A 144,179-nucleotide genomic window follows, 5' to 3' on the forward strand; every position below is an offset into this window, starting at 1 on the left:
ATTAACCTTTATGTAAATAACCTGTTTTCAACAAAACAAGTTCATTATTTGAACGGTTTGATTGGCATGTTAGAAGTTGGTTAGTAACAGTAAATCTTTAGTATCCTTATTGGATGCATAAGCCTCTACTGTGCTGACGTTCGTCACTCTTGCTTCCCAACGGTACAAGGTGCTGTACCGAAACGTCATCAAAATGGAATAAAGAAGTTGTCATCCATAAAAAATATCTTGTCTTAAAAGTTCATTATTTACCATATAGCTATTACCTGTCTGGGTGGCACGTGCAAGACTTAATATTTGGAGGTGGCACACGCGACACGCCCTCCCCGTGGCTCCTTTTACCCGCTCCACACGGCACCCTTTGTGTCATACGAACAGGCCGGTGCAATCGCGGCGGTAAAAACTTTATAATTTTAAGCCCGAAATACGGTCTGTGCCTTGGCGAACTGATGATGTATGTAATTCGTTATTTAAGCGAGCACTGAATGGCAAGCAACAATACATCTTGAACCGCATGTATTGTTATCATGCATAAAAGTGTATAGTTGTATCTCTGTTGTTTATTCCTCAATGTACCGTATTTCCTCTATTCCTCTAATACCAGCTGATCTCTGTCCAAAAGATTGAAGCCGGGCCTCTATTAGACACCGGGTCTCTAATATTGTGATACGTTGGTGATTAATCACGACCGTTTCCTGGAAATGTACCCTTTGTTTGACTGAAGAATTTGGGATTCGGTAGTGAGTTGCCACTGTGCCAGCTTTAAACAGAATCGACGCTCTCCCTTTTAACACACGCGGTCAACGCGAAAGTAATATACTCACTGGCGTCTAACAGGGGAAATACGGTATACACGTGCTCGGCAGGTGTGTTGACCAAACTGCTGTTTATAGAGGCTTCTTTGTTACGACGACAATGGTGCAAACAATATACTGGTAAATGAACTATTGAAATATATTTAAAATATCGTATTATTTGCTTTGGAAAAAAACCCGAAAAACATTTATTTTACGATGGTGTGGTATTACGCGCTGTCGCAGACAATGTGGGGATACAATTATACCACTCAACATTTGATAGGGGTATTCTGAATGACTGAATGTCACTGATTGCTTTGATATATGTTCATAGAACAGTGTTCTTTCTATACTGAGTGACGCATTTTCAGTAGTCTAACATATAATTCCCGAAATAAAGTTATGTATATTGTTAGATGTGTTTGTTTGTTGTTTAACGTGACACTCAGAAATATTCAAGATATATAACGGCGGTCTGTAAATAAGTCTGAACCTGACAATCCAGTGACTGACATTATGAGCATCAACCAGTGAATACAAGAGAAGAGAATACAAGTCTCTTAATTTCAGGAACTGAAAGGGGGTGGGTGGGGGGAGGAAGATGGAGGTGTGTGTGTGTGGGGGGGGGGGGGGGGGGGGGGGGGGTGTGGGGTGTGGAAGGGGGTAGGGGTGGAAGGAAGTGGGAGTGGGGGTGGGGGTGGAGTATTGGCTGCCTGAGCTGAGAATGGGATTATAATAGAATGAGGTGAATGCTTATATATGTTCTAGGGTCTATGAGAAAGATATATTTCAGCTTCGTGTCAAGTTAAGATAACATAAGTACTCATTTCTCTAAATTATTGCCCTCAAAGTTTCGTAACGGCATGAACGAACTCCCTATTAAACACTGGCAAGTATAATGAACGAGGTCAACTAATCCAAATTGAATCTACTGGCGGCATCTACAGTGTCGTTATCACAGAAATACGTGACGTATGCATCTGTGATCTATCAGAGTTTTTAGCATTCCTGTCTCATATCCTAACCTCATCGGTGACCTCTCGTCTGACTGCCGGACTGGATTTAACCGGCCTGAGGCGGCTCTACCCGGTCATGTCCTCCCGATGTCCCGAACGACTGAAGAGTTTATGACATTCATATATATATTGACCATTGGTCAAAGATATAATGGATTTATACAACATGCCACCGCCGACAAGATAAATACTTTATTGCAATATATATATACTTGCATGTCTTCAAAGTTATAAAAGTATGGCAGGCCCGCCATGAGTGAGTATGGTTTTACGCCGCTTTTAGCAATATTCCAGCAATATCACTGGGGACACCAGAAATGGGCTTCACACATTGTACCCATGTCGGGAATCGAACCCGGTCTTCGGCGTGACGAGCGAACGCTTTAACCACTAGGCTACCCGACCGCCCCGGTCCGCCATAAGGCATCCGAACCCAAAATAAACAATACAGGGATTTTGATGTACTAATGTACTGAAAACACTGACCATCCCCTAATGAGGACCCACCCCATGTCCTTGCACATTTTAATTACAAATTATTAATTATTTTGTTGTTGTTGTATTTTAGAATTTGATCATAGTGTCTCATAGGCCAATGTGTGGCTCTACGCACTGTTTATGTATATATCATGTATATATCATGTATATATCATGTATATATTACATGTTCAAGTGCGTGTGACGCTTACATAAAAAGATTACTACTATTACTGTGTAATATTTTACGATGACCCTCCTATGATCCCCACCCCACTGTCCCCATAAACCCTCCCCTCCGATGTTTCACACCGAGATGTGAGCTACCCGCAGTGCGGTAATGTTGCCTCCCGTTGTGCAGTACCGATACCTACAAAGGTCAATATGTCCCAATCCAGTCATCACTGCCACTTAATTACCTCCCTTCTGTGACTCTTTCGCGAACAGTGCTGCTTCAAGTTGCTACCTGACAGATGACACATGCGAGGTGACGTAATAATTGTGTAACAATCTGGTAGATCACACGTGCGTGTTGTGTTGGCTTTAGACATGGAGCATAATTACACCTCACGCCACCTCCCTGCTCATTATCTCCCTCGGGCTGCTCACACGATTGCCCTTCAGACAGGCTTAGTTTCAAATGCTTTCTGTTTCACAATATTTACACATGGTGAATGAACAGGGATTTAAAAGTTTGGAGATATTTAAATTCCAATTAAAACAGATGACAAAAATAATTTGATTAAGCTATAACAAACCGCACTGACACGTAATGTACAAGTATTCTAACATGAATGCGAAAGTTGCCAAGAATTTAACTAATTACAACCCATGATTATATACAGCACATTTATATAAATAAGCACTGATTCAGTGAAAGTACGTTAAATACATATTTATACCAAACACTGATTTAATGGAAGTACTTTACCTACATTTTAATATAAATCACTGATTCAATGAAAGTACTTTAGATCCATTTTAATTTAAATCACTGATTCAATGGAAGTACATTACATCCATTTTAATATAAATCAATGATTCAATGGAAGTACGTCGCATCCATTTTAATATAAATCAATGATTCAATGGAAGTACGTTACATCCATTTTAATACCAATCACTGATTCAATGGAAGTACGTTACATCCATTTTAATACCAATCACTGATTCAATGAAAGTACCTTACATACATTTTGATACCAATTACAGATTCAATGAAAGTACGTTTCATACATTTTGATACCAATCACTGATTCAATGGTAGTACGTTACATCCATTTTAATACCAATCACTGATTCAATGGAAGTACCTTACATACATTTTGATACCAATTACAGATTCAATGAAAGCAATTCAAAGAAATTGGCTTCACACATTGTACCCATGTAGGGAATCGAACCCGGGTCTTCGGCGTGACGAGCGAATGCTTTAGCCACTAGGCTACTCCACCACCCTTGTATTATCATAATGTAGGCAGGCTGAGTCCACTTATGTTTTGTACATCATCTTAAAAGTTCTCACACGGGAATGTCGGAGACCCGGCATATAACACGCATATGCTAAAAGCACTCGGCGATGAAAACCCGGTCGGTAAAAAAACGTCAAAAAGGTCTGAGCTTCACTGCCCGGGGCGACGACACAACAGATTAACCATGTTACGAGATGCGGGGAACTAACGATGTGTGGGAAAATGAACTTGCAGATACCTTGGTTGATCGGTACCTAGACACAGAATGATTTCAACCATTCCCATTATACCCATTCTTGGAGAATTCCCTGTCACACTTTCAAAGGGTGGGTTTAGATTTTTATTTGTCCACTGCACTATTCTGACCATACCAGAAACACGTGTTTATGAACCACTATCAAACAGCGATGACACCAGGTGTTCGCGAAACGTAAGAGTACCATGCCCCACCGGTGCATCCGTCACAAACACATGCAAGGCAAAGTCAATTGTTCAACCAGGAACACATGTCTATCATGAAACGTTGTGAAACGTTTACGTACGCCTTGGATGCTGTTACCCTGATCAAGCAACTTTTGAGCAACAGTAGTATGACGCTCTGGAAATCTTGGTAGAAAGAACATGCTCGAATGTACCTAAACGTTGTGAAATTTAGACACCGAGGGCTGGAGCTGCAAGAAATTGCTCGACATGAAGGGAAAGTTGAAGCCATCCCACTTGTCATACGGTATTGTGTCACTCTGATTCCTTATGCGTGGATCTAATTATGGAACAGATGAGATTTCCCTTATTTCTATTATTTCTCGTTCTGGTGGGTAAATCACAAAAAGGAAATTGGCTATTTGACCAGTATTGAATGCTATCGAGATTTTTGATATTCTTGAAGCTTAAGTTAATCTTCTTGGCCAAATTGCCTTCTTTTGATTTTGCCAATCCAAGCAGAAATTCCGATTCATATGCATAAAAAACCCAGATAAGCCAGAAGGGAGGCGCTTGTTATTAATTCATTGTGTGTTTTTTATTTCTCCCGGCAAGATTGATACTACTTGCGTGTAAAGATAATGTTGCGCCATGTTGGCACCAAGTGCGTCATAGTCAAAGGGAGATAAGCCATGTCTATTTTTTTGTATTAAGATCGAATTCTTGTAAAAATGAACTATTTCAGTGAAATGTATCATTGAACTTGTGTTTTGTCCATTTTGCAGATGTAACTCCATTACGTTTATCCGTTGTCTCGTCAAAAAGTAAAACAACATTAGTTTCCTTTTTGTGTGAACTTTAACCTTGGCACTCACGTCTCGAAAGAGACCCCTTCAATGTTATTTTTCGTTAATAAAGAAAGGAGAACGTGTATGTCCCTATTGTCGACTAAATGTCTCCATATCACGAAGGGCGTGTCTCCTACATCTCATGTGGTACACTTTGCTCCTCTATACACATGAAGTCGCCAGACTAATAGTATGTAACCTGCTTCAACAAAGACGGAAGGTACACCAAGGTATTTGATCTGTATACTTTTAAGCTGAGAGTCTTAGATTGAAGAAGGCTCATTTTGATACCCATATCGCCATGATTAAAGAATTAAGAGCAGGAAAGTGTTTTCGTGTTTGTTCGGGTGTATCCGTTACATCCGGGTGTGACATGTCTGGTGGAAGGAATAGCAGGAAGGAGAGAAGACGACATGTTTGTTTGTCGCCACACACAGGGAAATCTCAGCTGCCATGTTGGATTTATTGACGGGAGAGTATTGTGTTTGTTTAGATGAGTGCATGTAGATACCCAGGTGTTGATTCACGCTTTTAGGGATGTTTCTAGGGGTTAATTCAATGTAGGGGACACGAAGACTGTGATATACGTTGACATGGCGCATAGGGTGAAGTGCGTGAGAAAAACCGCAGATGCCCAGAGTCATCCTCGATAAATACCCAGGACCAATTCGCCATCACAGCTTCTTTTAGGGGATGACGTCATTATCTCAATCTTTCACACAATATAGTAACTTCGCATAGAGGTTCTCTGGCACACGGGTGTAATTTGATCGCACGTACGGCTATTTATAGGGTCGCCTATCTCGAATCGGACCGTAACGATGCGAACATATCATATTAGAATGGATAAATGTTATGCTCTGTAGTCGAAGATGGCTCAGATTGTGTTTACATTTAAGAGGGAATTTCTATGTGCAGGGAGTGTCTTTACTCCCTTTAAGCCTGTCCTATGACAGTGTTTAAAATTCCGAAGAATTCCACTCAGAAAGTAGGACTGGGCAAGTCTAATAAATTACCAGTCCAGTTCAAATGTTGCCAGTCCAGACAAAAAAAATGACCATACCAAAATTCAACGTACTCAAGGGGCAGCGTTTGTGTTCTAATGTGAAATCATCGTTACTCTTTAATTATTTTGAGAGTCAACACTTATAACTTGAGTCATAATTTTAAATGCAATCAGCAACTTACGTAACATTATTGCTCTGTCTTTTATTTCCTCCTAATTTACAGATGGATTGGGGTCTATTGGTCAAGGCAGAGAGACTATACAAAGACTGCATGGACTCCCCGGTGAAGGCCTTTGACTTTTCGCTCTGTCAGATACCCAAGAAAGTCCACACATTTCGTAAAGGTGGTATCTAACTAGAACTGATAGTTTTCTCTTTAAACTGGACATGGTATTCGGACGCACATTGATCTCGCTTGGATTGATGTCTGTAAATGTTACAGTTTGATAAGATAAGATTTTAGATTATTTGAAATAAAGACTGAAAGGGTTACAAGCAATGACTCAGTTATACACCAGTCCGCTAATCAACGTGGTATTTAGGCATCGCGATCACGGTAACGTTACGGCTGTCATGTTTGAAATTCTACGTGTGGTCGTTATGCGTTCAACAGATTGTGCATGTGACCTTTGAAGTACACACGGAAGAGATGTTAAAACGTACCATCGTTCCGAAATGTGATTCAGCCAGACTCTGTGAGCATTAAACGACATGCAGTAACTTCACATATAATTTCTCACGCTCACCGGTGGTTGTTTTTGTTGATTTAACGCAGCACTCATCAATATTCCAGCTGTATGACGGCAGTCTGTAAATAATCAAATCTGAACCAGACAATCCAGTGATTGACATCATGAGCATCGATCTACGCAATCGTGATACGATGACATGCATCAACCAAGTCAGCGATTCTGAGCACCCGATCCCGTTAGTTGCCTCTTACGACAAACAGAGTCGCCTTTTTACGGCAAGCATGGGTTGCTGAAGACCTATTCTACCCTGGCTCTTCACGGGTCTGTGCGTTATGTACTGAAGAATATCTGCTATTGGTTATGACCTCATCGTTTATTATAAACCTTGAATAGGCTTCCATATCATGGTGTCCTCACCCTAAATGACACCGCCACACGGTTTCGCATCTATGCCAAGTTACCATACACTCAATACAAGAGGCTTTTATGCCCAGGTAATCACGTCAAATGTCAACTAATCCGATATTTGAAAATACTTCTTATCCCTTGCATTGGTGACGATGATATCAACACTCATGGGACGCCGCGACCCGCCTCTGCCTGTGTCATGTGACCTAGGACGCAATGTCACATGCTATCAGTCCTCAAAAGTTAATTCTGCAGCAAATCACCTCTGTAACAAGTGGGTGGGTGTATGCTTCGTGACGGGTTATGTGTCACTGAGTTTGGTTTCATTAATAGCGAGCATGGATGCCAATCATAACTGGATGACGTTTCTCTTATTTATATATGATGATTCAGATTCATTCCTACAGAATCTATTTTTTTTGTCCGGAAATCGAGTTGCAACGTGTATGCGGGATCTTTTAATACTGATTACGCATGTTTTTATTTGATTTATTTTTGTGTTGAAATTTAGGACTTTATTTATCGGCCCTTGACGTTATTTAATTAATTTTACTTTATTATGATATTTGTTCTTTAACTTTAGTGTCTTAAACCTGAATATTGAAGGAAAATATCTATGAAATAATTTACTATGCTGTATTTCATCTCGTATACTTATTACCACACACGGATGTCTGTACACAACTGAACCGATTGCCCCCCCCCCCCCCCCCCTCTCTCTCTCTAGATCTAAACACCAGAGAGTTTCAATGATGTACATTTCAAGATAATTTGAAGATGGCCTAGGCTTAGCTTGTTCTTGTTTTAATCCAACAAGGCAATGAGAGCTCCCTACAGCGGTCACGTAAACCCACGTGAATTAGCCCCGTCACCAAAGCTCACAAACACGTCCCGCCATGAAGACAAACTAAGCAGTCAGTCTTGTCTGTGTTATTTTAGTTTGTGGTTTTGATTTAGACACACAGCGGCGTCAACAACGACAAAAACAACATTGTCATGTTCGCCTAAGACATGAACTGACCACGAGTGTACGACGGCGATGTAAATATCGTCTTCCCGGAACACGGAACATGAGAAGGTTGTGATTAGAAATCTTTTAAGTCGGTGTTCGGACAAAAATATCTCCTTGATAATTGGTATAGAATTGGCACATAGGTGCTTATGGCCACGTGAATACATATTCTTTCTTGACAATTTAGAATCATACATTCAGACTGGACTCCCAGAAGAAGAAGAAATTGCATTGCAAAATGCAAGATTGGCAGTACCAAAATATTCATAAAATAAAAACTATACAATGCCTATGAGACACATGACACAGTATGTATATAATATGCATAATACAATGCATATATAGGTTAAAATGTAGATGCAAGTGTGGTTTTTTTAAACAGGAAAGCCCACGAAAAACGGCCGAAAGCTTTTATTGAAAAAAACCCAGTAACACAGTTTGACATTTGGCGCTACTCTATCACTTACTGCAACGTCAAGTTAACCACGTTACAATGTTTAGACTGTCTGGGCATCAATACCATTTATACCTAAACGAACCAGTTTAGTTTATCCTAATTATGTTTGCTTTTATATTTTATACCTTTTGAAAATGGCATGATATGGCGAAATCTACCCCCAGATATCATAAACTACCGGGCAAACGAACGTATACACTTGAAAATTTGATTTGACCCCTAAATTACAAATGTCATCAGAACGTTATTAGACTGACCTTGTTGTGATATACTCATTGATATGATGCATGCACTATCGCCTAGGTAGCCGTATCAAATACATCACCGTCGAATAACGATTTCTTGTTTGTTTAATTTTCAGCCACCTTCAAACATTGGTGTATACTTTCTTTCTTACCTTAGAGCTCTATGATAATTACCGCACAACGTTATTTCGGGTATGTCTTATGCGTGTTTCGTTGTTTTAGACTGAACTATTATCAGGACATGGTATTTCGTTTATACGCGCCCTGGTGCTTATTCTTGGACCAAGCTTCCAAACCCGGCGGATAATGGAGACCTGGCGGTAATTAGAGACCTGTCACTTAATGCTTCAACTACGGTGTTGCATTTATTTATAAGCTACAGTCTCTAATAAATTGTTTGCAACACAATTTTATGTTCTTGATACATAATTTACTCAGGATAGAGAGTGACAGTAGTACTTTGAAACTGGAACAAGAACTGTTTGTGTTGAGTGTTAACCAAAGAACGATACAATTGAATTATATACATACAACTACAGTTAAAGCTGGCGCTTATTATACGTCAGAAATGTTGTTAATCGCGATAGCGATCCACATAACTATGGAGTCGATAGCTTACAACATATTTCTATCCGAGTCTATGCTGAAAAAAGTGTGAAACAACATACCTTTTTAATAATTTGGGAAGGATAATAATAGAAGGTATCGACAGGCTATTGTAATGACCGTGACCTTATTAATAGATAACTCAGGGGCAGCTAATCTTAGTTCAATACTCTAGCTGAGAGTGGTTTCCCTTTGTATTTGCCCGGCGAGATCCAGGGGTGCGTTGCAAAGCGCCAATCGCTTGCAAGCGATGTACAGCGATTCGCCTTACAACAGTGCGCTAACTTTCAGCCGCTTGCAAGCGAAACAATCGCTGGCTGAGGTCGCTTCGTTCTCAAACCAAAATGGCGCCTTACTTTGACAGCGGAACAAGAAATTCTTGAGTGGATCAACGAGGAAATCAGCAAAGGCAGCGAAGACCCCATCATCCTCAGCCTGCTGTACATCTTCAAAGTAGTCATAAATTCGATCAGCTCGTCATCGAGCCTCTTCTATTACGTTCTTCATTACGTCAAGGCAACCAAACGCTAGTTGCGCCGCCATTTTGGAAGAGTTGGCAAGCGCTTCGAACTGTTGCAGACATCAGGATGAGCGATTAATTTGCTTTCTCTGAGCGATTCGTGGCTTGCAACGCGCCCCAGGTAAATGTTACAGTTTCACAAAGCGCAGGGTTCCGTCGTTATATTTTCTGGATCGGATGTCAATGCGTTGGTGTTTATCTTCGCATTTTATAAAAATATATCGATCTTCATATATGACGAAGTGAAAAACTATAAGCGTTTTACATAGGATTTTACATCTAAATTCGTGTAAGACGAGCGGTTTTAACAACTGTAGTATTATTGTTTTAACATAGTCGCCTTTTACGGCAAGGATGGATTGCTGAAGACCTAGGCTACCCCGGATCTTCAAGGATGATGGGGTGTCAGCTACCTTTGCTCATTTCCTCGTTGATCCAGTCAAGAATTTCTTGTTCCGCTGTCAAAGTCAGCCGCCATTTTGGTTTGAGAACGAAGCGACCTCAGCCAGCGATTGTTTCGCTTGCAAGCGGCTGAAAGTTAGCGCACTGCTGTAACATCGCGCCCCCTACACTAACTATGACGTCACACTTATATGACGTCACAACAAACGCTCCGTCACTAAGACTCCTGTGATCAAGACGTCTTATAATTGTTGATGACAGTGTATGTACATGATGACTCAAGGCAGTCTCCACAGCGCCCCATTGGTGTATGTCCTTGTCAACAAGGGAGTGAAGGTAAGAACGAGAGCGAATGAGTAAGGTTTTACGCCGCTTTAGCAATATCCCATCAATGGCGGGTTAAGAAAAAAAAAATGTACTTCACACAATCTACTCATGCCAGGAATCGAACCCAAGCCTTCGGCGTGACGAGCGAACGTTTAACCCCCACCGCGCCCAAGAACAGTAGTTCACGTCGAGAAAACAACTACAGTCGGCAATCATTTGATCCGAGTTTTGTATCTTGTTTTGTCTGTTTATTTATCTGCCACTGAAGAATTTAACAAATTTCTTGAATTCTGCTTCGGAAACGAACCGCTAGTTCAATCAACGTCTCACCTGTTTCTCCGACAACGCCAAATATTCAAGCACAAAAAGGAAATTGCAAAAACTACCCCTTCACACAATTTGGTGATTATGTTAAAATAATGTTCCAGATAAATACATATCTTGATGCATGCTTCGGAACGAAGGGACGGATGAGACATTGAAAGACCGCCTCAATTGAGACATAAACCTTCCAAGGTATTTCGGCATGTACACACGAGTAGTGACAGATTGTTTTTTTTGTTAATAATAATCACCACTTTCAATTTCAAAGAGGAGCAAAGGTATGTGCTTTGGTTTTTCCTGAGCCGGTTTTAACAAATATGAATAACATTAAAGGTCTGGTCATCTTTTGCAGGCAATGCGTACCGGGCTCCACAACATTGCCGACAACAGTGAGCGATGCCGCCTTCCACCCGAGTGTCGCGCATCAATGACATCACATCAAACCAGGTAAATAAAACCGGATATCTCATTTAATGAGTTCTCTACATTTGTGTACACACCCCTATGACTACAAACTACACTTACAACTGCTTACATTATTGTTGTTTATTTCATGACAAGGAACATGGCACGGTCCAACTTCTAACTTCCTGAGCGGCACCTGGTGCAGAGAAACAGCTATGGGCGTCTTCCATGATGGACACAAACGAAAGCGGAAGCCGCTCTGGATGTGGTACAAGAACCAACTACTGCCCTTCGATCGCACCTATCCAGATGGACATTTTAAACAATTCCAAACATCTGCCGAGGAGGAATTAAAAAGGAACACGCAAGAAATCGTCGTCAAGCCGTGTGCTGAGGATGAAACATTCCCTGGAAAATCAGATGAAATTGGAATTCCCTCTGACATTTCCACAGAGGGACGGTTGGATATGAGACCGGAACGTTCCCCACAGCCACAGCCGGTCAATACTCCCACCCACCATCTTGAGACAGTGGTCGAAACCAGGAAGAGACGACCACGGACCCGTGGCTCTCTTCTCAACACCGACCAGAAGATGTGGATGTCCCAGAGGTCGAGGGGGGATGAGGGGAGTGAGTCGACAGGTGACAGATGCTCGTCTGACCTGTCAGGCGTCCCCGATGCCTCACCATCAGCAGGGGATGTCATGCCAGGCGTACCCAAAGCCTCAAAACCGGCAGGGGATATTCTGAAACAGGCCTTTGGGTACGACCCTTCAGAAGATGCATTCTGGAACATCAAAAGCCAGGGTGTTCTTCCTGATGATCCATCAATACTAGGTAGGAAGCAGGTTCAATTCAAGAGAACTGATGAAGACGAATATTCCGTGCATGGTCGTGGCTCCACTTCGACCTTCTTCCATGCCACTGTGGAGGACACAGCTGTTCTTGTGAAGGATCGAACAGAGTCTAACCGGCCTGTTGCTGAGGTGATGATCGAGGCGAAAGTTATATCCTCCCTCTCTGGCACAAGTGTCACGCCGCATCTGTTGGGGGTTCTGGAGCAGGGCGTCATGGAGAGGGAATACAGTCTTGTCCTGGAGGACTGCACAGGCTTCATCTCGCTCCAGGACCTCCTTCAGTCTGGATACTTTGTCTCCAGATCCGGTTGGACAAACATCTGCCTGTCCCTGTCCAGCCGACTGAAGACTCTCCACAGCCACCGTGTCCTTCACAACAACATCTGCTCCAGCAACATCATCATCAACAAGGACACGCTGGAGGTGAAGCTGGTTGGCTTTGGACAGGCGTCCTTCGGGAAGGGAGTCAAGCTGCCCAGCGCTACACGCCACCAACCTGGACTTGCTCCAGAGGTGAGGCTGGACTGTGTCACCTCCCAACAGGCAGATGTTTATACTTTGGGCTCTGTCCTGGGTGAGATCAAAGTGACCAGCAATTTGATGAACCTCCACGAGGTCGTTCAAAAGTGCCACCAGGATCTCCCTAGGAACAGAGCTCAGGCATTAGAGATCAATAACCTCATGCAGACTGCGTTTAACAGATTTCAAGGTTAGGTCATATCAGAAGGTTTAAAAGTTCCAGTTAATAGTTATGTCACCTAGATCTTCATAAAAAAACACTGGTGATTTTTTCAGTAGATTTTAATACAACTTCTTAATTGGTAGGAAAGTTTGCATTCAAATTCATTATTTCGTAAATTTTGGAAAACACATGTTTTTGATAATCAATACACCGCCCTTCATACGTTTTCTTTTCAGTTTACGAAAGCTGACGTAAAATGAGCTTAAATTACCATTGTCTCCGTTGTTATCTTCACAGATAATTCACATCCCGTTACGTGTATTTATTCTATCAGGTAACCTGTCATCCATATCTATAAATATACAAATGTTTGTTTTGCCGGGAAAACATATTGGAAGTTTGTACAGTCTTTGACGGTTTTTTTTGCAATCCTTAATAATATCTTCCCGAAAACTGTATGTGTATTGTACATAGAAATTTATTTTTATCTTAGATATATATTGGGAGATTTGGTTAGTTTTCAGATAAACTGCTCATACGTGTGTAGAATAAATATCTTTTTAGGTTTGAACAATATCCGAGTGCATTTGAAACAAAGTGTTGGTTGCACACACACACACACACACACACACACACACACACACACACACACACACACACACACACATATATATATACACACACATACATACATATATATATATATATATAGTGTGTGTGTATCTCAAATTCTTATGTATGTCCGTTAAGAATGCCCATGCTATTTGTTTTTTGTGTTCAGTGTAGTCATTTATTCATGTTATAACGTTTAGTGTATATCGTTTTTACAGGGTATCATCTTTGTGTGTGTATGCCAGGGTGCGTGTAAAAAATGTATGTTAAAAGCAAGTAATTTATGGTGCATAAACACAAATATTCATAAACATTTTTGTGTTCATAAATGAATGTCTTTTAAATATGGACATAACTAATGTTTTACGTTACACCAGCTATTTGTCAGCTTTATGAAGCGATAGTTGAAAATACGGAAACAATATTTATATAATGTTCCTGAAAAGATAGTTCTTGTTTTCTTATGCATGTGTAAAATACAAATAGATTTATGTTTGAAAAAATTCAGAATGCGTAAACATATTTACTGTTGATTGTATACAAATACATTGATCACAAATTCTTATCCTGTTTGTTCTGTATGAAGTCATTTATTGCTTATGGTGAAATCGTAAAAAAATATTTATGTAAAAATATATATATCTACATAAAAACTTATACTTGTAAGTTTTAACATAATATATTGAATATATTCATAAAAATATGTTTTGGTTGTGTTCTACAGTTATCTTATTCGGATCTTATGCTGGAATAAAGTTATTCTCATATTTGACTTTTTAATCTTTTTGATTTGTATGAAAAACCACACCTAAACAAGATCGTCTCATTAGATTAATTGCACGACGCAATATATTGAAATCTGCTACTGTTATCAGTAGAGAATTCCGTACAATATCAGGAAGGTGCATTTCAGCATCTGCCTTAAACACCGGATCTATGCAGCCCGCCTGAGAGCAAGGTTTCCTGTGAGGAGTGTGACTTTCACAAGGATCGGGGTGGGCTCGGCAACACCAGAGACAGCACTAATGGCGTTACGCCATGTTTACAGACAAATCAAGGTTTTGCCTCCGATTCACAGATGGCTGAAAACGTTGTTGACAATGTAGTGGCGAACGTTATGCCAAGGCAACAATTCTTGACCATAATCGGTATGGGGGCGACAGTGTCATGGTGTGGGGCGCTATCAAACACAACAGGCGAACTTATTAGTTATTGTGAATGGACATTTCACTGGCAAGCAATGTGTTGACGAAATTTTGCTTCCTGTCGTTGTTCCATTCGCTAGAATTATCGGCAGAAATTGTGAGATGCAAGGTGAAAATGCCAGACCACATCGTGCCCAGGTGGCCACCGGCATACGGACATTGGACTGGCCCGCTAAGTCCCCTGACATGTCCCCAATAGAGCATCTGTGGGAAGTTCTCGGCGGAGAGTGGCCAGGGACCCCGCCAATCGCCAACCTTGCTCTTCGGGCGGAATGGCAATACCACGGGCGACCATCCGTACGTTATGTCATCCAGGTGTCGTGCATGTATCGCCCAACATGGTGGACACACCAGATATTGATCTACACGTCCGCAATTAATTTACAAACATTTATCGTCATTTATCATTTCATCAGTTTTCGTATTTAAGTCGATAGTATATAATTGCAAAGAACATGGTCTATATACATATGTTGTTCATATTTTACAGATCTACCCAATCCGTAGAAGACGCAATGTAAATGCTCCATTCCCGCGAACCGCGACCTCTCCTGGTTAATCTGCAGATTGGTCAATCGTGCGTAATCCCATAGAATATGCAAACACTATCGATGATGATTTTTTACTGCATAAGATCAGAACATTTTGATAAATAGAAACAGCAAATCAGTATCATGTTTATAAAATGTTTTGAAAAGAGCATGGACTCCAGAAGAAACACAGGACCTAAACCTTGATTTTACACCTTTGAAACAAACGCAAATGCAGTGACTGGATTTGCGGATGATCGCTATATGAACTGACTTTCGACGTTTATTCCATATGAAGCTACACCTTTGAAACAAAGGATTATTGTTATTTCCGTATACACAAGCATCGGGTCCAGGTGATTAACGGCATATAGATGTATTCCATTAAATATAACAATTTATTGAAATTTTGACAGCAACAATTAAGCACTGATTTTCGTGTCGAAAAAAAAATAAAATGGGTTCCCATGCTCGTTCGGGTTTAAAGTGTCGTCCAAAAGTACAATAGTTTGCACATCGTCCAAAATTCACTTTCCAATATATGTTCGCAGAAAACGTTTTAGTGAATGAAGTTTAATAATCAGTTTAAAATAGACATGTTCAAAACAATAATCTTTGAATTTTGCATTCAATTAACCGATTTTAAAATAATAATTGATTTTGGTCTTTTTAATATTTAAATGTACATCTTCCCGTTTTATGTAAAAAAATATATAGATACTTGAGACCGTTCAGATAATATCATTGTAAAGGATAGGGTCACCGGACAAATACTATTAAATGACCCTCAGCAATGCTGCCAAACGTCATCGGGAATAGATTTCACACATTTACAATGTAGATATTTCGCCCACCAACCAGATTTAAATCCAAAAAAAATCTGTTCATTGGCTCTACTTGATTTAAAAGGATAGAAAAGGACTACATTATTTATATGTTCACGTTAACTTGTGGCGCGTTCCATGAGACAACATAACTTGACAATTTCCTAAATTATCTCCCTGAACGAAAATTAGTGTCACTTACAAATTTTGAAAAGAATTTTGGATCTAGATAGATAAAAATAATAACTTATATCTTAATACAAATAGCTTGATATTGTATTTGAGTCCTTGGTTTATTCGTGAAATATATTGGATATATAAATAACAAACAAACTTAATTTAAGCATACATTATCACTCGCTCGCGCTCGCGAGGGGACCATTTGAAGGGAAAATAGTGAAGTGTCTTTCTGCACATTTGTTCAATTCTAATAGTGTAGTGTGGTAACACTACACTTATTGATTATGACATTTATTGGGTTTGCAAAATGCCTTTGCATGACACACGAATAATATTTGTGTTCGTGGAGTCATCATGGCATCTTCTGTCATACAAACAAAACGTCTACATGTAGGACGTATGCAGGATTGTACTGAATGTCACTCAAATAGTTGCGTTCTAAACAATGTGAACTGACAATGTGATAATGAATTCCGTGTCACTTATGTCAGCAGCTAGGAAATCCCGTGACGTCATTGGGAAACACCTCGCTTTTTCAATCTCTAACACAAATGAGTTCTCTGCTAGAGTTACGATAGGTATCGTAAATCTGTGCGATCTGCGACAGGTTTACGATAGTTTAATATCTTATCTTTGATCGTAAGTTGTTAAGATTCATCTTAGCTAAGATCGTTTCGAAAAATCTAGGCCTAGACACTTATCAAAGGAAGTACGGTGTCTGGTGTAAATATTATGGTTAACGCCCTGTATTGAAATGTAGAGATTAATCACGTGTTTATTGCAAAGATAAACTTGATCTTTAATTAAAAACAACAACAAACAAATGTACGATTTGTACGTATTTCACTCTATTTCTAATGTGTACCTACATTCCATGATGACGTCATAGTGAGAACGTTAGTCAGCACCACTCGAATGCAGACATGCATGATTAGTCGCAATATTTAAAACAGGTATACGGGTCTAATGTATTGTTATTTTTCAATTGCATGGATTGTTGGAAAAGTGACTTTTAGCAACGTGACGTCAAATCAGTAAACAATGACTCACATTTCTAATGTAAGTCATACTGCAACCGGGTTTGACTATAGACGCCATGTTGGTCTCCCGGAGGCGCGTGTTCTCTTGATACGTCAATAGTGCACATAAACATATAGTTTGAGGCATTGCGCCACAATCAGGAATATTTCAGCTAGATCTCTGCGGTCTGTGAAAAATACTTCAGATGTTTGTAAATATACATAAATACACTCATTTATTTATATCTAAATACCGACTTTCATATATCAATATATATTTAGATCTATATAAATAATTATTGATATCACTACTCGAATTTATTATAACCAATCATATTGACGTCACGAATTCATAGTAAAACGGTACTACATTCGACCACACGATCTCTGTCAAATTTTGGCCTTACGGGAGCGGTGTGGTAGCCTCGTTGTTAAAGCGCCGAAGACCCGGGTACGATTCCCCACATGGCTACAATGATTGAATCTTATTTCTGGTGTCCCCCGCCGTGAAATTGCTGGTATTTTGCTGAAAGCGGCGCAAAACCCCATTCACCACCCACTCAGGTCTTACGACAAGATCCAGATGCTTGGTATCTATTCTTACCTGGAATTCCTACGGGGGAACAATGCCGTACCCATCCCCTGAAACAATGTATTATCCAATGAACAGCGGGTCACACATACGCTACAAAACATACTATTTATGACAATTAGATATCACGTACATGATATCGTTTACGAGAACAATGCAGGGGAATCTACAGTTGAATATTGTTGAGGTGCGGCGTTGGTCGTCCATTCATTGAGTCGTTCATAAAATACTTTGACTCCCGCGAAGAAGGCTGCATTCTTGGAGAAACCTATACAATTCATGACATATCTCATAATAACATAACGTATAGATTTGTAGATTTTATTGAACTCTCCCACATTAAGCTGACACGCCGTGATATACCAGTAACTGAAACACTGTTCAAAGCGGCGTTACAGTCATCTCACTGCTTCTTTCCTCGAGACGTAGACGTCGCTATATAAGTGCAATAATCTTGGACGCGACGTTAAACCCCATTTCACCTCACCTCGAGACGTAGAAATGTCGTTTTACTTGCTAGCTGACCCGTAAAGATCCGGGTTAAAATAGGTCTTTAGCAACCCATACTTGCCATTAAAGGCGATCATGTTTGTCGTAAGTGGAGATTAACGGGATCGTTTTGTCAAGCTCGCTGACTTGGTTGCATCCTATCCCAATTGCGTGGATCGTTGCTCATGATGTCAATCCCTGGATTGTCTACAGACTGCCGTCATATACCTGGAATATTGCTAAGGGCGGTGTTAAACAACAAATAAACAAACAAACATACTTGCTTGCTTACGTTTTTCACAATTATATAGGGGCGGTGGGGAAGCCTAGTGGTTAAAGCGTTCGCTCGTCACGCCGAAGACCCAGGTTCGATTCCCCACATGGGTACAATGTGTGAAGCCCATTTCAGGTGTCCCCCGCCATGATATTGCTGGAATATTGCTAAAAGCGGAGTTAAACTATACTCACTCACTCACAATTATATATCGCCACATTGAGTCAGAATCGCTACGGACCTCCACCAGTTTCCTCTGGCTTCGTCCTATAGCCATAGCCCGCCAACCACTCCTAATTCACCATTCTATCACATCTCCCGTGTGTGTTCATACACGTGTGTTACTGTATTCTTTTTGTGTCCCGCAGTGACTTGAATAATGTACACAATGATACAGTATTATAATGTGGATAACAGCGGTGTATTGTTTTAATAGTGAGTCATGACATCAAAGGCGTAGACAGGTAAAATCCTATTATACAATAATCCCGGGGATATAAAAAAAACAATTATCCCAAGGGCACTTCCGTCTCATCCCTGTATCTTGTCTGTTCAGCTGCGTAGATAATTTAATTCAAATCCCGAAAACGCTAAAGAATAAAAATTACAACAACTCCAGCACATTGAATTTCATGATTTGAGGGCCCCCGTGGAGACCCGGGTTAGCCTTAGTCTTCTGCAACCCATGCTGATTAGTCAGGCTTGCTGACCTGGTTGATGAAGGTCCAATTGCGTACTTCGATGCTCATAATGTCAATCACTGGATCGTCTATGTACAGTGAGTGAGTGAGTGAGTATGGTTTAACGCCGCTTTTAGCAATATTCCAGCAATATCACGGCGGGGGACACCAGAAATGGGCTTCACACATTGTACCCATGTCGGGAATCGAACCCGGGTCTTCGGCGTGCCAAGCGAACGCTTTAACCACTAGGCTACCCGACCGCCCCTTCTATGTACAGACCACCGTCATATAACTGAAATATTGATGAGTGCGGCGTTAAACTACAAACAAACAACATGATTTGAGGCCATTTCTCTTACTGGGGACACGGGTGATCAAAGCGCCCAATATGCTGTGCAGAGTTGTGTCCCTTAGACGTACTATGTTCCAACGGTCGTAGTTTCGAATCCCAGATTCGTCCAGATTATGATCCTTGCTTTGTCGGCACCATACCCGTGGCTCCAATGAAGGTTCAGTGTTCAAAACTGGTCCCAAGCTATTTGAACCGAACGCAGCACCAACATGAATGGATCGGGTACTTAGGGTCGGTGTCTTGGTTGGTTACGTCTTCAAATATCATAATAGCAATCACTGGTTTGTCTGATTCAGACTCGATTATCTACAGATATAGCAGAGTAAGGCGTTAAACAAGAAACACAAAAAACACATAGTCGTGCTGTAGGGTTCAACTAAAAAAGCTTTAGATCAGCGCCACTTTGGGCTTTCTTCTCACACAAAGCACACGGTGTAACTAAAATACTCGTAAAGCTAGGGAAACGATGAGGTCGTCTAGTGGTTAAACATTTCTTCGCCACGCCCCAGATCCGTGTTCGAGTCTGTATATGTACGCCTTGATATTGCTGCAACATGCTAAATGTCGTGTTAGGTCCTAATTACTCACCCACCCAGTACGCATGGGAATGTTATCTATGTACAAACTGCATTACACTGCAACAACGGCATCAAGGATATCCTGGCACCTTTCAGTTTAGCGCGACACACCTTTCGTTACGAACGCAAGTCATACCCCTTCCAAGTCCATATTATGGTACTACTACTACTACTACTACTACTACTACTACTACTGTTACTAGTACTACTGTTACTACTACTAATGATGATGACGATAATAATGATGATGATAATAATAATAATAATAATAATAATAATAATAATAAACAAAAATGAACAATACCAATAACAACTATAGTAAATAACAAGAACAACAATAGTCATAACAACAACCATCATCTAGCTTTGCGAAAACGCGTTGCTGTGTGTGTCCTCTATATTCATCTGTACCATCAGTCCCAAGAGGATTAGTGAACTGAATCGTCCCCTTTTCACGTGTGACCAAGTGTAGGAACACATCACTCCGTGGTGAAATAGAAGTTATAAACCATGGTTCTGAATGAGAAAAGACATTAATCGTTTGAACCCTGATGAGTACCTTTGATGTATTCATTTTGGACTCCATAGACACCAAAAATGAGAAGAAGTCCTATTTCCAAAAGTTGACCAGATTTGGTGCAGATCTTTCTCAACGAGAGTCGTTAATCGGCCAAACCATAGACATTTTTTTCCATAATAGGCGTGGAAGACAAAATACATGACTTTATTTACCTACGTCACCACAGGATCGACCGCGGGTTATCAAACATACGTACACACCTCATTCAGTGTCGTATGGAACAACGTTTAAGGTATATGTGTAGTTGGGTATTATGTTTCCTAAATCCGCTCCCCATGAGCCGATATCACAGGTAACCCAGAGATTGTATAGCTGAAAAGATTGGTATTAACAATGACGTCAGGCACCCGGCTCCGTTTCACAAATTATCTTTAAACTGCATTATTTACAATACATCAATTAGATAACTTGAGTATAAGGAATTTCTTCAAATTCCATATAAACTGGCAGAAAGACAGTATGATGCTTTGCCAAGTATCATAATCAGTTTCGTCAGTCAAGTCATGGACATTTGCACAGAGAAAGAATGAAAGCATACCATCATCGTCAAGCATATCTATTTTCACATATTCATCAACATCAAGTTTATCAATCAGACATCAGAAGAAATGATTTCTGTCAGGCATAAAAAATTCCAAGTGCAAAATCATGTGACAATCATAGTCATAGCAATGTCTATTACAATGGTTACATTCTTTCGACACTTTTACTTTTGATCCGATTTTAATACAAAGTTGCAGGGATGTGGATAGAGATGCATTAGATTATTAAGAACATGCATTTGTAACCGTTTATGAACTTTATGGTACCGTGAAAGATCAGGTCTCTGTGCTACTCTCTCTCTCTCTCTCTCTCTCTCTCTCTCTCTCTCTCTCTCTCTCTCTCTCCAAATGTTTTGTTCATTCTCTGATAGACGTCTGATTACAAGAGCTCACCAAGCCGATTTAGTTGGGAATGAACCACTATCAGTATATTCTTTGATGCAGAGCCTTCCTACTAACTAGTCTACATTTATCAATGTAGCCATTCATCGACCACATACCCAAGTAAGACGAATCGGGAGTTACCTCTGTCGTAAGTTTCGTTAAACTACGTGAGTTTCGACTGTAGTAAGTCTGTTCAACTATATAAGGTTATCACTGGCCCTTTTCTGCTGAACCAGAAAATCCTCATATTCGTCTCCTGTCACAAGCACTGGGAACCTATATTTCACTGGACCCCACGCGGCGTGCTCGGCAAAGAAACAGGGCAACTTTATTTGTAACTAAATTGTCGGCCAAAACAAAGTTCGACTAACGCTTAGTCTCTGAAAAGATATAATCTGATAAAAACAAGGAACTCCATTTAAACTGAAAAGGAGCCTCAGTCAGATGGGAGATTCAGAGACGATGACCTGAACCTGTGGAAAATCTAGACTTGCTTCTTTAGGGATACAGCATTACAGAAAGGGCTGGGTGGAAGGGAAAACAATACGATTCAGAGACTGTGAGACAGACTTCACTCTGCTCATTACTGTGTGCCATGAAACGGCGCACCCCATTTTCCTCCAGACGTCATATGCACGTCACCTAGAGAAATGTACTCTCGGATATTATAATCTGCCGGGCAAAAGAAAGTATACACTTGAAACTGGATTTTACCCAAACTTTACTAACGTTATCAAAACGTACCAGACTGACCTGTTGTGAGATGCGCATTGATATGATGCATGTAATATCGACTTTGATATAACGATTCCTTGTTTGTTTCATGTTAGTCACCATCAAACATGGGGGTATACTTTCTTCTGCCCGGCAGTGTATAACATCTGCGTCTGCGAGATGATAGAAGAACCTATTCAAAGAAATGTTTGGAAGTGGTACGCAGGGAGAAGAGAGCTATCTTCACTAGGCAACAGATATCTTTCGATGGTGTCAGATGAAATAATAATAAGAGAAACATTTTCCTCCTGTAGAGACACGAGACGCTGATTGCGGTCCTGAGCAAACCTATCAAGCTTGTCGCTCATGCTCATTATCTGTCCCTGCAGCGAGGTGAGCTGTATAGCAAGGCCATTCTGTCTGTCTGAAATAATAATAATAATAATAATAATAATAATAATAATAATAAACAAAGAAACCCCAGTTTATTATGGTGTTATGTGTTCATTTGGTTTTTTTTCAGAAATAATAACAATTTTAAATGCAAAAATACATTTGGTCATAAAGTGCCTAAGAGGCACCTTTTCGACTTGAATTATACGTGTTAAGTTTCGGTTTACAACCACCCATCAATCGTATAATACAATATATATATAATACATGTATATAACCAAATAACATAATAGTTCTTTTAGTTTGAAAAATATGGTTTTTATAGTCTTCTGGGCCCAAATGCACTTAACAGTTGAAGATTATCATTGCAAGTACATAGCTATTTCCCTCCTTGGTGTCATGTGAGTGCACTGTCATGGGGTCTCCAGAAGCCGCCCCCCTCCTCCCCCTCTGCTGCCAGTCACAACAATGGCCTGACAGGAGGAGGTGATGGATTACCAGCTGTTATGAGTCTGTCTCACGCTAGGTAGACAGGGCGATCGTATATATAATACACTAACTTTAGATCTACTAGTGTACATTCGCTGTGTGAACTCACTGACACAGACGCGGGGGGTGACTGACTTCTTATTGATTTAAGTACTGTAGATATATAATGATCCACCGTGATCGAAGGCTATCAATCAGTGGCTTACCAGTTCGTATAGATCTGGGTAAACGGGGGAAGTACAGTGTGTTTTAGTACACAATAACAGCTTGAGTGAGTGAGGGAATGTTTTTACACCGGAATCTGCTATATTCTAGATAGATCCATATCCCGGCGGCATGTCAATATTCGAGTCTGGGCTAGGCAAACCAGTGGTTGACAGCATGAGCACCGATCAGCGCCGTCGGGTAGGTGTCATACAAACATCAAGGTCTCATTTAAATTATATGAACTTCGTTGGTTTTTTTCTCTTACAAGCACTACGAGGCACCTGGGGCCCATTCTGTGCTGCCCCCACCCTACCACACCACCCCACCCGCACTCCCACGAGGTACACTGTATGAGACCTATGAAAAAATGATAATTTAGGAATATGGACGATAAATTTCTTTATCATATAAAGGAAGGTTTCTCGGCAGGATATAGCCACTGGATAAAAACGGCATCCGGTAAACGGTACAAAGATGTAAGCATGAAAGATCAGGTAGATAATATCGGACAATACATGTCATTCGAAACCTTTAAAACCGTTTTCAATTTGAAAACCAACTTTTTAACCATCACGGGTGTTCTTCATACTGTTAAACAGTACTGTCGAAGCCAACGATTACCAAAATTTATCCTACAATTTCACTTTTAACCATTACATATATATCATCAGACCAACACCAAAAATGATAACAGTATTTCTATAAAATACGTATTTAAACAAATATGAGAGAAATAATTATTGTGCTAAATTGAAGTAACTTGGACACGATATTAAAGAACAAGACAGGAAGAGTTGTTGTTGTTTGTTTGTTGTTTAACGCCGCAGCTACATGACGGCGGTCTGTAAATAATCGAGTCTGGACCAGACAATCCAGTGATTGATACCAGGAGCATCGATCCGCGCAATTGGGATCGAGGATCAATTCTATCCCGTTTAGTTGCATGAACGTGACTAAACTTCAGTGGTTCCTGTATCATATTTTACATCATATATTGCCAACGAACTGTCTTCTAAATAAAATGGGATACGTAGACAGTGCAAGTTGTAGCTACTGTTCTAATGAAACAGATCATGTTATACATAGATTTTGGAATGTGACAAAGTGAGCTCCATCTGGCGAGACATGGGAATTTGGATATCACACAAAACAGAAAGCCCGGTAACAATATCAAAAGAAAACGTTCTTTTTTGGTTATTTATCGAAAAATATCTATCCTTTATTCATTATTTTGTCAAAACAAATCATATTCAACTTTAGAAATAATAACTCTCCATCAACATTCCAATGTATACAGAAGGAGCCCTGTTATAAGTTAACAGAGTATACTTCCGTCATTAATTGTAATAGTGATTATTCTAATAAGATTTGGTCAAGTTGTCATGCTATATTTCTTATATTTTCCTATGCAAAACCGGGTAAATGCTTTAGTAAAAAACAACAAATTACTTTAAAAAAAATTAGAGGATTTGTTTCTGCATATTTTTTATTTTAAGTTCATGAAAGTCTATTTCACTTTGCGAAAACGTGTTGTTTCTTTTTTGTTGTTGTTCTACGCCGCACTCAGCAATATATCAGCTGTATGACGGCGGTCTGTAAATAATCGAGTCTGGACTTCACAATCCAGTCATTGACATCATGATCGTTATCTCTGCGATTGGGATACGATGACATGCATCAACCAAGTCAGCGAGCCTGACCACCCTATCCCGTTAGTCGTCTCTTACGACAAGCATGGGTTGCTGAAGACCGATTCTAAGCCGGATCCTTGTGGGTGTGCGAAAACGTACAAAGTGAGACTGTTGTTGCAAGTGCTAAGGGATCTCTCCGAGCAGGCGTTGTACATATATTTTACTGCCGCTTTAACCAACAGTGTCAAAGGAAGCGCTTGGTGAATGGCCTTACGTTAAAGACAACATACTTCGTCGTAGACAATAATACTTCATCGACAGAACACTCTGTCATCTTTTTTAGTAAATGAAGCCCTAAATCGGCGATTCCCGAGTTAAGAAAATTATCCACTTTATCTACTATGAAAAGTATGACAGTCGAGACGCATGAGATGGAAATGTACATGTTACTATTGGCTACAAAGTCGATCTACCCCTGTGTCATCACTGTGGGGTGCGGGATGGGTGGTCGGAAGAAGTCAGAGGGGTTAAAAAAACAGCTCCAGGAGCAAGGTTGTTTGTAACAAAAACGTAATTTGAATTAAACTCTCATTTTTCTGTCAAACAGTGATAACACTTGTGTGTTTTTCATAATAAGAAACCACTTTGGCAACATTGCGTCCTATATATGACATGGCAATATGGTCCAGCAGTTCAGGCGGTTCACCAAAACATGACATGACTCTGGGGAGGGTCATCGTTTTGTCCTCTCGTTTCTACAGGGAATCATGATACTTGTTCTCAAATATCGAAAGTATTCTATCAAGATACAGGAACTCCTTTGAAGTATATCTTCTCCATGCTCTATGTTAGAGAGTTTTATACTAGGTCAGGCATTACAAAATCCCAATTAAGATGCCTTAAAGTCGGTTGCCTTGTGAACAACAGCGTGATACGATAGTCCAAGGGAGAGAACTCGGTCAACCGTTTGATATACATATGGACTTAGGTCCAGGAAGCGACCCTAATATCTTCAACGATGCAGTGAATGAGTGAATGTCTGAACATTGATTTACGTCGAAGAAGGCAAACTTACAGTTTCATGTTGACAAAGTAAGCGAGGCTTGAACTGGCAATCTGGGTGGTAGTGAAGGCAGCGAGAGCGCAAGATGATGACACGCAATATTGTCCATGTTGTTTTCAAAAGCTTCTATGCCACTATTGACCATGCTGAGTTTGGGCTGGCCATGTGTTACAAGGAGTGGGTGAGTGAGTTGGGTTTAACGTTTAACGCCGCTTTGAACAGTATTCCCATGTACATCACGGCGTGTCAGCTTATATGGGAGGAAAGCCCGAAAAGATGCAGGCATCACTTTGATGAAACTCAAATCGTGTTTTCAGAGGTTTTCGATGCACTAACGTACTGAAAATAATTTTGGATGACCCTCCCCATCCTTGTACATTTTCTCACGACTCTCCCTATTATATAATGGTGACCCGCCCCTGATAAATCCCAACTGAAGAAATTATGGAGTAAAGCTCACACAAAATACAAAATTTACGCCCTGTAAGCGTGTCGGGATCCGCTGATCGTTGGTTGGAGTCTCAGATTCATTATCGTGACGTCTGGGATCCATGTCGCATTGTGCTGTCCACACATATTAAGCTAGCCTTGCTCAAAGGCTGTACTGAAAGAAAAATCCACGGATGTGTAGTAATTCTATCCTCCTTATCGGCAAGTCTAGATATTTAGACAGTAAGCACTCAAGTCTCTTACAGGGACAACTTTTTCTTATTATTTACATAATCTAGAACTTGCCTTGGAGACTTGTGCAAGTCTAAGATTAAGCATACACGCTATGTTACGAAAATACTGATGAAAGTAGAGGTTAATTAATATCCAAATTCACTCATAACAAACCTGTTATCGTTGGTTCGTATCCCGGTTCGCACCGATTATGTTTCTGGGTTAGTCAGCACCATAGCCGTGCTCGTGGGTTTCACCAAAGTGTTAAACGTCTGTGACCTGCACCACATCGGGCATTCCTCCCCCTTTAAGCTGAGACGCCCTGATCCCTGGAATACTGTTAAAAGCGGCGTTGAACTCAACTCACTCACTCACATATCTTATCTGGCTTTTTCAAAGTCTTATTTATCCGTCAAGGTCGATGTCAAGGTCTCCATTACCCCATGATTCGTTCTCTATAATTGCCTGTTTACCCCACAACTCGTTTTACTTTACTCCAGAGTCCGGGTGGCACCAACTTGCCATTCGTCACCAACTTGTGTTATTCCGGGACAAGCTGAATAGCGACTCGTGGCCCTCATGGGGCCATTTTTGCGACTGGGTTCCGTCTAAGCGCAAATTGTCAACTCGTTGTGTAATGATTCATTTATATTCCCCTTTATATCATATATATTCCAGACGCTATTGAACACATCGGGACTTACAGCATGATTGAACACATTAAACTGTATTTTGGGTATATTTTGAAATGCATGACATATTAAAATAAAATAAATATTTCTGGGGAATCTTTGACTTAAGTACGCGCATTCTGATTGGTTTGTCATATGTTCATTCATCGATGGTGGAAGAGTCTTCTTGCAGGTTACGGAAAGGGGCGAGTGGTGACGAATGCTAACTTGCATGACACCCTCAAGAATGTTGATAAATATCCCCGTATCTGTGACCTAGACCTAGGTAGTAGACCACGGCAGCCTGGTTTCCTGACCCACTGACGTTCATGATTTAAGGGAGGCTGGGGTGATGTATTATGTATATCAATCTAATAGTTTGTCGTCACACAGGAAGAATGTCTTAGGTACACCCAAGTTACACATTCTGGTAGCCAACTTCAGTCGAGGTCAAGACGTTGATCATCTTCCCGAGGCAAGGGAGTTAATCGACTGTAAAAGTCCAGTTTCCGGAAACTCCCTTGCCTTGGGCAATTGGACGTTGTTTGAACGCATTTTGATACACGGATGCCAATCTTTCAATGTTTCAAAATATATTTGTTGTATTTTTTTCACGCAAGGAGTGATAGGATAGAATGGAAGATATGTGTGATGAAGGAGACGGGTGGTACTTCTTTAATTGTTTTACGCCACGTTTAGAAATATTCCAGCAATATCACGGCGGGGGGACACCAGAATTGGGCTTCATACATTGTACCCATTTGGGGAATCGAACTCGGGCCATCGGTGTGACGACCGAACACTTTAATCACCCGTGAAGATCCGGTTAGAATTGGTCTTTAGCAACCCATGCTTGTCATAAGAAGCGATTATGCTTGTCGTAAGAGGCGACTAACGCGATCGAGTGGTCAGGATCCCTGACTTGGTTCATGCATGTCATCGTATCCCAATTGCGTGGGTAGATGCTCATGATGTCAATCACTGAATTGTCTAGTCCAGACCCGATTATATACAGACTGCCGAAATATAGCTGGAATATTAGTGAGTGCTGCGTCAAACAACAAACAAACAAATGTTATCCAGGGGGGTTGTATATATATGCCTTGTCAATATCCCCTGCTTGCAAGCGCCTGAACTCGACCTTTTTGAATAACCTAGTCCGGAATGAATTGGCCACGAATGTCCCTCCCGCCTTTCATGACCTTGGGAGATCCAATGAACAAGCTTCCATTTTGTGTCCAGGTGGGCTTCAGGCCTAGTCAGTCGCTATGCAACAAGTATACCGTATTTCCTCTATTAGACGCCGGGCCTCAATTAGAAGCCGGGTCAATTGTTCAGTGCAAAAAATAGAAGCCGGGCCTCTAATAGACGCCGGGTCGATCAATTGATACAATTAATTATCCCTTTTTGGGACCTAAATTCGTGGTCATAGTGAAATGAGGGTATTAATAGAAGCCGGGCCTCCAATAGACGCCGGGCCTCTAATTGACGCCGGGTCAAAGGCTTGTCCGAAATAAATAGAAGCCCGGGCGTCTAATAGAGGAAATACGGTAGTCTATTCTTCACTTGCACAAGTGGACGAAGCGAACGCCCATCTGGTACAATATTCAAGAACCGCTTATATATATGTGTGTGTGTGTGTGTGTGTGTGTGTGTGTTTGTGCGTGTGCGTGTGTGTGCGTGCGTGTGTGTGTGCGTGTGTAATAATCGAACTGTTGCGGACGTTCCATGTTATAGAGAACATTGCTCTTAGATAAAATCTGAAGATATATAAAATGTTGTCGATTTTGTGTGAAAAATAAGCGCCTGTCGTGTAGCCCGTGGCTATTTTATATTGTCTCTGGGTAGTGAAAATATCATCAAGGCTAACTTAATTTTCTATTTAGAAAGCTATACCCTTTTCTTATTCATTGTCAAATATGAAACTTCGACTTGAATTTACTGCCAGGCTTATCAGTGGCTAGATTTTATTTGGGAATGCACTGTTACAGGTCTTATTGCTCCTTGTCACTTGTTCTGTAAGTAACTAAACCTATTTGATATTGACAGACTAAAGTTCTAACATTGTTAAATAAATATCCTTTCTCTGATATCAAATTGCTCCTTGTATTTGATAGTGTATACATACATACATACATACATACATACATACATAACACATGTGATGCGACACAGTGAAGAACTCGTGAACTTGATTCGCTTATGATATTACTCCACTACTCCATTTCTCATAACCTTGAATGCTTAATAAAAAACCTTTTGCAATCAAATATCAACCTCATAATTTTCAGGCACGGAGTGAAGTTGAGAGAGACTCCAACCCGCGTGTCCGCATGGGTCAAACACTCGAACACTACACAATGAACATTACAGAGTTATGGCCCCTTAATGACGTCACGGATAAATGGCAGTGAAGTTCGTGATGCCTGCGTGTATGGTGTCCTGTTCAAGGATAAATCTCTCAATAGTGTGACACTATTCTCATGAATAAAGTCACATGTACATTGGAATCAGGTAATCGTTGAATACAACCCATGTTTACAATGCGTAGACGAACTGCTCATTATCTTCCTTCGCTTCGGTCAAAAGTTTATGCGGAAATCCTCAAATGGCCTTGACATTCAGTCATTGCATGATCATGGAGTGACAGTATAGCTTCGGGTCAATATATAACGGCATACGATACACATGGGCGCCTAGTTGTAGGAAACACTAGTGTTAGTCTGGGGTGTATTACTTTATGTCAGCCGTGGTCGCAGACACATCATTATGATTGTTTAGAAACAGGATTTCCCAGTGTTGGAGAATAACCCTCACTTCTGTGAGTCGATCGCAGGCCAATAACCTTTCTGGTTGTGATGACATCGCCCAAAGCGTGATGAGCACATGGTGTTTATAATTAGACACGACTGGACTTACATAGTTTCGGGTACATTTGGAGTACCAGAAGACACTTGACACTGGGTGTACACCTTCTCACTGTGAACACTGTCATGTAAACAATGAATTGGTCCTCTAATATCATGCTTATATTAAGAAGAAGCTAAGGAATTTGGAATTACTTCAGACAGGTGTCATTTGCATAAGCACAGAGAGAAAAATGTTTGTTTCAAAGTTTAGATTTCTTGTAACTTACAGGTGCCATCCGAAGGTTCTAGGAATCTACGTAGCCCAGCAACATACAAGGAAATTTGTGTTGAATATGAACCATGCTGCCAAAGATGAAAATGTGCACCCTGAAAAGTCTGGCTCTGTTTCAAGTTCACATGAAAACTTGTCGAGAGAAAAATGTTGCCGAAAAAAGAAACCTTCAAGAAAGGCCAGTCCAAGAAAACGACGACACATAGCACCAGAATTGACAATGTCTCCAGAGGAAGCAAGTCTAGTTCACAAGCAGGACAAACCCAAGTCCCCCCTTAAAGCAGCATTGAGTGAGAGGGTTGGGACTTCAACAGGTGTGACAGAGAGTGCCATTGGGTTGAACAATGCCCCATGTTTTGTGAGGACTAGGATTTCTATTCCCCAATTATTTTCATCTGCTGGGGGACAATTTCAGACGTTTCACAATCAGTGTATCACAGCTTCCAAACTGATCCCACAACTAGCAAGCCATCAAATGAGGGAATACTCAACCCATTCCCTCCCCCAAGCAGTAGCTGTTTCCCAAGTGCCACAGATTCAGGATGTCCCAAGGACAGACCCAGAGAAAGGCCTGGCCGAACCAGCAATAGCAGGTAGGAATGACAGTTATGTCTTCATCATGCTGTTCGTTAGTAAGCGCTATGCAGTAGAAATATGAGTTACTGTACTCGACATAATAAGCGCCTAGGGCGCTCTCAAAATTAGACATAGGGGGCTCTTATTAGAATATTTTTGTTGTTGAAAGATGCTGTTCGTTAGTAAGCGCTATGCAGTAGAAATATGAGTTACTGTATTCGACATAATAAGCGCCCAGGGCACTCTCAAAATTAGACATAGGAGGCTCTTATTAGAATAATTTTTTTGTTGAAAGATCATGCTGTTCGTTAGTAAGTGCTATGTAGTAGAAATATGAGTTACTGTATTCGGCATAATAAGCGCCCAGGGCGCTCTCAAAATTAGACATAGGGGGCTCTTATTAGAATAGAAATTTTGTTGAAAGATCGTAAATTTTGTGGTTTATGCTGACAGCCTGAAATGATACAAAAGAAAAGTCTATGTGTATTATACACGACAGATATATTTTTCCAGAACTTAATTGCCAATAAGTAAGGGTCCATATAACACACGACTGTGTATTATACACAAATAGAAAAGACTTGTGTACATTGATCACTTGGAAGGGGTGCTAATTGGGATTGTTCACTAGCCAATATATCAGCTAATATCGCCGTGGGGCGATTATTAGAGCAGAGCGCGTTCAATATTTGCTTTTTATTGAGGTATATATGTAGAAACTAGTGTGCATACTGTGTAAATCTGTGTATCAACAATGGTAACTTCACAGACTGCTCATTTCATCATTAACACACCAAATACAGTTCCCTATCATCAGCCAATCAGGAAACAGTCGTCCGTCAGTGGGTGTGGCCTATTTTTTTCCTGGTAATATGGAAATATGAATGAAAAAAAATTGCTTGATTAGCCAATGCCGCAGATGCACTTGCTGTGCGTTTTTTAATTTGTGATTAAAGTTTGGCTAATTCGCTGCCATTCATGCAAGGTATGGAAATTGAGCTTGGAAAGTCAACAAACACAAATTACGAATAGTTAATCACAGAGGGACATCCCTGGAAGCCTGAAATTCCACTTGTTGGGAGGATTCTTGCTATTGGGTAAACTTACTAGAGTTGGGAATTGGTTACTTTTTGAGACTGATCTTTGGTTTGATAAAGCAATGGACATCATAAATGATCAATTTATCTTGTTAATAATCAGCAGGGGTGTTCCGTGACATACAAAAGTGGGGGTTCAGGGGATGTCCAATAATTAATTTTAAGGGTCCTTGCAGGCAGTATGAGGGTCCTGTAAGTTAATGAAATGATGTACTGTACTGTACGTGAAGATCATTTCTTTAGAGCCTGGAATGAATCCAGTTGTTTATCGCCGCACTCAGCAATATTCCAGTTATATGACGGCCAATGATTATGTGGACAGTGGGTCATGATAGGTGGGTGAAATAACAGATGCCCATAACTGCTCTTGATGATGTGTAGGTATAATGAATGTTATTGTGCGTCCCTCGTTACGCAGCATAATTTCTTTCTGCATCCATTCTCTGCATTTGTGTGTACTGGACGCACATTTGTGCGTCGAGTAAAACCCTGAATCAGTCATGAGTTGACATGTTTGTTCATTTGTTGTCAGATTTCTAATTTCTAAAGTTTTGGGGTTATCTGGTCTGCAAGTTTTCAATCTGCAAAAATAAATTTTCAGGATTTGAAGAGTGCTACTTTTTGAGCTGTCTTATGTGTGTTGAAGCTGTGTTGGGACCATAACTGTTGGTTGAAAGCAATTTTGCACTGGCACCAAGATTGTGTGTACTTTCAGAAATAATCTCTTTGAGGGTGTCATGATCAGGAGGAGGGATCATACAAAAATGGTAAATGAAATGGGGGTGGGGGTGGGGGTGGGGGGTGGTAAGCAAAATAACTTACAGTCATCAGACCCTCTTTGATAAATGACCAGTCCCCTATAAGTTAATGGTAATATTTCGAATCATTATCGGACGGACAAAGGGGAAATTCTCCCAGTTCCTAATTTAAACCTTCCTGTGACAAATGCAGTTTTGATGGTTATGTTAATGTACTGTTAAGCACATAGAGTTATTCATGTCTAGGGGAACAGGTATTGTGGTGTGTATGCAGGTCAAAGCATACTTCTACACACAAATAAGTCGGGCAAACAAGTGGTTCCAGTTCAAGGTCAGTCTATCAGTTCAAAGGTCACTGTATTATGTATGAACATCTGCTGTGCCTACATTACCATAATAAAACATGTTGTTCAAGTCTTACTGGATTGTTGACCCGTGGTGCTATCTGTGGCGTTACTGATTATCAAGTGTACAGGTCAAAGTTAAGGCCCAATGTCACATGACCATTGTTAGCCTTCAGGATTAACCTCCCAGTAACAATGAGTGAATGAGTTAACATTAACGTAATTGAATTAAGGTTGATCTCCCTGTAGAAACTGGCATTGGAATTAAATTTTCAGCAATATTTTCATAAACAGTGAGTTAGATCCAAATAGTATTCAGTTCAAAGGTGCCTACAATTACAACTTTGCTGTAATTAAAATTTCTACAAAATATATTACATGGTTTGCCATGGTTACCAAATAAATATAAACTATATTTGTTAAAAAACAGCATTCCTTTGATAGTTAACTAATTACTGACAAATAAATAAAATTACTCCTATTTTATCCAGAAATTACTGATAGTGCATAAATAGGGTAGGCGCCTCTGACAGTTCTTTAGGTCTAGACTAGATTTTTGAGAATACAGGTTATCTTTAACTTGTCTCCTACTTACAGACGAGTACCAGTGTCTGACCCTTGTGTACAGAAATGCATGCATGAAATGAAAAACTCTAATGTATAAAAACTGCAACAGTTTTTAAAGCAAACATTGAAGGTAAGAATCAGTATTTTGTATTCAGTGTGCGACTGTAATTGCTACTTGTATTGACATGATTGAGGAGTAAAAGTTGCGATCCACCGATGCATTAGTGTATTGTCCTAATACTAATATAAGGCAGGTCAAGTGTACTCACTGGTATTTTACAGGTATTACCCAGTACACAGGATTTGCTTTTCATTTCTGCATGTTCCATGGTCAGTGTGTGTTTGCATATACTCTGACCATAGAAATGTTTATTTTACCACAAGAAATAAATGGTGGAAAGTACTAAGCACACTAACTCTCATTTCACTGCCACCTTGGCACCAATCATGATGTAACCATTTTTGTGTGTGCAGAGATTCCTCCAAGCTCCCTACTGGGTTTCTCACCTTCCCTGCAAGGAGTATAACAAGCTGATAACAATTTGTGACTGTCATTATCACACAATGTAGTGGCACCTGTGAAGATCCGGGGTAGAATAGGTCTTCGGCAACCCATGCTTGCTGTACAAGGCGATTATGCTTGTCGTCAGAAGCAACTAACAGTATCGGGTGGTCAGACTCGCTGACTTGGTTGATGCATGTCATTGATCCCAACTGAGTGGATCGATGCTCATGATATTAATCACTGGATTGTCTGGTCCAGACTCGATTATTTACAGACTGCCATCATATTGCTGGACTATTGCTGAGTGTGGCATTAACAACAAACAAAAAACAAACAAACAACAATGCAATGGAGCTTGTAGACGGGTTTGGGACTGTTTTTGCTTTGCTTTTTCTCTTTGGAAGAGATGGATTCTTTTCACAATATCTTCTGATCGATCTATTTTTAAACAGCAATCATGTTGGGATTTCCCATTTGTTTTATGCAAGATAAAGCTTGATAGCAATGACTTTCGTATTTTGGGATTGTTTTTCTTAATCAAAAGGCAGAAGTTGGACATCTCACATTAATAATAAAAATAATAATAATAATAGGCCCTTTTATATTGGGCATAATATCCAACACACGGGCATGCTCAAAGCACTATTATTATACCGGTCACTAGATCAGTGTGCACACAACAATCATTCTCATCTCCTTGGGGAGTATTTAACATGTTTAACCCAAGCTGCCTTTTGGGTGCTAGAAGGTTAACAAAACCACATGGCCATCTCATCCTATCAGGTACCCATTCACTGCTGGGTGAACAGAGGCACATTTCAAACAAAGTCACTTGCCCAAGGAGACGCCACGTGTGTTACACGTGTTTCAGAGTGGGGCAGGACGAAGCCCTAGAAACTCTTAGGAGGCAAGATGCTGAAATGCGGTCACACATCCGAGGTTTCTCTACGACCAATGATGCTTAACTTCACCTGATTGGTGACCTGTGCGGTGTGCACAGTGCACAGGACCACATGTCACCATTTTGCACTTCTATCAGTGCCCATCCAGGAGGTCGGCAGCTTGACATACAATGTTTGTTTTATTACTCCTGGGCGTGTCTCTGAACATGTCATGGACTGAAGGTGGGTTCTTGTTGTAATACTGGATCAACATTTCACACCTGTTTCCTTGTCCAGAAATACCAGTCATTGTTATTCAGTTGCTGTTGTTGAGTGTTTTCATGGTCAGGAAGTGGTAAAGGTATTTGTGAGAACCTTGGTCATACTGTCGCTGTGACCTCTGTGTTGAGGATCGTTAGGGGGCATGTACTGTAGTACACTGCACTGGTGTATTTGTAGCTCGAGCCATGGTGTATTTGTAGCTCTTGCCATGGTGAATTTACAGCTCTTGCCATGGTGTATTTGTAGTTCTTGCCATGGTGTATTTGCAGCTCTTGCCATGGTGTATTTACAGCTCTTGCCATGGTGTATTTGCAGCTCTTGCCATGGTGTATTTGCAGCTCTCCCCATGGTGTATTTGCAGCTCTTGCCATGGTGTATTTACAGCTGTTGCCATGGTGTATTTACAGCTCTTGCCATGGTGTATTTACAGCTCTTGCCATGGTGTATTTGCAGCTCTCCCCATGGTGTATTTGCAGCTCTTGCCATGGTGTATTTACAGCTCTTGCCATGGTGTATTTACAGCTCTTGCCATGGTGTATTTGTAGCTCTTGCCATGGTGTATTTGTAGCTCTCCCCATGGTGTATTTGCAGCTCTTGCCATGGTGTATTTACAGCTCTTGCCATGGTGTATTTGTAGCTCTTGCCATGGTGTATTTGTAGCTCTTGCCATGGTGTATATGTAGCTCTTGCCATGGTGTATTTACAGCTCTTGCCATGGTGTATTTGTAGCTCTTGCCATGGTGTATTTACAGCTCTTGCCATGGTGTATTTGCAGCTCTTGCCATGGTGTATTTACAGCTCTTGCCATGGTGTATTTGTAGCTCTTGCCATGGTGTATTTGTAGCTCTTGCCATGGTGTATTTACAGCTCTTGCCATGGTGTATTTGCAGCTCTTGCCATGGTGTATTTACAGCTCTTGCCATGGTGTATTTGCAGCTCTTGCCATGGGGTATTTACAGCTCTTGCCATGGTGTATTTGCAGCTCTCCCCATGGTGTATTTGCAGCTCTTGCCATGGTGTATTTACAGCTCTTGCCATGGTGTATTTACAGCTCTTGCCATGGTGTATTTGCAGCTCTTGCCATGGTGTATTTACAGCTCTTGCCATGGTGTATTTACAGCTCTTGCCATGGTATATGCATGCAGCACTTTCCATGGTGTACTTGCAGCTGTTGCGTTGGTGTATTTGCAGCTCTTGCCATGGGGTATTTGCAGCTCTTACCATGGCATATTTGCAGCTGTTGCCATGGTATATGTATGCAGCACTTACCATGGTGTATTTGCAGCTGTTGCGTTGGTATATATGCAGCTGTTGCCATGGAATATATGCAGCTGTTGCCATGGTATATATGCAGCTATTGCAGTGTTGTATTTACAGCTCTACATAAACATGTAGTAGGGGTCTATGATTGCATAGTATGAACTATTATCAATTTCTTTTAGTCTTTTTCTGTCCTCCTCAACAGCATATTAACTTCCCAAGCATCCAAGAAGTCCTTTGTCAATTTACTAAGCAACTGGGCTCTCGTGGTAAATAGGGTTAATGCAATATTATAATAAAATATGAAAATACCTTTAGAATATCAAAAATGGTTTCCAAATTTGTTAAATCCTTGCCCCTGTGAAGATTCCGGGTATAAATTGATCTCAGCAACCTGTGCTTGTTGTATGAGGCGACTAACGGGATTGGGTGGTCAGACTTGCCGACTTGGTTAATGCATGTCATCGTATCCCATGCTTATGAAGTCAATCACTGGATTGTCTTGTCTAAACATCATACATTGGATTATTGCTGAGTACAGCGTTAAACAACAAGCGAACAGTTAAATCGTTTAGTCCATCACTCTGTACACTTGAATGATGGATGGTTGTCTTTTCCAGGTCAGGGGAAGCTGCCGCGGGAGTGGGAGTACACACAGTTTGGGCAGGAGCACCAGAGGTGTCGATATGCAGGGCTGGAGTTCTCTGTCATGTCCTACAACGTCCTGGCACAGAGGCTTCTGGAGGATCATGGGTATTTGTACCAGGGTGCCGAGGCTCAGGCCTTGCAATGGAAATATCGGCGGGAACGTCTTCTGGAGGAAATAACTTCTCACTCTCCAGATGTAGGTAGTTTGTTTTGGTGTGGGTATAGAATAAATATAGAAATGCTTTCGCTTGTCAGATACCATAACTATTCACACTTTTTATAAGGTTGGTATTACTGGAGCTCGTTTAGTGTTTTGTTGATTACTTGCCGTTTATAGGTTTTTAATAATTTTACTGTAGTGTGTGAAAAGGCAGACATTTATGCGACCAACAGTTTAATCCAACTGAAGAGCTTACAGCCGTAGAAACTAACATTTTTAGTCCACTAGTCCTTATAATAATAACATATAGCAAAACCCTAAAAAAATGCAAATTTCTACTCGTCCTTATGATACCTTAACTATTGGGCAGTTTGGCAAGGACTACAGGACTAATGCCAATTTCTAACGCTGGCTTATAGAGCCATAAGGGCCAATGTGGAGTCCGTTTTGACAAAAGGAATGAAAACCATAACCATATGCATGCCAATGAACATTTTTTATTCTCCGATAAATTCCTAAACTTTAAAACATTCTGACAGCAGAGATATAAATGTTGTTATAAAAAAAAATAAAAAAAGGAAATAAACTTACGTTTTTAATTTGTGTAAGGGTGGAAAGGGCCAGTGTCTGTATTTTGGCCCTTTATACCTCTAGCATTTGCATGGGATTTAACATGTGAGATTGGTAAAACTACTGCTGAAAGAATAAACAAGCTCTTTTAAATGGTTTTCAACTTTGTTGAAATAGTTGAAACATAATAATAATGTTTCCAAACATTCTAATTCTCTTGAACAACCAGTCTCAACCACACATGGAAATGAGAGCTAAATTGTCCAAAATCTAGCAAAGTGACTTTGGCCCTTTTACAGAATTTTAAGTAGCTATATTTAAAAAACTTATCAGTGAAAACATACAATAATTTTTCTACAACTAGAAAAGAACACATACCATGTGGGTAGATGTTATTTATGCAATGCCATGCCTAGCAACCAGGGTTGCTGAGGTCATTGAGTGTGTGGGAGCATGGGTGGCCAGTCGTCCAAGGCGCCAAGATTCGCTGTGCAGAGTTGCGTCCCTTGGGCACAGCAGAAACCTATGATTGTGGGTTCGAATCCCGGTTCCCCCGATTATGTTTCTAGGTTTGACAGCACCATACCCGTTCTTATGGGTTTCACCGAAGTGGTAACCATCTGAGACCTGCATCACTTCGGGCTTTCCTCCAACATTAAGCTGACAAGCCTCGATATAACTGTAATACTGTTAAAAGCGGCGTTAAACCCAACTCACTCACTCATTGAGGGTGCATTAGCTCCACTCAGTGATCTTTCATCTCTACACGCAGTGTTATTGAATAATATTTGTTAGTGAAACTTGTTCCCGCAGTACATAAGCACGCGCTTTGGAATTACACAATGTATGTTTATTAAACAGGTGATCTCTTCTCCAGCTAGTAATATAATGAAATATCACAATGGGTTTCAGAGTGAAGAGTATGCTTTGATGATTCTTTCAGCAATACCCGTGCTCGTGGGTTTCACTGAAGTGGTAAACGTCTGAGACCTGCATCACTTCGGGCTTTCCTCCCACATTAAGCTGACACGCCGTGATATAACTGGAATACTGTTTAACGCGGCGTTAAACCCAACTCACTCACTCACTCTTTCAGCAATGACCTTCACCTTGGTGCGTACTCTGTCCTCAGGTGATGTGTCTGCAGGAGGTTCAGGAGGACCACTACCAGGACTTCTTCAAACCACAGTTGGAAAACCTCGGTAGGTCAAGTTACAACCCATCATAAGGAATGAGTCGTGGGTGCTTATGTAGGTGTAAGAATTTCATAACTTTCATCTGGAAAGCTATCTGAAATTTAATGGGAGGCAGTACCTGGTTTTCTGAGGGTGTGTTTTCTGGTCAAACTAGCTACTAGGGCTGGGACAGGTAACTCGGGTACCCAGGTCGGGTGGGTACTGAGTAGGACCCGGGTACCAACAGGACTGCCCGGACCTGTGGTGAGTCACGTGATATATTGTTTCATGACAGAAATTCACAATATAAGTACATGGTTACACAACAATTTTAAGTCTCTAATGTTCGCATTTCTTCATGACTGAACACATTCCTTCTGACTTAAATATATTTGAACAAAGTTAAAACTTCAGTCAACTTCAGTGTATGCATGACCACATCATTTTATACGTGTATCTTAAAACATTGTGCCAGGGCTACTGTCAAACATTTTGTACCTAACTCTTGACACCAACAGCGGGTACCCAGGTAGGGTCGGGTAATAGGGGTGTGGGTACCCGGGTAATAAATTTGGACTCGTCCCAGCCCAACCAACCAACCCACATTAAGCAGCAAAGCTATGATATAACTGGAATAATGTTCAAAGTGGCATTAAAGTGGCATAAATGCAGAGATATAGCTGAAAAACTGTTCAAAGTGAAATGTGTTTTCCAGGCTACAGAGGAGTGTATATGAAGAGGACAGGAGACAAGTGTGATGGCTGTGCTACGTTCTACAAGCAGGACAGGTTCTCTCTGGGTAACACAACTCCTGTGGAGTACTGCAGAGGCGGGCTGTTGGACCGGGACAACATTGCCTTGATCCTGGAGCTGGTCCCTCGGACGAATGTCTACCAGGGCAGAGTGGGTAAGCTGTGTGTTGCTAACACACATCTCCTGTTCAACCCACGGCGTGGCGACGTCAAATTAGGTCAGCTCATGGTCCTCATGGCCGAGTTAGACAAATGTGCGTTTAATAGTTCCAGTGACCGGACATCACCCGTCAGTTACAGCCCTGTGTTGCTGTGTGGAGACTTCAACTCAGAGCCTCATAGTGATCTGTATAAGTTTATTGCCCGCGGCTATCTTCAGTACCAAGGTCTTATAGCTCGGTTCCTTTCAGGACAGAAAGATGGACGTTATGGACGTGATGTTCGTCTCAAACAGGATTTCTTTTGTCCCTCATTTGGAATCACAGACCAGTGCCAGTACCGAAATGTTATTGATACACGTGCATCTGAGATGGCGTCATCAACGGGAAAGAAGGACCATTGCCCGTCACTTAGTTCCAGTACAGGAGGAAACGATCCCTCCCATCTCCCAGACAACATCCGCCCAGCTCCGTCCGCCCCAACTGAGGCCCTACAAGACATTCGAGGTCGGCCTAGCGGAGTTCATCTCAGTCCAATGGGGAATTCCTATGGGTTCTCGTCCAGCCCTTCTGACTTTTCGTACTTTTCAATGGGTTCCGGACAGCTGTGGCATAGACTAAACTTTGTGTCCTCTTACCATCATACCATAGCTCGGTTAAATCATCAGTGGAATGAGGTGACGACGCAGCACAGTGCAGGATCATGTACTGTCGACTTCATCTTCTATAATGTACTCCACAAAGAGGTGAAGACTCGAAACAACAAGATATACACACGCCACATCAATGAGGGACCGTTGAAGCTGTTGCGGAGGTATGGACTGATGTCACAACGGGAGATATCTAGTCTAGGGGGGCTGCCTAACCCCTCGTGTCCCTCCGACCATGTCCCCCTCATCTCAACGTTCCTTCTCACAAAGTGATGTGGCTGCAGGCACCATTAAACCACTGGACGATTTTAGCCAGAGATTATGATTGGCAATCGTTTAGCCTCAAGGACTGGTTAAGTGAAAAATACTACATACACACTCATTGTTACATACCTCATCTGATTTTGTTGTGTTTCTATGAAAACTATTTATTTATTAGTGTTGATTTGAGATAATTTCTTTATCACTGGACATATGCGGAGGGAAGAGTGACATTTAGTCACTACGTATAGCTACATCCAACTGCTTCCTAGATCTCAGGCACAGCTTAATTTGAAAAAGCACCCTGCACCATTTTCTGAAAGAAATTCACAAAGAATGAAAATTTTGTGTCCTGGGTTGCCCGGAGTGTTGGATATGAAGCAAGGGCGTCATCCACACGCACCAAGTTCCAACAACCTTTGCCTGAGAACCACATGTTTTGTTAAGATTCTGATGAACCGGACCTTAGGTTCGCCTCTTGTAAATGGAATAGTGTTGAGTGCTACATGTATATTGAAGAACTGCATGTAGTTTGGTGAATGTCATTATGTTAACCATCATTGAGAATTCCCATTATTATGAAACAATCACACAGTATTTTGCATATAGACAGTTTTACAGAAGCCAAAAATCAGACAATATATTTTACATTGCATGGATATTGATTTCAACTTTTGCTGTCCAATCAGTTTATGATATCCAACATGTCTGTTTGATTTATATGTGGAAATCATTTAATTTTTGTTGATAAACCGTGAAGTTTATGTAACATGTTGTCTTTTATTTTGTTTTCTTACAAAGATGGCTGTTAGCGTCTCTTGATTATGCAGTTAATCACTTTACAAGATTTGCCTTAATCATGTTTAATGTATCATTATGAAATGCTCTGTGCAGAAAGTATGTGGTTTTCCAATTAAGATATGGTTTGTTTTTTTGCATATTTTGTCCCAACCATGACCTTTAACTTACACATCCCCGATTTTTCCAGTGTATTTGACATCACCTCTGAAACTACAAGAAACTTTGCATGATTGAACATAGCTATTGTGTTTCCTAAAAGAACTGCTCACTTGATTTTCATCTGATGTTAAACATGGCCACCATAATTAGAAACCCTATATTGGCTTTTAACGTGATTAATCTCCCTTCATTTCTCAAAATGTTTTGTTTTTGGCATAGGTATAGTTATCAGTGGGGCCTAACATGTGGTGCATGTGATATAAGATTTGACCTTGATTCAACCTTTTCCACTACAATATTTGGTGTTACCAAAGCGAAAATTCTGTCGTAGGCAATATAATTCAAAGTACATGTGGGTGCAATATTGGGACATCATATCTTAGACTGCACATAAGCCTGCCATCATGTTCCATCGAATTATCTGCATAAATTTGGGTTTTTGTGCATTGTATTCTTTACATAGTGAACAGGCAAATTTCAAACTTCTTCAATTCCTTCGTGAGACCAACAGGTTCAATAACACTGTGTCAGTGTGGGTCTGAAGCCATGGGTGACGTGGTACAAAACAACCTTAGCGTTATGACTGTCGTAATTCTGTGTTAAGGTATAGGAGTTACGATCACCTTAGCAACTTCATCTGATGGCTGACCTGTGCACTACGCACAGGACAATGTGCCGCCTCATGCAAACATTTATACAGTAGCAGGACAATAAATCTCTAAAACATATTTCCATGACATTCTTTCTGCAAGTTAGGTTACATGTTCATCTATTTCATGATTTCTTTTGGTTCTTTAACCGGACCAAACTGCACCAAACTGGACTGGTCTGCGTGAAGAACTTTCCTTTGATATCTATCTATCCAGGCTGTGATGCGCTAGAAAATTACCAATGACATTACCTTCTCATCCTACCGGGTACCCATTCACTGCTGGGTGAACAGAGGCATATTCGAACAAAGTCTCTTGGCTGAGACACCATGTAATGTGTGCATCTGGTTAGGACTGAAGCCCTAGAAAGTCTCAGGAGTCATGCTGTGAAACACAGTCACCCATCCATCTACACTCCAGACATGTTGTGAAACACAGTCACCCATCCATCTACACTCCAGACATGTTGTACCGCCTCCATGGTCTAGTGGTAGAGCAGCCGAGCAGAATGCAGAAGGTCGAGGGTTTCGATCCGCGGCTGCGTCATACCAAACAACGTTAAAAGTTGGTTCGGAGTCAGTATACTGTGTCTTAGTGAGGTATTCATGTTAAACTGTAGCATGGAATGTCATTGGGTATAAATCGGCATCAGTCCAGACTAGTACAAGCACGCACGCACGCACATGCTATATAAGTGCAGTAATCTTGGACGCGATATTAAACCCCATTTCACAACATGTTGCATTACTCTACACTGGACAATAGTACACAAAAAAGATTCAACACAGATTGTCAAAAGAAGATTTATGAAACAATAACAACACTATTAGTATTGATACAGTATATCAGTGGGATATGTGTATAGCTCTCTCACTGGTACTTGCATTATATATGTGTTGATCTGACAAAGTTATGGTATTATTAAATTATGTTTTATGGTCAGTAAACTGATATCTTAAGTAAATGTATACCAGAAATCCATGTATATTCATTTCAATTACATTTAATTTCATTGTACATTCTGGTTCAGATTCCTTGGAGTCTTGCCAAAAGTTCATCAGAACTGAAACAAGTATGTCATGGATCGTGGCAGCTTGAAGCGGAGTGATTCATTGGATAGTATCACTGTACTGGAACTGATAATGATACAAGTTGGATCGGTAACTGTCCCAGCAAAGCCAAATACTATGCTTTGCTTCAAATGAACGTATAGTTACTTGGTGCCCACCCCAACTCCCCTGAAAGCCATCTAATCCTTCACTCAGTCTCCTTTCCTCAACCCTGATTCTCGATTACTAATGAAAACAAATCTCAAAAGCACGTCAGAATAAACTCTACAAGGGCAGAGTGTCATTTTTATAGACAAATACTTTCCTATAAACACGTCCTATAGGTCATAAAAGGCTGTGATTTGAAGTTAAATTACTGAAAAAAACCATTTAAAAAATAATATAGTCATAGGAATTTTTTAAATCCATTATAATTTTTTTAATGTTGAATCTGCATTTTAAATACAAACCGTATTTGACATAATAAGCGCCCAGGGCGCTCTCAAAATTAGAGATAGGGGGCTCCTATTTGAATAAAATTTTGGTGAAAAAAAAGAGCTCAAAGATAGTAAATTTTGTGGTTTATGCTGACAGCCTGAAATGATACAACAGAAAAGTCTGTGTGTATTAGACATGACAGATATATTTTTCCAGATTTTATGGGGTGCATATAACGCATGAGTGCGTATTATACATGAATAAATAAGTCTTGTGTACATTGATCAAGTGGAAGAGGTACTAATTAGGATTGTTCAATGGCCAATATATTAGCAAATATCGCTGTGGGCACTTATTAGAGCGGAGCGCTTATTACGCAGAATACGGTATGTATTTGGGTCCGCATATCCCACTGCTAAGTCCCGCATACCAAAATGGGGCCACGGTCCTATGAAATACATGTATACTGATTGCTGAATTTTCAATAAGATATGAATAAATTAGAGAAAACTTATTAGTCCATGATTGGTATGATAAAGAGAACAAGATCATGTCTACATTTGCTGTCATGAAGGAGAAACTATAGGCCTACCCCCAAGGCTAAATTTTAATTGACTTAGTTTTCTCAGCTTCACCAGTTATATGAAAATCTACAGAAGATCATCCCGTGATTTCATGTACAAGTGAAAGGATAAAATATGACAAAATGATATGTGTACTCATATAATTTGATGATTATGATCATCAATAAAAATAGTCACAGCCATCAATAAAAATAGTCACAGCCATCAATAAAAATAGTCACAGCCTTGGAATGTGTATCTCCATGATAATAAGAAGTCAGCAATAGCAATGCATTCCTCAGATCTGCCTTCTGCTTGTGCTACATCCGTCTATATCCTGATCTGATAGTCTGCTCCTCGACTGCTGCCAGACTTGACGGACGCCGGTTCTTCACGTGACTTTGTCACAACCGAGTGTCTGCAACATCCATACAACATCAGCAAATTCGTCAACATATACCGCAACATTCTGACCATAGCATTGTAAGCAATGTTCTAACATCTTGATATTTATTGACAATCATGTTAGACTTTCTGTTGGAAATGAACGGCAGATGGTCAACAATCCAGGATTGTGATACTTTTTGGCATTCAGATGCTAACTAAAGGGAGATAACTCATCAGACTCATAAATAAACTTGAATGCTGACAAGCCTAATATGAGTGGCTGTACGTAAGTGATTCTTGAAGCAGATATGGTAAATCTTCATCATGTTCATGAAGAAGTTTATGAGTAACTGGTTCTAGTTAGTTTTATTTGTAGTGTAGCCTTTAAATAGAGTAAGAGTTGACATTGTTAGTCAATCAACCAAAACTGTCACAATATGGTCATTTATCAAGTTAATACACATACAAGTGACACTTCACCATTTTGGTAACGTAATCCTTGCTTAGATTTCCAGTTTTAAGACCAATTCTAACATGAAACTGTACATTAGGTTTTCAAAGAGTTGGGGAATCTTACGATCGTGTCATCTTGACTGTTGGAGAGGACTTGCTTGTGCCAGGCATGTCCCGCCCTGCATCTATGAAGGTGGCCATCTTCTTGGGTAGATTGGGTGGAGTGCTCCACGACTTGGCCTGGCAAGACACAACCAACACATTACCAGCTTGCACAAATTAGATTTTGAGAATTTTTAAAACAACCGTACTCTTAGACCCACAGCAACTGTGTGTGTTTGTTGTTAATCGCCCCACTCAGCAATATTCCAGCTATATGACGGCGGTCTGTAAATAATGAAGTCTGGACCAGGCAATCCTGTGATTGATATTCTGAGCAATGATTCCCATCGTCGGGGGACTGTGACGCGCCATCAACCAAATCACCACCCGATTCATTAAGTCGCCTCTTATGACCAGCAAGCTTGCTAGGCTCCAACTTGGAATGCCAATGGGGACCACCACAACAGACTAGACTGAGGGTTCTGGCTAGTAGTGTGATGTGGAGGGGATCAGACATATCAGGAACATGACAAAGGGAAACATATTCACCTTTGCTCGTATTAATTTGGAGTGCTGCTCTAATTCTCGGGTCATTTCTTTCCTTGATAGTTTTGACACATTCAGAGTCAGCGTCTGAAAATGAGAATGTAACAATTGAAGGAACTACTGTTACAGACTTAAGGAGCATTTCTTCCAGTTGACAGTTGATGTTTTGTTTTGTTTGCTTGTTTGTTGTTTAATGCCGCACTCAGCAATATTCCAGGTGTATGACGTCGGTCTGTAAATAATGGAGTCTACGCATTTGGGATACGATGACATGCATCCAACAAGGCAGAGAGCCTGACCACCTGATCACGTTAGTCACCTCTTACGACAAGCATACTTGCCTTTTACGGCAAGCATGGGTAGCTGAAGACCTATTCTAACCCGGATCTTCACGGGTCAGTTGATATATTCAACCACATACTGACAGATTGTTTTGCACTTAGTTATGCAGAATATTAAAAAACAACCAACCTTCCACTGGACTGTCTCGTAGCTGTGAGGGTCGTGTGGACTTGGTAGACCGACCTTGACCTTCCTTACTTCATGCCAGTCTGGAACACAATTACATACATACTACATCCGTTGGAGTAATATTTTGGTGAAGTTCAAATGATATACAGGGGTTTAATTGGACGAGAGGCCAGTCACATGACGCAAAAACCAACATTCATATTAAAGCAACGCATTTTATTTTCTGTTAACAGATATTTTTAAAAGATTAAAAAACCCAAACTGTTTTCTTTTTATAAAGTATTTTCTAACAGACACAAGGATACTAAAAGGGCATTAAAAGAGAATTTTGTCTTTTTAATTCCCAACAGCAGTTTCTGCTATAATGATAAGCAATATTCATAAACCTAAAACTTAAAAGTGTCACATTAGCATACAAACAACACATTTCCTATGTTTTTCTCCAGACTGTATCCTAAAACAATGGTAATTTAATGGAAAGTAAGAGATTGAGGAAAGTAACAATGTTTTGCCAGTTTGGTTCAAAATGTAAAACCTATACCATGTATACAGCGTTAGAAATTGGCACTAGTCCTGTAGTCCATGCCAAACTGCCTATTTGTTAAGTATCATAAGGACTAGTAGAAATTTGCCATTTTTAAGGGTTTTGCCATATGTCATCATTATAAGGACTAGTGGACTAAAGATTCCCCTGCTGCTATTTCCTTAACTTTCATCTCATTAAAATAATAGTTTGTGTCAGTAACAGATTTCACATAGTTCTTGTATTTTGCAGTGTTAAGTATATCAGGGTTGGTACAGACTTTTCCTCAACAAATTCAAGGCCTTTTCAGGGCTTTTTCAAAGCAATTGAAAAATTCAAGACAAATATCGGATTGCAATCGCATTCATTCATTAGAACACTCATAATTCAAGCAATCTTCATGTAAACAAGGCATGCAAATTCAGCTATAATTTTAAATTACTCGTTTTCATGCAGCATTATTGCATATGTTCAAGGATATTCACAAGCGTTTTTGTATTTTTGTCTATACATAGTTTAAAAAGCGTTGATGTGTAGTTAGGGTTTAATTTTCAAGGTCTTTCCAAGGCAAATGTTGATTTTTAGACAAACTCTAAAATTCAAGGTGTTTTCAAGCCCTGTGTGCACCCTGTATAAGATTATTTTAGTTTAGTATCAGACTGTTAAAACACTTCTCACATTTCGTGTAGGCCTTCTCGAAGTCGAACACCAGGTCGGATAGACTCTGAAAGAGAGGGACAACATTACTTTTGAGAGTAGTCCATGGTTTCCAGGAAAAGGTGCAATATCAGATTAACATTTCCTTCTGTGACATATATGTATTTATCATTTAACTTAAGCATTTATCCATGACATAAGCTTATGACATAAAACCATGTATGTCATACCCCAATGACATAAGTATGCAAATTAGATATGCAAATTAGATAACTGGAAGAGCGAGCGGTTTGATTTGAAACTATATATTATAAGTGAAGTTACACCAGAGATATAATCAGATTACACAGAATCGTTGTTGTTACCGTTATTAAAGTTTCAATTATTCTGCAAAAGTCTGTTCAAGTATTTTGTTTAAAATAATCCGAGGTACTTTTTCTCAGCGAATTGTTTATTTTGGTTTACATGGCTATGGAAAACATGTATCACTACGCACGATCTATACGTAAGATTTCGACAAGTTGCTGATGTTAATGTTTAATGCAATTATTCCTTAATTTGGAAGCAAAAATGTGAAAATGATAAATAGAATTCATCACTCGTGTTTTTTAATATGGGAAATATCAACCTCGTCCCGTTAATCGGTATTTGCCTCGCCAAAGGCTCGGCAAATACCGATTAACTAAGACTCAGTTGATATTTCCCATATTAAAAAACACTCGTGATGAATCCTCTATTTATTAATGGTGTACTCTCACAGAGCGAGTAATGGTTTCGTCACCTGTCTGTAATATTCAAGTTAACCATTATATCACCCATTTTAACCAGACAAATCCAAATTTTAGTGGAATCTTACGGTGTACCCATATTTACCTGGTTGGTTATTTTGGGGGTCCAGGGTCCTTTAATCATTTAAATCTATGGGTGCCAGGTTAATAAATGAGGGTCTAAGGCTAAAAATACAGTACTGTACCACACAGGACGTAAGATTGCACATACTCAGAGGCTGTTAGATAATGGAGTGTGACAACTGAAAGAAATCTATGTGTTGAAACCTTTTATATGATTATGTAAAGAAAACATCTTAAGTTGTACCACATTATGAAGTAGCAGCATCTGAATTTTTATGCGTTTGGGATGAAGGATTTTGAGTCTGGTAAATCCCGGGGAATATTGGAATACTACTGAATATAGCGTTAACGAATAGTGAGTAACTTCTCAGAGATGCATGCCACAAAATTGATGTGTGTGTGTTGATGGATGTCCTGCTATGTACAGTAATATCTCCTTCCCTACAGAGCAACGAATCATTGAATGTGTCACATGATGCAGCGTAGAGATTGGGTGCTGTTGATTCTAATGAATCTATTTCAAACTCACGACCACATTGGAATTTCCCTTTTGTTCAAATTCTGATAACAGCAAACAAGGATATAATGAACAAAGGGACCACTAATCTTAGTTCATTATAACCGCAGTTCGTTATAATCATATATACAGCATATAAACAGCAAATGGACAGTACCCAAAAGCAGTTCGTTATATCTATCAGTTTGTTATAAGCGTTCACTGTACTTCACACAGTTCAGGGTTAAAAATAAAATAAAATGTAAAAAAATAATTGGGGGGGGGGGGGGGGGGGGATGTGATAAACACTAAAGATTGGAACAAAGATCCGGTGCATCAAACATATTTAGTGAAAACCCTACTGTTAAAAAGTATAAAATAATATAAAACATTGTCTTTAATAAATAAATGTGATTCCGAGGCATTTGAATGATTGACCAAGCTATTCTTTTTCATATATGCTCACTAACAGACTAGACCCATGAAGATTCCGGGGTAGAATAGGTCTTCAGCAACCCATGCTTGCTGTAAAAGGCGACTATGCTTGTCGTAAAAGGCGACTAACGGGATCGGGTGGTCAGGCTTGCTGACTTGCTTGATACATGTCATCGGTCCCAATTGCGTGCATCGATGCTCATGATATTAATCACTGGATTGTCTGGTCCAGACTCGATTATTTACAGACCGCCGTCATATAGCTGGAATATTGCTGAGTGCGGCGTTAAACAACAAACCAACCAACCAACCACTAACAGACTATGGTTTCCTGATTGGCTGATAACAGAATAGATTTACATAGTCTGCGAACTTATTATTGTTGACATATTTATTTATATTTTTTGGCTTCAATGTTTTTGCTTTGTGGATTTACACAGTATGCACACTGATTTTTATGTTTATTCCACCACAAACACAAAAACATATTAAAGTAAATTCTTTGATAAAACCATCATAACTTACCTTAAAGACAAGAGGCTTATACATGAGATCCTCCCTCCGGCTCATACCAATAGCACCGTATCGACCACCATGAGAAATTCCCAGCACCACATGCCGATGAACACTGCCCTGAAATGTACTCTTGAAACTGATTGGATAACGCTCAACACCCATCATGCCATTGGTCAGGTATCTTCTTGTGGTCAAGGGTGTATATGCATAATTCACACTCTGTCCCATAAACATGATATGCATTATGCATGTGTACATGTATTCATTATGTTAATAATCTGGACAGGTACCCCACCCTTGTTTAATGAGTTAGTGAGTTTAACATTAACATCACATCAGCATTGCTTCAACGATGTAGTGAGGTGAAATGGGGTTTAACATTGTAATCAAGATTATTGCACTTATATAACGACATGCATATGTGGCTGCTTGTATTAGTCCGGACTAGTGCCTATCCACTGAGATACCATGCAACACTTTAACATGAATACCCCACTCAGACACAGTGTACTGACTCCAAGCCGAATAGTCCTTGTTTTAGCCCCTTCATGCAAAGCACCAGGGCCCGGTTCCACAAAACGATCTTAGCGCTAAGATGATCGTAACTCCCATACTTTAACATAGGCTTACAACAATCACGGCACTAAGATCGCTTTGTGGAACAGGCCCCAGGTAGGGAAACAATTACCATCTTTTGATATCTTTTGTTATGATACGGACAAAGATTGAACCACCAACCTTTCGCTCTCAGGACAGAAGCCCTATCCATTGGACCAAGAGACGTCTGTATAGTAACTAGGGCTGGGACGGGTAACTTGGGTGGGTAGGGAGTAGGACCTCAGTACCCACAGACTACCCGAACCGTGGTTAATCACATGATATATTGTTTAATGAAAAGAATTATCTAGAACTCTTATCTTTCTGACTATGCAGCCATTCCTTCTGACTTTTATATGTTTGAAAAAAGATAAAGCTTCGGGCAACTTCAGTGTATGCATGACCAGATCGCTTTAAATGTGTATCTGAATATATTTTGCCAGGGCTACAGTCAAACCTTTTCCAATCAGACAATCTTTACCTATCTCTTAAGATCTACAGTGGGTACCTGGGTAGGGTTGGGCATCGGGGTGGGTATCCGGGAAGTAAGTCTGGACTTGTCCCAGCTCTCCTAGCAACCCTAAGTTTGTCATCAGGGGAACTACTGTAAACAGCTTTATTTCTGCGCCGTTAAGATATTGTGAATACCACACTCAAGACAATACTGCGACGAGATATTTTTGCGAGTTGCTGTGTTGATATGACCCCTCGATTACCAAACAATAGACAGCTTCTGTCCGAAACTAGTTAATCTGAGTTGGCCGGAAAGTTGACCGGAAGGGATTGCGACCAATTATCAAATACGATAATTGACTCAACTCAGTGTCATGACTGTGAGTTTGAATGCAAACTATATAAGAAGACACTAATTGGTCTGTTTACACTGTCATTTGTGATGTATTGTGTGACCATTCTGCATTCATTTGTGTTTTTAACTTATTGAGTAACTTGTGGTTCTGGTTGATGATTTCAACACTCGATGACGTGTTGCAATGAATAAAGTATGTATGTATTATTTATACTTATTTTTGCGTTTTTAATTTTTGCGATTGAGTCTCCTTCACAAAACTCGCAATAATAAAACGGTCGCAAAAAATTCCCTGTTCACAGTATAACAGAACCAGCAAGATAAACCAAAAGCTTTGATCTCCCAGGCCTAACATCACAAGTATGATTACATTAGAATAATGTTCTTTCAAGGATACATCCCTAGTATAACAGCCTCCAGACATTTGATGGGAAGAGACTCGCGGATCATTTCCTTGGCGCATTCCATGAGTCTGAAAGGAGACAAAAAACATGTGAAAGCATCTAAAAGCATGTGAAACATTATCCATGTTCTAAGACTAGGATGGATGAAATGATATTTGGCAACTGTTTGGTTTGTTATTATAACTGTTTCAACCACATTATATTTGAAACTTGACAGCACTCCATCCTCACTTTTTCATCTATAACTTGTGATGCTTAACTTGTGTTTCATAATGAAATTATGAAAATATTCTCGACACTTTTCACAGTAATACATCTGTCCATTCTCTCCTTGGCCACATAATGAAAATGATATGTATTACAGTGGAACCCTGTTAATCTGGACAGTATCATCCTAAACGTAATCTTCTGGATTAACAAACTTAAAAATTCATGGGTACATAGAAACATCTCTCTAATCATATGTTCCCAACCGTAATTGTCCAGGTTCGAATAGGTCTAACAACTCATGCTTATCGTAAGACGAGACAAATGGGATTGGGTGGTCACACTCAATGACTTGGCTGATGCATGTCATCGTATCCCAATTGTGTAGATCAAGGCTCATGATGTCAGTCACTGGATTGTCTGGTCCAGATTTGATTATTTACAGACCGCCGTCACAGAGCTCGAATATTGCTGAGTGCGGTGTTTAACAACACACACACAAAGTAACTGCCCAGAAAGGAGGATTCCTGTATTAAGGAGGTTTGAACTAGAGAGGTTCTACCATGCCTACTCACCCTGATATTGGTCTGTTTTTCCTGATTTCAAAAAACTGTGTGCCTGTGTGATTATATCTTCCTGTGTTAAGAAAGCTCCTCAATTTCTATATATCAGTCAGATCATGTTAGAAAATTAAGACTCAATGATGAGGCAAGAACTGAATAGGTATCTGTGGCAACTGCATTGTAGATGGACATGTTCATTTCTGGGATTCTTCAAAACTGTAAACTTTTGAAGAAGAAGAATTGAATTACACCATTGTTTCATTTTCAAGCACATATATCCTATCTGCTAAAAAAATATATTTTGAACGTCACAGAAAAATCTTCCTGTACAAATAATTCGGCATTCTGTCCATCAAACACAAACAGAATGTCAAAGAGTCACTTTAGACTAACACAATCATAGTCAATGAAAACATTTCTTTGATATAATTTTTTAAAAATTCTTCGAAAGAAACTTTCCTCTTCTGCTGTGGAATCAAGCAAACTAGACTTGGTCAGTTTGATCTAGACTTGCCTAGGCTTTTATCAAAAAGGAAAAACAACCTAAAAAATATAAATTCCACAGTCATGGTGCAGGACTAAGTGACTTTAAGGGAACCCTTTTGATATTTTATTTCATTATTAACTTTAAAAGAAAATACTTTTATAAATTTAAAAATAATTTAGTGTGGCCTTGAAATATGAAGGATACTGGAGTTCTGTCATGTAGTTCTGAATCTTCTCAACCCGATCTCCAATCGGAACTGTGGGTGAGAAACTAAGTGGAGCCTGTGGTGCCGGGATCTGGTGATACAAATCATAATCATAATCAGCATCATCATTTACATAACCATACAGCATAATTTTTTCTGTATCACCTCTTCATTTACATTTCAATAGAATTTCAGGGAATAGGATCCCTTTATTGCTTCTAAACCTGGTCAAGGGGAGATAATTCCTTCTGGAGTGTTTTAGTGTAACCTCAAGCTCCTCACAGCAATAGCCCGTTCATGGAACTCTCTCTACTATCGCTGCCACAAATCAAAACTCCCCACTGTGATAGGTGGCCACAACCATGCTTGGAGTTGTACTCACAGCCGAATGACCGTTAGGTTTACAAACAAGTGACGTCTGCCATGACGCCGAATACACTTACTGCTGCTAAATTATTTTCTTTGATTGTCAATTTGAATTTCTGTTTCATTAAAACTATCATGTAATTGATATAGTAAGAATATAAGGGGGGAGTTGGTTGATTTTCCGTTAGTCTGCAGTCTCAAACCAATTTGATTATACAAACAACAAAGTAAATTCATCTGGAAAACATGGTCAGTTGTGAAATGAAATATGATGGCATTCCCAAAGACATTAACAAAAGAATTAAACGTTACTACATTTGGGGTTAGAGGGCAAACTTCAAGATTCTTGTTATGGCTGCGCCCACACTGGTGGCAGCGATGTTACCGAGAGTATAACGAAGGTGTCACGTGCTGGTTAGGAGCTTGGTGTAATCAATAATAAGTGAAGGTAACTCTGGTGGACTAGTTCATCGGTTTGTGCATGCTACAAGGGACACTGTCATTTTTATATTTGTTGTAGGTGGCATGTTGATAACCATGTTTTGCAGTTGTGAGTGAGTGAGTGAGTTGGGTCTAATGCCGCTTTTAACAGTATTCCAGTTATATCATGGCGTGTCATCTTAATGTTGGAGGAAAGCCCGAAGTGATGCAGGTCTCAGACGTTTACCACTTTGGTGAAACCAATGAGCACGGGTATGATGCTGACAAAACTAAAAACATAATCTAGCTGAACAGAGATTATAACCCACAATCACAGGTTTCTGGCGTGCCCAAGGGACACAACTCTGCACAGCGAATTGGGGCACCTTAGACGACTCAGACCACCCGTACCCACAATTGCAGTCATGAAGGCTACTAAATGTGCTTTAATTAGTTTTTTATCCATCCATCTTCCTGGGGATTATTAATTGTTCAATCGTATATCCCACTCAGACACAGTACACTGATTCCAAGCTGAACATTCCTTTGTTTTATGCCCTTGATGCCGAGCGCCAGGCTGGGTAACAACAAGTACCATCGTTTAACGTCATCTGTATAATGCAGGTCCAGGATGCATCCACCAACTTGCTCTCTGGGGAGATGCTCTATCTGGGGAGGCAGTCAGATCCCAATGTGAAACATGAGGGTTTGGCCACACGACAGAGTGACATGTCAAACTTATACATAGACATTATAGACATTAAAAATCATATACTATTAGGCTATTTGACTAGTGGATAAAACAATGTTTAGATTTACCAAAACAGACATGTTATTATCAATCATGTCATTTTTTGAAGACGAAAAGCATATGTGTTTGTTATATATCAAATGTTCACAACATAATCTATGCATAAATGTGTCACTGCTCACCAGTGGTGTGAAATATGTTGATTTCTTTCGGGATTTTCTTGCATATTTACTTAAAGTTATCTTTCCAATATTTATCGATAATTGATCAATATTTAGTTAGCTATTATCAATCTCTATGATCTATATCGATAGCCAGCCCTAGTCTCCTTCATTGTATTGCATGATGTTTTAGTGTGGCAAATAGTGTATGATTGTACTTTTGAATTTGAAGACAGTTGATTCATTAAAATTGAATGAAATGGAGTCTTTTGTTGTGTTTTCATATTTTCAGTAGTTAAGCCCAGAACTTAATTTTTGATGAAACAGTTGGTCCTAAAAGATGAAAAAACTTGTTACATCTGACAATTTGCCAGTTTGTTATGTCTTTGTGTAGTGTGGCAGGACCCTCACATATCACATTAGGTAAACCGCCTCAGTGGTCTATTGGATAGAGCATCTCCTCGGAGAGCAGGTTGGTGGTTCCATCCTCACTCTGTGCTGTAGCAGAAGATGGTACTTGTTGTTACCCTGCCTGGCACTCGGCATTAAGCAGAGTTAAAAGTTGTCACTCCTGTTTAGTCCTTGCCAAACTGCCCAATAGTTAAGATATCACATGGGTTTTGCCATATGTTATAATTATAAGGACTAGTGGACTAAAAATGTTAGTTTCAAACGCTGTATTAAGAGGATACAAGGACCTATTGGCTCGGAGTCAGTATACTGTATCTAAGTGGGGTATCTATGTTAAAACTGGCATTGTACATGTTGTATCTCAGTGGGCTAGCACTATAAAACCGACATTAGTGCAGACTAGTACTAGCTCACATGCATGTACACATGCACTCACACACATACATGCACACTGCAATAATCTTGAACAAGTACCAAATATTGCAGCAAGTACCAAGAGCAGTGCATCAAGTATCAATTAGCTCAACAGTATTGTCACTTATCGACTTCTCTCTAGCTATGTATGTGATATCATTCTATTTCATAAACAGGGTAAATGGAGTTGTATTCAAAGCGGGATAGAAACTCAGCTCCCTCGCACTGCATGACTCATTCCTCATTCTATATCACAGCCATATCATGTGTAAATATCATTCTTGAAATACAATTGTAGAAACTGTTTTTATTACCGTAACTAACTCTTTGCTCTGTCTCACTCCCTGCACCATTTTGTGTCCTTCAGGGTGGATTTTGGCAACATGATCCCACATTCTCTGCCAAGTTCTATCTTCAATTGGAAAACCACTTTTGTTGACCCAAAACAAAACACCGTTTTCTTCCTGAACCTCATCTCCATCAGGTAAAGATTGAGAGCGTTTCAGTTTTTCTGATTTCGACTTCATTCTTATTTTGATCAAATCACCCTCTTCTCCTAAATTTCCTGATTCCGGCTCAGGAAATCGAATTAATGATCCGAATGTTTGAAGACCTTGTTTCGATTTAAATGACATACGCCAGTCATAAGATCTGGCGATCGTGACATTGTGTTATTTCATGCATGTTGATCAGCAAAGAATGCGATACACCACACAATTAGGGCTACAAATGTTACACTGCATATAGATCTAATTCAGTATTTACGATTCGGAAGCCTGTCAGCGCCTACAGTTTGTTGTTTATGCGTTGTTAACGTATTCCGTCACCTTTCCGATTTAACGACATTTCCCAAACTGCATTTAAGCTTCATGTAGAAACCTTTACACCTCACCGTATAGTTCATTACTATGATTAATCGTTCCTTACGGAGAAAATAGATTTCGTGTTTTCAAAGATGTTATGGTAAATATTAAACGTCGTAATATTCAAAACCGCCAATGCATTTCCGGTCTCAAGCAGACAGCCCGAAGATGGCACCAAGAAATTCAGCGAGAAAAACTTCGAGATATATGAAATATTTGAGTATTTGGATTGGATTTGTATCATTAATGGCATTTGGGAATACGATACAGTGTTTCGTTGACCATAGCTTTCTATATTCTCGACTCTACACTGTTTCTGAATCGAATGGTAAGGCATCAAACACGGGTGGAAGTTGTAACTATCACGCCACACACGATGTCAGCAGGTCACGATAGGCCGACTTGGACCATATCAGCTGATCGCTGTTGACACAAAAGTTTCTGTGTAGATTCTGATATTTTCAAAACTATAGCATGTTTTGGTGTATTTCACGTGATTCAAAAAATGCTTATCATTTCTATTTCAAATGTTACCAGATCTAAATTTAAGTAGCTTTTTAGAAGTTGTAGCAGAGTTGACTTTTGGTTTTAGAATTCTATCTTCTATCAATGTCAGGTTTTTGTAGAGATGCTAGTACCTTTTTTAGATCTACCAGCATCTGTACTGAAACGTTGCCCAGATGGAATAAAGAAACTGAAAGTCCATTAGTGATCTCTGTCTTCATAAGACTTGTCAGAGACCATATGGTCTCTGGACTTGTATTTTGTAGTCTAAAACAGAATCATCCGAATGTGAATCAGATTTTGCTTTGTGAGTTGTTTTGCTTTGTGAGGTTCAGCGGGTCCTTGTGAAAATGCCAGAGCAACAGCACAATCATTGGTGAAAACGACTGCTGAAATATTGCTAAGAATGACACATTCCAGACTGAAAATTGTCACTAAGATTACCAAGTATAGGGCTAACCTGTTTTAATACATAACTTGGATGTAAGTTTGTTTTAAAAAATGTGTGCTACACCAAACATGGAAGACTGACATTTTTTTGAGTTTTATCATATTAAAAACATATATATTTGCAAATTACAAAAAAATAAAATCCAAAGGGAGTCCAGAACAACACCATATATCCTAGAGCTGAGGCAATCTAGACTTGCCATATCATTCTAAACTTGCCATATCATTTTAGACTTGAATTTGATTCCTTTTCAATTCTATTCTCCAGGGTCTGTGAGAGAGACCACAAACATGCCAAAGAAGCAGTTACCTAGCATTGGTTAGCTCGTTATGTTATGTTATGTTATGTTATGTAATATTTTGTTGATAAGAATTATTTCAATTTATGCAACCAAAAGTTAACAGTATTTCTTCAGACTATGATTTTTTTTATCCCATTCTGTAACCTGAGTTGCAAATGAAGATTACTATTACTGGTACATGCTTAAGTTAAAAAAAACCCCAGAAAGGTTTATATTGTCAGTATAAATACACAAAACAATTGGTAGATCTGTCACACAAGTGTTTAGTCAGTTTTTACAATTTGGCCTGAAACATAACTTTGACCCCCTCTCTTCATATTTCGAGGACCGCCTCCGTGGTCTTGTGGTAGAGCGTCCGCCCGGGTTCGATCCCCGGCCGTGTCATACCAAAAGAAGTTAAAAGAAGGTACTCGTTGTTACCCTGTCTGGCGCTCGGCATTAAGGGGCTAAAACAAGGACTGGTCGGCTCGGAGTCAGTATACTGTGTCTGAGTGGGGTATTCATGTTAAACTGCGGCATGGTATCTCAGTGAGCTAGCACTATAAATCGGCATCAGTCCGGACTAGTACAAGCAGCCACACAAACACACACACGTACATGCACGTCGCTATATGAGTGCAATAATCTTGGACGCGACGTTAAACCCCATTTCACCTCACCTCATATTTCGAGACATGAGCGGGGCGAAAAATGGTCACATGTCACTGTGACAAGTAAACATTTTTTACATATATCTGTCAATACTTTAGAAATGATTTTAAAGTTTTATTTTGTTCATATTTCAGTGAATGGACTGGTTGCTCGACTGTTCGGTATATGGACTCTTATTTCAGCTGCTTTAAGGCTCAGCTGTGCTTTTGACATCTACAACAAAGCGTGAGTCTTGTGTATGACAGTCCGTGAAGATCTGGGGTGGAATAGGTCTTCACCAACCCATGCTTGCCCTAAATGGCGACTATGCTTGTCGTAAGAGTCGACTAACGGAATCGGGTGGTCAGGCTCACTGACTTGGTTGATGCATGTCATCAATCTCAATTGAGTGGATCAATGTTCATTTTGTCAATCATTGGATTGTCTGGTCCAGACTCGATTACTTACAGACCGCCGTCATATAGCTGGAATATTGCTGAGTGTGGCATGTAGCAACAAACAAACAAATTGTATGATACATGATACTTTATTGCATGAAGTGTCCTTGTTTATTATTTTATCCTCTGTTAAATATGGATAGTAGTGAGTGATGCATAACTCACATGCATTAGAGGAATGAGAAATGTGTAACAGAGGACCTTCATAGACATATACTAAGGGGACATCCATAGAGAAACTGAAGCGAACCATGTAAGATACAGTTCTGCAACAAACTTCTTTGTTATGACATCACACCTTTCGGTATTTGTATGATACCACAGTCTAAGATAGAGACATGCCAAGTTTCAAGCTCTCTTGGGTCGCTAAGCGTTGTTATTATCTCTTCAGGTCGATTTTCATACCACTTCCTGTCCAAAATTGACAGACACATACTTTAAATTTTCAAAAAACTTCATCTCAGCATTTTATAACGAACATTTGCTAATATCATGGTTTAGACATGTTAGAACTGTCTGTTGATAATTATTAAGAAAGAAGTACTTTTGATAAATATTGGTTTACACATGTGGTCATTTTGTCATCAAATGATACAGGTGATTTGATGATAGAGGTCGTTATTGTGATTTGAAACCTCTGAATGACCAAAAGGAGTACAGTGTTTTTCAAAGTCATTGTAGTATTTTTTATGGCAGTGTATTGTCTTAAAGATAAAAGTTAAATGCAATGGAAAAAGTTACCATGATTATGTCTGTTCTGTTTCAGTTTGTACAACCTGACACTGTTTTCATTCCTGGTTGTGTTTGTACATTATGTGGCCGAGATCCTGATCTACAACACTGTGGAGTTGTGTGTTGGTGTCACAGCCCCATTCATTGTCTCCTGTAAGTGAACATTAGTTTGTTTTGTGTTTATTACTGGGTTGGGACTTACAAGGTTACTTCACTCTGGGCAGATAATGTACTACCGGTATTCCTCACAGCTTGCGAGTCATGCCCTACCAGGGTAATCACTAAATCTGGTGGAATATGCACTCACACCCGAGATTTTGTTACATGCATAAAGAATACTGTTCATAGATCAATAAATAGATTGAATGTGATTCTGTGGCATTTGATAGGCTAATCAAGCAATTTGTTTTTTGTCATTTATGTTTCCATAAAGCCCCCAAAACTTCAGCATAAGGCCACATCCACTAACAGACCACTGTTTCCGGACCGCCTGACAATAGACCTCATTCAAAGATCTGGTGCCTTTCGCATGTTTATCGAAAAACTTTACAAGTGTACAAGATGCATACACTATAATCTGTAATAAACAGATTGCAAGTGGTTCTGTGACATTTGATCGGCTAACAAAACAAGTTTTCTAGTCAACGCCCACTAACAGACGTCTGTTTTCTGTTTGGCTGACAATAGAGTGGGTGGGGTTTGTTGCATTATTGCACTGAATATCATTGATACGTATTGTTATCTACAGTCTTTTGTGTGTTTATGATTCAATAAGCAGTCTGTGAGTTATTATTGTTGACATATTTACTTAAACAAATTAATTTCAAAAACATATTGTCTGTTAGTGGATGTGGCCTAATGCTGAAGTTTGGGGGTTTGATGGAAACGTAAACGACAAAAACAAATTGCTTGATTAGCCAATCAAATGCCACAGAATCACATTCAATTTATTTATTGATACCAAGTAAAAAACGGCATGCACACTTTGCATAAATATGCTACATGGATTTACACAATATGCACACCAGCTTTTACGTTTATACCTGAAAATACTGAAGTCATTTCCTTAAAGAATGTGTGACACCAGTCCCAGTATGTGATGTGTCATTTTACATATTATGATACATTTAAAGGTCCAGACATCATGTATCTTATATAGACACATCTTACCCACAGGTCTTCCTGATCACCAGCATTGTCAGTGTAAACCTGTTCTGTAGAGGGGCGGTTGGGTAGCCTAGTGGTTAAAGCGTTCGCTCGTCACACCGAAGACCCGGGTTCGAATCCCGACATGGGTACAATGTGTGAAGCCCATTTCTGGTGTCCCCCGCCGTGATATTGCTGGAATATTGCTAAAAGCGGCGTAAAACCAAACTCACTCACTGTTCTGTAGATCATCTCTGTTGGGGTATGTTAGTGGTTGGACGATACACCGATGCATTGATGATGCATGATTTTTTACTTCTTGATACAAGTATCGATCTCAGTCACACACTAAGTAAAAAATATCAATTCTGACGTTAAATGTTTGCTTTAATAACTGTTCCACTAAATACTAATCAGTAGTTCAAGTTATTAGTGAAAACATAAATATTTTCATTTGTTGTGCCATACTTGACACTGCCAACTGTAAATTGTCAGTGTGCCAGGTGTTTGGCCATCCTATCTATGATAAAGATGGCTTACACACCACAGATAAGAGGACATGCAAGTATCGTGATACATATCGGATTGTGAGTACGGTATCGTGATACGTATTGGATCTCACAGTTGGTGTATCGTCCCAGCCCTAGTGTATGTAATGTTGTATTATGATGAGTTCCATAGAGTACCTTGTGATGGAAACAAGGCGTTATGTAAATCAAATTATTATTATTATTATTTTCTTTCAGTTATCTCCATCGCCTTCATGATTCATGGCTACCAGTATCTGAGCCCCGCCAGGGTCCCCCAGAACAATGAAAATGAAGAAATCAGCAGCAAGTTTAAGAAGAAATATGGATAACTGAACAAATACCAAAATCTAGTAGCTCTAGTCCACATGTTATAGTTGTATACTAAAGGCAATATTAATGTACTTGTGAAGATATTTGCTTGTCAAGTCACAATTAGTCTTTTCCCTTGATATATCACCAAGTTTTAACATAATAATGTATTTTACATGGTTGTTTAATTGAAGGATACAGGTTATCTTTGCTATCATGAATTAATTTCTCCTGTCAACATGGTCAAGTGACCCATGACACTTTAAGAATATTTCACTCTGCATCCTCAGGACAGGAAATGTGATTTTATTGTTGGAATGATATTTTGTTCTTGTTAACTATTGTTAATCAGAAACCTATTGTTTGGTATGGTGATATGATGCCAGTTTGCGATGTCATGTTTTATTATGCGCTGCCTCCATGTGAAACTTGCTTGTTACAGTTTCAAGTTGTTCCCCAGGCAGTCATGGACAATATTTACTTGATTATAGTCTATCAGAGTAAGAGTGAGAATAATTCATTGATTGTGATTCCCTTGATCTCAGTGCCAAGTAACAGTGACTCACAATTGTTTGTCAAATGTACATGGGATTTATCTTGGCCTGCTCAGAGGCCGATTGGACTGACATCTTGTCACTGAAATGAAGATATTTTACAGAAAAAGTGGTTAAAATATCTTATTAAAATATAATAAAAAGGAGCCAAGAGACTTTCATTTTCAGAAACTGCAGTAGTATAGACTTGCCACATATTGTAGACTTGAATGGGCTATATCATATAGTCTGCAGCAAATGTCAGTAAAAATTCAAAAATTGGAATTAAAATATTCCAAATTCATGTTAATAGAGTTATAACTATAAATTGGTTTTGTTTGTTTGTTGTTTAACGCCACACTCAGCAATATTCTAGCTACATGACGGCGGTCTGTAAATAATGGAGCCTGCACCAGACAATCTAGTGATTGACATCATGAGCTTCGATCCATGCAATTGGGATATGATGACACGCAGCAACCAAGTCAGCTGAGTCTGACCACCCGATCCCGTTAGTTGCCTCTTACAACAAGCATAGTTCAGAATCCTAGATAAATCCTTGTGTACAAGGGTGTACATTTTCATGATTGAGCCAGTTTCATGATGGACATACACATCAAATATTAACAAATGTTATTGTACATTCCTGTGTTTTTTATTTTGCATTCATAAATTGTGTTTTTACAAAATGTGTTTGAGATAAGTATTATTTTTGAAATTATCTTATTAAAATGAATTAGTTCCCATGCATAAGCCAGTAAAGGGTGCTATCCTTGAGATGACAATTGCTAAATAGGATTTCACTCGACAAAACACAGTATCAGTTTATGGCAGTCTAGTCCAAATTATGAATTGGTGACTATCAGTATTAGAAAACACTGGGTCCTTTACCATTTAACTGATCATGCTAAATGGATTACATAAAATCAGTTGAACTAAAATTTTACCAAGTTAGCAGATCGCATCACACATTTAAGGAGGATGGGGGAGGGGCAGGGGTGTGTGCAAAAATAGCTCATCCAAGTATCTTTGGATATCAAATATATCAACACGAGTGGATAAAAGTTGAAGACTCCAGTGTTGATATAATTGATCAAATCGATGTAAAAAACACAAGGGTGAGATTCTATTTATCATCCAAACTCATTCTTCCAATATTTCAGTTTGTAAAATGTAATCAGCAGTGTCTTGAGAATAAAATGTACAGCTAACCAGCTTCAGAGGCAGGGAGATTAGTGATGTCATTTGATTGTGATGTCATGGTAACCGACAAGGTCACAATGGAGATATCACTTGATCTTACCAAAACGATATATCCTGTGGTAGCCAGTTTTGGATTATAAATCCTTATCACAGCATTAAGACACAAAGTTGTTCAAGCATTTTGTAAATGGTCTGTTAGGGACTGTGATTGTCAACAATGCCATCCTCTTAACGCATTTTCATCCTACTGACTCATCGCACCTATTGCAGTATAATCAAAGATGTTTTCAATTTATGTGACCAGTCACTTAAAACTGTCTCCCATGACTGCATTGATGATGATTATGTTTACATGTTTGTGACAAGAAATGTTGATCTTAGAATTGATAGTTTATTATTATGATGTCTCCTCTTTCGAGGTTGGTTGTAAACAAATACAAGAAATCAAAGATGTAATAAACCATTTATTTATGACAATACATGAGTTATACACTAAACATAAAAGTGAAATAAATAGATAATAACAAGAATGTCCTCCAGTCGAGTTAAGTAAATATACAAACTACTTAACTACACAAGAAATATGGAGGCCTACAAATTGTGGAGTCAGATGCATCTAATTCACTGCTCCAAGTAAGTCATTAAATGGTCCTCCAAATATCCTCTTCTTCTGTTTGTCATTGTGCAGTATTGGATGTACCATGTTAAAGACCACTACATCTTCAGGGCTCGTATGTCGGTAAACCTTTGATTCGCCACGCTGTTCAGTCTAACGAACCAATCAGAATGCAAGTTACAAACAAACCTCATTTTTGGGTTGGCGATATTTCGAGAACATGGAACATCCCTTTAATGACAAGAGTTTGCAAGAAATTCAACTCTGAAAACTGACTGACATGCCCTCAAAAATCTTTCTGATGAAAAGGATGTAGTCATGTCCATTACAACTGGCGGTATCAAGTTCTCCCTTACCCATTTCCTTTTTTCTTATCTAATGTTTGATTGGTTGGTAAAAAGTTCATGAAAATCAAGGGCAGGTAATTTGAGATCGTGAGAACCACCCGAATGTATCCAGGGGTTAATGTAGGTTTTCCGAAAGACAAAGACTAAGTTCAAGTGTAATATGGAATGAATAACATGCTCATTTTATTGTGGAGCAACATCGTAAAACTGAATTATATTTGAACTGAATGCAGTTAAACCACACATTTGAAACCCTTATAGCTGCATAAATATTTGTACAACTTTACGACTCCCAACCCACAGATAATGTATGGGTAACCTTTCATCCTAACAAACCCCAGACCATTTCTTATTTATAAGATATTCATGTAGTGACATGCATTGGAACCAGTTGGAATCTTTCATGGGATGCTTCTGTTTAGTGATCAGAGAGGCTAGATCAAAAAGAAGACTTTGCCTCAGTGGTAAGAACATCCCCTTCTTGTGGCAACTTGTAGTGAAACATTTTAATGTCAACTTTTAGAGCCACATATTTGATGTTGGTCAAAGATTACCCATTTTTATCCAGATGTAGGTGTGAAGATAGTAAAAGAACATATTCAGGATGAATTAATCAACTGCCACACTGTGTTCTGTTGTGTTTGGGATTGTGAACTTTTATTGTGAGATATTATGATTTACTGGTCACATTCTGACTGGGAATGTTCAACTATTCCCTTGCTCTTTGAGTTTTTGGCACAGACGTGGTTCGACAAATATACACAAGGATCCTATTTTACAAGACATCTAAATAATATGTACAGTTACTACAGTTTTAAGTACAATAAGAAAATTCTAGACATAATATGTCCTGACAAAGGTCATAAGTAAATAACATTCTCAGCACTAGACTATTACTGTATTTTAGGCAAAGAATTTAAGATTTGATTCTTTTCTCCACCCATTGTAACCTATCATAAGGTTTTATGAGTGGTGACCTGTATATGCAAGACAAGTGAAACTTAATATTCATTCTGTTCATGATACTTGGGGTTAGAAGTTTGAAAAAAGGGGGTTTCTGGTGTCCTTGAGGCTTACTACAGTGATATTTCGATCAATGGATCCCTGAATGGTTTTCATTTGGGTTATGACAAGGATGCCTTTACTTTCATCTTGAACACTGATACTGAGGATAAAACTAATGATGCATCAGTGCAATAGGGTTTCCAAAAAATAAATAATAATCTGATGGAGATGTTAAACAGAAAATCTCACCCAGTGTTTTTTAATAGCCAATATATCAACACAAGTTGATAACAGTTTAAAACTCTGAGGCTTGTCAGGGAGTTTTGAACTTTTATCGGTAAGTTTGAAGTCATGACACAAGGGTGAGATTCTATTTATCATCCTTCCTACTTATTTATTTTGTAAACAGTAATAATCAGTGTCTTCAGTGGAAAATGCTAACCATCTGATTGCGATGTTATCTGATTGCGACGTCATAGAAGCTGATGACAATGGCCTACAAAGCATTGTGATGCCATTTCATTGCAGTGATATCGAAGCCAGTTTTGGATGATATGAAACAATCAACCTTACTCATGTTTTCAAACTGAAGTCAACAAAACACTTCTGAAATTGTTCATGAACATGAAAAGCAGATTATGATACCAGTGATAATCTAACTGCTGACTTCCATAGAAATCCTGGGATTAATTCCACACAAGAACTGAAGTGTTTTCAGAGTAGGCAGATGGTAGTAGTAGTGCTAAATAAAAACACAGCTGGGTGTTAACATGCATATACAACATAATACAGAGTCAGTCTGTGCTAAAAGGTTCTGAGTCTACTAACTTGATGGTTTTTAGGAACATTTTCAGTAGAATTTACTAGACTCAGACTTTTGTCTAGTGGCTGAAGTCGCAGGCTGCTGAGTAATAAGTCTAGAGCAATGACAACATCAGCATATAGACTAATTTTTAGCTGAACTTAGGCCAAACAGAATTTATTAAACTCAGGCTTTTGACAATAGGCCAAAGTCACAGACTGCTGTGTAATAAGACTAGAGGAACAATCATATCCGAAAATCACTTTCTGTGATCTTCTATCAGAAATAATTCTGTTGAGCGAGGCATTGATATACATTCAAAATTGTGGCCTTGAATGAGCAAGTCCTTATTAAATTTAATCAAAACAAGAGACTGTTACATATGAACTTTCACCACGGAAACATCATCGTTTTTAAGACCTTATGTCACAAGACATTCCCAGTTGTGTTTGAGACGGCACACAATACAAATGAACTATTGCCACCTTTTAGTTTCAGCATCATAATATTTGACTCAAATCTATGTTGGCAATTGTGCTCAGGGTATTCATCAATATACAATGGATATATGAAACATGGTGATAATTGAAAATGGGATGCACCCAGCAAATTCCAAGATCACTCACATCTGTTCTGAACACCTAACAATCCATTCAGACTTTTCCACTAAACCGATATTACATGAGGTGGGTTGACAAGATATATCAGATTGACACAGTCCTCTGTTTATTATGTACTTTATGTATAATAATATTATCATGTACTTGTTATTACTTGATGCTAAGTATGATGTTTATTATTATTACAATTATGTATGTACTTTGTATATAATATTTTTGCATTTGACTATGTATGAAAAAGTAAACCATGTCATCACATATCTGACATTCATTCTCTTCTTGACTTGTCTTCGATTCCCTTTGTTTTCCATGGATCCCTATCACGTTGAATTTTAATGTATTATTTGCCCTGGAAAAGAAGCAATAATAAATATGAGTAAACAATATACTTTAGCATGTTTAGTATGTCTGATATACTGAATTTTCTTCAGTATAGTGCACACCCGAGCACAATGCGCACCCCCTCTGGGGAAAGCAATATTTTGGTATATACTGTAAATCATGAATTTAATTTAAACACCACTGGTGAAGTCTCACTATTGTTTTGTACAGGGCTTTCTCCTTGAAGTATGTAAGACTCAATCAAGTTGAAAGCCAAGAGCAACTTTGAAAATAAAAGTAGTGAGGTATGACTTTCCCAGTACGACCTTCTTGAAGGTTTACTTTTGAACTACAGTAAACTACGTTTATAACGAACACGCTTATAACGAACTGACCGATATAACAAACTTATTTTTAGTCCCGGCCATTTGTTGTATATATACCGTATATATGCTTATAACGCACGAGGGTTATAATGAACTAAAATCAGTGGTCCCTTTGAGTTCGTTATAACCATAGTTTACTGTACATCGATTAATTTGCATCTTTACTGCATGGTCTAAAAGTAAAGTTTTGGACCTTGATGTTTGACCTATCCCCCTCCTCAGGAGGAGGTGATTGAAACTGTTAGTTTTTACCACTGAGCAATATGATGACAGTCTGTAAAATAATTAAATCTGGACCAGACAGTCCAGTGATTGACATCATGCGCATCGATCCACACATTTGGTATATACCATGACATGCATCGACCTAGTCAGCGAGCCTGACCACCTTATCCTGTAAGTCGCCTCTTACAGCAAGCATCGGTTGCTGAAGAGCAGTTCGAACCCGGATCTTCACTGCATGAATTAAGTCATGGATAAATAAAGTATTATCAGAACATACTGGAGCTAATTGTTTCTTCAAGTTCAATGCTCAAATTTTGATTACACACGATTCAAGCAGTTATGACAGATGTCAACTGTGTACTTTGGTATCTTTAATCTTGACACTGTCACAACCTTGTCAAATAATCATATATAAGTTAGAATGATGAAAAAACACTGCTTACGGATGTCGTGCAATTTTCCTTTATGGTAACAACATGATGATTTGAAGAATTGTACAAGACTACTTTACAATTTACGCTAAATTAAATCATACCAATTCTTGTAACAACACTGAACAATTAGGGAGCAACCATTTGATATCACGGATGGGCCAAGATTTTTGTTTGAGATCAGCATTTTAAAATATATCAGGAGCTAAATTATTGTTTCCAACACAAACAGGTGCTCATATATGGCTTATTTAATTTTTTTAAAATAGATAAAGTTAATAAACATTATTCTTTGGACACTTTATATAGTCTGCAAGAAAAGGGCACTACAATGCGAGGCATATGTAAACAAACGTCAGTGAAATGGGCTGCCACCTACCTTATTTTTATATTTTGCTACAAGCTTGGTCAATTCACGAATCCCCTTCATCTTTTTGGAGATGTTCAGCATGCCTTTGCCTATATGAAAAAACCCACAGAAAATGAATCTGATCAAAGCAGTCAGACGCTTTGCATGAAGCTTATTTTAGATGATACTCAATACAAAGTAGCCTACAGCACTGTTAAACAGTCAAGTTTTCATATATGTGAGGGGCGGTTGGGTAGCCTAGTGGTTAAAGCATTCATCACGCCAAAGACCCGGGTTCGATTCCCGACATGAGTACAATGTGTGAAGCCCATTTCTGGTGTCCCCTGCAGTGATATTGCTGGAATATTACTATAAGCGGCGTAAGACCATACTCACTCACTCACATATACTGAACAGCATTGAAAACGCACCAGCAATAAATCTTGAAATATTACAAAAACAACTTGAGCAATGACCGATTTTGATTAGAACAGACAGACGGATTATTAAGAAAGACGACAAAGGAAACAGGAATACCACACATTAATTACAATGGGCGATCTTTTTCAATTTATCTTCCCTTCACTAAGCCGCTAGGTGCGCTGACCCAGACGGTCCAACCTTAAACTGACGGCGCATGTGGTATGCGCGATACACGCCCTACATGTTACTATGACAGTTAACTAGTATAACCTTCACTTTGTCGGTTACGGTCACGCTTGTGTGTGGACAGCATATCTTATCGCCTAAACAATGATTTATCTATTGCCATGTCCAGAAATAAATGTTCCTTGATTTAATGATACATCAGGGATGACCACGACTGATTATATTGTATAGTTATCCACTAGATAGGCGTTCGAAGCGATGCGGTGAGATCAGCTGATCGTTCATCCCAGGTCGCTTTGTTGACGTTTTGCAATCGGTACTGAAAGTGTTGCCCTTGATGTATGAATATGAAAATTAAGTAGATTTTGTATACGTTCCTATATCTATGTTGTAGCATCGCCGAGCGGGCTACTTCATATGCATGCATTTCAGTATGTACAACTGTGAGGCGATACGGTACGCGAAATGTGAAGGTCTCATGCAACGTTGCCCGTAGCCTCAATGTTGTGAATATTGACAGCAACACATGTAAGTATTTGTCAGATATATAACAGAGAGCAATGAGGAATGTTCTCAAGAAATTGTAAGAGTAACAGGCACTGTAAAATTACGTCAATAACTATATATCATGTTACAATGTTCAAAATAAAAGAAATGGAAATCACTGAAATCTGTTTTGATGTTAAGGGTTAATTGGTGCATGTTGTATACAAGGATTTTATGTATATGAATGGTATCTGTTTGTTGCTAAATACTACTATGATTATATTTCAATATGATCAATGAAATATATATATTATTTTGGCCTTAAAAAAATTCAGACACAGAGGACCCTACATGTTAGTTAAAATACATATTCAAGAGTATTTGTACAAACTACATTTTTTAAAATAACTAATTGCTAATCTCTAAAATGTTGATTGTATTAACAATGCAGTGTCTGCATTGACAATAATCATATGATTGTGACACAGATAAAGCTGATTCTTAACTTGCTTTTTATGTTTCCTTGTTCTAAACTGATGTTTCAAATTCCAACATAAACAAATTATTAATATTTTTCTTTTTTCTCTTCACACCAAAAGATATCCTCTTTGCACAATGACTCTAATTATTTTATTTAATATCTGGGCACACTTGTGCATGTCTACTAGTATTTGATTACACATGCATGACTTTTTAGCTGTCATCTGTTTCTGAACTGAATTTTATGCTAATAAAGATAAGTAACATAAAAAGGGACTCTGGGATTCTTTCAGGTTTGCAGAATCAATCAATTCATTGTGAAAACATTTTTAATTTCTGACATTAGTTACTTTGATCTTGATTAAATCAAAATAGATACAAATTAAATTGAGGAGATTAAAGGGCAAGTTCACACGGAAATGAACCTAATTTTCTTGTACTTTTTCCACATTAAAAGTGTTAACATAGAAGTGTCATAGACAAAAATATAAAAATATCACAATTAATTAACATATTTTTCGCATTAAAACGATTTATATTTTTCACATTTACCAAGTGTTCTATTTCCACAACAAAAACACCATGGCTTCTGCCCCTTGCAATATGACGTCATTGGTGCCAATTGATAAACATTATGACGTCATCATGCTTTGTTAGAGCCGCTTCACGTGGTGTAGGTCCAGGTGTGTGATTCTAGCGTCTCAGATGCCAGCCAGCATAGTGTTATGCTGAGTCACCACTGCGCCGGAGTGTGTCGTAGGCCATGTTGTTTTACCGCAAACTGGTACTTGATATCTTTTGCGTTGAGAATAGACAGGGACCCAGTTGAATTGGCACAAATTACGTCATAATCTAAGGGGGATAACTCAGGCCTGTTTAGCTCGAAAAACGAAGGCCTCATAACGGCATATTATTTTCACACTATTGTGAGCTTCCTACGTTCACTGTGAAAAAAATGAGTGTATATTTTCAAACACAGATACTAATTAATTCTAAAATTGCGTTTTGTTAAGAAAAAGAAAGAAAGTGATTTTTGCGTGTACACTTCCCCTTTAAAGTATGCAGTCTTATTCATTTCAGCCAGTCTGTCTAAAATCCGGTCGTATTTCTCAGGCAATAATAAATGAATGAAAATTTAAGAAAAAATATACCTTACCTGAGTGAATCGGTCAATATGCATTTTGACTGAAATGTTGAGTCAAAATACATATTGGGCCTGATTATAGACACTGACTGTAACATATGTACGTTTAATCTGTTATATGCAAAAACAAATAACATAAATACATTTATCTACATGGAATGACTGTTTGGGTTCAATTTGCATTTATTTAACCATCAGAAGATTTGATGATAAACTTTCATATTCATATTTTCATATTCATATTTGCTATATGATAATAATATCTACAAAATATACTTTATACTACAGGTGTCTTGAAGTACTGTTGAATGAAAATCAGGATACTTACATACAGCAGGATAGTGTGTTGCTTTGTATGGGAAATAATTTGTCAACATTAAAATAAATATAATGTTACTAAAACAAGAAGATAAAACTATGATTTAGTTCTATTTATGCATCATACACATTTTGTGGGGTAGTCAGTATGATTTGTTGTTTGTTGGGACATATCTCTGTAATTAACTAATATTTTAAGAGCATGAGTATCAGAATTCTGTAAGAAATGATGGATCAACTAATTAACACTCAGAGCACTTAATGGTGGCACACATATTATAAGGGGTATAATATAAGAATAATATGGGTAAATCTCTTATTTCATTGTATGATGACTGGTATGTATATTGCAACTGAGTAACTGAGTGCTTAGATCTAAAAGATGCATGGTAGATGTTCATTTGGCCTATTTCTAAAAAAATAATATAAATTCAAATATTCAGATGCAACTTTAATTTTGATCTAAAAAGTAACATTTAAAATCAGTTGTTTTATTATTTTGAACGTTATTTCTTCTTAAAATAGTTGTAAAGGCGCGGATGAATACTTATTATATAGATCATTGGTTAAGGCCTGTCAAAGTTGTCTGTGTGCTGCAAATGTTTGCGTATGACTAATTTTATTAAATTGAAGTCCATGGTAGTATTTGTTGAGATTTGAATGCTTGAATTGTTGTGGGAAATAACACAAAGGCTGATAAATATAATGAGTTTGCATTATTTCATCGATGCAATTTGTTAGCCCAGACCGACTAATGCCTCGCTGTTTTCTGACGTAGAAAATACCGTGGCAATATACCATTTTTCATGACGTTTTTCCCGCTATATTCCAAAGTGACAATTCGTCTTGTAGATGAAGACTCAAAAATGTTGATATTATAAACTAATAATCACTACAAAATATGTGCTAGTTAAAAATATTCAGTTGTAAATGACCGTTTTTGAACGAAGGTGCAACAGGATAACTCTTTAGCTTGGCTCCGTCTCTACATGTCATTAGTTGTTGCAGCGCACATTGATCAGTTTGGACCGTCGCTTATATCATTTCAAAAGGAGAGTTATTGCCCTTTGGAACAAAAAGATCGCCCATTACGTCATCAGTGTAAGGAAGACACATAGTGTTAAAATGAAAAGTCAATATCTGGTATGTCCGCCATTGACAGCAACACAGGCCATGCAACGTCTTCTCATTGATTGAATAAGTCTGTGAATAGTGTTCTGGGGCATTCCACTCTTGACGTAGTGTATCTTCAAGTTCTCTCAGGTTCTGTACTTGTGGATAACGTGAGAGATGTTGACCAGGGTAATCCCATAGATGTTCAATTGGCGATAGATCGGGTGACAGGGCTGGCCATGGAAGCAGAAGCACATTATTGTTCGTAAGGTACTGTGTTGAAACATGTGCTGTGTGCGCTCTTGCATTAACTTGCTGGAAGGTGTGCATATCCTGGTGCTGATGAAAGAATGGGATGACGTGATTTGCCAATATGTTATTCCAGTAGTAAAGTGCATTGACTCTTCCATGAAAAACATGGAGCTCTGTTCGATGGTTATGACTGATGCCGCCCCACACCATGACACTCCCCCCCCCCCCCAATCGATCTGTTTGTACAACGCAGTCATTGTGGTAACGTTCTCCACGTCGATGCCACACTCGCAGTCAATCGTCAGCATTCCGTAAATGAAAACGGTACTCATCAGAGAACAGCACACCATGCCACTGCCGCAATCTCCAATGACAATGCCTTTTGGCCCAACGCAGACATTCATTTCAATGTCGATCAGTGAGTATGGGTCCAACATATGGACTTCGAGCACGTAGCCTGCTGAGCGGAGATGTCGACGTACGGTGTCAGCACTGTTCAATTCCGTCGGCCTTGTACGGTTGCTGCAGTCCTGGTAGCCGGATGTGTACGATCACGAAGATGCCGACGAACAATATGGCGATCCTGACGTGGTGTAGTTACACGACGTTGACCCGGATGTGGTCGATCTCTGGTGGTTCTTGTCTGCTGGTATTTGCTCAGTAGCCTGAGGACTGTTGAATGATGGCATTGAAACCGTTGTGCAACGACTCTACTTGAAGTACCAACTTGAAGCATGCCCACGTTCCTCTGCTGTTAATCTTGGCATTTCTTGTGTCAGTACCCTTTACGTCTGCAGCAACAAGTGATGTGGCTTTTAAAAGTCTGTCTTTTATAGCCCTATTCTGTATGCTTCCCGTGAAACAAAACACGCTTTCCATGATGTGCACCCAATTTGTTGCGTTTTGGCGATTTCGCTCACAAAACATTTAGGAATGTGTTTTGATGAGCTGTTCTTCATGCTTCGTCCAGAACGTCGTATATTACTCATTCACTTATATATTTTCATATGACTTAAGCCCGGATAGATAATACATCCATTTTCATGGTGGTGCGTTTTCAATGCTGTTCAGTATATATGTGACTTCCTTGTTCCAGCAGAATCCCTCTTTTTGTATCCTTTAGCAAAAAGTGAGTGAGTATGGTTTTACAACGCTTTTAGAAATATTCAAGCAATTTCACAGCGTGGGTCACCAGAAACGGTCTTCACACATTGTTTGGCACCCAGGTGGGGAATCCAGGGATTAACTTAACACCAGCTAGTACTAATTCATTTCCCCATTGTCTTAACATTACTAACAAGGGCAGTTTATCTTGACCCAGGCTAGTAAAACTTTTGAGTTAAGTTGTTACCCCGTGTATTGAACCCTGGTGACATCACAAAGTAAGAGAAAGGATAGAGAAACTTGAAACCTCTACACATCGTCTATACAGATTTCTAAATCAGTGTAGGGGCGGTCGGGTAGCCTGGTGGTTAAAGCGTTCGCTCGTCTCGCAGAAGACCTGGGTTCGATTCCCGACATGAGTACAATGTGTGAAGCCCATTTCTGGTGTCCCCCACCGTGATATTGCTGGAATATTGCTAAAAGCGGTGTAAAACCATACTAACTCACTCACTCACTCGCTCTAAATCAGTGGCATCTGAGAAGTATGTTCTATTCAATCATTTTTAAATTTGTTGTGTTTGCACCTTAGAGACAGCTTTTTATCTACTGATTATTTAAAAACCCTGACAAACCCACTTTGGTGCTTCATATCAGCTGGTCATTAATCTTAGAGCCTTCCACTTGGGTCTGTCAAAAATATATATTTGGATTCAAATCAAATTGTACAGTTTAAAGACAAACAAATGTCTTTGGGTTGTTTGCTGTTTTATGTCACACTCAGCAATATTCCAGCTATATGATGGCAGTCTGTAAATAATCAATTTTGGACCAGACAAACCAGTGACTGAGCATCAATTGTGCAGCTGGGTTATGATGACATGCATCAACCAAGTCAGAGAGCCTGACCACCAGATCCTGCTCATCGCCTCTTACGACAAGCATGGGTTGCTAGGGATCTTCATGCATCAATAGATTTCAGCATACCTTTTTTCTTGCGTTTTTTCTTTTTACGACGCTTGCTTCCCTTTTTAGATTTACTGCGAATTCCTGCCTTCTTTTTAATTTTCTTTAACTCTTTGCGTAGCTCCAACACTTGCTTGTAGATGTACCTCTGGGATTTTAATAGACGTGATAAGTCCTCCAAGTCTTTTGACGTCTGATGTTTTTGAAATGTAAAAAAAGTAAATACATCTTAATGAAATTAATAACTGGTAGCATTTGAATTTCCAGTGCTCTCCCAATTTATCAAAGTATTTGGTATGAAGGACAAACCATTTCAGTCTGTGTTCTTATCAAACCTCATCTTCTATTTTAACACTGATACAGGTAAATTTGACTGCAAGTTCAGACTGCGGAGGAAGCAATGGGAGTCCTAAGCTGAATTACTACCAGTAAGGCAACGTTACCACCTGGGTAAGAATCTTTGTTGCAATCTTTCAAGTTGAGTGGTCCATGTTGGTAGGTGCTTGATTCAGATTAGTAAATGTGTGGAGGGTTGAAGACCCTATAAAATGTACTCATTTCTGTCATAGCATGCAGTAGGGCTGTGTACTGGCAGCAAATTAAACAATACAAATAAAAATGAAACTTGTTATATATTCTTTACCCAAAATAGCAGAACACAGAAGTAATATTGCAATATGTATCGTTTGAAAAGCTTTTGCAGTATATCAGTATACTGGTGATATCATCATGGTGCAGCCCTAGCATGCGCTGTTCGAAGAAAAGCCATGCTATGTTTTGCAATAACCCAGAATGAAAACTATTTGGGCTAGTGTAACTTACAGCCTATCATGAAACAAACTGCTAAAACTGATTGCAAAAAGCTATTAGGACAAGCCTAAATGAACCAGTCCTTGCCAAACTGACAAATAGTTTTGCCATGTTATCGCTATAAGGACTAGTGGACTAAAACAGTTTCTATCGCTGCATATGTTAAAGGGAGGGGGACTGGGGGAGTAATGAAAAAATCGGTGGAATGAAAAAAATAAAAATGTTACATGCAACGGGGCGAAGGGGAGTGGTATACAAAATTTATCACAACTATGGGATGTGGGGACCCATGTATAAATGACCTATTTTCGCAAACAAGGTTCATCCAGATATGGTACACTAAAATTCAAGGCCTTTTGAAGGCTTTTCAATTGTCATTTTAAAGGCTTTTTGATTTGGGTTATTGCCTCAGTCAGTCAATATTTTTAAAAATCCTGCATACAATATATTAGACGTAGGACCATACAATATATTACTTGTAAGACTTAAAAAAGCAGTACATGTATTAACATCACAAATTTTCAAACAAGATTGATTTTCACAACCAATAAGTTGGTTGTGAAGGAAAATAAACAAATATGACACAGTCCTAACACCATGTCTATCCCTGCTTTAGTCCATGTCATAATATATATAAATACTGAAAAACAAATGGGATCCCTGATTGTCTACCTCAGGATACTTCAGCGTTCTAAAAATTAATGGTTTCCTGGGTTCTTTAATGCCTTCTGAAGTTCTCCCACGTTATTGGAATCTAAGGACCGCGTCCCCTATATGTTTAATTTTAATTTTGAAACACTCCACTTGCAAGCTATAGTGAGCAAAAGTACTGATTGTAAGGACATTATAACTCAAATTAACTTTATTGTATGAAATATTGACTAAACTTTGGCTTTTGATTAGCTGTTACTGTCTGCCAATGCTGCATGGCATTGTTCCTATAACCTACCTTCTTCCCCTTCACGTAGCTCTTCCCAGTCCCTTTCACTACTCCTAAAAAATTTGCATTTAGCTTTGAAACAGATTCTCCATAGTGTTCAAGTTTATGCATGACATTTATCTCTTTGATTTCCAGGTTGTGGAGAGTTGTCAGCAGACTGCGGTACACAGAAGCTAACGTCTGAATCTTCGTCATCATTTGATCCTGAAAACAAAGACATACACAATTATGCTGGCATATTGTCCTGAATTTTCTCTACACCATAAAATAATGATGCAATTGAAAGTACATGGGACACATAATGGCATTTGATACATAGAGTGTTAATTTTGATGGTCTACCTTTAGAAAATAGTATCACAAACCTTTCAAACACGTGACAATACCCTATGATGTAATTTATAGTATTTTGTTGCCAGTCACACCAGCAAAGCAATGCCCTGTGACGTCAGGGGTCATTGAGCGTGCATAAGCTCCTCCCAGTGATCTATCATCTCTACACGCAATGTCATTGAATACACACAGTGGTGTTGAGAGTTTTGAATATTTGTTTATTAAATATAACCTGCAGCGGCACATTTTAGAGCAAGCGCTAGTTTACGAAAGCACTTTTATTTTATATATATATTTTCATTTTGTTTTTCTTGTAATTCAAGTGGCTGAAATGGTTATAAATGGGAACTAATATACATATATTATTTTTTCGGTTCATTAATTTTGATTATTATGCACAAGAATGCAGTTTATCAGGGATATTATATTGGCGCTGAACACATTCAAATGTCGCCAGTATAAGGGTAGGTTACCCTGAACTCTATCCTTAGCCCTTGGATCCCCTTTACGATCAATCACCCCTTTACGATCATTAGGGTTAGGTACCCGTTCAGTGGCTATTATAGATACTTTAACAGCTCCTAATATTCTTCACACAAAAACATCAAGTGAAAAGAATGAAATAGTTTTGTGTCGAATATTTTGGCTACTGGAAACTGTCCTGGAACATTCACACAAACCACTTTCACCGGCTACATTATTCAGTACTGATTCAAAAGCGAACTCACTGTTGTGTCGTCACTAGTCATGCTCATGCCTCCCCCGTTCCTTACAATTATCCACATCATCCTCAGTGTTCCCTACCACACCTTTCTGTCACAAAAATCTGATGAATTATTAAATATCATATCATTCATGCGTACTCGCGAGTTCGACGTCTGTCTGATGCCTGAAGCCGTTTTACATTCGCACCATATCGGCTCATTTCTCACCAATCGGTATCTTGTATATTACGGAATGGGATGAGTGTGCCAAATGGCATCAGGATCATTCGTAAGTGTCTCCGTAGACTAAAGTCACGAGACACCATGCCTACCTGTAACCCCTTCGTATGTGTCTGTCACCTATTCGACCCTTTTCAGTCAGTTCTGTAAAGTCATAGGCATGACTAGGTAAATTTGCACTTAGTTTCACAGTGTGGATGTAGCTCAGTCGGTTAGCTGTCGGGCTAACAATCCAAAGGTCGCATGTTCACATCCGACGGATTCTCACAAATACTGGTTGCTTGTCTTTGAGACATGTGACCTACAGCAGAGATCGTCCTCACGAGAAGTTGTGATACTCTATTCTAAAGGTGCTCCATTTTGACTATACTGTCAAATAATGTTTCTTTCATCAAGTGACCTGACAAAGTTATATTTTCACAAATGGCACATCCACTTGGGTAAATGTCAACTTTTTCAGGGTAATAATTTTTCAAAAATGTTTCAATTGAATTCATTTTTGGCAAATTCAGATTAAAATGTACGTGCATCTGGTGTAAAGTCATAGAGTTCATTGTGAAATTCCTGTTATCAAATGCCATAGTTATCAATATTCAACCTACATGACAGCAGGCCTGTAAAAAATCAGGTCTGGACAAAATAATCCAGTATTATGAGCACCAAACAGTGCCATTGGATATGATGATACACTTTGCCAAGTCACCAATCCTGACCACCTGATGCACTAGCTGTGTTGACTTTTTACTACTAGGGATGGGACGATACAACAATTGTGCGATCTGTTACGCATCACGATACCTTTAATACTCATGATCTAATATGTATCACGATACTTGCATGTGCTCATATCTGTGCTGCGTAAGCCATCTTTTTCATAGAGAGGATGGCCAAACACCTGGCACACTGATGATTTACAGTTGGCAGTGTCAAGTATGGCACAACAAATGAAAATATGTATGTTTTCACTAATAACTTGAACTACTGATAAGTATTTAGTGGAACAGTTATTAAAGCAAACATTTAACGTCAGAATCGATATTTTTTACTTAGTGTGCGACAGTGATTATTACTTTTATCGAGAAGTAAAGAATTGCGATCACTGACACATCAGTGTATCGTCCCATCACTATTTAAGACCATCATTACATATCCAGTCAGTGCCAATAAGTTTTGTGTCTATTAGCTTGAATATTGCTCTAAGCATCATTTCAGAATTTAGTGTAATCATATGGTCTATATTTAGCAGAGCTTACTAGACCGAACAGAATTTTACTAGACTCGGGCTTTGGACTAGTGGTTAAAGTCACAGACTGCATGTCATAAGAAATAGTGGAACTACTCCCCAAAACCTACCTGATCAGTTTTCAGCATCCTGTAGTTCTGTTTGGCGTGGAGATTGTCCTGTCCAAGTGCTTCAATGTTTAAGACGCTCTTCTGGTGAGCCAGCTGGATGCCTACAAGATCTTTCACCAGACTGTTCAGCTCTGTCCGTGTTTGGGTCATATCATAGACCACTCTCTTATTGGCTTTTGTCATTATACTAAGTTGAGACCGAATTGCTTTCATGGCGTTTGTCTTCTCAATATTATAAGTTGACTACAATTAAAAGAAATTCAACATCAACAGATCTAAAGATCTGAAAACAAATTCATATCTATTTAATAAATATGTCATGTAATGATTCAACTGGAGACATAATACAACTAAGCGTCAAGTCTCATGACATTATTAAATTTCAAAATACAAATATATAGGATCAACAGCCTCAACTAAGAAGGATTGCTGACATCAATATTTTCAATACTTACCGTATTCGACGTAATAAGCGCCCAGGGCGCTCTCAAAATTAGAAATAGGGGATCTTATTAGAATATTATTTTGGTGGAAAAATAGAGAGTTGAAAGATAAATTTTGTGGTTAATGCTGACGGCCTGAACTGTTTATATACAACAGATATATTTTTCCAGAATTTAGTTGCCCATAATTAAGGGTGCATATAACACACGAGTGCATATTATACACAAATAAATAAGTCGTGTACATTGATCAATCGAAAAGGGTGCTAAGTGGGATTGTTCACTTGCCAATATATTAGCAAATATCACCGTGGGCGCTTATTACGTCGAATACGGTAAATGGTTATGGAAATGCATAGACAGGCACATCCTAACACTTAACCACTAAAAAATAATTGAATGGGCAACAGAATGGAAACAATCATTAAAGTGTTGCCAGAATCTACATGATTTGTCCTGTGTTCTAGTGGTAGAGCGTCCGCCCAGAGAGCGGAAGGTCCAGGGCCTGTCTGATCACCAGCCATGTCATACCAAAAGACTTTAAAGGGGAAGTGTACACGCAAAAATCACTTTCTTTCTTTTTCTAAACAAAACGCAATTTTAGAATTAGTTAGTATCTGTGTTTGAAAATATACGCTCATTTTTTTCACAGTGAAAGCAGGAAGCTCACAATAGTGTGAAAATGATATGCCGTTATGAGGCCTTCGTTTTTCGAGCTAAACAGGCCTGAGTTATCCCCCTTAGATTATGACGTAATTGGTGCCAATTCAACTGGGTCCCTGTCTATTCTGAACGCAAAAGATATCAAGTACAAGTTTTTCGGTAAAACAACATGGCCTACGACACACTCCGGCGCAGTGGTGACTCAGCATAACACTATGCTGGCTGGCATCTGAGACGCTAGAATCACACACCTGTACCTACACCACGTGAAGCGGCTCTAACAAAGCATGATGACGTCATAATGTTTATCAATTGGCACCAATGACGTCATATTGCAAGGGGCATAAGCCATGGTGTTTTTGTTTTGGAAATAGAACACTTGGTAAATGTGAAAAATATAAATCGTTTTAATGCGAAAAATATGTTAATTAATTGTGATATTTTTATATTTTTGTCTATGACACTTCTAGGTTAACACTTTCATTGTGGAAAAAGTACAAGAAAATTAGGTTCATTTCCGTGTGAACTTGCCCTTTAAAGGGTTGGCTTGGAGTCCGTATACTGTGTCTGAGTGGCCTCATGGTGCCTCGGTGGGCTAGCATTAGCGCGTGCACACATACACACACACTCAGGCTATGAGATATTTGTTTGTTTGTTTGTTTGCCATCTTTGTGTACCTATTGTGGAGGTAACGTCATCCTAAGTAATTTATAGATGTAGTCTGTCAATTTGCAATCTCTATAACGGACAATGTGGGTCAACATTTAGAAATTGATTATCAGCACTAATTAAGCAATCTAATTAAGCTCGGCTATATACAAATGTCGTTAACTATATATGATGGGGAAAATGTGCAGCCACATTTTAGAAAATCGTTCTCAATAAATGGAGTTTTGTGATCTAAATTTGTGGTCCCTCCTATTGCAATCACCAGCAACAGAAATTGGCACCAGTCCCATTGTCCTTGCCAAACTGCCCAACAGTTAAGGTATCATAAGGACTAGTACCAATTTACCATTTATAAGGGTTTTGCTATATGTTATCATTACAAGGACCAGTGGACTAAAACTGTTAGTTTCTATTGCTGAATCACTATGAAAACAGTCTGCCCACCTGCAGCCATCTCTATTTAGAAAATGACGTCGACCCACATTTGGAGAAACCTAATATTCATGAGTTATTAATTTCATTGACAAGAACTGTTTTTTTTATTATCTGATAAAAGAAAAATATAAAAAATAATCAAACTTTTTTATTAAGAATACTATTTATGTTAGGGATCAGACAGTCAATTAATAGTTTGACAACAACATGCAGTGTGACTAATGCCCTTTTTTTGCAAATACAAAAGACCCCCGAAGATAGCACCAGATTGTGATTAGAGTTCCCAAAATAGATCACTGATAAAGCGGTTTTGCCCTGTCTTAAGTCACATCAGGCAGCGGTGTCTATCAGGCATGGTGTTGAAGAACATGTTTTCTCCCACTTACAGCAACTACTCTCCTACTCAATATAGGCAGCGTTAGAAATTGACACTAGTCCTATAGTCCTTACCAACCTGCCCAATAGTAAAGGTATCCTAAGGATTAGTAGAAATTGGCCCATTTTAAGGGTTTTGCTAAATGTTATCATTATAAGGACTAGTGGACAAAAACTGTTAGTTTCTAACCCTGTATAGGTTAAGTACTAATCAGGGCTAATTTCATTCAGTGTCTATGAGATGAAAGGGATGTTTTATTTAACTCTATTTTCTCTATAAAAATTGACTTCAATTAAGGCCCTTTACAGCGAGATAAACAAACAGTTTTAGTCCACTAGTCCTAATCATGATAACATATAGCACAACCCTAAAAAAGGGCAAATTTCTGATCGTCCTTATGACACTTTAACTATACGGCAGTTTGGAAAGGACTACAGGACTAGTGCCAATTTCTAATACTGCTTTAGTCTCATCACAGTACACAGTACAAGTGATGAATTAGCTGGTTCAGTTTGTGTTAGATCCTAAAGGGAGTCCAGTGTTCTCAAGACCAATAGTTTAATCTGGGGACAACTTTAATCTATATTCTATAAGAATTACAAGAAACACTTGGCGTTCATCCTCAATTTCAAACACTAGCCATATCAAACTCTGCATAAGTAACTACGGCAACATACAAGAAACTATTTCTCCAAACGAGCACCTTACCTCAGGATTGATAATTTTCTTGATGTTTCCTCTCAGGGACTTCACAGCTTTTGTTAGTACCTGAAGAGCATCATTGATAGTTTTTCTATGAAGCTCTTCTCTTGTCTGTCGACCTCTCATCTCATCAGTTCTCTCATCAATGTGGCTAAGTTTGCTCTGAAAAACTGTCAATTCTCTGTCAATGGACTCGAGTGCCTCTGCTAATATCCTTTGATTCTTCGTAATTTTGAAGACAGTTGGATTCATCTGAAAATATATGTTGGCCCATCTTAAGACATAAATAATGGCTTTATCCAAAAGTCTGAAGCCCAATTCTAAAATTTGATATCAGCTTAGCAATCTGTGTTATTTTTGCCCAAACTTGTCTACTGGCTACATATGTAATGGCTTTTATGTTAATATGTAAACCTTTATGAACTGAACGCATGAATTTTCAATCCCTTGGGAGGAAAAAAGCCCTTTTTGGACAACTTGAAATATCAAATTATATTATGGAAATGATAACATTTATATTTTTTCCTCCATCAATTACCTCAAAGTTGGATACGATTACGTTCATCCCCCAAAATTTAGCATAAGACAACGTAAGAAGAGACTCTTTTACAAAACTTTTGTGTATGGATTTATCAAAGACTCTCTGCAGTCAACTGTTTTTCCTAGTAGTTTTTTTTTACGATACACAAACACAAATCAGGGCCAGACATGGCCATAAGTAAGTTAATCTTAGACTAGTGAAATTCTAGAGGAACTAGCTATTTTCTCAAAACATCTGGTTATGTTACATAAACCTCCAACTATGAAGATCCAGGTAGAGAATATGCCTTCACCAACCAATGCTTGCTGTAAGTGGCGACTAATGGGATCAGGTGGTCAGGCTTGCTGACTTGGTTGATGCATATTATTGTATTCCAATTGCGTAGATCGATGCTCATGATTTGACACTGGATTGTCTGGTTTTGAATCAGTTGTTTGTAGACTGCCGTCATATAGCTGGACTATTGCTGAGTGTGGCGTTAAACAACAAACAAACATAAACTTGTTAAAAATGATCTGCGAACAAATTGTATTATGACTACTGGTGTCTACCCTTGTTGCTGTACTCCCAACTCAACCACCCTTTTTCCTCAAATAGTATCATACAATCTATACTGAGTCAAATTAAAAACTTCACATTTTTAAAAGTGTGGCCGATGTAGTTTTTGTATATATTTGTTTTGATTTCATTTTAGGTTTTTACGTATATTTATTATATATAACTAGTTGTCAGTTTCAGTCAGCTATAACAAAGTGTATCTGACCTGTCTTACCTACTAACTGCCCCATGGCCAGAAGCTTCATTTGCTGATTGGCCAAGCTAACACCTATTGTTAAACTGCATGCTTTGATTACACTGCATACTCTCTCAGCACATAAACTGACAGAACTGCTCAGACCAGCAAAGGATAAAGAGATAATATTAAATCAGGTGAGTTAAATGGTTATAATCTCTATCCTGTGTTGTATTTAGGGCTGAAAGATATCCCGGGACACCGATGCATCGCGATTCACTCCATACGATACGTTGTGCGATTTGTGAGGTGCTGTATCTTGATTTTTCACGATACGTTTTTTCAAAGACGTATATATGTACGTCTTGTTTTTCTAATAAACTTTTATCACAGATACGTTTTAAATGTGTTTTAACTCTTTCAACGCCGTAGGCAGGTAAACCGGCCAAGAAGCATCGAGTCCCTAGGGTCCGTAGGCCGGTTAACCGGCCAAGCCGTAGTCACGTCAAAATAGTATATAGTTTTAAGAACCTACCTGTCATACCATTCATTTATTAAATCTATCACATCTCACAATGTCTGAAATACGTATTCTATTTCAATTTATCATTTTTTATCGATAGATTAAAAAGTTATTCACTATTTCCCGCAATGTAATTGAAAATATAATTCTCGGACTCACACTTCGACAACGGGTGCACATCGAACATGTCAAAGATGTTTCAAGCAAATCTTTAAATGTTATACAAAGTGATAAATAAAATCAATAAAAATATATCTAAAAGTGGTCAAACTTACAGCTAAGTTATTATTTCCATCTTTTCATGCGATCGCGTGTAATGTTAGTCAAATGACATCTCGGCTTTCGTCGCCTCGTATTCTCTTTGTCACAGCTTGTAACCTAAAATGATACATCCACGAAGGTCCATATTTTTAATATAGATCGTGATATCCCGCTTAAAACGTATTGTTTATTCAGATAATCTATGGTGTTGCCATACGTGTGGCAGTTGGGATCCACACCTTAGTATCACCCACAGGGTATGCATTGTTATTTATATTTGTCTAAGACTTACAATGTAATCTAATTGTGATGACCACATTTAATGTAAGATCATATCATTAATTTCTGTCTGAAAGTATTGTATATGTTTATGCAGAATGTATAAGCGTTATGTATATATATTGTGTATATATTATAGTCAAAAGAAAGTCAAGGAGTTATCTCCCTTATATGTCGGTATTGTGGATCATGTATATCACTGTATATGTTCTAGTATAATCGTTTAAGGTTCAGTCTATCTTGTGTTTAATGGATGACTGATATATGTAAATACTTACTTGTAATAAGCCTATGCTATGTATCTAGCATTAATGATAATGTTTTACTTATTATTTATTGTGTAATTATGTGTTTCAGGGTGTATGATATCTAGATCCTTGATCACACTCATCGCATCGCAATAAAGACCTCAACCCCGTAGTATGTGTTTGTTGACTCGTAAAAGACATTCACTAAACTCCTACAAAATTAATCCCATATATATGATATACAACGGACAAATGTATCAGAGAAGGTAATTTTTAATCATTAATGTCCAAAGAAGGATTTTAATTAGGTGTTCCAAGCACCTACGGTATTCGGTAATAACATCAACAGTTTAAATCATAAGTCCCAAGCACGAGAATCTGATGGCACACAAGTTCAGTAGCCTGTATGGCCACCATGTGCGTTGACAACTGCCACACAACCCCTCCGCATGGACCTTGTGATGCTTGTGAACACATGATTGGAAAGACGACGCCATTGTTTAAGGTTAGAAACTAACAGTTTCCGTCCTTATAATGATAACATATAGCAAAACCCTTAAAAATGGCAAATACCATTGGGCAGTTTGGCAAGGACTATAGGACTAGTGCCAATTTCTAACGCTGATTGTTGCTGCAAAATGGTGCCAAGATCTTGCAAAATTTGTGGTTGGTTCTGGAGAGTGCGCAGACTTCTGCCAAGAGCATCCCAGACGTGTTCGATGGGATTGAGGTCGGGAGACCTTGACGGCCAGTCCATGACGTTGACTCCCGCATTCTGAAGGAAATTCCTTGTCAAAATTGCTGTGTGGGGTCTGGCATTGTCGTGTTGGAAGATCAAACCGGGTCCATGTGCTGCCATAAAAGGCAGAAGTTCTGGTGCCAGTACCTGGTTGCGGTAAGCAGCAGCATTGAGGTTGCCACGGATGACAAGAAGCCTGGAACATGCATTGCCACAGAAAGCACCCCACACCATGACACTTCCGCCTCGAAATCTGTCAACTTCCTGTACACAACACTGGGCGTAACGTTCACGACGGCGCCTCCACACCCTCGCCCTACCATCAGCAAATCAAAGATTAAATCAGGATTCATCACTGAAGACGACTTGATTCCAATTCCTCTGAGTCCATCGCAAGTGTCGCTGTGCCAACAATTGACGTTGACGTCTGTGTAATTTAGTCAGAATCGGCCCGCAGTATGGCCGTCGTGCTTTAAGGTGAGCAGTTCTCAGACGGTTTCGAACAGTTTGCGCACTCAGTCTACCCCTAAACAGTTCATTTCTGGTTGATGTAGCCGTCAAAAATCGGTTACGGAGGTGATGTAAGACAATCTGACAATCCTCTGCATGTGACGTCACACGTGGTTGACCTTGCCGAGGGCGATCAGCGGTGGTACCGTTTGCTGTAGACGCGTCTGTAAATCATAAACAGTCCATCGACTACAACCAATCGTCCTTGCGACTCCAGCTACGGACGTTCCCATCTGCAACATGCCAATGGCACGTTCACGTTGCACATTTGAAAGGCGTGGCATGACAAATGGCCGTAAAGAATTTTGTTTTGTTGTGTTTTTCTTTTTTTGTTAATGACTGCTAACAAGTATTGCTGAAAACATGTGCGGTATTATGGCCACGTGACCATTTGCACATGAAAAACCACTTTTGCCACTATAGTGCTGTGCACATGGTTTTGATCAATCCACCTGCACAAAAACGGGTGTTATCTGAAGACAATACGTGGCCATTACTGTTTAAATACACAATAAGGGCCCACAATGATAACTGGTCAATATGTTAAAATTTTAGGATTGTGAAGTTTTTAATTTGGTTCAGTATATTATACAATACATACAATGAGCACTTTACCTCTGTTCTTGTTTTGAGTTCTGCCACATCCCTCACTAGATGTGCCAACTTCCTATCCACAATCGGGGATTTGGAATCAGAACTGGACAGCTGTCTGGTCAGTTCTTCATTTGCCATCTTGACTGATGCCACATCTGTGGATACTTTGTTCAGTTTGGTTGACAGTTCAAGGATAACTGTTCCCATCTTCCCCTCGCCCTTTAGAATCTTCTTAATTCTTTCACTCATCTTCCTTGCATCTTCCTGAATCTTCTTCATGTTCCCATATCTACCTTCACCAATCCTTTGCAATATTTTTGTAATCTCATTTAGCTCCTTTGTATGATCTTGCTGATTCTTCATAAGCTTTTTAAGTTGCTTGTCCTTTTGACCTTTTTTGGGGTCATCGGATTTGCCTGTAAACAGTGTATGAAATTAAAATAATTGCCAGGCTGCCATCAGGACCTACAGACTTTAGAAGCTGCTGGCTCTGACTAATCTCTTCAGGCCCTTGTTACAAAAACTGTAGCTTATTGTGAGAAATAAATCGTCACAAAAATTTATTGCAGGCTAAGGACCCATACAAATTTGAAAATATGGTCCCTGACTCAAGCTCTACCAACCACGGGCCTACAGGCAGGTGCTTTTTTCTAACAGTGGCTGTAAATAAAATCAATATTTTGCCAACAATATCAATCGTCAAATCAGTTGTAACAAAGTAACCAATCAGTGATGACATGTCCATTCTAAAGCCTTAAAAGAAATATTTCATGTCAAGATTGATGATAGGACAGTTTACTATTCAGATATATTGACTGAAAATATAACCATTAGCATCATCGTTAAATTTGATACCATGCTTCTTAGCTCCCCTAACTGAAAGTCAAGAGAAGAATCCGATATGTTAAATATCACGATTGAAATTAACATATTGCTGGTCCAAGGCCAGTAAAATTTAGGGACTTGTGACCTTACCTTTAACCCCTCTCGATGTCATGAGCAAGCAAGACCTTCTAGTTTCCATCAATCTGTAGAAGTTACATTTTATGAGGTTCTCATGTTGGCATGCTTTCTTGCAGTCACCCAACCTTTTGCCGGGTCTGATCACCAGTTGCATTTTATCATGTTTAATCAACCTCCCTGTTTTAGCTGACACTACAGACTTAGGCAGGTCCTTATCTCTTCCAGGGTAATGCTGAGCATTTTTTTTCAATTTCTTTTCTCGTGCTGGAGCTGGAAACAAAGGATGGAACAGTTATTAGGGTCTCACGATAAGCTTTCCTCACATCAAGACATATCGCTACTTAAGTCCTAATATACAAGGCATAGATTTAACAAATCTGTTCCTTTTAAAACTTTCTGGCCTTTCTCCAAACCAACTGGCCTACAACTCAATGGTGGAGGCCATTGAGGGGCTGCTAAGGCATGTAGCGGGGCTTTTAAAATGTTAGGGCTCCTCACCCTTGAAATGCCTTTTTCTGCACTCTGAGATTAAATCTTGGCTTCCATTTGCCTCATTTCATGGTGATTTATGAGTAAATAAGAACAATACAAAATGGCAACCATTCACAAAACCTCATCCCCCCTAAATATTTTCTCATCAAAATTACATGATTCACGAGTAGCGTCCAATTAAAATATTACCTAACTATTCATAGGGGGAGAAATTGGACTAGCCAGATGGGCCATCTTCTTTATGCTTCAGCAAGCACTTTGTAATTTGTCCTAATGTAAATAAAATAATTGCCCTCCCCAAATGCATGTCAGCAGCGTTAGAAATTGGCCCTAGTCCTGTAATCCTTGCAACTATGTCGTGGTAAGAGGCGACTAACGGGATTGGGTGGCCAGGCTCGCTGACCTGGTTGAAGCATGTCATCGTATCTCAATTGTGTGGATTGATGCTCAAGATGTCAATCACTGGATTGTCTGGTCCAGACTCGATTATTTTCAGACTGTCATCATATAGCTAGAATATTGCTGAGTGCAGCGTTATACAACAATTTCAACAAATAACCTAACCTAACCTATAGTCCTTGCCAATTTGCCCAATAATTAAGGTTTCATAAGGACTAGTAGAAATCTGCCATTTTTATTGGTTTTGCTATATGTTATCATTATAAGGATTAGTACTAAAAATGTTAGTTTCTACTGCTGCATTCAATTTTGTCATATTTTTCGATGACCTCTCCTATATCCTCGTACATTTTACTTCATGACCCTCCCTGAAAAGACAAAGTGCAAAAGCACTTTATATTTTATTATGAAATGTCATTTTTTTCATGACTCTCCCCAAATATGTGTATAAGTTTTATGACTCTCCTAGAGACTGCCATCGTTTTGGTGACCTCGGCCGCTGATTCCCTCTGACTAACCCCATTCAATAATACATGTCCAATCCCTTAGGGTGATCAATGATCATGGTGATGTTTATAAACTGAAATTGACTTCAATTAGTTGTATGTTAATGCTGATTTGCAATTAATGGGCACCATATGTTAATTTGTAATTAATTCCCTGTATGATGACTTCTCAAGGATAATATTTCTTCCATTTCACAATTTCTGAATAAACCAATCATTCATACTTCAGAGAACTTAAAGTAGTACTAAATAGTAAGAGTGGTTCATGGACAAATGAATATAAAACTTGTTCATAAAGGTACCACAGAAATGTATCCTAGGTACCTTTCTGTATACAGTACACAATTAAACCCTTGCATTCAGGGGTAGAAACTAACATTTTTAGTCCACTAGTCCTTATAATGATAACAAGTAGCAAAAGCCTTATAAAGGGCAAATTTCTACAAGTCCTTATGATACCTTAACCATTGGGCAGTTTGGCAAGGACTACAGGACTAGTGCCAATTTCTAATGCTGTTGCATTGCAATAAACATACAGGGCTGTCTATTTACACCATGCTCCAAACCGTTTTTAGTTTGACAAGTCTTATGGCGAATATGCACAATAGTGCTGTTTAATTTTTTTTTTATGACAACAGTGCATAATATTACCAGAAAGGTACCTGGGGCTGGGTATCATTTCTGCAGTACCTTTGCTGACAACCCCCAAAACATAATAATTCTAGGGTGGCCTTGTGCTTTTAGCCCCTACATTTGAAAAAAGGCCCACATTCTTAAATACAATGGGGCATTTTCACACTGGCTGTATGGGCAAGTGTGGGTATATCTCTGGGATATCTGAAATTTTCACATAAAGGGTCCATGTTATTCCTAGAGTAAGCCCTGAACATAAAAATATAGGGTAGAATTACCCTTATTCTAAATACTGCATCAAATATTTTGTTTGCTGTAGTTGATAAATTGTTTGTGTTCCTACTTACTGGAGTAGTTTTAGCCACTTTTTATTATGAATTATGTTTGGTAAGCAAAGGGTAATTTGGTGCCAAATGTGGGCACGAGGACCATTATATACAATTCTAATTTATTAGGCTATACATACTCTAGAAACCCGTCTTTGTTAAGTACTAATGCATAGTACTAAAGTCAAAGAAATAGTCCATTGTATTGTGTACGTTTTAAATTTTTCGTTAATTGTTTTTGGAGATTTGCATCTGTATATATTTTTACATACAATAGAGCCTACTCAACATAAAAACCAATGTTTCCAATTTTTAGGGTCCATAGTTTGCGAATAAATGACGCTCAAACTTGACCACTTGATGTCAGTGTAAATGACAGCAATAATGACTAGTTGTAGGTAAATATTATGAAAATGAGTTATCTCCCCTTGTGACATTGACCTTTCAACTCTGATAAGAAGAGTTTTTCCATCATCAAGGAAGGCTTATCATCAACCAAGACCCGCTGAAATTCATCTAAATAGGTGTGTGAATATTTATAGAATATTATGACATGTGCTATCTATGTTGGTTCATTGATAATTATTGAGAAATTGAATGGCAATGATTTCTTCATAATAACATGACTGACAACATAGGCTTGATCTTTTTCATTAAAAGTATATTGCAACCATATGCTACATGTTGAACTTAACTAGAAATGCTTCCTAGCGTATATTCAGTTTCAGCAAATTTGAATTTTAGTGTAAACTATCCTATTTAGCTCAAGTTATGCTACATAAAAGTTATATGCTGTCTCATACCTTGGGGCCCGTTTCTATAAAGGGATTCAGAATAATTACATTTGTAAAATATTACAATTATTCTTGTTTCCTAAATTTTCCATAGATAATTTATATACTTTTACGTAGCATGCCTGTCATTTAAACGTACATGTAACAATTTTATATGCGTGCATTAAAAATAATTTTCCATTCATCCTTAAAAGGGCCCCACTGAAATGCTTGCAGACCTCAGATGATACGTTAATTCTTTTTGTAATTTCACTTGAAAAATAAAACCCATAAGATATTGTAGTATACATAAAACATTTTTAGTAATGTTTTCCTAACAACTATGAATAATAGCAAATTCTAGTATGAAGACTTGAAATGATTTTTTTTATACTATAGAGCACAAACACTTTTTAAAAATATTTCTGGACATAACGTTTGAAAGCATTTTTAATGCTTTCATATTATTCTTTTTGGTGAAGAAAAGGGATTCTATTGGATTTACAAAATTTAATATATTGAAGTATTGTAATATTTTCACAATTTTGAAATCTTAGAGGTGTTTATTTTAATGTTTTTGCCAAACAATGTACAAAGAAATATTTTTAATAAAGGATGTTTGATTATAAAAACCAAAAAAAATACTGTTTCTATTTTATTCTATTTTTACTTTATGATCTGTATTGTTTGTTTCAGTAAAATTTCAACCTAAATGTAAAATCATTACCACAGCTTGGGCAAGTGAGTCAGAAGATATCAACATCAGTCACTACAGATTGGAATCTTTGTATTCTGTCCCAAAAGAAAGCCAATCATGGATCATCCATACTAGTATCGCAACCAAGATTGGATTCTTACGACCGCTTACTCCATGTTTTGAAGGAACGAGCGAATGTCCATGATGGTGAATATACCGGTATATGGCGAAGACTTGAAGGCTGTGACAGAGAGACTTTATCATCTCACAGGGATGCCTGGCATCAGACTTGCTACTCCAATGCTACCAACAGAGATCAAATACAGCAAAGAGAAAGGAATATTTGATGATTCCACACCTTCAAAAAAGAGAGGACGTAAAAGTAAAGGAACAGGTCTCCATGAGGAAACATCCACACCATTTACACTGTCGTCTACAATGCCATTGGTCAAGGAGTATAGAAGCCTTTGAGATGACAAAATCAACAATACCCTATCTGTTACAAGTAACATTAATGACGTCCCAATCGAGCTGTATACTCTGATACCCTGGATTATGGTGGGAACTGTTGATAACCTTCAGAATGAAGCAAAAGCCAGCCTTGTTGACAGAACAGTACTGACTGTATGCCAGAACATAATGTATGGTTTCAAGTCAAGAAGACAAGTTAAATATACACAGAAAAGAGAATGTGAAACATTCAGATCTCACAATGGAAGAGAAAATCCTCAAATAATAGGATTAGGCCTTACAGTCCACCATGACACAAGAAACAAGATGATCATGGATCTACTCAGTGCACAGAACTATTGCATTCCATACAGACGTTCTCTAATGTTGGAAACAGCTCTGGCCAATTCAGTCGTGAAGAACACCAGACAGTTCCAAGGGTTATATGTTCCACCATTTCTGAGGAAAGGTTCCTTTGTCTTTTTTGAGGACACTCATGATGGCAAAGGCACAACACATGGGACTATTACTGCTGTATATCAGAGCACTGGAGCAACTGGACAGATGATATCACCACCCCTTGAGTATCACTAAAGCGAACAGTCTCTCTGTGGCTCCCTACCATACCAAGATGCTTCACTGTGAAAAACCAAATCCAAGAAACCATCCACATTCAAAAGACAAAGAATTTATAACCAACAAAGCAGGTATTGGAATGTCCTATCACTTGACACACTTTGGCTGGGTTGTTGCTTCCATGATAGCCAGAACAGATGATGAGAAAGAAGCTAGCATGAATCCTGGATGGGCTGGCTACATGTCTTTGTTGTCAAAAGATATGGAAGAACATCATGACCTTTCACCAGGAGTCGTTTGTTGGGATCACACTGCAGTTGACAAGATCAAATCTGCCGTTCTGGATCACTGTAATCCATTTGCTTTTGAAGGTGACAAGATCTTTAACTTTGTTGTCAAAAGATATGGAAGAACATCATGACCTTTCACCAGGAGTCGTTTGTTGGGATCACACTGCAGTTGACAAGATCAAATCTGCCGTTCTGGATCACGGCAATCCATTTGCTTTTGAAGGTGACAAGATCTTTAACTTAATGACGCATGCCTATGTCCCTGAAGAGTTTGTGTCAGATCCTACAAATTGATGAAACAGGAAAGAAGCTCTATGAAGAGTATGTGTCTCAACGAATCAACGGGCCAGTGAGTCTTAACCTTTAGCCTGCTGAATTATTTTCACACTTCTTACCCCTGCCTGCTGGATTAATTTTAGCATAAGGCGCTCTAAAGAGGGTGGGTGATTTCAAACAGTCGGTGCCTCATTAAACAAGGGCCATTTGAAGAAATATTTTGCACATTTATTCCTGATAGAAAACTACACAGTACTATATAAAAATATCCCCATGTTTTCAATCATACCAAGGTTAAGACCAAAGCGAACACAAAATTTGTAAATTTTCTTGAACTTACCTGAATTGCGTTATTGAAGGTGGTTTGCATTTCATGCTAGGAACCTTTAAATATCGTAACATTTGTGCAAATTGATTTAAATAATCATATCGCCGATATCTTAATTTTAATTGAGTAAAGATTCAGGTTTTTTTTATCAGCAAATAACAGCGCGATGGTAAATTAGGAACCATTTCAGTGAATTTATTATCTAAACGTTAAACAGAAAAATAACTTAATTTTCGAGGTCATCATGTCGGTTGCAGAAATACGAATATACGGGTTAATCTGACGTGTCATGTTATAAAATTTGCAGGAAACAATTATTGACTTATAAATATTCACTAATCCTAATTTCAAGCGTTTTGGTTGAATATTTACGATAAACAAAAATAAACAACCCGTGTCATGATGCTAGCAGACGTCCTAAAATCAAACATGGCGCGCTTCGCTCGACCTCCGCATAACTTATTGCTATTTTAATATCAACAAAGTTTACATTGCCTTTATAAATATAACTTGGCGAAAGTTGACGATCCTCTCAATCGAAGAATGTTTTATTCGTCATATTCCAATAAATATGACGAGAGAAAAGTGAAAATAAAGATCGTGAATTCTGACAGCACTATTTCAATAAGTGCATAGGTCACCGGATGTGATGTCACAGACAGGGGTAGTCTGCTGATAAGCTTTCGAAACAAAACAATTACAGTAAATTTTGAAATAGTTTGCCTATCACATACAGCAAAAACATAAGTCAATACACAGTATCAGTAATCGCCACTAACATGAAATAAAAATGTGACTTTGACGATATAATTCGCGTATTAGTTAATCCGTTTGACCTTGCATGCTCCCGTGACCCGGAAACGGTAGACGATAAATCAACATGCCACATGCAAGTTTCTCGGTATCTTTTATTTGAACTTCTGTTGATATTTAAGATTCACCATTCAATGTTGTGAATATAAATGGGACATGATTCATATTTCTGCGATGTACACGCTGATAAGTTTCACTACAACAAGTGTATCCCACGTAATACGTCTATGGATATCGTCGATCAGCAAGATCACCCTCTTCAACAGGTGCGCGAAAATGGGCTTGACAAAACGTGTTTCAAAATAACATCCCCGCGTTGCTGAATTTGATAGGGTATATATAAGCAATAAAATGCTACGTACATATTTTCGGTGTTAGTTCCACATTACATTTAGGATAGTTTTCCTTTCGGGAATACATTCATAGATTCTAGCATGATTTTAGAACAGTTACACGAAGGATTTCTAAACTTATTCCAAAAATATGAAGACCACCATGATGGCGTATTGATGATAGATTTGTAATTGTTTAATTATTTACAGCTGTTTACAGGTTTTAAAATTTTAAGTTATATTTAATAGTTATTTTTCCCACAATGATGGTGTGTGGGGACAGTAAATATTAGTCTTTGCATCAGTACAGTGTAACTGATCAAACTTCAATTATTATCTTTAGTTTAAACATATTATTCAACAATTATTATCTTGCACTCTGAAAATCAACTATGTGAATAAGTAACTCTCTGATGTCATCATTTTAATTTTAGTATTCTATGAATAATGAATAAATCAGATCCTTAACATATACATACTAAACTCATATGGACATTAATCTTGTGCATTATGTGTTTTGTTTCCAAATAAAACTTCTGAAATAAAATTTAATAGAAATTAATTTAATTTAATTACAGCAACAGTACTTGTAACAGTACATGACATTTTTGTTTGTTTAATCACAAGAACCATGGTGGCACATGAGCTGGTAAGTTTGCCATAGGTTTCTTAGAAAATGCTATCTCAGTCTTCTGGTTGGAATGAAAAGAAACATGCCTGTGTACATGTTTACCCTTGCCAGATGTATTTTTTCCAGTCAGCCAATCCATTACTTTTGTTCACCTTATGTGGTCTATTTTATACATACAGGTACTGCTTCAAACCTGTTTTTTCTTTGTATGCAATCACAGTATCACAACTTCCTCAGCTGGTGTGTATAAAAGTTCCCCTGTCATCATGCAAAAAGAATTATAAAGAGAAGTCATATTTTCATTCAAAAACATATGTCTTTCCTTGAATACTCTTTGTCTAAGTGCCAGAAATGTCAGTGTCATAAAAAAATTAAAAAAAGATTTTCATAAGGACTTTTCTTAGATAGACCTAGATCTAAGTCAAACCATGTGACTAGTTAGGTAGAATTATAACCTTATAAGCCCTCATTTCTGAGGTGTCCATATTTTAAACATTTTTAGGACTAAACGTGATCCGTGTAGATCTGCCTGTTTTGTTATGTAAAACAAATTCTTGTCTTAAAAAATGAGAAAAGGAATCATTCAGACGAATTTTTTTTATCCCATTGATTCACGAAAATCAGTTGAAATGTACAGTGGTGACTTTTATACCCAAAATTTCTAGTAATTTGTTACCCAAATGGGTATGTGATTTTGTAGATCTACCTAGAATTATTTCAAAGATATACATTAATTTGGTGTCTTAAACTTAACATATCACTTTCCTATCAAAACAATTCATTCTAACCTAGGTTTAACCAACTTAACTGGCCTCTCCTTCAGTGACAAGACGTCAATTTTCTCTCAAAACTAAACAATCAATTTCAAGGATCACAGTCATAATCATATTTGGAACTTGATGAAATATTTTATTGTGTGTTCTGTTCATCTACATGAAAACATAAATATAATTATAGATCTATTTTCTTATTTTCTTAGGTACAAATTCACAAAGTATTTTGGGTACTATTTAATTTGTTTTGGGTACAAAATCACATATATAGGAGCCTAGAATCTATATATATTTACACTAGCCTACCTCGTTGTGTACCAAAATTTTATCGGTTCAGAGGACGGGAGGTTCTCAGAAAGTTTTCAACAACATCTTTAATAAAATTGATCTTTTTGTAATGTTAGACCTATATTATGTTATTATTATGGCATATCAATACGTTGTATCGCTCTCCGTTGCGTTCGTTTTTAGAAAATATTTTAAAATTAAAATCATCGAGCGTGAAATCCATTACGGTTTCGGATTTAGTCTTACACATTTGATGGCGACGATCACGAAGAAATATGAAACAAATAGGAGTAAAGACTGCTCTCCAGATCAATAAATAGTACAGAGTTGACGAAAAATAGTAAATTATGTATTTTCTTTTGAATTTGAATCTATTTCGGAATTTCTTTATGATAGCTTACCAACTTTTGCATATTTTGCTTCCATGTGTCACATGCGGTACGTGCTTCCGGTTTCAGAAATGATAGCTAAAATTGCAAGTATTTTGATTATTTCTCGTAAAATGCATTATTTTGCTATTGAATGGTTTACCTAGAATGTATATCAGTTCAGATTTTGCGTATCATCCAATATTTGTCATTTTTCGCAGTGTTTGTTGACTTTGTTCAACTCAACAAATCGCGAGTTAGGCCACGCCCAAACGTATCACTGACGTTTGTCAGCTGTTTGTCGGCTTGTCAATGTGCCGGAAAGTTTATCAAACGAAATCATTTCCAAACTCTTTAAAAATGAAATTCTTTTTACAAATATTTATACATACGTGTCAATTATTCTAGAAAATTAAGTTAGATGTAACAAAATGATTGTAATAGTCTAACGGGATAACTATGCATGTGGAGTTGTTTGTTTACCGCCGTTGCCATGATAGTACAAGTTTCATCCAATCGATGATGTTACGATTCAGATTGTTTTTGTTTACAATTAGTTACACCGAAAGTTGCTGATTTTTAGAAATTAAGGAACATGAGTGTTTTCCTTTCGTCAGCAAACAAAAAATTATGATCGAATAGGAAAAATGATGAAATTATAAAGAAAATATCGGACTGCATGCCGCTCAACGTGAAGTGCCAAAAGTCAACAATGGCCGTTTCTGGTAGTTGTGTGCCGAGAAGTTTAGCCGAAACATTTTTAACTCGCGATATTTTCTTTTTGAGGTAAATAAATGACTGAACGTTTTGATATTGAGCAAGCTGAGCATTTATGCATGTCATACGTAATTTAAATGTTACGCAAAGCCTTCTTGGTAAATAGATATGGCGAGTTTTATTTTGGGGTGTTGTTTTGCTATTCGCCTGTCGAATGGGTTCGACATCAGATGCACGGGGATGGACACCTCTGTCGAATGGGTTCGACGTTAGCGTGCAGAGCTTTAAGGCACCAGTGAAGAGGGAAAACAACAAGATGTACATGTCAGGATGCCAAAAGCAAACAGTTTGTCTCCGAGACAAGAATGTGGATCTCAGAGAAACAAAAGATTTGTATGGAAGGCTGATGGTTCTTGCCAGATCAAGTAGAGACATTGACTTGAAACAGGCAATTGGTAACTTTGAGTTCACACTGACTCCAAGGTCACTGTTTTCACCAAGTGAATTGCTGTTACCATGCACTGACAAGTCCAAGTTGATCAGCAGTCTTACAAAGTTTGTAAATGAAGAAGCAATGAACTATGAAGCAAGTCAGCCAGAGAACACAGTTGATGACAGTGACACAGAACAAAATCAAACCTTCAACAACATCCCAAGAAAAATTGCTGTCATAGATGGGATGGTTGTACTTCAGAAGATGACAAAGTTACCAAATACAGTGGAAACAGTTGAAGATCTCAGTCAGTGCTTCAATAACAGTGATGAACCTGGCAAGAGGGTTTGATGAGGTCATACTTGCTTTTGACTCATACAAGCAAGATTCCCTCAAATCTGCAACGAGAGAAAAGAGACGCCAAGGAAGAGATCCTATTCAGTACCAAATTAGAGATGACACCAGAATCAAGCACATCATGTTAAATCGTTTTCTGTCTCATGAACAAACAAAAGCTGATCTGACAGACTACCTTGCAGAAAAGACACTGGAGTATAATGCTGATTCGTCTCAAACCTTTATTGCATCTGCATCTGGCTGTACCAGGAGCAACAGAGACTTGGAGTTTGAAGCCAACAATCATGAAGAAGCTGACACACTCATGATATATCTTGCTATATCAGCTTCACAGCGCAATCCAAGGAACTCGCAGTTGACAATCTTCTCTCCTGACACTGTTGTCCTTGTTTTGACCATTGCAAATTACAGCAATCTCCGGAAAACACCACACTCTCAATGACATCAAATGTTCTTCCAATAAAGCCTCTTTGGACAGCCCTGGGTGTGAAGAAATCATCAGCTTTGCCAGCCTTCCATGCCTTCACAGGAGCCGACAATACAGGCAGATTTTCCCGAGTAGGAAAGGAAATATGGTTTCAGAAATACTCGAAAACGGATGATGATATTGTTAATGCTCTCCTTGTGCTGACTACAAGTGATGAACTCTGCGACCAAATAATTTCAACATTGGCCAGATTTGTATGCGGTGTTTACTGTCCAAGAGGCTTCTCTGTGACAGATATTCCAGAGCTCAGATGGTATCTCTTCTGCAAACATATGGCAGAGAGTGACAAGCTACCACCAACACTGGGTGCTCTAAAGCAGCATATTCTGAGGGTTCATATTCAAGCTTATGTGTGGGGTCAAGCCAATATCGCCCATCAGATCCAATTAGATCCACTTCAACATGAATTCCATAAGGACAAAGATAACCGGATCAAACCAACAACAATGGATGTTCTCCCAGCCCCCAAAGCTATTATTGAGATGGTGAGGTGTCAGTGTAGGAAAGACTGTTTGACCCAAAGATGTACATGTCGATCAAACAACTTGTCATGTACAGAACTCTGCCTCTGCACCTCAGTGTGTGAGAACGACGATGACACAAATATGTCAACTAATGATGGTGATGACAGCAATGACATGTTTGATGACTCTGTGAATATGATATCAAGACACATTTCAAGAATTGTGACTTTATTATTCAAGACTTCAAGGGCCCTTTTTTGGTGTAATGTGACTATGAGAATTCTATGTGACATTTTGAAAATTTAAATGCCATGGCATTGATACAGATGGCTCTTATGTTGCTGAGTTGCTGGAGAAACATATAACCATAGGTAATTATTGGATATGACAGTTTTTAAGGTGTCATATGATAATTAAGGTACAATATATTCTTTATCAATTTTACTTTGTGATAGACAGTTGTAACGTATAGGATTCTATCCACACTACTGATAATATTGCAAAATCCAACTAAGATATTAGAAAAGTTGAGGTAGTTTTTTGTTAAGAATGTGAAATCATTACCTTTAGCATGTCTAAATTACATATGAGTAGGCATAGTATCACATATTAACAATTAAATGACAAAATAAACACCTCAGAAGCCTTAGACTTGACAAATATGGGCAAAAATGGCCGCCATCTTGAAATCCAAGATGGCCGCCAAATGAATGATGGGAAAATTTGGAAACATTGGTTTTCTTCATCTGTACATTGAAAGCTTTCAGAATATGTATAGTTTTGCTAATCTCCAAATTTTTTTAACAAATGTACATAAGGAACTGGACAAAAACGGCAATTTGCAGAGGATGAATTCACCAAACCCACACTTAGGGGCCTTATGGCATTGCAAGTTTCCAGACATGGACATATTTGATTCCGTCTAATATAATGAGTACACCACTTCCACTGATGAATCTCTCAGGTTTTGTAACTATTCCTAGATGTTCCCAAATCCCAGACGCTTGATGTTGAATATGTACTGTGAGACAAAAGTCACGGCTGAAAACCAACACGTATTGTAACGCTAGTGATGGAACATTGACATCAGCTCCACACATTGCGCTTACAAGAAAAGTAACTTATGCGGCAAGATCTACGGCAATGTATGGAGCTTTCGATATAGCCACTCAAACTGTTTCTTGATGCTGTCTACTATCTTTCCGCGACTTACCAGTGTGTAGTCCGTGCAGCAGGAGGAGGAAAACCAAGAGCCTTATGTTTGTCATTTGTGTTTACGATTGCTATCAATGTAATCGGAACATGGCTGTGTTATCATACGAACAAAGTTCGTACATTTTACCACCTCAAGCACAAACCGGAACTTCGAAACATATGACGTCACACTTTTCTATTACGTCATATTGTCACTGTTGTCATGGAGACACGTTAAAAGTGGCGCCGTTGGTAGTATTGTATTCAGTTACGTTTATGTCGTGGCTGTCTTTGTCAAGAAGTTCTCACTTACGACTGTTCCAAGCTTTGGAAATGTGTCAGGGATTTCAGAACGTTTATGAATTCTATGATCTAGCGAATTGTTTTCCCTTCGAGGAAAAGTCCAATTTAAAACAACTGGAAAGTGTCTCCTAGTGTCTCCATAATTCAGTGAATATTCTGCCAGTAAAAGTATAAGATCTACTGGGGCGACAATTTCTTTTAAAAGAATTAGAAACGTTTGTTTTACCAGAGACCATCAGAGACCATATAATAGATGTCTCTGGTTTTACTAACACGAGCGGAGTTTGACCTTTGACAGCACGTGCACAAAAGTGAATTGATTTCATTTTCACCATACATATTTACTAAAGTTGCATTTTAAAATGTTTTTTCAATATACTAGATCTAATATATATATATATATATATATATGCATGCGCTATCAGATGTTTCTATATAAATGCGAAAGTCTCACGTCTTTAGCACTGTGTTGCCTAATACCCTAATATCAATACATACGTGAACACTTGTTGAATGGGTAATACCCCGAGAGAGAAGCACCCATGGGTCCCTCGTCTGACTGTCTCCTCACACAATCAATTCGTATGCAGAAGATATATGTCACAGAAAACATATTATACATTGTTTGAACTAAGTGATCGTTCCATAAGCAAATCACTGAAAACGTTTCTTCTCGACAAACAGAATCGGCATACTCTGAGCCTTGTGGGAGAAATCTCTATATCGTCTTGTTAGATCAGCAGATCAGAGAGTTAAACGTTAATGTGCAACCTTCCAACATCAGAGCAGTGATGTAAGCGCTCGTAAAATATTCCATAATCCTCGTTGGCAGGATCGATAAACCATGGCATATTTTCAAATCTTTCTGATCCATGTGAAAAACATTTCTTCTTTCATTGTTTTAATTGAATAAAGCGGGTCAGCTTGTAGAAATGGAAACGCCCATGTGACGCACTGGAAAAGTCCCCACGGGGCTGAGACACCATTACTCCCCACGTTGTGAGTAGTCTAGTGAAAACACATATACCGTATTTACTCAATTAGATGATGGTACCGAATACATGTCGGCCTCTAATTGACGCCAGGTCATATGCTGCACAGCAAAGAAATAGAAGCCCGGCATCTATTAGACGCTGGGTATCCAATGCGATTCCTGCAAATGTAGCTTTTGCATGACTGTAGAATTTGGGATTCGGTGAGACTAAAGCCACCCTGACACTTGCATGATTTTTGTCGTCAATTTTCGTGCCATGTGCGTGAACCATGCGTGAACACTGTACGAACTCGGCGCGAACACTGCCGACGGTGCGTGTCAATGCGTGCCATGGGAATCCACTTCACGCTCTGACACGCCATGCCACGCATGGGTCATGAACTGTCCACGTTGTGGGCGCGCCTGTTCGCGCCGCGTTCACGCATTCGAGCGTGTCGCGGAGTGATCGTGCGGTCGTTAGGGTGTTGTCACGAGTTGTTCACGTAATCATGGAACGCCCAGCTCACGCATAGGTCGCGCACGTCACGAACCATTCGCGCAATGCACGAACTGCTCACGAAGTGTTTACGCATTGTTCGCGCGTAGTTCCCGACCAATAAGCGACGACGGCGATCGCGTCAGTGCGTATGTAAGCGGGTCCTGGTCAATCTGCAACTTGCCAGCAAACGGACAACATGCCTTACAAGGAGAAAGTCCGTAGAAGAAGGGTAAGGCCAGTCCAGAAAAGACAGGAAGAGGACAGACCAGAGACAGAGAAAGAGACAGAGATTGCAGACAAGGAGCGGGATCTTTCTCCTCCTTCCTCCTGCTCAAGTGTGGATGTTGTTCCCGAGACACAACTTAAAGTTTTTACAGAGACATAAATAGAACTGTCAAGTGAAGAAGAGCCCACAGTTAAACAGAAGAAGAGAATCAGAGTGTCCAAGGAAGAAATTCCTGAGTATAAGTGGACAGATGAGGGTACCATGAAATTAGCAGAATATGTAAAAGACTACCAACAGTTGTATGACAAGAGACAGAAGGACTGGCTCAATGGGGCACCACCCTCTGCCCCAACATCAACATACAAGAACTTATACCAAAAGCATCTGCAACTGCCATGAGTACAATGCTGTGGAAGCCCTTGTAATTATAATAGAGGGAGCCTGCTTTGGGTGGCTTCTTCATAGCAACTTGCTTGCCGTCCAGGGCCCCTAGACACTTGTGGTAGTTCCATCTGGAGCTGAACATCTCAGCAACCTCCTTCCACTCTTCTTGAGTTTTGGGGCAGCTGAGCACTTCGTCCTTGTAGACCTCAATAATGGCTTTGCACACCTCTGGTAAGAACTTGCAGGCTGTACTTGCTTCAACTCTGAAGCTGTAATGTGGACTTGGATAGGAATTTCCAGTGACTAGGAAGCGGAGGGTGGCAGCCAGCTTGAGTCCAACTTCAAGCGGTTCTCTCATGAATGTGTTCTCTTTCTTAAGGTGAGGGGTTAACTTCTCCACCATCTCTTGGAACAGGTCAGGGGTCATTCTCAGGTAATTCCTGTAGCCTCTGGGATCTTCCTTATGGAGTTCTGTCAATAGCTGATCATAATGTGCGAACTCATGTCTTCTAGCCAACCATTCCCTCACCCACACTGTCCTTGCTTTCCTTGTTCTAGTTAGGGATGTCTCTTCTTCTTTCTCATGCTCTTCCTCTTGCTCTTGCTGCCTTTTCTCCTGCTCTTCAAGAAGTAATAGTCCTGCAGCTGCCAGATATAGACACCTTCTCTGTTCTGCAATAACAGTGTCTCTGGTATTCAGCATGTTGTATCGTCCACAGCGAGTCGAGGAATGAAGCGTCTCTTTTATTTGGAGTTTATATACATATGCCAATAGCGAGATTTGAAGCGCACCGCAAAGCGGGACAAAGCGTGACCAAAAATTGCCACGACGACTTCACGCATGCGCGAAGTCGTCGGGGCAATGCGTGGAGATGCGGGAAAACAGCGGGAACTTTGCGTGTCGTATGTGACACTGCGGGACATTGCGGTGCGGAAGACGTGAACAATGCGCGAACAATACTTAACCTATACGTAAACAAGTCGTGCCATTGCGTGTCAGTGCGTGCCAATGCGGCCCATTTTGGCCGTGCATTGCGTAGACATTGCGTAACTTATGCGTGTACAGTGCGCGAACAGGGCGCAAACGCGGCTTCACGCTCCGCTGCGTACCACCGAAATGGCACGCCTTGCCACGACGCATTGCGCGGCATTGCAGGGACAAAAATCGTGCAAGTTTCAGGCTGGCTTAAGTTGCTACTGTGCCAGGATTAAACAGAATAGATTTGCGTGAAGTTAATAGACGCCTAGGCGTATAATAGAGGAAATACGGTCTATAGTTGTTCATTTTAAGTTCAGTAAGTAAGAGTCAGTTCTTAATTTAACCATTTTACACACCAAGATACTATATAGTGTTCCGTATTCCCCCGCTAATACTGACGTTGTAGGTATCTCTGATGTAGGTTGGTAGCCCAGACTCAGTTTGGCGTTGTAGTTGGTGAAGACAGAGTTTTTGACATTGCAATTGATGTCTTCGGATCCATGACGCCTCCAAACGCAACACTGTTGTAATAATGCATTATAAAGAAGATCTTTCCACAAGGGAAGGCAGAACTTTCCTCATACATTTTTTTGTTTTGTTAAATATCACGGAATATATACATCACACAAAGACTCGATTTTCCACAGACCGCCGACATATAACTGGTTTATTGCTGATTGCGGCCTTATACAACAAACAAATCACATGCTGGTATCGAAAGCCGTGGTATCGAACAATGCCAACTCGTATTCAGCTGAACGGCGGTATTTAGCTAGACTTCATGGGTAGTTCCGTTGACATTAAGGTTGTCAGAACACTCATTTCCACCAAAGATTGTCAGTAATGGAATATAATTTTGATCGGGACTGTCCTCTGGGTTTATACAATTTGCAAACAGCACTTTAACCACGAAGAGCTATTTTGGCACCAACAGTGATCTTTCAGAATAACCGAAGTAGGTCAAGGTCAGCCAGGTCGAAGTTCGGAGTGGACAGATATTCTGTGTTGTTTAACGCCGCACCCAGCAATATTCCAATCATTAAGTTAATGTTAATGTGGCACTTTGGTAATGATTCCGTAGATGAACCAACCGAATACGGTTGTCTTGTTGACGTGACGTCACACGTGAACGACCGGCCTGTGGCAAATTATGGGTGTTGCCCTGCTGTAGATAACGTCTCTAAAGAGATTGGCATTGGGTAAGCGTTATTTACGGTTAAGCAAAAGTGTTTTTATGATTACGCGATTAGCTAAAAAAACATTGCGTGCTGTTCACATTAAAATAACAACTGTGTGAGTATCATGCTCTCCAAAAATCCACAAACATCCAAATTGTGCATCTTGCAAGAACATGCACGTGAATCACGACCTCAAAGTCGAGGAGATGCCTTCATGAATATGTATTGCAAGATGCATTAGTTAATTTCAGAATAAATGTGTATATCCCTCCAACTGACCTTGGGGAAATCATTTCATGTGGTCAAAGGTTAAGGTCACGTCAACATTGCCCACCAAAATGTTTCTGATTACCTTCACTGGGATTGAGCCCTACTTTGAAACGGGTTTTTGTACTGATCAAAGTTCAAAGTGAAACATTGTTCGATAACCACAGCACAAACCACGCGTCAGTTCAAAGGACAAATAAGTCAACAGTACCCTATGCCTATCTAAGTATTGACTTCTGAGGATCTGCTGATCTACCACCAAGATCCCGTTAGTCGCCTCTTGTGACAAGCATAGTCGCCTGCTACGTCAAGCTTGGGTTGCTGAAGACCTGGATCTCCACCGGCCCCGCCGGTATTAAGAAACAAACAACAAAACATTCATTTTAACTCTTCTTTCGAAGATGGGTACATGGAAAATAATTATTTTAATACACAGAATATGAACTTTTAACCCACTCTGACAACAGTAATAGAACTATAACTGTAGATATGGTGTATGGATGACGGACGTTGCCGAGGGCGCCAGTCCTGCCAAGTACCCAAGTCCGTGTGTTCTGGGGGTGACAACCCCCCTTTTTGGAGATGTAAATAGAAATCTCCTATCAACCATGATAACATTGTTTGATTTGGTTGTTGAATAACTATATCGTGTTTCTGGCTTTTTAGGTGCACCCCACCCCCACCGAAACGCCCTCCACCAAACACACAAGTGGACCCCCCACCCTTTTTTTAAATCCCTGTCCGCCCGGAGAGCGGAAGGTCCGGGGTTCGATCACCGGCCGCGTCATACCAAAAGACGTTAAAAGATGGTACTTGTTGTTACCCTGTCTGGCGCTCGACATTAAGGGGCTAAAACAAGGACTGGTCGGCTCGGAGTCAGTATACTGTGTCTGAGTGGGGTATTCATGTTAAACTGCGGCATGGTATCTCAGTGAGCTAGCACTATAAATCGGCATCAGTCCGGACTAGTACAAGCAGCCACAGACACACACGTGCATGCACGTCGCTATATAAGTGCAATAATCTTGGACGCGACGTTAAACCCAATTTCACCTCACATCACTTAAATCCCGGATCCGCCCCTGTACCCAACCAGCGTAGTGTCATAAAGCTCGAATGCATGCCCATATATTACAATGTAAACACAGTTACCAATGGCAGTAAGAGGCTAAGTTGTAGAAGAACTGAAGGTTGTATCCTCAAGGCTAAAGTTGCAGTCCCGACCCTTGGGTCTCTGATGAAGATCTTGAACTTCTGCTGTGGTTTAGTTACACTTTTCCTTAGCTTCAGGATTTCACATGCCTCATTCTTATTTGACAAACATATTTCCTTATCCCTTCTATCCTTGACAAGGGTTAATTTGAACATGTTCTGGAAAATCTCTACATCCACAGTGAAGCCCTGATAGTGAAGACCTCTGACCGCCCAGTCAGTCGAGTTGGGGAGCAACCGTGGTCTTATGTCTAGATGGTGATTGCGATATCTGATTCCTGCATAACCAAATATGGCTGTCTGAAGAAGCCCCCCTGCGGCAGTGATGAAATTAACACAGCGGATTCCAGAAGGGTTTGATGCCGGCTTCTCGCTGAATATCTGGTAAAAATAAGAATGTTTGTCACATGCACCTCTAGTACATTCCAGTTGATTCAGAATTTGTTCAGTTCCACATGCCGATAAAAAGAGTTAGTTCAGGATCGAGAATATTCTTGGAAGTGAAGACTGAGCACACAATTTAATCCCCCTTCAGCCCCCTAAATAATATATTTTATATACTATATATATATATATATATATATATATACACACACACACACACACACACACACACACACACACACACACACACACACACACAAATGAGGTAAATGTTCACGCGGTCTAACGTGGACTTATATATTCATGTTCCAAAACGTTCTTTGTTCAGTATATGCACGAATATGTAACGTACTTTGAAAGGACCATTGATATTCCTAAACATCATCCGGAAGTCGTCTGCCGCCGCCTCCTTCTCATTCAGTTCCAGTCGGGTCAGTGAGTGCATGCTCCACGTGCCGGTGTCCGGACCTACACGATCGGTCAACTGACACAACACACAACAGATCAATCTATTTCTGATTAATTCAATGAAATTTGAAAAATCGTTTGACGCTTCTTATTGATTTTTACTTGTTTGATAGGAATAATGTTCACAATGCATGTGTGTGATGTCAGCTGTTTCGCCAGAAGTATAATGAGTTTAGCAACAACTAGTGAGTGTTTCATGAATAAACACAGTTCGAGTCTGCGGTACCAATGGACGAATTTGCGGAACGACCTTGACGCCTTGTGCTCAAACAATAGTCTGATGCCAATGCTACCATGTACCCGTATCTTATGTTTATGAGGCCTTAGGGAGCATCCATATTATTTCAGTGGGTGATGGATTTGGTTGGGGTTGTGGGGGTTGGGAGATTTTTTAAATGAACAGCTTGTTCAGAAATATGACCAAAATGAATAGCTTGTTGGCAGTGGTGAGAAATCCATAATAGTTTGTTTTGTGGAAAATACCCAAACGTCAACATTTTTGCTTTAATCTTGAAGATGAATAGATTTCTAGATGGTGCTTAGTAAATAAATAGTTTGTTGGGTACAGCTTGAAAAAAATAGATCATAAAAAATGCCCCCCATACAATTCAAAAGGATGTTCCCTTACGACCATGATGGGGACCGCATATATAGCGATGAATGTTCTGCCTGTCGAGAAAACAACAAATCAGTTTCTTGTTCCAACCTACTTTTTCATAGATGACGAGATCGTTCCTTCTCACGTTGCGTGGCATTGACATCAAGAGCGGGAAACCTAACAGCACCACGTCTGACTGTTTGATGCTCTCTGTATAACACACGAGGTCATACGTTACAATATGCCTATCGGGCCGCTATAGTTAAAAACCACGACCATGAGCACATCTGATCAAGATGTATTATTATTATTATTATTGTTATTATTATTCACCCTCTTCATCAAATGAAAATCAAACAAAATTGTCAGTTATGAGTTTTTGGCATTGTTTGTTTAACGCCACACTCCGCAACAGCCTACCTATTTGACAGCGGTGTGTAAATAGTCGAGTCTGGATCAGACAATCCAGTGATTGACATAATGATTATCTGGAATAAGATGACATTGTATCAACCAGACGATCCAGTGATTAAGCATCAATCTGTGCAGCTGGGATGTGATGACATGCATGAACCAAGTCAGCGTTCTTGATCACCCGGGGCGGTCGGGTAGCCTAGTGGTTTAAGCGTTCGCTCGTCACGCCGAAGACCCGGGTTCGATTCCCGACATGGGTACAATGTGTGAAGCCCATTTCTGGTGTCCCCCGCCGTGATATTGCTGGAATATTGCTAAAAGCGGCGTAAAACCATACTCACTCACTCACTCACTCTTGATCACCCGATCCCGTTAGTCGCCTCTTATGACAAGCATGGGTTTCTGAAAATCAATTGACGAGGGATTAATTATAATATAGGATATTTGTATTACCATTGAGAGCAAATCCCTCGAACTGAGGATGAAACTGTTTCTTCTCATCAAACAGAATCAACATGTTCTTGGCAATATGGGAGAATGTGTCTATTTCGCCTTGCTCTGTCTCACTGAGATACCTGCAGAGAAAAAGTACCGCATAACGTTTTACAGGGCAATGATGTAAGCGCTCGTAAAATATTCCACGAATATTCCGTTATTCGGTGTCCCGTACCCTTTGTTTGTTTTGTTTGTTATATGACGGCGGTCTGTAAATAAGCGAGTTTGGTCCCGACAATCCAGAGATTGACATCATGAGCACCGATCTAACGCAATTGGTATACGATGACATGCATCAATCAAGTCAGCGAGCCTGACCCTGACCAAATCCCGTTAGTCGCCTTTTACGACATTTTAATCAGGATCTTCACGGGTCCTATTCTGTACCGGGAGGCTAAACACACTCATCAGCCTCGGTCCCATAATCATTACTATTAAAGTCAAAACCATCATTATCATAACCCAAATACAATAAACTAAGTTTATAACGAACACGCTTGTAAGGAACTGACGGATATAACGAACTGTTGTTTTATTTCGTCACGGCCATTTTCTGTATATATGTTGTACATATGCTTATAACGAACTTCAGTTATAATGAACTAGAATAACCAGCCCCCCTGAGTTCGTTATAACCGTAGTATACTGTACATAGTGATTATTCCTTATTCAGGATATTTACCATCCCAAAACATACAAGCGTGATAACCTCTTTAGCATAATGCCATTCCTAAATTCTATCGTCAAAGATAAACTCTTACAAACGGTACCTTCACATTGTATGTTTTCCTGGAGTTTGTTCATTATTATATTACGCCACAAGCTCGGTGAATAGTTAGTCGGACAGTGAAAACGGGAAATAATGTTCCAACTTACACTTGTTTTGAAAATGTGGCTTGATTACCATATAGGCAAAACAACAATGGCCTACACATAATTGCTCAAGGCATATTGTTAGAGCACAACAAAATCTTTGTCATTGGTCGATTATCGCCGCAATCTTTAGCCCGCTAGAGTAACTGCCCTTTATCAAAGGAACCAACTTCAGACTGAAACTTCACGTTTTTTAGAGCCTCGCCATATTAAATACGTACAACATTACGAAATGCAGTCAGATGTCCCAAACAGCGACAAAATGAACAAAGTAGAAATTCGGACATATGTTGGCAAAATCAAATGATTAGGTCTACAAGCACAGGTATGGAAACGGATATCCCTGCCGTCCTCGCGATTCTCCAATGCTGCCAACACTTTTAAAGGCCCCACTTTTATCATGACGTCAGACCGTCCCTGTTGGAATGTGTATCACCGTGGCGTCAACGTACGGGTTGTAGGTGTCTCTGATATAGGCTGGCAGCTCCAGACTCAGTTTGGCGTTGTAGTTTGTGAAGACAGAGTTGTTGACGTTGTAGTGGTACTCGTCGGGTCCCATGACGCCTATAAGCACAACGCTACATTAATGAAGTGTACACTAGTCGGGTATGGATAGGGCGTGGGGAATGGATTACGACCAGTTTTGACCTGTGCCTTGTCAGTTTAACCTGCATCCACAGACTTTGTTTTTAACGAAAGGGAAGTGGTCATCATACTCGTATCATGATTCCCCCTAAAGGTTACGGAGCAGACTTGACTCGAAAGTGCAATTGACCTTTGATTCAGCTGACACTGGCCTTGACCTGCGCATATATACTTGTCATTACTTCATTATTTTAATCCCCCCCCCCGAGAACTTGACTTTGTCCTGAACCATTTAATTTGTTATTTTAAGCTGCAGAAGTATTTGCATGTAGAATTTTTGAAAGGGCAACTTCCAGTTTCATCACTGTGGCTTGTAAACAGTCCTTTGATTTTTGTCATATGCCTCGCATTGTAGGAAATATAACTATATGCCCCTTTCTTGCAGACAGGTGTCCAAAGAATACATTTAGTGTTTATATTTATTTTAATAATAACTGAACACCTGCTGATGTTGGAAAATATAATTGAGCCAATCCATTAAAAAAACGCTGATCTCAAACCAAAATGGTTGGTCACTAACGTTGCAGTTTAAGTTTATAACGAATCCCATTAAAGGGAGCTGTGGTCCATGTTCCCGTGCCAATTTTCTTCTTTAATAGTACCAGATATTGTATTAGATTCGTTGTTGGAAACTGAAACATTATTTCACATTTTCATTATTGTTTGATTGATTCGAACCAAAATAGTTCGCCAAAATGGTTGAACTGCCAAATAGACCGAACTTAATAAACGTTAATTTAGTTCCAACCGACGAATGCATACGTGACAGAGTTTCATAGTATTAGTTCAAACGATTCGTGGGACAGGAACCTAGAGGAATGGAGAAAGTACCTGGGCTGAGTCCCATGAAGGGGTTGAGCGGGTCCCGACTGAGGGGAATCGAAGACAGGATGTAGTAGAGACCGGCGTTAAGACTCAAAGCTACATCCTGGTTCCCGTTCACCTCCAGATGACCTTCCTCCCACACCTTGCGCCAGGCCTGAAATGATTTTTTGGTTGTTTTTTTTCCCTTTTCAGAAATGATGATATGAACTGTAACACTTAAACACATGTTGGTGTATTGTTGCGACGGTTCACTGAAAGTGCATAATATACACATGTCTTCCTGATGCACTGCCCGTTGTTCTCATCTCAAAGAATAGCATATCCGTGACGGAAGAAGGCAAAGGCTTAATTCACACTGAAATCTAACTTCCGATTACTTGTGTTCTTAGCTAATACGTTCAAAGCTAATTTGCGGTATATCATGACCCCTTGAGAAGTTCTTGAAGTTCTTGAAGAAAATCTTTTGAATCTGATTCATATTAGCTTTTAGAGTGAACTTGATGAACTGACTGATTCACCCAATATTCGAAAACTAAACTGATTCACGTGTCGTCTTTCGACAACGCGTATATTCCAGCGATGGGTGGATCTTGAAATTACCCTTTACTGAATACTAGTACCTGTTAAGACGATACATTTAATCAAACACTAAGATCCATTGGTCGTACGTACACACAAAGAAACTACAACAAACATGCCGCATAGATTTTACCTATATTTCTTGAACATTTAATATAAATGTTTAATAAAGTGAACAAGGTCACTAAGTCATCGATCCTTGGGAATGCCGGGAACGGAAAAGGTATTTTGTACTGAATTCACAGGGATTTCAAATCGTGTGTTTACAATTTGACTGCGTGTCACCGTAGTCAGACTGCGCGAACAACTCTACAGACTATCAGCTTCTGGCTTTGCTTGGCTGGTCTCGATGCCTTACAGCCTACGCCGACATTACTGAACTATTGCTGACGACAGCCGAAAACAATATTAACTCAATCGTAAGTGAATCACCAGAGGACCAATAGATCAAGCTCCTTCCCAGTGCGTGACACCTTCGTTACACTCTCGGTAACATCGCTGCCACCAGTGTGGGCGCGGCCAGTACAAGAATCTTGAAATTTGCCCTCTAACCCCATATGTAGTAACGTTTATACTTTTGTTTATGTCTTTGGGAATGCCATCATATTTTATTTTGAAAAGGTTTACGACTGACCATGTTTTCCAGATGAATTTACTTTGTTGTTTTAATAATCAGATTGATTCGAGATTGCAGACTAACGGAAAATCAACCAACCATTCTTACTATTAAAGATGATACTTTTAGTGAAATAGAAATTCAAATTGACAAACAAATTTATCAGCGGTAAGTGTATTCGGCGTCACGACAGTCGTCACTTGTTTGTAAACATAACGGTCATTGGTTACGAGTTGAACTCCAAGCCTGGTTGGGGCCACCTATCACAGTGGGGAGTTTTGACTTGTGGCAACGATAGTATAGAGAGCTCCGCGAACGGACTTTCGCTGTGAGGAGCTTGCCAAAAGATGTTTCAAGGGAGGTAAGTAAGAGGCTTATTGGCCATACGTTCATGCAAGACGCTAGAAGACATACATTTAGGTCACATTCTGATGTTGATCTAAGTGGATGAAGAATAACCGAAACGTCAAGTCGGGAGATGGCCTACCTCAGCGTGGGTGACCAGCAAGGTGTCTGAAGACATGGCCATGGCGATGTTGTAGGCGTGGAGGGCGTCCTCAAGGTCGGTGCTGATGGCGGTTATGAACACCGACGACATGTTGGCATTGTCAGGCTTCAGGACAAGGAGATCTGGCACGTGCGTCCAGAACTGGAATACTCTGGTTCTTTGACCTTCGTCAACTTCCGGTATTTTCGTCCTTGCCATGTACTCCCTGAAGTGTTGAATAACGTTAAGCCGAACATGGTAAATTTAAAATCCGTTCATATCGGATATATTTGTCACATGGATATCAACTTGAGGTATGCATATGACACAATGGAATGCAGTATAATGTAGTGTGTCCTACATAAAATGCTTAGCATCAATATAGCTTGCATGAATGCGTTAATTGAGTTTTACGTATAGGATAAAACACGCCCCCGAGGTTTTGGTTGAAAATGTAAAACCTAGAGCGAGGAAAAGTTTTCCCGAGCTCAAGGTTTTACATTTTCAACCAAAAACGAGGAGGCGTGTTTTATCCAACTTATGAACGGTCTGAATGCAAGAAACACCAGAAAAACTAAGAAAACATCGACATACCTTAATGTGAAACAATACAGTTCAACGCGGTACAAATGAAATTCGCTCAAAGCGTGCGAGAGAAAAAAACGTGCAACATGGACTAGCTGGAGTGATGACATGATAAATTTAACGACTTAAGATCACCTGCCTCCGCAGCTCAGTGGGAAAACAGTGGGTTACAAAACTTAACACGATATGTGAGGTTGCTGTGTTCGATTACCAGACCATGCCAGCTGTGGGTGTGATCTGTGATTTGTCTTCTCTTATATTGCTAAATACTATTTCACTCACTCACTTTTCGGTGTCCCTCACCTTCTGTCACTGCCACGAGTTATATTAGGGATGCTCCTGGTGAGATCGTTACTATCTTCACCACGGTTTATGGTCAAGTTGAGAGTAATCACCCCTTGGCGACGTCTAGTCATAGTAACAATGGTGACAAGCAGCCTAGTCATCGTTCTGTGGGCAAAATACTGTATGGCGATGTCTGCATCGTCTCTTTTGATAGTCTGTGTGAAAATACCTGTGGAGAAAATCAGGATAACATCAGGATAACACTGAATAGGAGGTCGAAACATACTTTTTGAAATAGTTGCCCAAACCAGAAGTGATGAGTGAGTGAGTGAGTTGGGTTTAACGCCGCTTTTAACAATATTCCAGTTATATCGTGGCGTGTCAGCTTAATGTGGAAGGAAAGCCCGAAATGATGCAGGTCTCAGACGTTTACAACTTCGGTGAAACCCACGAAAACGGGTATGGTGCTGACAAACCTAGAAACATAACCGGGGCGAACCGGGATTCGAACCCACAATCATAGGTTTCTGGCGTACCCAAGGGACGCAACTGTGCACAGCGAACCGCGGCGCCTTAGACGCCTTGGCCACCCGTGCCCCCCAGAAGTGATGAATTGTAAACCTATTGAATGCTTTCTTTTGACAGCTAATCTTATTATTTATTCATTCAATGGTAAAAATTATAAGTATTGGAACGATATACACAACAAAGCTACATCCAACACACATCAGGGGCGGATGATTGTCGAGCTTTGATGTTTAATATTCACTTAAGTTAGTGTACTACTGCCAACTAGCAATTATTCTTTTTGGACCTATGACATCAAGTACTTAGTTTGGCGTGAATGCGTAAAAACAAGGAAATTTGTTCGTGATGTAAACTATATTTTCTTTGTTCAAAGACTTACACATGTAAAAATATGTATCGCTTCTTGAAAATCTCTTCAACGTCATTTTGACGTTTTCCTTATCCGTACATATGGTGTTACAAGATAAAACATGCAATTGTTGAAAAGAACAAGGATTATAATCATTTGAATAAACACATCCGACAGTTTTCAAAACGATTTTCTGAAGGTTCGATCATTCTTTACATTATCTAGGCCCAAAAGCTTCATTATCATTTCATCACGTTTTACTAAATAAGATAGGTCTAAATATCCTTATTTCACAACTATACAAATATCGTGAATTTATGCAATTCATTGATGTAAAAGGCCAGTGTCGTTACATCCCTGCCACGAAGGGGCGGTCGGCTAGCCTAGTGGTTAAAGCGTTCGCTCGTTTAGCCGAAGACCGCCGTGATATTGCTGGAATATTGGTAAATACGACGTAAAACCATACTCACTCACCCCCTACCACGTTTTTGTGTACCTCTGAGCATGTCAAGTGAATAATGGCGTGACGAGTTGTGTCCCCTGTCAATGGCGTCAATGGATGACGTAGCGGGTATTCTAGCCCTGTGACTGTCGCTCCTCCTGCCGTTGAAGACGCCGTTCATGTATATAGTGTCACTGAGGACGTTGGTGGCGATATGTCCGTTTCCGATGGCAGGCCGGAATCTGTCGTCCTGAGGAAAACTATTACGACAGTAAATAAAGGTCTTTATCTATGCCGTAACTACCAACGCAATTCGGCTTTGTTTCATATTCAATAGGAAAATAATTATAGAGCTATGCAATTTGTGGTAAAACAATTTGTATAATGCATTCACATTGGTATTTTAAAAACAAGTCAGTGAGTATTGTTTTACACCGTTTTTAGCAATATCCCAGCAATATCATGGGAGGACACCAAACATAAGCTTCACACAGTGTACCCACGGATTCATCCAGTTTGGATATCGGTTGCTCGAGTCATACCTCAATGAACCGAAAAAATACAGTCAATCTTAAATAACCCATGCTTGCCCTAAAAGGTGGCCATGCTTGTCGTAAGAGGCGACTAACGGGATCGGGTGGTCAGATTCGCTGACTTGGTTGATGCATGTCGATCTCAATTGCGTGAATCGATGCTCACTGCTGTCATTCACTGGATTGTCTGGTCCACACTCGATTATTTACAGACCGCCGTCATATAGCTGGAATATTGCTGAGTGCGGCGTTAAACTACAAACCAACAACAATAATTAATAAATGTATAGATTCGTGTTATATAATATAAAATGTCAATACAAGAGTCTGTAAATAATCGAGTCCAGACAATCCAGTTATTGATATAAGGAGCATCGATCCACGCATTTGGGATACGATGACATGCACCAAGCATGTCAACGATCCTGACCACCCGATCCCGTTAGTCGCCGCTACGACAAGCATGGTCGACTTTTACGACAAGCGGTTGCTGAAGACCTATTCTACCCCGGACCTTCACGGGTACAATTTTGACGGGATCAGTGGGGATAATGACGAGATTATTACGTGATTATTTTACCTAACACATGTGATAAATGGACGCTCTTGCCTCGAGAAGATGGTATCCCCGCTGGGCAATCAACATGGTTCAGTTTCTATCAACTGAATTTTCATCCTGTCCGTATCATTTAGGAAAAAAAGGGAATGTGATAAGCCATGGATTTGCAACCTGACACGCGTTTCGACAAATTAGTTCCACACACACACACACACACACACACACACACACACACACACACACACACACACACACACACACACACACACACACACACACACCACAAACACACAATATCTACGTACATACCCGTGGGTACAGTGTATACCGCTAAACATTCTGATATCAGTGACATATTTATTGAAGGCATCCTTGCTTCACGACAATTTCACTATCATTAGGTTTCATACTCATCTGTTTCCAGAATATGATCTTGAGGGTTCAGGCAAAATGCTTCATGGGACACCCAGGCAAGGATCAACATCCACACCACACAGGCAGACATCTTGGCTGTGTTCATGCTCTGACCAACAAGCTCTGACCAGAGATAACGGCACAAGCTCTGACCAGAGATAACGGCATAACAACACAACTATTTGAACTCTGCAGCTAGGTGAGTGACCGGCAGGTGTGTGTGTGTGTGTGTTTGGGGGGGGGGGGGGGGGGGGGGGATTTGCTACAAGGCACATACAGGCACACACAGCGACTCACAAAGACAGACAGATACGGTCTCTGCTTCAATACATACAATGACACAAATCCAACACTTTATTGACTTGTCAGTGAACATTTTCGCTTTTTTAGGTAAAACATGAGGTAAATTATTTTTTGCATTTATTTATCATCCAGCAGTGGAATTCGAAGGCTAAGTGTTTAAAAATATATACTGGTGGATGGAAGATTGGACGTAGCAAGCACAGACAAACACACGCACGCACGCACGCACGCACGCACGCACGCACACGCTCACACACACACACACATATAAAAAAAAATAGCCGTTTGGGTTGTACCTGTGATTGCAAGGCAACGTCAATGCCTTGCACCTTCGGAATGTCAGCCCCACACACAATGATCGTTAGGGAATCGGCCATTTAACAGTCAACAAGTGTCCTTGGACCAAATGCAGTACCAAACAAAAGTTTTGCAGAGCATTGTAGCTTGAGCTATCACTAATGGCCAAATAAATTATCCAAGGTAATGAGAATGAAAATCACAAACACACGTGGAGGGGTTATCAGTTTTCGGGTTTTATTATCAGACTGTATTGTCAATTAATTGAGCCAGGAAACTCCAGCAGCGCAAAGACCTCTTCCACGTCGAGCCTGGTAAGCTATCACTCGGTTAAGTCCGAGATAGATATCGAAGTTCGGTGGGTTGTTCCGAATGTCTGGTTGGCCATTCAAAGCGAAGAGATCGGTTCCGACTGTCGCGTTATACACTTGCTCCAAGTTGCTCCACACAACGATACCATCGGCGATGATGATGGAGACTTCGGTAAGGAGGAAGTTTCGAACAATGCTTTTCACTCTAGGTCGACCTGTGTCGTAGTCGCTGCCCACGACAAAGAGGGAAGATCCACGCCCACTCACTTCGGCGTCCCGTCCTGTTCGCCGCCTAAAGTCGCCACCTGGTGAACACAATGTCACGCCATGTCAGTCAAAGGGAGTAATGCATCAACGGTTGATACCACTTGAAAAGAGGCAGCACCAACACTATCCTCGTACATTGAGGTGAGGTGAGGTGATATGGGGTTTAACGTCGCGTCCAAGATTATTGCACTTATATAGCGACGTGCATGCACGTGTATGTGTGTGTGTGGCTGCTTGTACTAGTCCGGACTGATGCCGATTTATAGTGCTAGCACACTGAGAAACCATGCCGCAGTTTAACATGAATACTCCATTCAGACACAGTATACTGACTCCGAGCCGACCAGTCCTTGTTTTAGCCCCTTAATGCCGAGCGCCAGACAGGGTAACAACAAGTACCATCTTTTAACGTCTTTTGGTATGACGCGGCTGGGGATCGCACCCCGGACCTTCCGCTCTCCGGGCGGACGCTCTACCATTAGACCACGAAGGCGGTCCTCGTACATTGAGGGTAACTGGGAGGTTGTTTATCATTACTTGTTAAAGAGTGAGTGTGGTATTGTTTCTTTTACCCACGTTAAATATCAATTTAAGTGTAAATATATTACTTTTGTCGTTACACAAACCAAACCGAAACAACTCTGTTTACGCATGAATATTGATATATGCCCAAACATGGGCATTGTTGACTTCTCTATGCATACGCATAAACAAAATGTTCCTGATATTGTGTGTGCAAACGTTACAGGAGCAACGCTCAATATCTTTATTTTAGAATTGATTCACCTAATGGTAATTGAATACTTTAGTACGCAGAACAACTGTAAGACAACATGAAAGGACAAACGGCGCTGCACTTTGAATCTTGGACCTACACTCGGTCACTCACACTGCCGGTATCCCCGCATCTTCCCGGGGCAAGCGTGTAAGCCTAGTTTCTACCCTTGCCACAACAAAGCCACTCTTCGTGGCTCGACCATGGCGCCACCTCGCGTAGATCACGAGTTGTGCCCCTTGGAATGAAAACGCGATATCCAATCAGATCGCTGTTCTTATCAAAGATGGCGACTACCGTAGGCGACGATCAAGTCGATCAGACAACGAAACTATTCGCAATTTCATCCCTGACACAAAAACATAGGCATTCTTTTGGGGGTTTAAAAGATGAAAATGACATATTCCAGCGGTAAATCACATTCATACGAAGGTGTACCAGTCGTGGATGTTGATTTTGTGAAACGTTCTCTGATTGGACCATCGGTTTGTGCGATAGTCCAGTCACATTTAGCACAGGAGAGTTGGCTTCATGTGGCAAGGGTTGAAACAAGACTTTGATAAGAAGGCTAGTGGACGCTCTTGCCTCGGGAAGATGGTATCCCCGCTGTGCAATCAACATAGTTCAATTTCTCAGCTGAATTTACATCCTGTTCGTACCATTTAGGAAAAAAGTGAAATCGGAGCGCTCGCGAAAGAAGTTCACATGAACTGTACGACCCTATACTGACAAAGCAAAAATCAGCTTGGATTGTGTGTTCGTGGCAGCTTCAAACGAAGGGCAGGGTCACATCAGTAAAAGAAAAGACAAACGTCATCTGCACAGCGTTTTACGAAGGACGTCAATAGGGAATGTTATAGTTCATATCTTGGATGTTTTGGCCCACAAAATCACAAGTCAGGCACACTCCCTCGGAGTTTTCGTCTACTTTAGGTCGGGAATGTTTAGTTTGAGTGATTTTAACGTGCAGTCGTGTACGTTCATTAACAACGACTTTCTTAAATTTGTCATGGAAAACGTGTCTTTGTAACTTGTTATTTCGTAGCTGTAGCGAGGTGTACTGGTTGTTATGAGCAGAATGTTCTACACCCCCGACCTTCGCTCCCATCTTGTACAAGTTCATTCAGATCGTTGAATCCCGTACAACCCTCTATTTACACATTTAACTCCAATGAGTAAATGTCTAGTGTATATGTGGAGTATGGTTTCACGTCAATTTTATCAATATTCCAGGGAAAGGAGAGGTACTCAAAGGAATCAACGCGGGTTTGGACCACGTTTCAGTTCTATTTCAATATCTAACAAATACTTTCTCAAAGTAAGCAGTCTATATGCAATATTTACCATATCCATTATTTGCCGCAGAGTCTCCTATGTCGACGCTCCATCCTCTCGGGGAACTAAACCACAGATAGATGAGAACAACGTTCTGTCTTGAAGGAGAATCCGGGGCGCCAAAATTCAGCTTAAGGACACCTCTCATTGCGCATGTGCCGGAGGAAACCAGCGGCGAGTGCCACGTGACGTCTGTCGTGTGCGTGATGTAACGTCCGGTTGTCAGGTCGACAAGAAAATCATATTCTGCAAGAAATGTCAATTTTATGATTCTGTTTTTTAAAAAATCAGTCTCATTCAATTTACAAAAGACAAAATGTAAAGGTCTTCTTAACCAATGTCGTAAAAATCAGATCTTAGTTCTCGCTGCCGAAAGGGCCGGAGGGGCGGTGGGGTAGCCTAGTGGTCTTCACATGGGTACAGTGATTGAAGCCCCTTTCTGGCGTCTCCCGCCGTGATATTGCTGGAATATTGCTAAAAGCGGCTTAAAACCATACTTTTACTCTCGCTGTATATTACAGGCCACGTCATAACGACCTTTCGCGAACTTATACCGACCAATGATATGACTTACAAGAAGCTGACATTAGCCATTTTGAAAGCAGCTTTCTCGAGCTATACAACATTAATTTAAAACAGGCAACTTCCATTCCCGACTAGGCTTTGGAAAATAGCGATGTTCGATAGAAGATGGTCAAGATTTTATGACAATATTTCCCACGACCTGTGGAATGTCTCTATCGTCTCAAAATGTTTGTCCCCTTAAAGCGTGAGGTAGACGATGATTTGCCGGTAGCAGTCGTACAGCCTGTAAACTGTCGTTCAGAATAACCCGTGTCAATCTTTTCGAGGTTGCATGATTAGAAGACACATTTAGACGGTCACTCACACGATCTGGTAAGCGACGCTCTCTAAGTTGGATTAAAGGTCGTTCTGACGTGACTACTAATCGGTAGCGAGAACTAAGATCTGACTTTCACGAGTATGGTTCTAGCCACACTCGCCACCACGCGCCCCTTTCAATAACGTGCATTTGGACTCGTCTCTCCAAATGACCATGTTATGTTAAAAAAACAGGACGAACCATTTGGGATGCGAGTATGACAGCATGTACATTGTCAAAGAATCAATTCTCAAAACTGTGCGTATTCAGGTATATTTTGAATATAAAAATATACCAAAGTGGCACAAGTACTATCAAAAGAGGTTGTAAATGGCCACCCTGCTCCGTAGAAACTAGTCATACAAACGTACACTCCAATGGCGCATGGTGTATATAAACAGTTGACTATTTGTTTGCTAGGCCCATTGGCCATAAGACGGACTCTAGTTGAAAAAAAAGCCTAGAGAGGGTCTTGTCTTGGAATAACACGAGGGGCCACGAGTGGGTTAAAATTGTGAAGATAATGCTTGGTGATTGTCTCATGACTACAGTAAATTGTATTTTTTAGTTCGGCACCATTATTTGCCATGTCGTGCATCTACATTCTTACACAGACTTGTGATGGAGGTACATGTGCTGATTCTTGCCTGTGAGTGAGTGAGGTTTAACGCCACTTTTAGCAATTGTCCAGTAAAATAACGGCGGGAGACACCAGATTTAGTACCCATGTGGGGAATCGAACCCGGGCTCTCAACATGACGAGCGAATGCTCTAACCGCTTGGCTACTACACCGTGCTTCTCGCTAGAGAAAGACTTGTATTTTGCGTTGATGGATTTGTACATATCGGTATTCGAAGTCAAATACGAAGACGCCCACAGTCTGTTACAATGCGACTCTATTGTGTGTTTTGAAACAAATTAATTTTTTTATAGCATCTTCTTTGAACAACAAGAGTAAGCCTGACCTGATACAACTTAGATTTTTCAAGTTGTATGTTTTGTGTTAAGATCGTTATGTTTTTGGGAGAGTAGCCACATAATTACAACCACACATGCTCACAACAATCGAAATACATGTAGCACGGGAAGTCCCTAGGGTGACTGGTCAAATTGTTCCATACGTAAAAATATCCTGAAACAGCAATCACCAGAACCAAAATGCTACACTTGTGGTTCTTATAATTTTAAATATATATATAAATTAGTAAAAGCTGCAACTAAGGTAACACGACATTGGAATATATTATTCCTGATAAAACAATAATTTCAGATACAATTTCTTCGACCATTGCATCAAAATTCTTTGATGTTGTATCACCGGTGGAGTACATTAATTATTTATTAATTATTAACTTTTGAATTGTTTTGAAGGAAAGTTAGAGAAAGTTCCACTTTGAAGCTGAACAACTTCAGTAGTCTTGTTATTATAAAATAATTTTGACTGTTCCAAAATCATGAAAGGTTCAATCTTGACATGCTTTAGGTCTTGTTTTTTAAACCATTTACTTATCCTATCGTGACCAGAATATCGAGATGCGTATCGTATCGTGACCTTCCTGTATCGTTGGAGCCCTACTGGAGAATTCTGCAATTCCTTCAACTCGAAATATCGTTTAATATTATGTGGCTTTATGTCCCATTAGAAACAAAACTGTCGAGCAACAGAAAGTATGCACTTGAAAATTGGATTTGACCCCAATATTACAAACGTTACCTGAACGATACCTGGCTGAAAACAGTCTTAAGGTAAGTAAAAAAAACCAACAACTTTGATACTCGTATCAAATCATTATGGAATAACCGCGTCTTCTTTGTTTCATTTTTAGCCACCATCAAACATGATGTATACTTTCTTTGGCCCGTACTTTATATCAGCGTTATGCATGATATCAACAACCAGCATCGAACGAATCCCGTGTAGATCCGGGGTAGAATAGGTCTTCAGCAACCCATGCTTGCCGTAAGAGGCGACTAATGGGATCGGGTGGTCAGGCTAGCTGACTTGGTTGAAGTCTGTCACCGTATCCGAATTGCGTGGATCGATGCTTATGATGTGAATCACTGGATTGTCTGGTCCAGACTCTATTATTTAAAGACCGCCGTCATATAGATGGAATATTGCTAAGTGCGGCGTTAAACAACAAACAAAACACTATCGAGCTACCTTTACCTTGAGGCTGAAGGTGGCTATTGAAGTCGGTAAGTCTGGAACTGAGGGTTGATATGTTGCCCATAGGAAAGATGTGGTATTCCTGTGATGAGCTCACACCCACGGCGGAGAAGGTGATGACGTATCTGACAAACAGGAAAGGCTCCATATTGAAGAGCAAGACGTTCAGGCAGTGGTGTTACCAACACACGTTTATATATAGTCTTAGTTCCAAAGAAAAATGCGTTGTCGACATCATCATAAGAAATACGACATTGCGACGGCGAAATACTTTATTAACGTGTCACGCTTTAAAATTACATCTTTAAAAGAATGATGTCATACTTTCACATAGTAAAGGTGGTGCAGACTGATTACATGGCGAAAGTGATGTCCAGTCGTATGGTTCATAGGACACCATAAGACAGTTACAATGTGTGATTTCCACACAGTAATTTTAAGTAGATCAGTTGTGAATGACATACAGTAATACTGGCTACAAGATGACAGGTAGCACACAAGCTAACTATCAATCGGTTACGTACAGACAAAGCAATTCGGGAGCAATTTGTCTGCTTCTTTGAAGCGCGGCCACACCTGCAGCTGACATAGTATTCGTAAATATACGCGTTACATGACAGGACACAACATTCAGGACATGACACGTGGAACTTGTATGGTCACATAATGCAATGTCAACTTACCTAGTTTTTTACCTTGTAATAGTGTGAAAATAGCACTGCGCAAGGTCTCTCTCTCTCTCTCTACTCTTATAATCATTCCCGTTCAAGAGAGAGAGAGAGAGAAAGAGAGAGAGAACTAGAGAGAGAGAGAGTGAGTGAGTGAGAGAGAGAGAGGGAGAGAGAGAGAGAGAGAGAGAGAGAGAGAGAGACCGCGCAGTTTACGATGTTTAACAATATCTCAGTCATACCCCGATACTAGTATTTAGCTCAATGGCCCTGGTGGTATTACATTTTTGCATGCTATTTTCACTACACAAACAAAAATGGAACAGACAATCCAGTGAGTAACATCATGAGCAGCGGTCCCCGCCTGGGTTGCCAGGTGCCTGAATATTCTTACCTGAAATCCCCAGGGGGAAGTACCCCAAAAAAGTATGTATGATTTTATCCCTACTATAACATGCTGACAAAATACTTAAAAATTTGTGTTGATTCGCAGATGCAAAATATGATTAATTTTACAATAGTTATGCAAACAAGTCAAACGAAAAATATAAATTACAATTCTAAATAATCGTATGAATGTCAGATATCTTGATGATTTAGGAACATTAACCTGCATGTAAAGGTCATCTTGGTCTGTGAAAAAGTCTTCGATATTCTTGTAGTGAGTGAGTGAGTTCAAAGTTAACGTCGCATCGGCATTATTTCAGTCAAACGTTTCAGGGATTTCGCGAAATATCCAGATACACAGTCTAACTGTAACATATACACAAGTGGATCTATATTTAAAAACAAATTAAGAATGTCAGGCCCAAATCCCAACCCCCGTCCCCTTTCAGAATATCAAATGATCGGTCCCCGAGAGTTTCAAAGGTTAAATCAGGCCTTCACCTGGTGTTTGCAGTTTACTCTCAACCGACAGTCGACAATACAGCCTAGCACTCGTTTCTGGAGTTGCTACATAGATTAAAATGACACTTTGTTGGTGCTTTATTAATGTGTATATTTATTCGTGCATTTATCAGGTATCCCGGTATGCTAGCGGCGAGTCAGGCGACTTTCATTGTGACAATGTCACACTGACATTGAAGAAAAATATATATGACTATGCAGGCCAGTCAAATGATCAGTTAATTGTCATTTATAAACGAAAAACAAAGTTGCTGTCAGGAAACAAATAGGAAAAGATATTATATGTTTCAATAAATTATCATAACATTATATTCACAATTGAATAATTGAAATGGTATATGGTCTTTTGATCATCATCATCGTCGTCGTCGTCGTCGTCGTTGTTGATGATGTTATTATATTATTATTAATTATTATTATTATAAATTATAATGTTCAGATTATAATTAAAAATGCAGCAAAGAGTGTTTGGGTGATCCTGGCACAGTCAGGCTGGTTAGGCTCATCATCAGCTGAGGGCCCTTGCCAGGAAGCGCTGCCTAGTCAAACCCACCCAGAACATTTCGGAGAATGTGAAGACTCCCCAACACTGCAGCCTTCTGCATTACCCAGATTGTCAGGAGGGCTGTATTCCTGGTAAGCAAACCCGGGTACTCTCCCAATGTCAGTCAACAGATTGGGAAGTACCAAACCTAAGGCACCAAGAACAATGGGGAGTCGGACAACTTGGTACTTGGGATGCAAGCGTGACATTTCGAAAGCGAGGTCCGCATATTTGCCATGTTTTTCCTCGATCTTGTCAATCACATTAATGTCAAAAGTGACAGAAAATTCAATGATATAAATGATTTCATTGGATTTATCAATAAGGACAAGATCAGGTTTGTTGGCCTGGATATGTCTGAGGTTGTATACGGGCATATTCCAAAGGATTTTGTATTTATCATTTTCCATGACGCCCTCTACATATTCAGGGTCGTACCATGGGTAGACCTCTGTGTCAAAACCACAAGCATGGCGAAGACGGTAATAACATGATCGAGCAATACCACCATGTCGTTTAAGATGCTGTGTTTGTGCCAAAACTGGGCATCCACTGACAATGTGTTGGACAGTCTCATTAAATTCATTACATAATCTTCATTTCATATTCACATTTTGATGCGAAATCACACATTGGCGGTTTCGAGTAGGAAGTGACTGGTCCTGAGCAGCAAACAGAAAGCCTTCTGTTTCACTTTTCAGGCCAGACGACTTCATCCAAGCGAAGGACTCTGCAGGTTTGCTGATCTTCTCAACACACTGCACACAAACTCGATGCAGCGGTCGTTCAGAAAGCCTGGGCCGATTTGATGTGGCACTTCGCGTGGTTGACACTCATTTCTGTACCGTCCAGCAGTACAGAACCATCAACAAAATCTACACCGACATTGAGATTATGTCTCACATCCTTGGCTCGTGGAATGCCTTGTTTTCATCATGAGTCTTGACATGCTTCACAAGAGGATCATCAGACAAATAAATGTGTGCAAAAGTGCACAAAACAATTCTATCATGAAGAACCTCCACATTAATCAAACCACGCCCTACCATCATAATTGGTAAATATAAGCGACTGAGGGAAGAACGAGGGTGGTGGGATCTATTGTCTGACATGATTCTTCGTGTGAGGGTGTCAATACCCTGAATTTCTTGTTTCGTCCAATCAACAACACCAAAAGAATACGAAAGGACGGACATAGCATACGTATTTGTGGTTTTGACTTCATTGTGAGCGTTCAGCTCTGAACTCCAGATCTTCTTTAGTCTACATTTGTACTCTGCCCGAAATTTGCTCTTGTTATTGGCATTCTGGAGTTTGTCCCTAATCTGCATCCCTAAGTACGTATAGGCCTGACCTTCCACAAAATGGTCAATAACTCCTCCTCCAAGTAAACTGACTGATCCCCCCTCTTCTACGTTGCCACGTTTCAAATGAAGAATGTTACATTTGTCGAGACCAAAGGACACGCCGATATCATTAGAAAAGGACTCGACAAGCAGAATCTGTTTTTTTTAGTGTAGATCCTTCATTGGCAATAAGTTCAAGGTCATCTATGTAAAGGAGGTGAATAAGGGGTGATAACCTACCTCTTTGCTGAGCAAAAAGCTTTAAGGATTTAGTGACAAACAGAAAAGCAAAGGGCTAAAGGAATCGCCCTGAAATATTCTTCTTCTAATAGAATTGGGTTCCGAAGTCACCACCTGCCCCTGCGAATACATCTCAAGTTGAGTTGACCAGCAATTCATTAAAGACTTGACTAAAACAAGTCAATACATTCCAGTGACCTCAAATCCAATCGTGTGGTACAGAATCATAAGCTTTTCTGTAGTCTATCCAACACAATGAGAGGTTATGGTGGTAAGTTTTAGCCTCTTCAAGGATCATATAATTATCATCATCATCATCATCATCATCATCATCATCATCATCATATTGTCATTTATTATTATTATTATTAATATATTTATTATTTATTATCGAATGGCGGGCGTTACGGGTAGGCCAGGACATGCTTATCCTTTTCGCGAACACCTGGTGTCATCACTGTTTTTCTCAGAAACATCTGGACTATGTTGGTAATGCCCGTGAACAATAACTGTCTTTCATCAATGTGTTGGATTGCTAAAGGCATTATGTCTAGCGTTCCATATTTGACTGATTGCCTAAATGATACATCTGTTGATATCTGTGCAACAGCTGGTCACCAGCTTCATGAATTTAATCTGTGTTTTCCGGATACTATTAACAATGACTACTTTTATATTGCCCAAGTACCTTCAGAACCAGAGAACTGTACTCCACGAGGCTTTCCTGGTGGTGGAACAGCATTACTCTGTAAGACACCCATGAAGTCTTTTATCAATGAAATCAACTTTGACTGTGACAGAATCCCTGGAATAGAACTGTACTTTAAACAGGATCACTCCCTGTACCTCTTTTTTTAATACTTGCCTCCTTCAAATCGCCATGAAGAACGTTATTCTTTTTATGTGGATAATCAAAAAGACATTTGTGATGCATATTCCTTGAAAGGCAGAGTAATAGTGATGGGAGATCTTAATGCCACTGGCTGTGGACCTAGGTACAATCCTGTTCTTAGCAGTCGTGATGAAGTGCTATCTGTCTCCTGTAAACATGCAATCTAATTGTGTTGGTCCAATATTTTTCGTTCAAGCTTATAATGGAGGTCCAGTCTCTGCTTTTGATTATATAATGACCTCAGAAGATCCTGAGGACTAGTGGCTACTGCTTGTGTGAGAGATGATAACCCATTCAACGGCTCTGATCACCATCCGGTTCTCTGTGCAGTTCCATATTCCATTCCGACAGATTACGACCAAGGGAATGTCTACACAAAATATTCATGGGATAAAGCACTAGAAAAAGGATCTATCCAGGACTATACATATGCAGTTTCACATCTTCTCTGGCCTATTCCTTGCCCCATGGCTGGATGTGTATATGATGTGCCACTGTGTGAGTACGGGAACAATGAGCGAGAACTTATGGTGTGACATTGTGTGTATTGACATCAGCGTTGAACTCCACAGCAAATCAGACTATGGTCTTGTAGCTTGTTGTCCTGTAAGCCATCTTTGGATACTGATGCAGATACCTGTCGTTCTTTCTCACGGACTCTAGGACTCTACCCCTTTCAATAGATGGACGGAATTTAATTAGAAAATGCATTGCCACAATGATGTATGGTGGTATTCTCTAACAATGTTATTATTATCATCTAATTATTGTTAATGCTATACCGTGTAACTCTCCTATGGAGGAATTAAAGTATATTCGGGCGTTGATCGATGCTCATGATATTAAGCACTGGATTGTCTGGACTTGAGTATTCACAGACCGCCGTCATATGGCTGGAATATTGCTAAGAGTTGCGTTAAACAACAAACCAAAAACTTTCATCCGAAAGTAGTTCCTACCTCAAATTAATCCGCGCGTCGTTATGCAGTCCCATGAACTTGTCATGTGTACGTGAGTATGGTCATTGATCAAGAGATACCGATACACGACGGACTGTGATTGTTCATTACCAACCATGTCTGACTGTTCTACGAACAAAGTAAGTTGATTGTCATTCGGTAACAACAAGCCAAATAGAAGTCTCACAAATATCTTTTAAGAAGGAAATGTTTGAGAATGAAATGTTTTATTTTCTTTCCTTTCCGTTTTCATAATTTTCTGGATTTGGCATAAATGTCCGTCCTTGGACAATTTTCTGATCATGAGTAACACCAGAATGACGATTTGAGATGCGCTTGAGGTTTGAAGAAAATGCTTTGCCTTATTTAGGTTTAGCAAATAAAATAATTTCACATATTGCTTAAACGTGTTTTCTTTACTTATTAGCAGCAGAATTTCTGCAATTGTACTCAGAAGGCGTAATTGAAAATTAATGTATCTTTTCAGTTTCAGCAAAAAAGAAATAAGTAAATGCGCTATCGTGTCGTTGAAAGTTTGTGGCGCATCTCTTGATTGCCTGGCTTGTGTACAGGAGTACTGCTTTGTCAGGCAACAAACGTATGCAAATTGTGTGGATGGCGGGTGCTACCAGATTGTTTCAGATTCTATATATTTCTTTTACCCACCATCGGTGGTACATGCACAATGATATAATACATGGTATATATATATATATATATAATGTGAGCGGTGAATCAATGAATTAAGATGACAGGGAGTATACATTTGTATAACTGTAGACATACACGGTTGGTTAATGCGCATTCAGACTGTATTCTGCATATATGATTATTTTCTTAATTCTGGGTTAAAACTCTAAGGAACCTACCAAGATACTTTAAGTCCTTACATTTGGGAGAGTATATAAGAGGCGTTTTAGATGCGAAATTTTTGTGTGGGTTTTTGCTATCTATATATGTAATGCTTTGTTTTCTTAAAGCCTCATAACGAAATAAATAGTGAAATGCATCCGCAATGCCCGGCAAGTTACATAATTTACATAAGCGATCTTCTCTAAGCGTATTCATCCACCTTCCGGTCTCAGTGGGAAGGTGGTGGTTTGATTTTCTTAATTTTAGTAGTGGGTATGATTCAGATTAAGGTAACATAAGGTATTTTTTCAAAACTATCTATATGCTTAAAATATATGCAGTAATATCCTTTAGGGCTTGTTGCAATGGTACCACGCCAAGTTTGATAAAATTGATCTTTCATTGTTCTCCCAGCAGCTTCTACGATCTAGTCTCTGTCACGCAGCTAAGCCATTGGTATTTTTGTTGATTTATGTAGCTACCAGCTTCTACAAACTACACATTACTTGTGATAACTTAAGGGGGTCAATTGGGTTATTTAGTTTATGCCAGACGCTGATAAGTTTTTAGCAAATTTGTGTATTGAGTTGGACCTTCCAAGTTCACCCTATAGAAAATGTTTGGGGTTGATGTCCTCAGACCAGTAGCAATTAAAAAATAGTTACATGGTTTCTTTCAATAGCTTCTGCCTTTTCATATCCCAAGCCTTCGGAGTCATACAATGGTTTTTGTTTACCCGTGTCACAGTCTGGTTCCCAGGCTGTATTTCCGACACCGCTCGGCAAAATCTGGCGGTTGTCATTGTACAGTGTGAGATCATTTTGTGTCAGAGAATTTATGGCCCGACTATTTCATTCTCTTTTGATCTAATGACACTCTCAATCCATGTATTGTTTGTTTGTTTGTTTGAGGTTTAACGCCGCACTCAGCAATATTCCATCTATATGACGGCGGTCTGTAAATAATAGAGTCTGGACTAGACAATCCAGTGATTCACATCATGAGCATCGATCCACACAATTGGGATCGATGACCTGCATCAACCATGTCAGCGAGCCTGACCACCCGATCCCGTTTGTCGCCTAGTACCGCAAACATGGGTTGCTGAAGACCTATTCTACCCCGGATCTTCACGGGTCCAAACCATGAATTGACTGGATGTATGTTATCTCTTATATGTTTGCCACAATATTCTTTTAATGAAAATGTTTTTTTGTGATTATGATTTGCAAACATTAGGGGAATGTATATCTACATTCAGATATTTCTCGTGCATTTATGGTCATTTTTACCACATCAATAATAGCTTGTTGTGAATCCTTAATGATACCGTTGGATAGCTTGTGTTCAGCGTTTTATGTTGATACTTACATCTTCAGTTTGGATATAGTAGTTAGTTTGCCATTCGCATTTTCCCCGTGTTTAGTAACAAACGTTAGCTAGGCTCCCCTAGAAGAGGTTGTCCCCTCCGACGTCCGCGGGCTTTTTGTCGGAATTCTTTCTTGATTTGGTATTTTCGTCCTCCAGACTTAGTTAAATCGTTAACGATTGTCTCGCTACTGGAGTGGTCACGATCGAAACTCAGGTTTTGTCAGTACGTGGGTTCGGGGCTATGTCGATCTAGTTTCTGACTAAGTGTGGTTGTGCTGAACTAAAATTAGTTACTAGGGTTTGTATTACTTAGTTTTGCTAGTAATCCGGATTCCCATGATTTCAAAGCTCTTAGTAACCGTGATTAACTAACTATTTGGGAACTTTAGTATTTCCTTGTTTAGTCAAGGTGACAGAATCTTTAGTCGATTGAGACTAGTTGATATTCAGATGTAATGGTCTATTTTGTAGTCTAAGTAACTCTAAGTGACTCTAAGTGTTTATTTCACGTTATTTTACTAAGCCGAGGTTATTCATTCAATAGAGTGTGGAGTTGACTCAGGTGTTAATTGTTCGCAGCCGACTAAATTGGCAGTCTTCGCATCTGGTCCGTATTTTGTCAAAGTGTTGTTGCAGCTACTTTTTACAGTTGGGTGGCGCTGATAATAATAATAAGTGCATTTATAATGCCCCAGATTCCATTTACCCAGTGGATGCTCATAGCGCTACAGTATTATTACCCCGGTCAATGGATCAGTGAGCACTCGATTTTCATTCTCAGCTCCCTGGAGAGTATATAACCCTTTAAATAGACAGTCTGAGGATAGATTGATTTTTCTCGCTTTTTTAAGTAAACAAAACATTGCTTTGGATGCGGTCTGTATAAAAAATGTAATAGCGCAAGGAAACGTCTATTTTTATGAAATCATATTTCCAGGCAATTGTAAGTGTTAACTTTTTACAACTTTTTGTCTCCAAAGGAGAAGGATATGTTTAATTTGACTGTACCCCTACCAAATATAACAACTTATGCCTTTGCAATATTGACATCAAATTGACATTTACCACATATAACAGTAATGCATTTAATGAGTTTTTGAATAATAATGAATGATTATGACGGACACCAGAGTGAATCTGAAATTTCGTTGTTAAACGTTACACATGACTTGATATTACATATGTTTAGAGCCGGACATGATTACTTTCCCCCCCGAACACCCGGTGTCAGCACTGTGTCATTTCAGTGATATATTCATAAATATTTTCACCGCCATTTTGCCTTTAACGTCAACGGAATCTGTAACGTCGCATAATCGAGACTGGTTATTCTCCGGTGTTGACGTTTTATATTGACAAGGCAAAATTGGTCAGATGTTAGAAAAAAACAACTAAATTTAATATATAGAATAGAGGGTATTTCAGTCTTAACGGTCGTGCAAGTTTATTGTAGGTTTCAAGAGTGACGCAGGCCAAAACAAATATGCTATTATCTTTGGCCACAATAACAAAACAACTGTCTGGATTTATATCTTTTCAATAAAGTTAAAGAAATAGGATCGAAAGTTTTTTTTAGAGTTATATCACCAATGTAACTATTATCTGACCTGACCTGACACTTGATAAATTGTGACGGGAGCCACCGTTGGTGAATCTACTTGCACACTTGAGGGTGCAACCTGTAGGCTGAGTACTCTTTGCAATAGGAGTAGTGTCAAATCTATCAATGTGTCAGGAAACACTGATAACACATATGAAATGGTCTAGTTTCGGCGCACATTAATTACTTCCGAACATGGTGATTTTGTAGGGTTGCCTTTGAAAAGCCGACATCAATTGAACTTGATAACGCTTTTTTTAGTCAAGTGATTTGACTTGACATTTAGCATTAGTAATCGTTTTGTGCTTCAGGACCGACCAGTTGATATTCTGAGTGTGGGGTGTGGAGTGTGGAGTGTGGGGTGTGGGGTGTGGGGTGTGGGTGTTGGGTGTGGGTGTTGGGTGTGGTTGTGGGGTGTGGGGTGTGGGGTGTGGGGTATTGGGTGTTGGGTGTGGAGTGTGGTGTGTGGAGTGTGGGATGTGGGGTGTGGGGTGTGGGGTGTGGAGTGTGGGGTGTGGGGTGTGGGGTGTGGGGTGTGGGGTGTGGGGTGTGGAGTTAGGGTGAATTTATATTTTCAATACATATTATATCTCAGGTTAATCCCTTTGTCGTAAAGGCACTCTGAGCCCCTAATCCCGGAATCACCCAGTAGGGTATCTGCTTCTATTCAAATATCAGATCAAGTTTCTTGTTTGTTCTGCAACTTTAAACGTGGAGCCGGACAATGAATTATTTTCACGACACATGTCTTCCGGACACCCAGCATGTGTAGCGAGTTTTATAATGTAGCGACCTGTATTTTTTTAGCATTTAAAAAAATTTAACGTTACGGTCCTATACCCTATGACGTAATCAGTGAAAGTTGTTTCAAGACAAACATGTAAAACAATGCCATGTGACGCCAGCTAAGCAACAGGGTTAGCTCCTCTCTACATGATATATAGGTCTAGATAATCAATATATATATATATTATTATATATTGATTATCTAGACCTATATATCATGTAGAGAGGAGCTAACCCTGTATATATATATATATATATACCTTGATTATCTAGACCTATATATCATGTAGAGAGGAGCTAACCCTGTTGCTTAGCTGGCGTCACATGGCTTTGTTTTACATGTTTGTCTTGAAACAACTTTCACAAATTACGCCATAGGGTATACATATATATATTATTTTTTCAGTTTCAACCTAATTCGTGGGGATAAAGAGATTATAAATGGGTACTAATAGAATTTATTTTTCGATTTGATGGAATGCAGTTGATTAAAATGTATATTGACGCCCGCACCGAACACAATCTATCCCCCGTGGAGCACCTTTTGCATTAAATATATTAGGTTTGTAATGAAAAGGATGAATACAAACTGTCTAGACGGTTGTAATGCATTTACAAACATGAGAGCCAAAGTCTCGAAGCGTGCAAATATATGTACTTATCAAAGCATTCTTGTTCATTTTATTGTTTTCACATGGAAACGTCCTCCATATATTTCTAATAAAACCTCTTGAAATCTTACCGAGGCCTTGAATGTTGTAACCTCGAAATGATTTTACTTGCATGATACCGCCTCCGTAGTTTAGTGGATAGAGCGTCTGCCCGGAGAGCGGAAGGTCGTGGGTTCGATCCCTGGTCGCGTCATATCGAAAGACGTTAAAAGATAGTACTTGTTGTTACCCTGCCTGGCTAAAACAAGGGTGGTCGGCTCGGAGTATACTCTCCCTGAGTGGGGTATCCATGGTAAACTGCGACATGATGGGCTCGCACTATAAAATCGGCATCAGTACAAGGACTGGTCAAAGCAGCCACTCAAACACACACACACACACACACACACACACACACACACACACACACACACACACACACACACACACACACACACACACACACACACACACACACAATCACCGTCTCTATATGAGTGCAATAATCTTGAACATGACGTTAAACCCCACTTTTACTTGCATGAAGACGTAGTACTTGTCTTGAGATCTCATCGTCCCGAGGCAAGGGCGTCATCTGACTAAAAATATTCAGTTTCCACCCTTGCCGAACTAATATTGAAGTCCGTGGCTCGATCGTAGCGCCACCGGTGGCTATTACGAGTTAAGTCCCTTCGATGTCCCTCCTATTGACCGATCAGATTTCAAACAAAATGACGTCGCCCAGTCAAGATCGATAATCAAGGTATAGATAGTAATAAAACCGGTCTTACCTCGCGAAGTGCATCAAATCACTTGAGAACCTTCATTAAAAACATGTTTGGAAAACGTCTGTTGACGCCAAGTTCACAGCACACATGCTTTGCAAATCCTGCAGCCGACCGAAATCTGAACGTTGAAATCCATGTTTTTTACCGGATGTCAATTTCGTTAAGCGATTTTCATTGAACTATGCATAGACTCGTTAATCCAGCAAAACTGTAACTCCGGTATTCCAGCCTAGTTCAGCAAGGGTGGAAACTGGACATTCATAGTCAGTTAACTCCCTTGCCTTGGGCTGATATGAGATCTAGTCAGGAAACAACCTTGAAGCGATAAGATTAGCTTGGCAGCTGCCAAGACTGTCAAACTGACATGCTCAATTCGATTCGATATTGATGGACATGCTGTTGAGTCTGTTGGTGATAAATGGCTTGAACAGATTTTAGTTGAACGGACTGACCTTGACAGTATGCTCAAATCCACTGACTTATCCAATTTGAATAAAGCGTGAATTAAAACGTTCAAAACCAGTATGACATGCACTTACATGAAAATGAGCATGGTCTCTGGTCTCTGTTCCAAGCTGACAGTCTCATCAGAGTAGACACGATTTTACTCACGGTCCAATTGATGTTTCTCTTTCAGCAATCGTTTCTGTTCGACATATTCATACTGCAGTTACATTAGGCCAGGTAATACCATAAGATAAGAATAATCCTATATGGATTTTCACAAACCACCAATGAAAACTATTAACATCTTCTTCACTGTCTCTAGGGGCGGTCGGGTAGCCTAGTGGTTAAAGCGTTCGCTCGTCACGCCGAAGACCCGGGTTAGATTCCCGACATAGGTACAATGTGTGAAGCCCATTTCTGGTGTCCCCCGCCGTGATATTGCTGGAATATTGCTAAAAGCGGCCTAAAACCATACTCACTCACTCACTTTTCACTGTCTCACATTGTAAGCCTACACCAGCAACCCTTTAACGAATATCATTTCTCATATATGCTAAAAATAATAACAACAGATTGTTCAATACAAGTAAATTTCGAAGATTGAAAGTATTCCATGTTAAACAGCAACGCGAATATATCGTCTACATATTCTATTTTTAATTGATAGTGTCACAAAACAGGTTTATTGTGTTCGATAGCTATAAATGACCTTTGATTCGTTTTCATGTGCGTTTTGTCACGGGTCTCTTGGGTAAGTTTATGCCATATATCATTTTCACAACCCACTCAGTAACCGAAGTGAATTTTTAAAATCGTCATGCAAAGACTTACAATGTTAAAGCCAGAAATAGTGAGTGAGTGAGTTTGATTTTACGCCGCTTTTAGCAATATTCCAGCAATATCACGGCGGGGGACACCAGAAATGGGCTTCACACATTGTACCCATGTCGGGAATCGAACCCGGGTCTTCGGCGTGACGAGCGAACGCTTTAACCACTAGGCTACCCGACTGCCCCTCAAGCCAGAAATAACGCTCTTGGTAGACCTGAAGCTGGTTTGTCACAAACATCAGAGGCGAGGCAATTCAACGTTGCCCAGAGCGCAATTTCACGACATTGCGAACATGGAACAAATAGAAGCTATCCAAGACCAGGAAGACCCAGCATCGCCACAACAGTTCAGGGTCGCTACATTCGCGTCCTTCACATTCAAAACAGGACACTTACCGGTGGGCACACTGCAACACAAATTCCAGTGTTCGGTGCAATTTATGGACAGACTGTCCGTAATCGTTTATAAATTGCCGTAATCCGAGTAAGTAAGCCCTACGATGGCGTTTTACCTCAATGTAATCGGCATCAGCAGCAGCAGTGGTTTCGATTACATTCACAGTAGCTTCCCCAACGTTGGCGTGGCGTTCGGTTTAATGATGAATACCATTTACTTCTTCAATTTATAGATAGGCGGATCCCTGTGTATACGTGAAGGAATGAGCGTTATAACAGATGTGTTTTAAAACAATCGACAGATTATGTTGAAGAAGTGTCATGATGTGGAGAGCTATTTCTTATGGGCGAAAGACAGATCTTGTTCACATCCAGGGCTACTTCACAGGTGTGTATTAGCGTGACGAGAGGTAACGTCTTCTCGTCCCTGCTCTCAATTGGCAATTCTCGTCCTCACACACGAATTTGTACTAACTTCCTGAGAGCTCAGATATTGAACTACTGCCTTTGCGATCAAGGTCATCGGATCTCAACCCAAGTCAGTATCTGCGGGATGACTGAAGACGGTTACGTCAACGTCAACAAGGGCCACATAATCTGCAATTATGACCAGCTTTTAAGATAGAAATCGTCTGCCATTCAACAAGGTATCGTCGGCAGGCTTCTTGGTTTCATGGGTAGGAGATAGTAGTAGGAACTTGGCCGGCGGTGGACACACATATTTTCACCAGGCTTATGACGCCTGAGCTTGAGATAGCGACATTAACATTTTTCTCCATCAACTTTTGATTTGAAAACCACATATACGTTTCAACTTCACTGATTCAGTAACACCATAGAGCTTAAGGTGATAAAGGTATTCGACCATCCTCTAATGTTTACTAACAGTATGATAAAACAGAGTCATACACAGTTATGGATATCTATTTGCAATTACATAATTTAGAGGATTGTTTGTTCATCAATCGACCTAATAAAATATCGTGAAGGTAATCTGTCATGCATTGGCAACAAACTAAAGCATGACTTTGGTACATGCGTCATCCACATTCGCCATTGGCATTCGCTCCCGGAACCAGTATCAAGCGCTGTTATTCAGCGTCTTGGTTCAGGAATATCTCTGCCATCCTCCGTCAATCTCGCTCTTCCGCTCCGCATGGGTGACGCTGCGGGGTTGTTTTTTTTTCTTAAAACAAATCCTTGACAGCTTTTGACGTTTCCATGGCCTTCACATCCAATCAAATCATGGCCTTCAGAAATGTAGCCATCAAATTGGAACAGAAGGTCAGTTCCACTAAAAATGTCAAGTTGAGACCAAAGAGATTGAGACCCTGGCTGTTGGCCCCAAGTACCTTACTTCACAAAAACCGATGACGACATCTTTCTCATTCCTGGTTAAAGCAGCATTGTGCTCCAGCCTCTTACACGTCATCTACTCCTACATCTCAACCAACGCCGTGCTGCTCTACATGTCTGTTGTCAGCCACTCCGTCGCCAACATCGTCAAGAGGATCCTTGTTGTGCTGTTGCTTTACTCAGTCGGACAAAGGGAGGCAACTTCTCCGGACTTGGCATCTGTGTTATTATCTATGTGTTTTACAATAAAGAAACAGCTATTCCGCCTTTATCAATACAGCGCCAAGTAATTCTCTTTCTTACCATTAATTGTTATAAAGAATATCAATCTGCACATTAATGAATGCGTTATAATTATCTCACATAAATAGAACTGCAGTTACACCGCCCATTCGCCTATGAAAGAAGGTAAACGAGCATCCAAACAAGCACGAATTTTCAATATATAAACTGGGCATGTTGCCCTCTACGGATATATTGCTACAATTTGAATTGAATACGTTTTTTAATTATGAATGAAGGGAAACATTCGATCTCTATGGCACAACTGTTTTCTTCAATGTGAACACAAAAATGAACTATCCCAATACAAATATGCCGAGGTCAAACGTAATGGCGATGATCTTTAATGTTTTTAAGAGTTCCTTGGAACACGTATCTTGGGACTTTGCTTTCTCTGTTTCTGTTTTATCACTGTGATAACAGCACAAACAACCCCATCAATGACATCGATCTTTCGTACACGGGCGTATTTCCAGATGCAGGGAGTTCTTGGGGAATCATTTGAAAGGAAATGCATTTTCTAAGTATATTCAGGACTTTTTCATAAATCCCCTGAGCATAAATACGCCCAGTGAAGAAAGATTTCTCAAACGAAAGAAGCGGATACCCTCTCTCCAAGTCTGACATCGTCCATTGATATCATTGTAGAGGCACAGAGAGAGTTCATCTTTAACTTGATTTCTGATATACTTTCTCCTTACAAACATGCAATATTGCAATATTATTAGACATTGCTTCTTTCGAAGACAAAGGTGGTCCTGTTATACCAACGGGTGAGGTGTAAACATAATAACAAAGCCAATGACATTCTCGTAGGATTAATGTACAAAGATAACACTATAATAACTAGGCCGACGGATAGGATTAATGACATTGTACAAAGATAACAATATAATAACGAAGCCGATCGGTTAGGGTTAAGATAACATCACAATGACGAAGCCAAAGGGTTTGCAGGAGAGGATTAATTAAGTATACTGAATGTGTTCTTGTGACAAGGATCTAGCTATTGTGACACAAGCAATAAGGTAATCAAGATGTCCATTGTGGTTGATGATCTGATCATAGCACAGTGGAGTACACGCTAGCTAGGTAGATACCTTTGTCTCTGTTAATGGCTGGCTTCTTTCTTTTGATTTCGATGCTTTCTTGAAGTTTCCTCTTTTTCCAATGATTGATGTTGGTAAAGGGTATCTTGGTTTGTGGCCAGGAAATATGGCGGTCAGGATTTTTGATGAGATGTTCCGAAATTGCAGATTTCATGTTTCATGCTTATTTTCTTTTATTCTGGTGGCTATGTGGCGTGAAGTCTCTCCAATGTACTTTTGTCCACAGCTGCATGTGATCTCATATACACATCCTCTGGGGTTTGGGGTGAACTGGGTGTGACCTTTGTCGTTGGCGTGAAACATGTTTTCAGTGTCCTGTCGGAAGTGAAGGTCACGTCGACGTTGGCTGTTTTGGTGAGCAGCCTGCTGATCTGTTGACTGGTAGGGGCTTGGTATGGGATGCTGACGAGAATGGGTGATGGGGCTAGTTTGGACTTGGCCTTTGGGGGTTTCTTGGGTTTTCCGTATGTTTTTTTACCACCAGATGTTTGGAATATCCACTGAGGGCGATGAAAGTGATAACAGATGGCTATGGTTCGTCGAGTGAGTGTGGCAAGTATGGCTTGTTTGATGGTGGTTGGACATGTAGTGAGTGTACTGGTCCGTGTGAGTGGGTTCGCGGTAGACGGCAGTGTGGATATGGTCATGATTCGTTTGTTTGTTGTTTAACACCACACTCAGAAATATTCCAGCTATATGGCGGCGGTCTGAAAATAATCGAGACTGGACCCGACAATACAGTGATTGACATCATGAACATCGATCCACGCAATTTGGATACGCTGGACATGCATCAACCAAGTCAGCGAGCCTGACCACCCGATCCCGTTAGTCGCCTCTTACGACAATCATAGTCGCCTATCGTGTCGGGTCAGCAGTTTTATACACTAGATTTGCACGTGCATTACGAATAATGCGATTTACAACGTCTTGCTGATGTCTCTTCTGTCATATACGCATAACATCTAGTCCACAGCAGGGTGGTGACAATTGGGCATTTTGCGACATCTTGCAAAGAACCACAATTTTACAAACATTTTTTTCCTATTTAACTCTTCCATGAAACTTCGGTGTAATGATAGAATAGCCAAACAGCCTTGCTTCACATAATCCAGAAATTAAACGCGATCTTTGAACTACATTTCCAGAAACTTACTTGTCAATGTCCCTCTGCAAACATGTCAGCTGTAAGGCTATCCAAACAAGGTCTCTTTCTTGGGAAAGACGAAATTGTGCACCAAATTCATGTTTCTTTAGACGAAAGTTGATCTATTAAACCACTAGCAATTTATTTGTTGATTATTCTCCATTGCTGCTGAAGTTTGGAGGTCAGATACATTTAATAGATTCTTGATGTTAAATTCACACAAATTTACAACTATACATAATTTTGATTAAAATGTCTGTTCCCTGGTTCTTGAATAACAGTTAGCCGAATAATATTAATTCATGAAGATACCTTTCTAAATTACAGTGAAAATATGTCGGCATAGTATATGTACAAAACTGTTTTGGGGTCAGTATGCCAGTTGATGGCTAGAAGGAATACTTGTCTGCTATATATTGCGATCTCAAATATCCAGCAACGTCTTCGGTTCCATCAAAAATGTATTATAAGGTGAAAAGAAGGTAACTTTTAGAGTTTACATAGTTTAAGTTTACATTACAAGTTCAGGAGAAAGCTTTGGGACTTAATGCTCGGTGGGATATGGACTTGATGGGATATGGTAATATGGATAATGAAACATTGGTATGGAAGGAACAATGAACATTGGTATGGAAGGAAGGAACAATGAACATTGGTATGGAAGGAACAATGAAACATTAGTATGGAAGGAACAATGAACATTGGTAGGGAAAGAACAATGAACATTGTAGGGAAGAAACAATGAACATTGGTATGGAAGGAACAATGAACATTGGTATGGAAGGAACAATGAAACATTGGTATGGAAAGAACAATGAAACGTTGGTATGGAAAGTACAATGAAACATTGGTATGGAAAGAACAATGAACATTGGTATGGAAGGAACAATGAAACATTGGTATGGAAGGAACAATGAACATTGGTATGGAAGGAACAATGAAACATTGGTATGGAAAGAACAATGAACATTGGTATGGAAGGAACAATGAACACTGGTATGGAAGGAACAATGAACATTGGTATGGAAGGAACAATGAACACTGGTATGGAAAGAACAATGAACATTGGTATGGAAGGAACAATGAACATTGGTATAGAAGGAACAATGAACATTGGTATGGAAGGAACAATGAACATTGGTATGGTAAGAACAACGCTTGATACATTAATCAAATCTGTTAAACCAAAATACGAAACCAATCATGTGATAAGAACCTTCAAAAGTTGCTATCAAGCAGGATGAACAGAGGAAACCATTCGAGAACTTTGAGATGGTATGACCGCGTATCATGAGAAACATATGGCTGAACATCTGGTTCAAGGCAGTTATTTTATGAAGTTGAAATGCAGAGAGTAGACAAGCCTGCTGACAGTTTGGTGACGAGTGGGGACAGTTCCCCAAAACGGAAAGAGAGCTGACCAGTAAAACATTTTTGTCAAATGGATGGCTTATCCTAAACAGTTCAACAGCAGGATCCCAGAGATCAATCTCCAAAGCGAATGATTAATGAAACTGTAACAGCTGGCAGACCTCAGGTACTGTCAGGCATTCTAAAGAAAAGATATTATGTTTCGACATAGAAGAAGCTGTGGATAAACTATGTTTGTATATCAGATACTAGTACAGCATGCATACCATATGTATGCCTGTATGCCACTATTACTTAAACCATACTTCAGGGGAAATTTATGATGTTTGTTTGATTGATTGTTGTTTAGCGCCGCACTCAGCAATAGTCCAGCTATGTGACGGCGGTCTGTAAATAATCAAGACTGGACTAGACAATCCAGTGTTTGACATCATGAGCATCGATCTACGCAAATGGGATCGATAACATGCATCAACCAAGTCAGCGAGCCTGACCTACCGATCCCGTTTGTAACCTCTTATGACAAGCATAGTCGCCTTTTACGGAAAGCATGGGTTGCTGAAGACCTATTCAACCTCGGATCTTCACAGATCGGGACATTTATTAAAAGCATTCTGGTGGTATCACTGATTTTTCAGTGATCCATTCCTGTAATTGTAATCACCATTTTGCCTTTTACGCTGATTGAATGTTTTTCGACAGACAATAGAGACCTGGCGATGACATTTTATATTCAAAATTTGAATAATAATAATAACAATACACTGCAGACACGAAAGTCTTTTTTCGTATATGGTCATTAGGTGAACAAACTACTCTTTTCGAACGCTTTGTAACCATCGGTTTTCCGTCCAAATAATGTCGTTATTTGACATCTGAATTTAATGCGAGAGAACGATGCTATCAAGCTCCTTCTCCTCCCACATATGTTATGTTGCTCATTTGCATTCTGTGACCACGTTTGTAATTAATTTGTTGTTTGAGGTATTATTATAAGGAAGTTGTGCTGGTTTACCAATCAAAGTTCTTCTGAAAAACAAACACATTTTTGTATGCTTAAACATAATCACGTCATACTGTACTATTTAACTTTTCTTATTCTAATACTGCTAATGTTTGTCAGTGGCCAGTGATAGCATGTTTGCTTCGGGTATGGAATATAAGTTAAGATAAGTTATAACTTTATTTCGTATTTGTGATGGACATGAAATTTTCATGGCTTATAAAATTATTCTGGAAGCATTTTAGGACAGACGTGTAAACGGAAGTTCAAAAGACAATATTTTGGTTTTGTTAATAAGCCTCCAAGAATGCATAACATATTGATGAAACGGTATGCTTTAGCTACCACTGAAAGCTCGGGACAGCTAATTAAGGGCAAATGGTTGTGAAGTGTTGATTGTTTACGCAACACCTACTTGATTGCAATTACACAAGGGGCAATTAAGCAAGCTGAGTACAGGTGTAATTGGGATTAATTCCGCACTTGTTAACATGCATATACGGACGCTATTAGAAGGATCGACGAGACACAAGACTTGGATTTGTTGTGTGTTTGTATTCACCTTCAGGCAAGGTTTATACAAGGAGTATGGTTTTACACTGCTTGTAGCAGTAACGCGGCGGGGGACATCAGAAATAGGCATCACACATTGTACCCTGTGGGAATCGAACCCGGGTCATCGACGTGACGAGCGAACGCTTCAACCACTAGACTACCTCTATGACTATAACAAGATGACTCATTACTATTTGTTGTTAGACACCCGGAATTTAGCTGACTTCCGGGAATTAAAGTTATAAGTCATACCTGTCTTTTCCCGCCTACATTTATTTTATATTAATTCATAAACATATACTCATGGTATTGTCTGAATCGTACAATGAACTCGGCTTTAATATCTTATGTTTATAAACCGGTACAGTATACGGTACTGATGATTTGCGCGCAATACGTTTGGGTGCCGGAAGGTGTTT

At 39.5% G+C, this 144,179-nt stretch overlaps 7 protein-coding genes and 1 long non-coding RNA gene across 8 annotated transcripts; 4 read left to right on the forward strand and 4 right to left on the reverse strand.

The window, feature by feature from the left end:
* Positions 1 to 7,902: 7,902 nt before the first annotated feature.
* LOC124122760 lies at positions 7,903 to 11,609 on the forward strand. The gene is made up of 4 exons (XR_007223095.1): positions 7,903 to 9,171; positions 10,314 to 10,715; positions 11,383 to 11,477; positions 11,592 to 11,609. It is a non-coding gene; the product is annotated as an uncharacterized LOC124122760 (long non-coding RNA).
* Positions 11,610 to 11,612: 3 nt separating this feature from the next.
* On the forward strand, positions 11,613 to 14,298 carry LOC125371653 (mitogen-activated protein kinase kinase kinase 13-like). The gene has a single exon (XM_048402950.1). It carries the CDS (start codon positions 11,651 to 11,653, stop codon positions 13,004 to 13,006), a length of 1,356 nt encoding a protein of 451 aa, XP_048258907.1. The 5' UTR covers positions 11,613 to 11,650; the 3' UTR covers positions 13,007 to 14,298.
* Positions 14,299 to 30,013: 15,715 nt separating this feature from the next.
* Positions 30,014 to 42,198, forward strand: LOC124122767 (protein angel homolog 2-like). Its single transcript, XM_046485905.2, has 5 exons — positions 30,014 to 30,163; positions 30,788 to 31,383; positions 37,681 to 37,904; positions 39,571 to 39,640; positions 40,329 to 42,198. The coding sequence occupies exons 1-5, from the start codon at positions 30,147 to 30,149 to the stop codon at positions 41,444 to 41,446; spliced, it is 2,025 nt and encodes a 674-aa protein (XP_046341861.2). The 5' UTR covers positions 30,014 to 30,146; the 3' UTR covers positions 41,447 to 42,198.
* Positions 42,199 to 44,770: 2,572 nt separating this feature from the next.
* On the reverse strand, positions 44,771 to 57,133 carry LOC124122789 (tubulinyl-Tyr carboxypeptidase 1-like). Its single transcript, XM_046485927.2, has 10 exons — positions 56,640 to 57,133; positions 53,802 to 53,893; positions 53,123 to 53,179; positions 52,334 to 52,408; positions 50,541 to 50,712; positions 48,255 to 48,300; positions 47,054 to 47,133; positions 46,586 to 46,669; positions 46,059 to 46,174; positions 44,771 to 45,512 (listed from the first exon to the last, which is right to left on the reverse strand). Exons 1-10 carry the CDS (start codon positions 56,958 to 56,960, stop codon positions 45,425 to 45,427), a joined length of 1,131 nt encoding a protein of 376 aa, XP_046341883.1. The 5' UTR covers positions 56,961 to 57,133; the 3' UTR covers positions 44,771 to 45,424.
* Positions 57,134 to 57,193: 60 nt separating this feature from the next.
* On the forward strand, positions 57,194 to 63,230 carry LOC124122796 (ergosterol biosynthetic protein 28 homolog). Its single transcript, XM_046485939.2, has 4 exons — positions 57,194 to 57,516; positions 59,230 to 59,320; positions 60,299 to 60,417; positions 62,157 to 63,230. Exons 1-4 carry the CDS (start codon positions 57,324 to 57,326, stop codon positions 62,267 to 62,269), a joined length of 516 nt encoding a protein of 171 aa, XP_046341895.1. The 5' UTR covers positions 57,194 to 57,323; the 3' UTR covers positions 62,270 to 63,230.
* A 1,206-nt stretch (positions 63,231 to 64,436) lies between these two features.
* On the reverse strand, positions 64,437 to 101,396 carry LOC124122779 (nuclear matrix constituent protein 1b-like). The gene is made up of 9 exons (XM_046485917.2): positions 101,237 to 101,396; positions 88,627 to 88,884; positions 87,673 to 88,067; positions 83,230 to 83,475; positions 79,936 to 80,178; positions 77,316 to 77,510; positions 75,578 to 75,749; positions 69,118 to 69,197; positions 64,437 to 67,724 (listed from the first exon to the last, which is right to left on the reverse strand). The coding sequence occupies exons 1-9, from the start codon at positions 101,289 to 101,291 to the stop codon at positions 67,716 to 67,718; spliced, it is 1,653 nt and encodes a 550-aa protein (XP_046341873.2). The 5' UTR covers positions 101,292 to 101,396; the 3' UTR covers positions 64,437 to 67,715.
* Positions 101,397 to 107,089: 5,693 nt separating this feature from the next.
* LOC124124759 (protein-glucosylgalactosylhydroxylysine glucosidase-like) lies at positions 107,090 to 117,450 on the reverse strand. Its single transcript, XM_048403422.1, has 11 exons — positions 117,314 to 117,450; positions 115,866 to 116,071; positions 114,511 to 114,721; positions 113,623 to 113,848; positions 111,926 to 112,094; positions 111,246 to 111,273; positions 110,923 to 111,048; positions 109,556 to 109,677; positions 108,801 to 108,898; positions 107,975 to 108,106; positions 107,090 to 107,619 (listed from the first exon to the last, which is right to left on the reverse strand). Exons 1-11 carry the CDS (start codon positions 117,421 to 117,423, stop codon positions 107,158 to 107,160), a joined length of 1,890 nt encoding a protein of 629 aa, XP_048259379.1. The 5' UTR covers positions 117,424 to 117,450; the 3' UTR covers positions 107,090 to 107,157.
* Positions 117,451 to 118,140: 690 nt separating this feature from the next.
* On the reverse strand, positions 118,141 to 123,805 carry LOC124125139. Its single transcript, XM_048403799.1, has 3 exons — positions 123,660 to 123,805; positions 120,615 to 120,851; positions 118,141 to 118,533 (listed from the first exon to the last, which is right to left on the reverse strand). Exons 1-3 carry the CDS (start codon positions 123,721 to 123,723, stop codon positions 118,178 to 118,180), a joined length of 657 nt encoding a protein of 218 aa, XP_048259756.1. The 5' UTR covers positions 123,724 to 123,805; the 3' UTR covers positions 118,141 to 118,177.
* Positions 123,806 to 144,179: the final 20,374 nt, after the last annotated feature.

The sequence above is a fragment of the Haliotis rufescens genome, unplaced genomic scaffold, assembly GCF_023055435.1.
Source record: "Haliotis rufescens isolate VD_foot unplaced genomic scaffold, xgHalRufe1.0.p SCAF_3, whole genome shotgun sequence".
In the NCBI taxonomy this organism is placed as follows: Eukaryota; Metazoa; Mollusca; class Gastropoda; order Lepetellida; family Haliotidae; genus Haliotis; species Haliotis rufescens.

What these genes read in the sequence shown, in the direction of transcription:
- LOC125371653 (XM_048402950.1), top strand. Translation starts at nt 11,651, where the DNA reads ATGGGCGTCTTCCATGATGGACACAAACGAAAGCGGAAGCCGCTCTGG.
- LOC124122767 (XM_046485905.2), top strand. An exon ending in TAACTTCTCACTCTCCAGAT is followed by an intron (nt 37,905 to 39,570) that starts GTAGGTAGTTTG and finishes CTCTGTCCTCAG; the next exon opens with GTGATGTGTCTGCAGGAGGT. An exon ending in ACCACAGTTGGAAAACCTCG is followed by an intron (nt 39,641 to 40,328) that starts GTAGGTCAAGTT and finishes TGTGTTTTCCAG; the next exon opens with GCTACAGAGGAGTGTATATG.
- LOC124122789 (XM_046485927.2), bottom strand. Translation starts at nt 56,960, where the DNA reads ATGTCATTTAAATCGAAACAAGGTCTTCAAACATTCGGATCATTAATT. An exon ending in AGAGCAAAGAGTTAGTTACG is followed by an intron (nt 53,894 to 56,639) that starts GTAATAAAAACA and finishes TTGTATCACCAG; the next exon opens with ATCCCGGCACCACAGGCTCC. An exon ending in AACTACATGACAGAACTCCA is followed by an intron (nt 53,180 to 53,801) that starts GTATCCTTCATA and finishes TAACACAGGAAG; the next exon opens with ATATAATCACACAGGCACAC.
- LOC124122796 (XM_046485939.2), top strand. Translation starts at nt 57,324, where the DNA reads ATGCATTTCCGGTCTCAAGCAGACAGCCCGAAGATGGCACCAAGAAAT. An exon ending in CACTGTTTCTGAATCGAATG is followed by an intron (nt 57,517 to 59,229) that starts GTAAGGCATCAA and finishes TTCATATTTCAG; the next exon opens with TGAATGGACTGGTTGCTCGA. An exon ending in AGCCCCATTCATTGTCTCCT is followed by an intron (nt 60,418 to 62,156) that starts GTAAGTGAACAT and finishes ATTTTCTTTCAG; the next exon opens with TTATCTCCATCGCCTTCATG.
- LOC124122779 (XM_046485917.2), bottom strand. Translation starts at nt 101,291, where the DNA reads ATGACAAACATAAGGCTCTTGGTTTTCCTCCTCCTGCTGCACGGACTA. An exon ending in GCTGCACGGACTACACACTG is followed by an intron (nt 88,885 to 101,236) that starts GTAAGTCGCGGA and finishes CTTTGTTTCCAG; the next exon opens with CTCCAGCACGAGAAAAGAAA. An exon ending in GGATGCTGAAAACTGATCAG is followed by an intron (nt 77,511 to 79,935) that starts GTAGGTTTTGGG and finishes CTTTGTTTTCAG; the next exon opens with GATCAAATGATGACGAAGAT.
- LOC124124759 (XM_048403422.1), bottom strand. Translation starts at nt 117,423, where the DNA reads ATGAACACAGCCAAGATGTCTGCCTGTGTGGTGTGGATGTTGATCCTT. An exon ending in TTCACTTGACATGCTCAGAG is followed by an intron (nt 114,722 to 115,865) that starts GTACACAAAAAC and finishes TTTTCTCCACAG; the next exon opens with GTATTTTCACACAGACTATC. An exon ending in ATATCAATGGTCCTTTCAAA is followed by an intron (nt 107,620 to 107,974) that starts GTACGTTACATA and finishes TATTTTTACCAG; the next exon opens with ATATTCAGCGAGAAGCCGGC.
- LOC124125139 (XM_048403799.1), bottom strand. Translation starts at nt 123,723, where the DNA reads ATGGGCAACATATCAACCCTCAGTTCCAGACTTACCGACTTCAATAGC. An exon ending in TAGCCACCTTCAGCCTCAAG is followed by an intron (nt 120,852 to 123,659) that starts GTAAAGGTAGCT and finishes CATTTCTTGCAG; the next exon opens with AATATGATTTTCTTGTCGAC. An exon ending in TGCGGCAAATAATGGATATG is followed by an intron (nt 118,534 to 120,614) that starts GTAAATATTGCA and finishes TGTGTTCACCAG; the next exon opens with GTGGCGACTTTAGGCGGCGA.